Source organism: Carcharodon carcharias, chromosome 7 (assembly GCF_017639515.1).
Source record: "Carcharodon carcharias isolate sCarCar2 chromosome 7, sCarCar2.pri, whole genome shotgun sequence".
Taxonomy (NCBI): Eukaryota; Metazoa; Chordata; class Chondrichthyes; order Lamniformes; family Lamnidae; genus Carcharodon; species Carcharodon carcharias.
The window spans coordinates 66,685,538-66,829,716 of NC_054473.1; the positions used below are offsets into that span (position 1 = coordinate 66,685,538).

Consider the following 144,179-nt stretch of genomic DNA (forward strand, 5'->3'; position numbering starts at 1 on the left):
AATTAAGGATGAGAAATAAAAGGTTGATCTTGCCAGCGATGCTTACATCCCATGAACAAATTAAAAAAATATAAAATAAAAATCCCATATTTATCCAAGGTTTTAAAACATGTTCAATTTCTGAATGTGCAATGTTCTGAATGCTTGAGTAATTTAGGTTATGGTGCCCCATCTCGTTGAGGGCAAGGATATGTTCTGGATGCTGCAGTTATTTAAAGCACATAAAAAATTTGCGATTAACTTTATTTTAATACTCTCATTATTGAGAAAGCAATTTGCTCACGTGCAATGACAAAATCATGTCAGGCTAAAAGGTGGCACCAGCTTGTAAGGCTCAGACGATAGTGGAAGGACACAGGCTGGGCAACCCTTTTGGGAGGCCAATGCAAAGGTAGGAGCCAATTTTTGCACAGTATTTTTCTGCACATGAATGAGCAAGTAACAAAATAAGCTGGTTTGAAGCTGATAGTTGAGGCAGGAATGCTGGTCACAGCACCAATAGAACTCATTGCTCTTGTGATGTTATCAATTTTATGTACATCTGAATAGAGAAGCAAATGTTCAGTTTGCCACATCACCCACAGGATGGCACCCAAGTGCTGCATTAAAGTTATGCATATATTCTGAATTAACAGTTCATTATGGGGCTTGAAATCTTTATCTTACGACTGAGGGGAGGAAAGCTGTCTACTGAGCCATGCTTAAGTTTTTGGACCAACAACCGTGGAGTCAGAAACTAAATTAGCAAGCTACCAAAATTTTTGTTGCCACTTACGCAGGTACTCAGAATTATCCAAATTAGGCACCAACTCTTCAAAAAAAAATTTGCCATTGCCACTGAGTCAATAACCAGTTATTCATGGGATTGGTGAATTTCATCCAGAAATTAGAAGTACTTTTCCAAATTTTGTGAACTTCTCTCTCACATGCTCTATACTCAAACAATTCCAATGAAGCAACATATCTCAGCATCTTTGCAATCACTTTAATATGAAGAAAATTTCTGCTATTGCATAAGAACATAAGTAGTAGGAGTAGGCCATTTGGCCCTCAAGCCTGCTCCACCATTCAATATCACGCTGATCTGCCCCTGGCCTCAACTCCTCTTTTGTGCCAGCTCCTCATAGCCTTCAACTCCCCAATATTTAAAAAAATTATCTACCTCCTCTTTAAATGCTTTCAATATTCTGGCCTCCACAACTCTGAGGTACAGAATTCCAGGCATTCACTACCCTCAGAAGAAATTCCTTCACATCTCAGTTTTAAATGAGTGTCCCCTTTTTCTGTAATTATGTTCCCTAGTTTGAAATTCCCCCACAAGTGGAAACATCATCTCAACATCTACCCTGTCAAGCCCCCTCAGAATCTTGTATGCTTTAATAAAGTCATCCCTCATTCTTCTAAACTCTAATGAATATAGGTATAACCTGTTTAGCTGTTCTTGTTCAGTCAACTCCTTCATCCCAGGAATCAGTCTAGTGAATCTCTTTTGAACTGTCTCCAATATCCTTTCTTAAATACGGGGATCAAAACAGTAGTGCTCCAGGTGTGGCCTCACCAACACTCTATAGTTGTAAGAAATCTTCCCCATTTTTAAACTCCAACCCTCTAGCAATACAAGCCAAAATTCCATTTACCTTCTAACTTACTTGCTGCACCTGCATGCTAACTTTGTGTGTCATGCACAAGAACACCCAGATCGCTCTGCGCTGCACTTTTTTGGAGCCTCTCTCCATTTAAATAATAGTCTGCCTTTTGATTTTTCTTACCAAAATGCATGACCTTACACTTAGAACCACATTAGTTACAGCACAGCAGGAGGCTATTCAGCCCATCTTGTCCATGCCAGCCTGAGGACAGCCCGGTGCCCTTTCTAATCCCACCTTCCTGCACCTAGCCCATAACCCTGCAACTTACAGCACTTTAGGTGCAGATCCAGGTGGTACTTAGAAGAGTTTAAAGTTTCTGCCTCTACCACCAACTTGGGCAGCGAATTCCAGACACCCACTACCCTCTGTGTAAAAAATGTCTTCCTCATGTCCCCCCTACACCTTCTGCCAATTATCTTGAATCTATGTCCCCTGGTTCTAGAATTCTCCATCAAGGGAAACAATTTTATCCTGTCCACTATCTATCCCCTCAATTTTGTACACCTCAATCAAGTCACCTCTCAGTCTTCTTTGTTCTAAGGACAACAACCCCAATCTATCCAATTTCTCCTCGTAGCTACACTTATTTAACCTTGGCAACATTCTTGTAAACCCCCTCTGCACTCTCTCCAGAGCTATTACGTCCTTCCTGTAAGGTGGTGACCAGAACTGCACACAATACTCCAGTTGTAGCCTCACCAGTGCTTTACATAATCCCAACATCATATCCTTACTTTTATATTCTATATCTCTGCTAATGAAGGAGAGCATTCCATTTGCTTTCTTTACAACCTTGTCCACTTGAACTGCTGCCTTCATGGGCCTGTGTACTTGTATGCCAAGATCTCTCACTTCATCTACCCCTCTTAGTATATTCCCATTTATTGTGTAATCCCTATAATTATTTGACCTCCCTAAACGTTTGACCTCACACTTCCCTATGTTAAAATCCATCTGCCACTTTACTGCCCACTCCACTAACCCATCTATATCGTTTTGGAGATTATGGCTATCTTCTACACTATCCACTACTCGGCCAATCTTTGTGTCATCTGCAAATTTCCTAATCACGACCCCACGTTCACGTCCAGATCGTTAATATATAACACAAACAGCAAGGGTCCCAACACCGAGCCCTGTGGAACACCACTTGAGACAACTTTCCATTTGCAAGGGCATCTATCGACCATTACCCTTTGTTTCATGTTACAAAGCCAACCTTTTATCCAGTTTACCACGTTACACTGAATCCCATGGGCTTTTACTTTCCTGACCAAGCTGCCATGTGGGACCTTGTCAAATGCCTTGCTAAAATCCATGTAAACAACATCCACTACACTACCTTCATCAACCCTTCTTGTCACTTCCTCAAATAATTCAATCAAATTTGTGAGGCAAGACCTTCCTTTAACAAATCCATGCTGACCATCCCTGACTAGTCCATGCCTTTCCACATGACAGTTAATCCTATCTCTCAGAATTGATTCTACTAATTTGCTCATCACCGATGTGAGACTAACTGGCCTATAATTGTTTGGTATTTCCTTTGATCCCTTTTTAAACAATGGAACTATGTTTGCATTTCTCCAGTCCTCTGGTACCTCCCCTGTATCTAGTGAAGATTGAAAAATCATCCTCAGAACATCTGCTATCTCCTCCCTGACTTCCTTCAGCAGCCTCGGAAACAATCCATCTGGCTCTGGTGACTTATCAACCTTCAAGGATTTCAACTCTTCAAGTACTTCCTCTCTCTTTATGACTATCCTGCCCAATATCTAGCAGTGTTCCTCCTGTTGTATACCTACATCCTCCCTTTCCTTTGTAAAAACGGAGACAAAACATTCATTCAAAACCCTTCCCACAGCCACTGCATCTACACACAAGTTTCCATCTTCATCTCTGATAGATCCCACTTTTTCCTTAACTAACCTTTTAGCATTAATGTATTGGTAAAACACCTTGGGGTTATCTTTACTTTACTTGCTAATCTTTTTTCATGCCCTCCCTTTGATTTCCTTATTTCCTTTTTTACTTGGTCCCTGCACTTCCTATATTCGTCTAGGCTATCTGCAGTGCTTAGCTCTTTATGCCTATTGTATGCTTTCTTTTTCTGTTTGATCTTCCCCTGTTTGTCGAGACAACCAGGAGCATCTGGATTTGGCAGTACCACTCTTATTTTTGCAGGGGACATGTCTACTTTGTAGAATTAGGATCTTGTTTTTTAGTGCTTCCCACTGGTTATCCACTGTTTTATCTTCCAGCAGTGCTGTCCAGTCCACCTCAGCCAAGTCCCTTCTCATTTCTGCAAAATTTTCCTTCCCCCAGTTCAAGACTTTTACTCCTGCCTTGTCTCTGTCCTTTTCCATGGTAATGCTAAATCTAACTGAATTGTGATCACTGTCCCCGATATGGTCGCCAACTGTCACTTCACCCACTTGCCCTTCTTCGTTCCCCAAAACTAGGTCTAGAATTGCATCTCCTCTCGTTGGGTTTGTCACTAATTGGTTGAAAAAATTTTCCTGGACACACTGAATGAATTTTTCTCCCTCAGTGCCCCTTATATTGTTTGAATCCCAGTTGATATTAGGATAGTTGAAGTCTCCTATTATTGCCGTCTTGTTCTTACAAGCAGAAATTTGCCTACATATTTGTTCTTCTATCTCCCTTTCACTATTTGGGTGTCTGTAGTATACTCCCAGTAGTGTGACTGCCCCTTTTTATTTCTAAGCTCAATCCATAAAGCCTCATTTGTTGACCTATTTAGTATATCAACCCTTCTCATAACTGGAATTGATTCTTTAACCATTAGTCCAACCCCCCACCCTCCTTTTTTACCTCTTACTCTATCATGTCTGAAGACTCTATAACCAGGGATATTTAGCTGCCAGTTTTGTCTCTCCTTTAGCCAGGTCCCCGTTATAGCAATGACATCCTGCTGTCATGTGTCTACCTGTGCCCTTAACTCATATACCTTGTTTGTAATACTCCTTGCATTGAAGTATAAACAGTTTAAACCCGTCAATTTCCCTCGCTGGACACTTTAAACTTTGCTTCTCCTGTAACTCCATGTCTATCACAATATCCTTAGCCAATGTTCTACCTCCATTTTTCTGATCTGAATCTGACCTATCTGATCCTACTACTGGGATCCCATCCCCCTGCCAGGCTAGTTTAAATACTCCCAACAGAACTAGCAAAAGCCCCCGCAAGGACACTGGTCCCGGCTCTGCCTGGGTGATGCCTGTCTGGTTTGTACAGAACCCACCTTCCCCAGAACCGGTCCCAGTGCCTCAAGAACCTGAATCCCTCCTAGCTACACCATCTCTCCAGCCATGTGTTCATTCGGTCTATCCTCTTATTCCTGGTCTCACTAGCATGTGGAACTGAGAGTAATCCTGAGATTCTCCTACATTAAAACTCCATCTGCCTAGTTTTTGCCCACTCACTCAACCTGTCTATAACTCCTTGCAGATTCCTTATGTCCTCATCACAACATGCCCTCCCACCTATATTTATATCGTCAGCAAATTTGGATACATTGCACTCTGCCCCCTCCAAGTCATTAATGTAGATAGTAAATAATTGAGGCCTGAGGACTGATCCTTGTGGCACTCCACTAGTTACGTCTTTCCAACCTGAATCCCATCAATCTCGACTGTCTTGTGTGCGTTAACCAATCCTGAATTCATGATAATACATTACCCCCAATACTGTGAGCTCTTATCTTGTGCAATAACCTTTTATGTGGCACCTTATCGAATGCCCTCTGCAAATCCAAATACACTACATCCACCGGTTCCCCTTATTAACTCTGCTTGTTATATCCTCAAAGAACTCTAGCAAACTTGTCAGACATGATTTCCCTTCCACAAAACCATGTTGACTCTGTTTGATTGCATTAAGCTTTTCTAAATGTCCTATTTCTTCCTTAATAATGGACTCTAGCATTTTCCCAATGGCAGATTTTAGGCTGATTGGCCTATAGTTTTCTGCTTTTTGTCTCCCTCTCTTCTTGAACAGGGGCATCATGTCAGCTGTTTTCCAATCTGCTGGGGCTCTTCCAGAATCCAGCGTGTTCTGGAATATTTCGACCAATGTCTCCACTATATCTGCAGCCACTTCCTTTAAACTCCTTGGATGCAGGCTATCATGTCCTGGCAACTTGTCTGCCTTTAGTCCCATTAGTTTCTCAAACACTTTGTCCCTCATGATAGAGACTGTTACAAGATCTTTCCTCCCATTAACTCCTTGCTTATCTGATATCTTTGGAATGTTTATATAGTGTCCTCCACCGTGAAGACCAATGCAAAATATTGGTTTAAATTATCTGCCATTTCCCTGTTCATCGTTATCAATTCTCAAGTTACATCCTCCAAGGGTCCCACGCTCACTTTAGCTACTTTTTTTTTGAAAATGTAACAGAGCTTCTACAGGTATATTTCTTACCAATTTACTTTCATAATCAACGTTAGCTCTCTTTATTAGCTTTTTAGTCATTTGCTGCCAGTTCCTAAAAAATTCGCAATCCTCTGGTCTATCACTAGTTTTGTATGCTTTAGTTTTTGATTGGATACTCTCCTTGGCCACCTTTGTTAACCACATGTGGTTCATCCTTCTCATCTAGTCATTCTTGACCGGGATAAATTTTTTGCTGATCGTTATGAAATATCTGCTTAAATGTCTACCACTGCTGATCCATTGGCCTTCCCCTTAGTCTATTTTCCCAGCCCACTTTAGGCATTTCTTTCTTCATACCTCTGTAATTGCCCATATTTAAGTTGAGGACACTGGTTTGAGATCAGAGTTACTTGCCCTCAAACTGAATTTGAAATTCTACCATGTTGTGATTGCTATCCCCTAGAGGATCCTTAACTACGAGATCCCTTATTAATCCTACCTCATTACACATTATTAGATCTAAAATTGCCTGTTCCTGGGTAGGTTCTGCAACATATTGCTTTAAGAAACAATCCCTGATGCATTCTATAAATTTGTCTTCCATGTTACCCATGCCAATCTGAATGGTCCAGTCAATATGCAGATTAAAATCACCAATGACAATTGTAGCGCCTCTCTTACATGCCTCCATTATTTCCCACTTTATACTTTGTCCTACAGTGAGGCAACTCTTCGGTGGCCTATAGACAACTCCCACCCGTGACTTCTTCCCCTTGCTATTCCTTATTTCCACCCATACTGATTCCACACCACTATCTATTACACTTATATCACAACTCACCAACACACTGACACCTTCCTTTATTAACAAAGCTACCCCACCTCCTTTTCCTTTTTCAAATACCCCTGAATATTGAGTTCCCAGTCTTGGTCACCCTGCAGCTATGTCTCTGTAATAGTTATCAAATCATGTCCATTTATTTCTATTTATGCTGTCAACTCATCTATCTTGATAGAAATGCTGCGCACATTCAGATAAAGAGCATTAAGCTTTGACTTTTTAACCATTATTACTCATTCTGGTTCTAATTTCTGCTGCACGCTTCTGCTTATATTTTCTGCCCCTTCCTGTCACACTGATTATCAGTCATCTCTTCACTACCCTGCACCTTTGCTCCCTCATTTATTTTTGATTTTCTAAACTTTCCTTCAATTGAACCCTCCCCCCCACTAATTAGTTTAAAGCCCTATCTACAACCCTAGTTATATGATTTGCCAGGACACTGGTCCCAGCATGGTTCAAGTGAAGCCCATCCCAATGGAACAGCTCTCTTCTTCCCCAGTGCTGGTGCCAGTGCCCATGAATCAGAAACCATTTCTCCCACACCAATCTTTGAACCTCATATTTACCTCTAATCTTATTTACCATACGCCAATTTGCACGTGGCTCAGGTAGTAATCCAGAGATTATAATCTTTATGGTTTGGCTTTCTAATCTAGCCCTAAGTTGCTCGTAGTCCCTCAGCAAACAATCTTTCCTAGTCCTACCTATGTCATTGGTACCTATGTGGACCATGACAACTGGATTCTTCCCCTCCCACTCCAAGGTCCTCTCCAGCCCAGGAGAGATGTCCTTAACCTTGGCACCAAGTAAGCAACACAGCCTTTGGGACTCTGTCTCTGCTGCAGAGAACAGTATCTATTCCCTAACTATGCTATCCCCTATTACTACTACATTTCTCTTTTCTCCCCCCAATTGAATGGCATTCTGTACCACAGTACTGTGGTCAGTTTGTTCATCCTCCCTGCAGTCTGTGCCCTCATCCACACCAGGAGCAAGAAGCTCATACCTATTGGTCAAAGGCACTAGGTAAAGCTCCCCCAAAACTAGATTCTGGATCCCCATAGCTGCCTTACTCACAGTCACGCCTTCCTGTCCCTGACCATGGACCAAATTTGATTTAATTAATCTAAGGGATGTGATTGCCTCCTGAAACAGTGTCCAGGTAACTCTCCCCCTCTGATTTGTCGCCGTGTCCGCAGCTCAGATTCCAGTTAATCAATGCTGAGCCGAAGTTCCTCAAGCAGCCAACACTTGCTGCAGATGTGGTCGCCGTGGATCGCAATGGCATCATACTACAGCAGCAACACATCGCTTGCCCAACCATCTCTATTTAATTAATTTGGATGTTAAATATTTTAAAAAGTGAATTTCTTAACTGTACTCTACAGCTGTAATAACGTATCCTGATTTAAACCACTTGGCCAATCAAAAGAGACAGGTAGGAAATACCCACCAATCACCCAACTGTTTTCCTGTGATGTCACACTTTGGCTCTGACAAGAAGAAACAAGTAGAAGGGGCTCTCTGTTGCTGGTTTTTACCTCCCGCCTCCGCTGCCCTTCTCACGCAGATCCGCTCTCCGTGTGCTCCCAGCTCTCCTCTCGCTGTTTTAAACTGAAAATCCTGGCTCTCCTCTTGCTATTTTAAACTGCGAAATTCCCAGCAAACCCCATGGAAGACAGAGCCTTTCTGTGTCTTAAACAAATATACTATAATATCAATCCCAATACACACTTTTTCTACAGACTGAAAGCACTAGAACACGTTAAATGACTAAGGGCCAACATCATAGGGTGGAGACTTAATCCATTACATTCCTCTGCTTCAAAGGATAATAAACCAGGAAAAACAGGTATCCCCAAACATCCCAGGTTTCCCAAACTACGTACCTTGTAGGATTTATGTAGTTTCTTGGTTTTCAAGTCCCATATGTTAACAGCACAATCTGTTCCTCCACTCAGAATCATATTCATTGTTGAATTCAGTGAGACACAAATCTGTCCTCTCTTCACAGAATGAGATGTGAATATTAAAAATTAGAGGTAATGGTTAATGTTTAACTTTCATTAATGAATGATTAGCATTCCTTGTCAGTTTCATTAAAACAAGCATTTTATTTTTTTTTTTAAAAAATGGGTCATGGGGTGGGGAGTTGTCAGAAAAAGGATAATGGTACCAAGCAATCTCAAAACAAATTTGTGTTTCTCTTTTATAGAAAGATAACATTGATACGAGATTAAATGTAAATGGTTCAGGAAGAAGAGCAGAGAATGTTAGTGCACAGCAGGTGGCCATTTGGCCCATCATGCCTGTGCCAGCACTTTGAAAGTGCCATCCAATTAATCCCACTACTCCCACATCATCCTGCAATTGTTTTCCCTTTGAGAGCAGAAAGACTTTTTAAAAATAAAGACAGCATGTATAAGCTGAAGAACGAATTACCAGCATTAGCAATTGAGGCAAAGACAATGCCAGTCAATTAAATAGGTGGTTGAAGGAAAGAGAGTTAAGGGAAATGAAAGCAGGAGCACATGGAATTAAGATTACTGCTCATGGAGAAAAAACATCAACATAGACTGGTTGAGGGAACTGGCTCATCTTCCTATTGAGTTCTACATAATTCTATTGAGGCTAGTAAAGGATGGCAAACTGCATTCAGCCCAGGTACCAGTTAAACAATTCACCAGGGCATGTTTATAAACCATGATAAAATCAATATCTATGGTAGAACACAAAACAGTACAAATATCAGGAGAAAACATCAACAGATTTCTATGGAATCTGAACTGTCTGAGGCACAAAAATCTATTATTAACTAACTTTCCAAAAATAAAGAAATTTTTAGGAATATTTGACAAATGGATAAGTGAAGAGTACCCAGAGGAAAAGTACACATCTCAGTTGAAGGCATTCAAGGGAATTGGTCTCAGCACACATTTGTGGGGTATCAATGGAATCAGCAATAATATGAAAATTGGATGACAAACAAGGGAAACTAGTTTTGAAAATGTACTGCAATGTGTATAATTTATAATGATGATTACACCAGGAATGACAACTAGTAAACACGCCTGTAGCATGTAAAACATTAGAGGACACTGAAGGAAGGAATAATGAAACACATGTAGACAAATAGACTAAGAGGAAGTTGGCTTGGCTTTATTGGGGGGTGGTTTCAGGAATATGGCTAACAGCTATGGAGCTCCTTGGACAGGTAACCAATTTTGTGAAAAATAACAATCCGCCAATACATTCAAATTTTAGCAGATTTTTCACCAAGTCTACTGTGTTGCTAAGATTGGAAGGCTTGAAAAGGGGAAGGGTGGAAGGGAGGTAGGCTCTAAACTTAGTTAAAAATTGACTCAATGAAAAGCAAGTAGCTGCACAAGAATGGAAGATGGCAAGTCAGTGATACTTCAACAATTGGTGCTAGGATCATTTTTGCTGGCATGCACAAAATGATTTGAAATGGGGGAAAAAACAGACCTCTGTCTTAATTTGTATTCACAGAGCAGCTCATCATATTTATAGGACTTCCAGGAACACTTTGCAATCAACAAGTTACAGAAGTAATCATTTTATAGGAGAACATACCAGCGAATCGGCTTACAATATCCCATAGCACCAAACAAATGCGTTGATGGTTGAGGGAGGAATGCTCAAATTCAACTAGCATCACAAGATTTTTGGTCTGTTCAGGCAGAAGCAATCTTGTTTAAACACCCAATTCAAAAGATTACATGACACTGTAGCACTTCACTTAACTATCAGCCTAGATTATACATGAAAGACTATTGTGGGAAATAAACTAATTACATTCATACTGAGTGGAGTGTTTACCAATGACACGAAGATGCTACAAATAGTGGACCGCAGGAATGAGATATGGCATAATGACAAAGTTCGCAAACTTTCAATAGTGTATGATAACAGTAAAAAAAAAGGGCAAACGGTATCTTGACAATGTACGAGAACATAAGAAATAGGAACAAGAGACCATATGGCACGTTGATCTTACTCTGCCATTCAGTAAGATCATGGCTGATCTTGGGCTTTAACTCCACTTTCCTGCACAGGCAAAAAGATACAACTCAAATCCCAATAGGATGAACTTGCATTTATAAAACACCAGAGCATTGCAAAGGGATTCACATATAATCAAACATTTTGAAGAGCAATCATTGTAATGAGAGCTGAGTCTTCAACAGGTTAGAGTTATTGAAGGGTGGAAGATAGGTGATCAGCAAGGAGCAATTGAGTTGAGTTGAGGTGGGAAAAACACATGGAAAATGGATTTAAAATCAGTATCAAGGCAGGCTATAAAGCTAAGATTGAAACGTTAGTGTGACAATAAGACGTGGGATTTGAAGAACAACTCTGGGTTGAACAGGATGCCCAAGGCTTTGCACTGGACAAGCACAATCAGCTTGACCATGTGGCCATGCAGGAGAAAGAGACAATGGCAAAGAAGCAGAGCATATAGTGGGGAACAAAACAATGGCTTCATTTTCTACAGCAATTAAATTGTAGGAAGTTTTCACTCCTGCATAACTGGAGCATGGAGGTATTCACAGGGTTGAGATACACATTAGAAAAATAAAGCTGATTGTCATTGTACATTTGAAACCCAAAATCTGAAAATTTGAAATTTGTAATCATTGTTCCTCTATTACAACAGTGAGTACTGTTGCAATTGAGATTAATAAGATAATTATATTTTGGGAATGTATCTTTAAATTAAGGTAAACTAAGGTAGTCATGTGGCCTGTTCTGCAGTCTGCCTGACAGTAAGCTTGAGTGCTTTGACTGTTGGAGATCAAAGGAAAACTCAGGTTGTTTTACTAAGAAGGTACAAGCTATTTACACTTGGAGACAATGAAAACAATTTTTAAGTATACCATGAGTAAAATACGAGTCTCCGATAGTCCCAGAAAGGGGGTTATAGGCATAAAGTTGGTGAAAAGGAGTTGTGATCAGAGATAGATAATTACCTAGATTCTACATAGATATAAGGCTAATGTGTTTCACGTTGCCATGCAGAAAGTGGGCAGAGGAATTTGAGATCAGGTTACAGGCTACCCTACAAATCAACAAATATCATAGGTGAACAGCAGTTTGGGTGATGTGGTCAGCAGCTGAGAGGCAGAGAACAAGAGGTTGAACCAGCCAGTCCTGCACCTGAAGCAGAGAAAATGCTAACTCTGTGTCATGAAAATGTAACAATTTTCGTAATATTGTGATCTATTGTAAAGGTAGATTAATAGTGAGGTTTGGATAGTTTCTCCGTATGTATGTGTCTGTGTGGGGGATTTAATTGAATTGGAGACAGCTGGACAGGAGGCTTTGAGTCATTAAAAAAAAGCTAGGTTTAAAATGCTAATTACGTAAACATGGCTGAAGTTTTAGAAGGTGAGATGTAAGGAAATTTGCATTTTTAGATAAATTAGGTTAGTTTGAATTTCAAAGAGATGGTAGGATGTTACGCATAGCCAGAAGAAGCTAAATCAAACAGTTTTTATTTTTCCCAAAGGTTACTGATAAAAAGAATACTATGAAAAGATTTATATTATGATAAAGGTCCAAAGACATAGCAGAACAATGGAATTCGCATTAAAAAGGGAGAAGCATGTATAAAGGAGATGAAATTGTGTCAGAGAAGACGACATTCTAAGATCTAAAACAAGTGTGAAAAGCATCCAGCCTCTGTGCATCAAGCTGCTGTCTGCAGGAACGAAAGCTGAGAAAACTCACTTTGAATTCCACTACCCAGGGCATTGTGTTGCTTTGCCTGGGTCTGTTTAAATCTATTTGTTTTTACTGTTCCCTTAACAGAGGTGTAACAGGGAGCCAGATTAATTAGGGGTTTTAGGAGTTATTACAGTGTTAATTTGAAGGCCTATATATATGCTTGAAATCTTTTCTTCTTAATAAATGTTTAATTTAGTTTTCTAAAACCTCTGAACTTGTGTTAGTCTTATTACTTCTGAATTCAGGGCACGCATCTCGAAATAAAATTCAAATTGCAAAATGGTTGTGACTGCGTGATCAAGTTTTCCTAGTGGATTTGATCCACCTGGCACACATCATCTGCACGTCATAACACTCCATTGTTCAACACATGGGATACAGTTGGGATCTTGCAGTCAGATTGAAGAGATTGCGTTTGTGAGAATTGAAAGGAGGTTGGAAGATTTGCCTAGTTTGAGTTATGGGGAAAGAATCTACAGTGTAAACCTTAGTAAAAGCCAGTTCTGGAATCCGAAGTTTCCCATTTGGGGAGTAAAAAAAGGTAAGCCGTTGGGAATTGAGCATAATTTTAGACTGGTTCCTGGAGATGAAGTATCCACTTAAAAAAGTGTTATACATAACAATAGAGAGATTTTCAGTCATGCTGAAAGTTAAATGGGGAGTCTTTTTCTGTATAAATTTAAATATCTCTTTTTTGTTTGAAGTACAAGTTGCCTCGAAAAAGAAATAGCTTTTAGCCAATTGTTTTTCAGTCATTTGTCACAGTAAAAAAAAATTTAAAGGGAAACCTTGGGTCATTCTTTTGGCTGTTAACTGGAAGTTCAAATTATCAGTCTCTAGAGATCATAGCAATTGTTACATTTCTAGAGTACTTCACTGGCTGTAAAGCCCTTTTGGATGACCTGAAGGGGGCTATATAAATGCAAATATTTATTTTATTACATGATACTATCTGCAGCTATGTCACCTGAGTGTAGAATGTAAATTAGGAAGAGGAGCATATTAAGGATAAAGCCTCATGGGCTCCAAAGCAATGCTGTAGGAACAAGAAGAGAAACTATGCTGGAAATGCACAAGATACATTTGGTCAGACAGGACTGAAACTACACAGAACAGGTCAGAATAACAGAGCTTGACAATAGAGAAGTATGGTGCAGTTAACTGCATTGAACATTACAGAGAGATCAAGGCCAAAAAGTAAGAGATGATATTCTACAGTCACATTTACAGAGGACATGCATTCCAACATTGGCTAGGGCAGGCTCACTGGAACAGGATAAAGACAAAATAAGGGGTTCAAACAGAGTGTGGATGAGATAGATTACTTTAAACTAAAGAGAGAAAGATTGTAGGAGACAATATGAGGACAGTAGTGTTTTTTCTTCAATTGATTCATTCTTATGCATCAATAGCAGGGTCAACATTTATTGCCCATCCATAGTTGCGATCGATGAGCCTCCTTCTTGAACCACTGCAGTCCATCTGTGTGTAGTACACACAAAGTGCTATTAGAGGGGAAAATCAAAGATTTTGACACAGCAACAGCAAAGGAACCGTGATATAGTTCCTCTTCAGGAACAAGAGAGATTTGGGCAGTGGTGTCCTTATCCTTCTGAGTAGATAAAGATTGTAGATTTGGAAGCTGCTGTTGGAAGAGCCTTGGTAAGTTGTTGCAATACATTTTGTACATGGTACACGATGTTGCCAGAGCACTGGTGTTGGAGCGAGTTAATATTTAACGTGGAGGATGGGTGTCAATCAAGTGGACTACTTTGTCCTTGATGATGCTGAGCTTCAAGTGTTGTTGGAGCTACACATCCAGCCAACTTCTGACTAGTGCCTTGTAGACAGTGAACAAGCTTTGAGGAGGCAAGGAATGAGTTACTCACTGTGGAATTCCCAGCATCTGACCTGCTCTTGTAATCAAATTTATTCGTATTTATATGGCTGGTCCAGTTCAATTTCTGCTCAAATGACAATTCCCAGGATGTTGCTGATGTGTGCGCACGGGTGTGCACGGGGGGAGGGGTAGGTGTACAGTGATGGCAATGCCATTGGCTATCAAGGGGAAATGATTAGAGATGGTTTTTGCCTGGCAATTGTGGCACAAATATTACATGTCACTTAGCCCATGCCTGAATGATGTATAGGTCTTGCAACATGCAGAGACTGCTTTGTTATCTGAGCCACCGCAAATGCTACTGAATTTTGTGCAAGCATCAGCAAACATCCCCACTTCTGACTTCATGATGGATGGAAGGTCATTGGCGAAGCAGCTGAAGATGGTTGGGCCAAGGACACTAACCTAAGGAACTTCTGCAATGAAGTCGCAGGACTGAGATTATTGACCACCACCAACAACAACCATCTTCCTTTGTGCTAGGAATGACTCCAATTAGTGGAGTCCCCACTGATTCCCATTGACTCCAGTTTTGCTAGGCTCCTTAATGCCATACTCAGTCAATGCTGCCTTGATATCAAAAGTAGTCACTCTTACCTCAGCTGTGAAATTCAGCTCTTTACAACCAAAGGTGGAGAAGAGAGATCTGGGGCTGACTGGTGCTAGCTGGCAGAACCCAAACTGTGCATCACAAGCAGCTTACTGCCATGTAAGTGCCACTTAATAGCACTGTCAATGACATCGTCCATCACTTTGTTTATGATCAAGTGTAGATTGATGGGGTGGTAATTGGCTGGCTTGGATTTGTCCAGTCTTTTTGTGGATAGGGTATACCTGAGCACTTTTCCACACTGTCAGGCAGATGCAGTATTATAACTGTGTTGGAACAGGTTGGCTATGGGCATGACTCGATCTGGAGTGCAAGTCTTCCAAACTACAGCCATGATATTGATAGGGTTCAAAGCCTTGAAGTATCCATAGCCTTCAGTTATTTCCTGATATCAAGTGGAATGAATCGAATTGGCTGAAGAATGGCATCTCTGATCCTGGAGACTCAGGAGGAGGCTGAGATGGATCAGTCACACAGCGGCACTTCAGGATGAAGACGGTTGCTAACGTTTCAACCTTAGCAAATTCAAAGAGGAAGCTGGGCATTTTTGAGACAAAAGCAGCAAATTGAGACATGCAAAACAGTAGCACGCTTTTGTTAATATTTGGGATGGGTCAGGTGGACTGCAGCATTTTAATCATTTCCCCCTCATCCATCCATAAAGATCCTTACATTGTTGAAAATTACCAATTGTTGTTGAAATCTGTATCCTTTTGGATGGATTTGAGGAAATCGCAAGATTGAGACCGTTGGCGGGCTCAGGGAAGGTCCCCAGCTTGACCATTTGTTTTAGTTTTCAGCAGCTCATTCACTGAAAGGCTCAAACTACAGTAACAAAGATACTCAGGCATCAGAAATAGATTAATCATAATAAAAGCCTTTAACAAAATACAAATAAAAACATTTAAACCTAACATCTGTTTATCCTCTTCCCACCATTCGCTTGGCTCTACTTTTCCATTAACTTTAAATTTTCTAAACCTGCTGTAACACCCCCTTCCAAGTTGTTACTTTAGTGAAGTTTTTTTATTTGGCACTACTTCATCCCATTTGGAAGTGAAAGGAACTTTACAAAGTTACGTGATTATTTAAAAATCAACTCTAAAGACTTGCTTTTAACTAATCAACTGGTACTAGTAAGCAGTTACAAACTACTGTGTGGAAGGAGTTTGGGAGGTGGTGGGGTCAGAGGGTGGGGGGGGTTCACCCCACCCTGAACTGTGTAAATTTAGCACGTTAGTAAATAAAGAGACAGCTCATTGTACCTGTTCTGCAATACTCCAAAGGTGTACTGGCTTGGTCTTACAGATGGACACAGAAATCCTATCACCTCCACTGGCAGCACTCACCAGGAGCTGATGTTTTAGTAGTTAAAGAACAACAAGTCATCACAAATGTTCAATTATAGCATTGGGCTAAACTTGATATGAGAATATATGTACAAGTGTTAAAAAAAAATGCATGACTGAAAGGAAGAATTTTTTTTTGGGTTGAGAGAGAATAGGTAATCTAGTTTCTTTCCATTGGTATGATAGATCAGTATTGTAGTTTGGGCTTTTTCCCAAATATTTTGCTCTGCATTTAACAATAGAAGAGAATTCCCCACAAGCTGAGTTTCTTATGCAAATTTTCACCTTAACATGTTGTCAAAAGGAGCAACATGCCAATGGGACTAACAATTGCCCCTTACAGAATAGTGTGCAAAACACCCTATGGGATACTCACCACGCTCTCTTGTCTAACCTGAAATTCAGTTAATATCTGTTATCATCAAATTTATTTACAAGCAAGTTGTTTCACACAAAGTAATAGTACAATATTTGTACAATATATTAAACTGCTTCAAAACAGAAGCTTGATAGAATTTCTGACGACTACTGGGAAATATTCACGCAAAACCCCCGAGTGTTACCTGATGTTTGTAGTGTAAATCAGAGAACTTAAAAACATAGTACAGGCTATATATTATATTGGTTAACCTTACTTTGATGTAAAGTGAGTCTCCACTTCATTTTAAGTTTGCTTTTGGGATGCGTTGGCATTGAAACCACATCTTCCCCAGTTCCCATGTTTCTACTAGTGACTTAAAATTCGTAAACTGAACTCCTCTTGCAAGTGTTCCCTTGATGATTCAGCCATTTAAACCACAAGTCAGTTTAATACTTCCAACAACAGTCAGCAGTTGAAAACACATCTTAGACTAATGGGCTGGTGCTAAGTTCATGTATCAACGATCCTCAAAAAGAACAATTTGGTAAGGACTAAAAGCAAACTTTTACAGCCTGGCTCAACAACAGATCACAAAACCTGCCTGTCTAGCAGACAACTGGGCTCATGAACAGTCTGAATTTTGAAATTTAGTTAAGCAAAGGTAACTGCTACTTTGAATCTAATTGCTTCAGTATTTTTTAACATATTTTCTATTTGATTCCTGGACGAAAACTTTTCAGCACATTGATTAAACAGCAGCACTTGAGCATGTATGAGACACACTCTTCTTGATTCAATTCAGCAGCTTAAGTGGTTGCTGAATATTTCATATTAGGCTGCAGTGGTGCAAAAGCACTGGGTCTTTTAATTTGAAGCCTGTAATCCTAAAAGAACATGAATTCTGAATGCTGGCTATTTTAAAAAAAAGGTATCGCCTGAGGTTTTGCCCATTGCATGTTTGTGTATAAACTGTCTTAGAAAATGCAATGGAATGCATAATGTATTATATCATTGCTAAAATGCAAGTTACATCTTGTGGCCTTAAGAGGATAATATAAGGGCTCGATTAGAAGTAAATTCTCAATTCAACTGAAGATCAAACTGCTTTCTCTGTTTAAAAACTCACCTTGCCCAATTTCAACTGTGTGTAAGTAAATAGGTTAAAATTGGTTCTATCAGTCAAGGTGAAAAATTGCTGTATTCAGAAGAGCAGAAAGTTGAGTCAGTATGGGTGAAGATAAGAAATAACAAGAGGTAGAAAACATTAGTAGGAATGGTTTATAGGGCCCAACACAGTAGATATATGCAAAAAAAACAAAAAAAACTGCGGATGCTGGAAATCCAAAACAAAAACAGAATTACATGGAAAAACTCAGCAGGTCAGGCAGCATCGGCGGAGAAGAAAAGAGTTGACGTTTCGAGTCCTCATGACCCTTCGACAGAACTTGAGTTCGAGTCCAAGAAAGAGTTGAAATATAAGCTGGTTTAAGGTGTGTGTGGCGGGGGGAGAGAGAGAGAGAGAGAGAGAGAGAGAAGTGGAGGAGGTTGGTGTGGTTGTAGGGACAAACAAGCAGTGATAGAAGCAGATCATCAAAAGGTGTCACAAACAACAGAACAAAAGAACACATAGGTGTTAAAGTTGGTGATGTTATCTAAACGACTGTGCAAATAAGAATGGATGGTAGGGCACTCAAGGTATAGCTCTAGTGGGGGTGGGGAGAGCATAAAAGATTTAAAAATATTTAAAAATAATGGAAATAGGTGGGAAAAGAAAAATCTATATAATTTATTGGGGAAAAAAAAAGGAAAGGGGAAACAGAAAGGGGGTGGGGATGGAGGAGGGAGCTCAAGACCTAAAGTTGTTGAATTCAATATTCAGTCCAGAAGGCTGAAAAATTTATTAATTTTGCTTCCAATCTCCACTCCTCCATCATTTTCACATGGTCCATCTCTGATACTTCCCTTCCCTTCCTTGACCTCTCTGTCTCAATCTCTGGTGATAGACTGTCCACCAATATCCATTACAAACCCACCGACTCCCACAGCTACCTCGACTACAGCTCCTCACACCCAACTTACTGTAAGGAATCCATCCCATTCTCTCAGTACCTTCACGTCCGTCGCATCTGTTCCAATGATGCTACCTTCAAAAACAGTTCCACTGACATGTCCTCCTTCTTCCTTAACCGAGGTTTTCCACCCACGGTCGTTGACAGGGCCCTCAACCGTGTCTGGCCCATCTCCCACGCATTCGCCCTCATGCCTTCTCCTCCCTCCCAGAAACATGATAGGGTCCCCCTTGTCCTCACTTATCACCCCAGCAGCCTCCGCATTCAAAGCATCATCCTCCGCCATTTCCGCCAACTCCAGCATGATGCCACCACCAAACACATCTTCCCTTCACCCCCCTTATCGGCATTCCGTAAGGACCGCTCCCTCCGGGACACCCTGGTCCACTCCTCCATCACCCCCTACTCCTCAACCCCCTCCTATGGCACCACCCCATGCCCATGCAAAAGATGCAACACCTGCCCCTTAACTTCCTCTCTCCTCACCGTCCAAGGGCCCAAACACTCCTTTCAAGTGAAGCAGCATTTCACTTGCATTTCCCCCAACTTAGTCTACTGCATTCGTTGCTCCCAATGTGGTCTCCTCTACATTGGAGAGACCAAACATAAACTGGGCAACCGCTTTGCAGAACACCTGCGGTCTGTCCGCAAGAATGACCCAAACCTCCCTGTCGCTTGCCATTTTAACACTCCACCCTGCTCTCTTGCCCACATGTCTGTCCTGGGCTTGCTGCATTGTTCCAGTGAAGCCCAACGCAAACTGGAGGAACAACACCTCATCTTCCGACCAGGCACTTTACAGCCTTCCGGACTGAATATTGAATTCAACAACTTTAGGTCTTGAGCTCCCTCCTCCATCCCCACCCGCTTTCTGTTTCCCCTTTCCTTTTGTTTTTTTTCCCAATAAATTATATAGATTTTTCTTTTCCCACCTATTTCCATTATTTTAAATATTTTTAAATCTTTTATGCTCTCCCCACCCCCACTAGAGCTATACCTTGAGTGCCCTACCATCCATTCTTAATTAGCACATTCGTTTAGATAACATCACCAACTTTAACACCTATGTGTTCTTTTGTTCTGTTGTTTGTGACATCTTTTGATGATCTGCTTCTATCACTGCTTGTTTGTCCCTACAACCACACCAACCCCCTCCACTTCTCTCTCTCTCTCTCTGCCCCACCCCCAACCACACACCTTAAACCAGCTTATATTTCAACTCTTTCTTGGACTCGAACTCAAGTTCTGTCGAAGGGTCATGAGGACTCGAAACGTCAACTCTTTTCTTCTCCGCCAATGCTGCCTGACCTGCTGAGTTTTTCCAGGTAATTCTGTTTTTGCTTTTGACAGTAGATATATGGCTGGTCAGACTATTAAATCAAGAAATAATAGGGGTTTGCAGCAAGGGAAATGCAATAATCAGGGGAGACTTCAATTATCACTCACTGGGCAAAACAAATCAGCAAAAAGGATTTTAGGGGAAGAGTGGAAAGCATTGGAGACAGCTTCCTGGAACAATATGTTTTGGAACCACCCAGGGGAGAGGCTATTTGTTTTGTACAGTCAGACAGATGTTAATTGGAAATCCCACAGTAAAGGATCCTCCAGAAAAATGATTACAACATGATGAATCTCACATTGAATGTGAGAATGACGTACAAAAATCTGAAACTAAAGTATTAGAGTATTACTTACATATAAGGGGCAAGTTGGCTAGGGACATTGAGAAGTCAGATTTGTTATTACAGTAGATGAGCAATAATTCATAATTCTCAATAAACATATATTCTATTAAGAAATAAAATACCACTAGTTGACCATGGATGAATCACTTAAGAGTTAATGATAATATTAGATTAAAAGAGTTAAAGTATTCTCAAGAAGAGTAGAAAGTTTGTGAAATGGGAGTATTTTAGCAAAGGATAATGAAAAAATTGATGGAGAGAGAGAGATAGAAAATAGAATGCTAGGAAACTAGCAAGAAGATTGTAAGTGCTTATGTAAATATATAAAACAAGGAATAGAATAGCAAAATTAATTTGTGTCCCTTGGAAGCTGAGACAAGAGCAATTATAATGATGAATCAGGAAAAGGCTTGGATATTAAGCAAATATTTTGTGCTTGCCACAGTGGAAGACAAAGTCAGAGTGGGAAACCAAGGGTCTAATGAGAGGGAGGAAAGTAATTAATATTGCAAAAAGTATGAGAAATAAATGGGATTAAAAAGGAACAATTCCCCTGGACCTGATGGTCTTCATCCTAAACTACGCATATACCAATTAGGAGTAGTAGGCGAAGGCAATTTGGCCCCTCGAGCTTGCCACAGCATTCAAGAAGGTCATGGCTGACTCGATTGTGGCCTCAACTCCACATTCCGCCTACCCCGGTAACCTTTGACTCCCTTGTTAGCTAAGAAACCATCTACCTCTGCCTTAAAAATATTCAGTGACCTGCCTCTACTATTCTCTGGGGAAAGAGTATGCCAAAGGCTCACAACCTTCAAAAAATTTCTTCTCGTCTGTCTTAAATGGGAGACCCCTTATATTTTAAGCTACCAGAAGAGTTGGATAATGGTTGCAAAAAATGTAATCTTTCAAAATTCCTCCAATTCTGGAACTGTACCAGTGGATTGGAAAATAGCAAATGCAATATCACCATTAAAGAAAGGAGAGAGAAAACACAAGGAGCTACAAGCCAGTTAGCCAATAACAGTTTCCAGGCAAATGCTGAATTCAATTACCTTAATAAAGGTAGTGGTTAACAGAGCACTGAGAAAATCAACATCGTTCTCTAAAAGAGAAATCATTTTTCGCAAATTTATTACAAGTTTTTAAAGAATGCAGCTAGCAGAGTAGATAAAGGGGAACCAGCAGATGTACTTTTTTTTTTTTATTCATTCACAGGATGTGGGTGTCACTTGCTAGGCCAGCATCTACTGCCCATCCCTAATTGCTCAACAAGGTAATGGTGAGCCACCTTCTTGAACCACTGTTTTTCCAAAGGCATCTGATCAGGTGCAACATGACAGATTGTTGCACAAGGCAGGGCTACTGGAATTGTGGGTAATGTACTGGTGTGGAACGGATTGGTTAAAGAACAGAAAACTGAGTAGGAATAAACATGTTATTTTCATAATGGCAAGCGGTTACTGCTGAAGTGCCACATGTTTCAGTGCTGGGGCTGTTGTGATATTGTTTTGTGCATGTAGTTTATCATGCTGATTAGCATACTGCTGAATAAGTAAATACTTTGGTATACATAACAGGAAGTGATGGAAGTTAATATGTGATTTGGTAGATGGAGCATTTTGATCAGCAGGTAACACTCAGATGAAGAGCTCGCCTGGAATCCTGTTATTCTTCCATAAATAACCCTTCATTTAGATTACCAATAATTGTCAGTGTTTGGTACATTTAAGGGCCAATAACACAACAGGGGCTTCATGTATTTATAATTACACTGATGAAGAGACTGACTGTAGAACATCAAAGTTTTCTGACAATACAAAGCTAAGTAGGAAAGCAAGCTGTGAGGAGGACAGTCTGCGAAGGGATACAAATAGGTTAAGTGAGTGGGCAGATGGAGTATAACATAGGAAAATATGAGGTTATTTACTTTGGTAGGCAAAAAAACCCCATTTATTTTAAAAATGGTGAGAAACTATTAAATATTGATGTTCAGAGGGATATGAATGTCCTTGTCCACAAAACACCAACATGCAGGTACAGCCAGCAATTAGGAAAGCATATGGTACGTGAGGCTTTATTACAAAGGGGTTGGAGTGCAATAAGTAAGGGAGTCTTGCTGGAAATTGTACAGGGCTTTAGTGGGACCACATCTGCACTATTGTGTAGAGTTTTGGTCTCTGCACCAAATGATAGATATACTTGCCTTAAAGGAGGTGCAACAGAATTTCACTTGATTGATTCATGGGATGAGAGGGTAGTCTTATGAGCTGATATCAAATAGAATAGACCTCTACTCTATGGAATTTAGAAGAATGAGACTTTATCTCATTGAAACAAAATTCAGCAAGGGCTTTATAGGATGGATACTAAGAGGCTGTTTCCCCGGCTGGAGATCCTAAAACTAAAGGACATAGTCTCAGGATTAGAGATTGGCACTGACAACAGAGATTAGGAAAAATTTCTGAACTGTGTTGTGGATCTTAAGAATTTGCTGCCCCGGGGGTTGCAAATGCTGGGTCATTGACTATATTCAAATCAAATTGACTGGTCTTTGAACTCTAAGGAAATCAAAGGATATGGGGAAATCAGGAGGGAAAACTGGAGCAAGGTCTAAGATCAGCCACAATTGTACTGAATGACAGAGTAAGCTCAATGGCTGAATGACTTACTCCTATTATACTCTTACATTCTTGCAATTGTTTAAAATTCTTCTACAAGAAAATGATATGCATGTGTTATTGTATTACACCTGAATGTGACATCTTCTGTTGATCACAGATGTTGAGTTTAAAGCATCTACATATCCACAGCCTCCATCTCAGGCACAGAGAGTGGAACAGAATTGCTAAAGCAACAAGTTAACCAAACAGCTGCTTCACCACTTTGCTATTAACAAAGATACCCATTTCCTAATCTGAAACTTCTGCTGCTTAATTCTCCTTTTGTTCCAATCTAATGCTGTCACTATTATCTGGAGGATGAATACATGGAATAAAAAGAATGCAAACCTGCTTCAATATTTGATCTAATGCACCTCATGTGGCACTCAATTCAATCATCCCAATTTGTTCCCCATTTCATCCCCCACCAAACTAGTGACATATCTATAAACCCTAGTATTTCACTTGGTAAAACAGATGAAATTATTCTCCCAGGATGTACTCCAACATTTGAGAGGCACACAATCTATAACTGTAATGTTGGATCTTTTTTCCATTCACACATGAGAATTTGGTATACTAATTATATTCACAAAACCCCTCATACAAAATCAGAGAAAGTTCATCACCACTGACCCGAACCCTCTCCCCACCCAAATCACATGGAGGTACAATTTACCTGCCGTAACTTTGGTAGAAATCCCCAAGGAAACAGGGTGAACGGTAATTTTCCCAGCCTTCCTTCCCATCTTCCATCAATATTACAGTCGGGGAGCTGGAGAATCTCTAGAATGTTACTGGTGAGCATCATTAAAAGTATTCTACGGTCAGAAATAAATGATCATTGCTTTGCAGTGGTCATAGTCATTTTGAGCATGGAAGATGGTCATCGGCCCATCATGTCTATGCCAGCAATCTGCAGAGCAATCTAATTAGTCCCATTGCCTCTGCAATCGCCAGAGCCTTGCAGGTTGATTTCCTTCAAGGGCCCATCCAATTTCCTTCTGAAATCACTGATTGTTTCCACTTCCATCACGTTTGTGGGTACGAGTTATAGATCATTACCACATGCTGTATAAAAAGAATTCCTCAAGTTCCCCCTACATCTCTTGCCCAAAACCATAAATGTGTTCTCTAGTCCTTATACTGTCAGCTAATATGAACAGTTTCTCTTGTCTACCTTATCCAAACCTGTCATAATCTTGTATGCTGCATTGCAATATCTTATTTGTAAGTCATATGTTTAAGAATATCACTTTTAGTTTGAGGAATTAAAGTGTTAAATGGAAAAGTCTGGTTAAGAAATTGGTAACTAACACTGAAATAAATGCAATTCAAATTAGCTAGGTTAGCTAATTTTAACTGTTCAATTATTAACTGTTAATTACAGTTAAAAGCTAACCTATGTATATCTTCAAGTTCAGAGTTAGAAGTGCAAACACTGAACAATAGATGACCCATTTCTGGACCTCTTTGTAGAGCCAGAGTGTTTATCATTATCTCCATAAAGGAAGCCAAAAATCTAGCAATTCTGGGAAAGAGGGTTATAAAGCTCCAGTAGAGATAGAAATTATTCATATGGATTACAGAATTAAAGTTGTGTTGAAGTTAAAATAATTAATTTGCATTTCTGTTTGAACTTTCCCAAAGGATACCACATTGCCATTGGGATAGTGATTCTGGACAGAGCCTTTGAAGTTTTTTTTGTTTAATTTATGTGTGGATGTTTGCTGACAGAAGCAAGCAGTTCAGTTTGGTAACAAGCAAAGGCAGTTGCAGTTTTGGTCTAGATATACACTGCAGGTCAGAGTTTAGAGAGGCAAAGAAAATCAACAGTCAGTTAGGCCTGCATTTCAAGCAGAGAAAATATGAATGTCATCGTTCACCACGTGGTATCCAGGTGGGGCTCATGTTAAGTTTTGTGAAGGAAAAGCAGCCTAAAATTTGATTTAGCTTGCAGCTAGTGGAAGAAATCTACAGTGGTCCACACAGAGCCACAACAGTCAATTAGCTTGGAAATCTGTGGGACGGCAGTTGGGTATCTACTAGCAACCTGAACAAGGAGATGAGGCATCCACAGCTGTAAGGCCTGCAAAGAAAATATGGTGAGTTGCGTAGCACCCATAGAATATTACCTCAGAGCACAGCTGGAGTACTGAGGAGGAATGACTTCCAGGGGCTGTGGCATACCTTTGGATTGGTCCCAGAAAAAGTGAATGAACTCAAGAATTTTGCATTGTTTAAAAGAACTATTAGGGGGAGGGAAAATGTAAAACTGAATTCATAGCATAAATCACTAAAAGCCAGTGTTAAATTAATACTGTTTGCTTTGTTTAATTTTCATGTACAATAAGGATTGTTTTTGTTTAAAAAACATGAAATCTTGTGATGCAGTTCTGTCTGGGTGTCCAGGTTTCTCTTAAAATACTTAAGGCCCCTGAAGGGTTGCAACAGCTCCTGTCAAATCTCTCCTCGATTTCCTTTGCTCCAAGGAGAACAGCTTTTCCAACCTAACCCTTTAGCTTGGATCCCCCACCTCTGGAACCATGCTGGTAAATCTCTTCTGTGCCCTCTCAAGGACCCTCACCCCTTCCCCAAGTGGTGGTGAACAGAACTCAATGTGATATTCTTGTTGGGGCCTGACAAGAGCATTATAAAAGTTCAGCATAACTTGCCTGCTTTTGTACTCAAAAACCTATTTTTATGAAGCCCAAGATCCCATGTGCTTTGCTAAGCACGATGTTCTGTTACCTTCAAAACATCGATGCACTTGAACCAGGTCCCTCTGTTCCAACACACATTTCAGAACTGCGCCACGATGTCTCTATTACCTCTATCACTTCTACCAAAATGTGTCATTTCACAATTCTCTACTCTAAATTCCATTTGGCACTTGTCTGCCCATTCTGCTGGTAAGTTGTATCATTTCACACTGTTTGCCACTCCAAGTTTAGTATCATCTGCAAATTTTGAAATTCTACTCATATTCCAAGATCAAAGTCCTTGCGTGGGGCCTTGGGAAACACCACTATCTGCCATCCTTCTGTCTGAAAAATAACCATTTATCACAACTCACAGTTTTCTGTTCTTAAGCAATTTTTAAAATCCAACTGGACACTGCCTCTCCTACCATAATATCCTCAGTTTGTTACCCAGCCTTTTATGGTACTTTGTCAAATACTTTCTCAAAATCCATATAGACAAGATCCACCACATTCCCTTCATCAATCTTCTCTATTACAGAATTTTAATGGCACATAAGCATGCCACTCGGCTCATCGTGTCTGCACCAGCTCTCCAAAGGAGCACTATGACCTAGTGCCACTGCCTTGCCTTTTCTCCATACCTCTGCATAATAATCATCTAATGCCCTCTTGAATGCCTCGATCGAACCTGCCTCCACCAAACCCCTAGGCAGTGCATTCCAGACCCGAACCATTCATTGTGAAAGTTTTTTCTCATGTCACGTTTGCCTCTTTTGTAAATCACTTTAAATCCATACCTTCTTGTTCTTGATCCTGAGTGGGAACAGCTTCTCCCTATCTACTCTGTCCATCACCCTCATGATTTTGAGCATCTCTATTAAACCTCCTGTTAACCTCCTGTCCAAAGAGAGCATTCCCAACCTCTCCAATCTATCTGCATAACTGAAGTTTCTCATCCCTGACTCTATTCTTGTAAACCTCTTCTACACGCTCTCCAATGCATTCACATCCTTCTTATCATGTGGTGCCTAGAACTGCACACAATACTCCAGCTGAGATCTCACAAGTGTCTTATATAAATTCAGCATAACCTCCTTGCTCTTGTACTCTATGCCCCATTAATAAAGCACAGGATACTATATGCTTTATTAATTGCTCTCTCTACCGATCCTGCCAAATGCAATGATCTATGCACATATACACCCAGGTCTTGCTGCTTCTGCATCCGCATCAAAATTTCACCCCTTATTTTATATTGTCTGCCCACATTCTTCCCACAAAAATACATCACCTCACACTTCTCTGCATTGAACTTCATCTGCCATCTATCTGCCCACTCCACCAACTTGTCCATGTCCTTTTGAAGTTCCACACCATCCTCCTCACAGTTCATAACACTCCCAAGCTTTTTGGATCATCCGCAAACTTTGAAATTGTCCAGTGAAAAGCAAGCGTCCCAATACTAACTCATGGGGTGCTCCACTACAAACCTTTCTCCAGCCCAAAAAATATCCATTGACCATTGTTCTCTGCTTCCTACTTTTCAGCCAATTTGTATTCACATTGCTATTGTCCCTTTTATCCCATGAGCAATAACTTTTCTCATAAGTCTGTTGTGTGGCACTATAACAAATGCCTTTTGAAAGTCCATGTACACCACATCAACAGCATTACCTTCATCGATCTTTTCCGTTACCTCTTCAAAAAAACTCCAAACACGATTTCCCTTTTAGAAATCCATGCTGGCTTTTCCTTATCAGCCCATATTTTTCTGTGAGACTACCTAATTCTATCCCAAATAATTGTTTTTAGAATCCTGCCTACCACTGAAGCTAAACTGACTGGTCTGTAATTGCTGGACTTATCCTTCCAACCCTTTTTTGAACAAGGGCGTAATGTTTGCAATTCTGCAGCCCTCTGGCACCTTTCCTGAGTCTAGGCAAGACTAACAAGTTATGGCCAGTGCCCCTGCAATTTCTACTCTCACTTCCTTCAATATCGTTGGGTGCATCTCATCCAGTCCTAGTGCCTTGTCAACTTTAAGTACTAACAGTCCATTCAATACTTCCTCAATTTTGAACCCTTCTAGGTGACAGAATTTCCTCATCTGTCACCATAGCCTGGTTAGCATCTATCTCCTGGTAAAGACAGATGCAAAGTATTAATTTAATACCACAACCATGGCCCCTTCCTCTATGTATAAATTCTCTTTTAGGCACCTAATTAGCCCCATTTCATCAAATTAAAATAGTCATGCATGATCTACCTTTTCAAAATCCATGCTGGCTCTTTTTAACAAACTCAAACCTCTTGAAGTGTTGATTTTTTTTCTTTCCCTGAATAATGTTAAACTGGCCTGTAATTGTTAGGACTGTCCTTACACCCTTTCTTACCTTACCTTAAATCTATGCCCCCGGTTATTGATCCCTCCACCAAGGGGGAAAGTTCCTTCCTGTCTACCCTATCTATGCTCCTTATAATTTTATACACCTCAATCATGCCCCCCCTCAATCTCCTCTGTTCCAGGGAAAATAATCTCAGCCTATCCAATCTCTCCACGTAACTAAAGCTCTGCAGCCCAGGCAACATCCTGGTAAATCTCCTCTACACTCTCTTTAGTGCAATCACATCCATCCTATAATGCGGATTCCAGTACTGATTCTACTGATACTTTGCCAGATTCTCTCTTTGGTTAGCAATGATACAGAGCACAGGTACAATACCTCAAATCTGTATCCTAAGGATCAAGCCCTAAGAACCGTGGCCATGCCAGATTTCAGATACCGTCAAATTTCAGGCTGCTTGGAGCACAGGTTAGAGCAGTGCACCAAGTGGCAAGCCTGGTAACTAATTTGGAGCCACACTGCACGTAGCCAAATTGTCCAGGATTTTTTTTTTACTCAATTAAAATTGATGCATGGAACATGATAAAAATGTCTAGATTTCAGACACTGCCCATTTTCAGGCATCAGGTTTTCAGGTACTCTACCTGTACTCATTACGTACCTGAACCTTGCCCTGCGCCTCTACGCATAAATCACTTCCTTTATCCATAACAGGGCTCACTCCACTTCTTACTATCCTCTTAGCCTCTATGCTGGCAGAAGGTTTTCCCTTTTATGCTGACTGCCATTTTATTCTCATTCTCACCTTGCCAGTCTTATTTTCCGCTTCACCTGCCCCCTCAATCTATTGAATTTGACCTGCTTGAAGAATTCAGCTGATATGCATATTCTGGGGACATAGTAAAATTAAGGGAGTATCTATAAAATGCTTCTACTGTATTAGAACACTCAGTTTGAACATCAGGGTAGCTTTCTACCATCAACATTTCTATCCTGGAGAATCTTTTTTTGTTTCATCATAGTCTTTACCTCCCACATCATCCAAAAAGTCCTCTTTTTGGTTCCCCTATCTTTCATCATTGTTTTAATGTACCTAACTTGTTTATCCATATTTACATGAGATTTCAGTCATCTGGGGAGCATAGTATGCAACTAAAACACAGTTGATTTCCACCAAGCAAAATGGGTTATCATTTCTGTGCAGTGATCACTTTGTAGTGTGTAATGTGTCCAGATAATAACAATCAAGGCTGTCCTTTTTATGACTACCCAATGAAAGACACCACTTTTCGCCCACCCCACTCCCCCCCCATATATTATCACTTATGCCCCTTCAATTTTGTTCTGTTTATTTTCGTACTTCAGCAATTTGCGTGTGTAGTTTTTCCTAAAGTAATACTTATTAAAATGTTGCATTAATTCCATTTCCGCCACTGAGCAGTGCTGTTGTGTACAAGGCTGTGTCTCCTCGCTCCTTCACAGCTGAATCCAAAAGAGTAAATGTTCACTTCAGCACATTTCAATGTAGAAAACAACATCGATACCATCCCATGGTAAGAACTGGGTATTACAGCACAAAAACATCCACAACACAAGCAAGCTAATTGCACATTTTTTTCTAACTCAAGCCCAAAGAATTACTGGAGCCTTAATAAGGAAATAAGCTCCTTTTACTATACAGCATTACAAAAATCACGGACTTCTTACTTATTCTAGGGTTCAATTTAATCAAATGGCTAAATAAAAAAGTAACTTGATCAAGGTTTAAAGCAACTTTATATATAACTAATTCAGTAGCAATGCTCACGACAGGATGATACCAGGTATGAGAAAATATAGTTAAGGAGGAAGGATTTGAAATATTCAAACTATTTCCTCGAAGCAGGCAAACCAAGTATAAATTAAAGAGAAGCTTTTAAATTGATTAAGTGCTTTGATAGGAAATAGTATTTTCCAATTTTCCTATGGTTTGAAAGGCAGTGACAAAATGATGAGTAAAATGAGGGATATTGAGAAATTTTTGCATGGACATAGTTAATAGCATGGAATGTTTTATCACAGGCAGTGGTCGAGAAAGAGACCGGTTTTTGAAGCAGGGGATAACGTATGCTGCGTGGTGAATGCAGGATATTAATTGCAGGATAAAATATGAGCTAAATGGCTTTTGTACTGTGCACGTCTATGGTTCTAATCCTGTTTTCCAGACTGTTGATTTGATGCTGATTGTATGAATATAGATATATGTTTTACATAGCATTGATATAGAATAGCTAATACAGCAGAATTGGTTGTGCCAAATGAAAGAAAACAGTATAAAAATGAGGTACAAAGTTTCACTCAGCAGGAATGTGACTACCATCAAGGCCAGGTAGCATGAACAAGCTTGGATATGCCATCTTCAAGATTTCCGGATAGAAAATCTAAACACAGTTAGGAATGGGGCTCATATGTAAAACATCTGACTGCAGTTTTAAAATGAATGTTTTGAAACAATACTAAAATGAGGTTAATTGACAAATCTTTATCTTTTATGAATCTGTTAAAAAGGATGAACTAATGTAACACTGATTCTGGGGACATTGTAAAACTAAGGAAGTATCTATAAATGTTTCTACTGTATTGGAACACTCAGTTTGAGCATCAGGATAGCTTTCAGCCATCAACATTTCTATCCTGGAAAATCTGAGTGGGATTAGAAAATTAATGGTAAAGCATTCAAACAGTCTTGCAGATGCCATATCATTACAGTGCTTTCAAAAGTAGTGCTGCTCCCAGAAAGTTGTGACATTACCTTAATTACAATCCAAGACAAGACAAAAGGCTTTACTATACATGAAAACAACAAATAGAAATACCAGCCCTACAAACATTTACAAAAAAGGGAACCAATAAAACATTTGACTACTAATAAGGTTCTTCTAGGCCCAATAGATCTACAAGGAGAGGTCAAGTTCTGGCTTTGTATTTTCCCAGTATCTGGCATGACAATTTTTATCTAAATAGCTGTTCTGCATTACAAGAAATTTCACTTCCCTCAGGAAAAGTAGCAAAGCCAACCTATAATGAAGTCTAAATTTCTGCAAGGGTAACATTTTCTTCCCTCCCTCTACAAATCACCCCTTCTTCCCTAAAATGTTGAAGGTAGTGGCTCAGGCTAGGGATATTGTTTTATTAATCAGCAACCTCACCAATGCTCTTTCATGTACAAACTTCAACTCTAGTTATGTTTTACAAAATTTCAAAGAAAAAAAATTGAAAATGAAGGATCACAAAGATCCTTGGATTTGATAGTTTTGACCTTAAGCTGTACTCTGAGTTTACTTCACTGTGACAGTCCTCACATTCAGCTGTTTCTTACTGGCATAACACTGTTAGTACTGAAGGATATTATTGGAGCTCCAACAAAGAGAAGTCACTTCAGAGCCGTGAGGGTTAAAGCATGCCTCTGGGTAGAACAGTAGCAAGTCCCAGATCTGGATATAACCTCCTGCTGATACAAGCTTCAGGGTTTCCTCCATGGCCCTATAAAACAGTATAAAGTCGCAAATTCATTGAATCAGTCTTGATGCCAAGCAGTACAACATCCATAATCAACCAATGGTGCATATAAATCAAAGGAAGTATTTTAAGAAGCTCTCCAACTCCAGATGCAGCTCACAATGACGTAGAAACTATGTCATCTACCTTGAGATATGGCTTTACTGCACAGGATGCACATTTCAACTGTGCAAGTTTTATCAAGTTACTATTTGCGATAGTTTGTTACAGTTAGATAAAGCTCTGGTTAGACCCAATTTGGAGCACTGCACTCAAATATGGGTATCACACCTCAATGAGGATACACTGGTCTTGAATGGGGTGAGCACAGATTCAGCAGAGCAACTCCGGGGGCTGAAAGTGTTAAATTATGAAGACAAATAGCATTGACTTGTACTTCCTTCCATAATCACAGATTAAGGTGATCTAATTGTGGTGTTTAAGATGGTTAAAAAGGTGGTAGGGTAGAGATGAGGGAAGAATTCGTTTTTTTTTGATGGGAGAATCCAAAGCAAAGCTACAATCTTAAGCTTAAAGTTAGGCCATGCAGGGGTGATGTCAATAATCACTTCTTCCTACAAAACGTACTGGAAACTTAGAACTTTCTCCCCCAGTAAATAGTTGAAGATGGGATTTCAAAACTAAGATTAATGGACCAATGCAGGCAAATAGAGTTGTTACAAATCAGTCACGATCTGAGTGGCAGGACAGGCTCGAAGGGCTGAATGGCCTACTCATCTTTTGCAAAGCATTCATAAACAATGTATACAAAACACTGAACTCCACATCTGCCATCCGCTGACAGCGGTTATGACTAAATCGTTTTCTGTCCATCAATTGTTCAATGGCTATTAAAGATTCTCCCCATCAATTTACTTCCCTCTGGGGCACCGTTCCATTACCTCTAGACGTCAATCTTAACGTTCACGTGCTTTCTGTCCATCAACACCAAAACAATAAATTCAAAGTGTGTATGAGAGGGACTTCCCTCTCGCCAATCACCCCGCCGCCCCGAGAATTATTAAATCCAGGTTGAAAATCTATACATGAGGAACTATTAACAGAAGCTATTAAAATTAACAAAAGAATTAAATTCGAAGACTGTCGAAAACACGACCCTCCTCCCTACCCCCCGAAAAAAGTGAACAGAAAAATAGTCTGCATTTCTCTTAAATTAGGTGTCTTACTAACAATTAACAAAACAGTTCCAAAATAAACATTCTTGCGCAGATTATCAACAGCAAAGAATACAAACTCTGCGTTAGAATTCACGCATGAAGGGCAATTGCCGTCCCCAAAGAGTTTTCTTTGCAGCTATTGGCTCTGAGTGCGCGCACCTTCCACCGATTGCAGCACGAGCTATCCCGAAGTGACGCTAAGAAATTTCGTTCTGTTGGTTTGGAAGGGAAATGGAGTTCAGAACACTACTGGTAAGAGCTGCCTTAGAAAGAAAAATGTGCGGGGAAGAGCAGAGCCCGATGGGCTTGAACCTGATGTACGCTCCGTAATTCCCCTCAAGCAGTGGCTGAGATGGACACTGCTATCCACACCCTGGACTCCCACCCGCTTCTATCACATGAAGCAATGGATGGCGAACCTGCTAGAAGTTCCTAGAACCTTTTTTTAAAAAGCAAACAAATATTTTGTTTCTTGCGCAGTAGACAGGTAGCTGATTAGAAGGAGCTGGCCCTTTTTATTGTCAATAAAGAAAGCGAGGCTCCAGGTTGATCCAGCTCAATCACGATTAATAGGGAAGGAATGAGATTGCTAATCTGCCAGGATTGCCCTGGAATCTCCAGGAATTGAAAGCTAATGAAGAAACAAGGCGGGAAATCTAGGTTGAAAAAAAGTGATTTTTTTTCATTTTCTTTGAAAACTTACTTATGAGTCATAAAGACACCATGGGGCAAAGATAAGCTGTTGGACTAGGTGGGATGATTGGAGGCAAGGAGACATGTAATGAAACCTCTCAGAGTATATCCAACCGGAAGTAGTATCCCTAGAAGGAATTTGCATTTTTGGTAATTCTGTGCGCATTCTGTTCTACATGCAGATCTAGATGGAAAAGGAGATTTGCTGTACAGGTGTGTTTGCATCTTAGATGCTACATTCAAAAACATGCTTATGCCACCACACGTGTACGGCTTTAGAGCTTTGTATCTTGACTGATCTGTAGATACCTGCCAATACAAGCTCTGTTCCCTGAAGGGAGCCATTACAGAGTTATGTACACCACTCCAACCACACTTGGAAACCAATTTTACTACTGACAGCTCTTTAGGGGCTGTTGAGGCTTCAGGTCTATTAAATCTTATGTGGCAGGTTCCTCCCAACTAAGTGCATAAGATCACTGCCCTGTCTCCCAGAGATAGTGATAAATTATCTTCAAAATATCACTGGCATCATATATTTGAAGATTTCTCACTGCTAAAGTACTGAGTTGTTAATTTTTGTGCTTAATTAATTTGAATCAGAACCTTTCTTGCCTGGTTAAAGGTTATGCTTTTTTTCCAGTCGAGGACCCTTTGACTCTACAGTATTAATGTTGTGCACATTTTCCTGTTGTGTGTCCCTATACAAATTACCCTACGCTTGTTCACGTTAAAATCTATCTAAGTAATTAACAACATAATCTCAGCCTATCCATATAATTAGCCTGTGTCATCTATAACCAACCTCTATTACCTGCCTAGAAAGGTTTATGTTTAATATTACTACAGCATATTCAAAACTATTGTAAACAGCAGGGATCTCACAGATTCCAATAGAAAGCCATTGATCACTGTTTCCCCCCCAGAGCATTTTTCACTTATCTCCACTTGTTGCTGCTAAACCAAATCTCAATTCTCCTAAGAATTTTATGAGCCTTAACCGTTCCCAATAGTCTTGCTTAATCAAGTGCCCGGTTGAAAATCAAAGTAAGCTGCACTTATTGAATTACCCTCATCCACTAATATACAATGGGTTTACACTGCTGCAGATAGACTATTGTATCCAATTATGGACACCACACTTAAGGAAGCACATGAAGGCTTTGGAGATGATCCAAACAAAATATGAGAATTGCTCCAAGGATGAGAGATTACAATTAAATAGATAAGGTGAAGAAAACTAGGGGAGCTTCCTTCAGAACAGAAAAGGCAAAGAGGAGATATGATAGAGGTATTTAAAATCATGGTTTAGATAGTTTCTCTTTATTCTGTTTTCAATAGCTGAAGGATCAATAACCAGAGGGCACAGATGTAAGTTGATTGGTAAAAGGAATCACGTGACATGAGTAAAAACCTTTTTTATGCAGTGGTTAGGATTTGAAATGTACCGCCTGATAGGGTGGTGGATGCAGATTCAAGAATAGTTTTCAAAAAAGATTTGGATAAATACTTGAGGAAAATTGCAAGGAGTTGGGGAAGGAGCCGTGGATTGGGACAAATTGGATTGCTCATTGAACGATCCAGCGCAGACTTGGGAGCCTGAGCAGACTCATTCTGTGCTGTACTATTCTATTGTTCTATTAGTACAACTGCTAGTATCTCCATTGCAAATTCCAGCCAGGCAGAGTCATTTTTACCCTGCCCTGGCTCCTGTCTGCCTGAAACTGGAACGATCCTGTTTAGAAGAGGGTTGTGCAGAGATATCCAGAAGGCTGCCTCTCAAAGTTAGAAATTTAAAGGTTTCTAGGGCATGGTGAGGAGAATCTTTGCCCCTTCATATTTAAATTAAGGCCCAAAAGTGCACTGAATTACAAATTGCCTTTTCTGTTCTGAAGGAAGCTACCCTAGTTTTTTTCACTTTATCCACTTAATTGTAATCCCTCATCCTTGGAATAATTCTTGAATACCAAGTTTTACACCAAACTGAATTAATGCTGCAAGTGGGATCATTTCCATTTCCTGGCTGGTTATCTGGTGAGGTGGATCTCCTGTCCATTTTAGAATTGACATTATTTTTGGTCCTTTGAAATCTGACAAGCAATTTGCTCCATCAACTTACAGGACAACTGGTTACATTGAAAATTACTCCCCATGTACTGTTACACTGAAGTAGTGTTAGTCCTCTCTCTCCAGGTCAGGCTCTGATATCAGATTTACACTTAAATCTTTCATTCACTGATGCTAAACTTGTAGTGGAAATGGCCAGGTTGGATTTAAACTGCTTTTTGTGTACAGAGTATATCTGGTCAAATTTCCACATAGCTGGGTAGATGCCAGTGTTGTAGCTGTACTGGAATAGCTTGGCTAGGGCACAAGACTTCAGTACTATTGCTGGCATATTGTCAGGGCCCATAGCCTTTGCAGTATCCAATGCCTTCAGCCATTCTTGATATCACATGGAGTTAATTGAATTGACTGAAGACTGGCATCTGTGATGCTGGGGACCTCCGGAGAAGGCTGAGATGGATCATCCCCTCGGCAGTTCTGGCTGAATATGGTAGCAAAGACTTCAGCCTTATCTTTTGCACTGAAGTGCTGGGCTCCCCCATCATTGAGGATGGGGATATTTGTGGAGCCTCCTCCTCCAGTGAGTTGTTTAATTGTCCACCACCATTCACAACTGGATGTGGCAGGGCTGCAGAGCTTAGATCTGATCCATTGTATGTGGGGTCACTTAGCTCAGTCTATCACTTGCTGCTTATGCTGTTTGGCCTGCAAGTAGTCCTGTTTTATAGCTTCACCAGGTTGACACCTCAACTTTAGGCATGCCCTCTTCATTGAACCAGGGTTGATCTCCTGGCTTGATGGTAATGGTAGAGTGGGGGATATGTCAGGCCATAAAGTTGCAGGTTGTGTTCGAGTGTAATTCTGCTGCTGCTGATGGCCCACAGCGCTTTATGAATGCTCAGTCTTGAGTTGTGAGATCTGTTTGAAATCTGTCCCATTTAGCACAGCATCCTCATTGTGAAGGTGGGAATTCGTCTCCACAGCGACTGTGCGGTAGTCACTGCTACCGATACTGTCATGGACAGATGCATCTGCGGCAGGCGGGTTGATGAGGATGAGGTCAAGGAGGTTTTTCCTGTTGGTTCCCTCACCATGTGCCGCAGACCCAGTCTAGCAGCTATGACATTTAGGACTCGGCCAGTAGGGGTGCTACTGAGCCACTCTTGGTGATGGACATTGAAGTCCCCCACCCAGAGTACATTCTGTGCCCTTGACACCCTCAGTGCTTTTTCCAAGTGATGTTCAACAGAGGAGCACTGATTCATCAGCTGAGGGAGGGCGGTACGTGGTAATCAACAGGAGGTTTCCTTGTCCATGTTTGACCTGATGCCATGAACTTCATGGTGTCAGAGTCCATGTTGAGGACTCCCAGGGCAACTCCCTTCTGACTGTATGCCACTGTGCCACCACTTCTGCTTGGTCTGTCATACTGGTGGGACAGGACCTACCCAGGAATGGTGATGGTAGTGTCTGGGACATTATCTTTAAGTTATGACTCTGTGTCAGGCTGTTGCTTGATTAGTCTGTGAATCAGCTCTCCCAATTTTGGCACTAGCTCCCAGATATTAGGGAGGAGGATTTTGCAGGGTTGACAGGGCCGAGAATGCCATTGTTGTTTCAGATGCTTAGGTTGAAGCCAGGTTGTCCGTCCGCTTTCATTCCTTTTTTTATGGTTTGATACAACTGAGTTGCTTGTTTGCTAGGCCAATTCAGAGAGCATATAAGAGTCAACCACATTGCTGTGGGTCTGGAGTCACCTGTAGGCCAGACTAGGTCAGGACGACAGATTTTCTTCCGTTAGTAAACCAGATGGGTTTTTACAACAATCAACAATGGTCCATTTATCATCATTATACTTTTAATTCCAAATTTTTATTAAATTCAAATTCTACCATGGCAGGATTTGAAGCTGGGTCCCCAAAGCATTACCTCTGGATTACTAGTCCAGCGACAATACCACTACACCATGCAACAGTTTCCCCCAATTGATGCTTTAATGAATGCACTTGTTCTTTGACCTTCCTTCTACTATTAACATAACTGTACAATTTCATTGACTCCATCTCTACCAGTACCTTTGTTACAACCAGGTGAGAAGAAGAGTTGGTCGGAAAAAAACATTTTAAGTTTCTTTTTCATGAAAAAAAGGCTTTTCCAAATCAGAATGTATTTAACTATATAAGCTGTGAGCAATAAGGAGCCAATCAAACAAGATTTTGAGTGGAGAAAAAAAAGCAAATTTATTAATTGCTAATTAACCTGGGAAAAAAATAATAAAAATAGGACATCATGCATTTGGCCCCTAGGCCATCTTTGGGCCCACGCACACTTCTCCAAGGTAAGCGGAGTTGGAGTCCAATAACACAAGGTAAAAGAACATTTGGTTAAGTGTCCTTTGACTGTCTCTGAGGTGTAAATTTTAAATGTTGTGTTCAATTTAAGTTAGCTGGTTTCTTGGATGCAGTCAGTTGTAGAATATCTTGCAGTCATTATGAAATCTTGGTTTGCCAGTAGGTTTCTGTTAACATTGACTTCTTGAACCAGGTGACACAGGCTTTTTCCAAAAGGTAGAGAATGCAGCTTTAAGTCTGTTTCCTTGGTTCAAAAAACTCTCTTGACACTCTGTCACTTGCAAAACTCTTTCTGTAGTGGCTATGGCCCACTTTGTAATACTTCACCTATCGTGTATTTCCATGGGGTTTGGGTAGCTCTGTCTGTGGCATCCATTGCTTCAATGTCCAGCACTTTACATTTTCATGCCTCTTCCTTAGACAGTTATGAGTATCTGGATTATAGGAATTGTCTCTCTCTAGAGGGCTCATCGTGGAATGCGGCAGTGCATTTTAAAGCAGTTTTCTCTGTCTCAGTTCAAGTTGCAGAATTTGAATTGTTTGTAATTCCACACTGGAACCTTCCAGAAGCTGGTCACTGGCAATACCAGATGTCAGATGACTTGTGGGCAGCCATCTTTAGTCACTTCAAAAAGTCATTTTTTAGCCATTCAGTATATGTTTGGGCAGCTGGTGAAATTACAGATTGATCGCACTCATGTTTGTGACACTTTCTGTAAGTTATTTCTAATTCTCTCATTCTTTTTAAATAATTCCTTTCAGTTTTACCGTTGATGAACCTTGTTCTTTGCAAAAAGCCTGTAATTTCTTTTTGTGAAGGCCTTTTATTCTCAGCATGAAACTAAGTTCTGGGAAAGAAATTTATAACCAGAATTGCTAGTTTGAGATCACTTCTGAGAAGTGCACATGTGACTCAGGTTGCTATGGAAATGAGAGTTAACTCAAGAAAAGTTAGACAGGCAACTGACTGAGAGTTAGGTTACAACTGGGATTCAGGGTAGAAGAAGAAGACGCATTCACAGAAAAATCTCTTGGTAAGAGAAGACACAATCTCTCTATGGAGAAAAAAAGAGGCAGTTTTACCAGAGCTGACTAGACTGTTTAAAGGAGTTTATTCAAGGGGTCAGACGAAAGAGCCCCTGGAAATCTATGCTGTCAGAACTGAGGTGAGCAGAGGGAGAAAGGGTTTGTCAAAGTATGCCCTGCTGGTGGGTAATCATATCTGGAAAACTCAAATGGAGAGGAGTAACTAAACCATATTTTAAATTAACCTTATACAAGAAACATAAACAATTTACATCAATACCATTTTATTCAGTGAACCTTTTGGAGAGAACTTCGTGTCATCTGCCAACATCAGTGACTGTGCTGATCCTGTATTTCTCAGGATAATAATCAAATTTCCCTCACTCATCAGATAAACATGGGGACACTTTATCCTTGAGCAAGAAAATCACTATAACTTTCCATCACCCAATTCATCATTTGTGAATGTGGGAGGGACTTCCTGATGGTCAACTTTATCAGTCAGGATATTATCACCTGGGGGAATGTCCCTTCACTGGAAAAATGTGACAGGATTGGTTTTCAACTTCTAGCATTCGGCCTTCACATGCCTTTTCTTGTAACAAACATAGCATCTCAGTCCCCTTGAACTAAACCTGTCCTCCAAAGCTTCACTTCTAATAACCCGAGAAGGGGCTGGGTCATTACCTCCTCTCCCATTTCTCAGCAAGGCCTGACCTCTGCTCATCCTTGACCTTCCTCTCATTCCAATTTCTCTGGAAGGTTCCAAAATGGAGCCTGTCCTAATCAACTTATAAGCTAATTCATAATCCTCTGCCATTACCAAGGCTTCTCTTATTTAAGAGACTGTGTGGTCTTCCAAGTGAGTCTTTTCCTTAAAGGTACACTATTTTTGAATTCCTTCACTATCATCTCCATAAGGTTATTATAGTCAGTTTTACTTTCATCGACCTACACTACCTATTGAATGCCAATTCCTTTTCCCTGGCAAATTCCACTTAGGTTTAGCCCATTCTCGTTCTCAAACTCTGTATAATCGGAATTCATGCTTCATTGAGTTTTTTTCATCTCTCTCCCTCTTTCCCTATCACTTCTCATCTCTTTCCACCCTTGCTAATTTCTCTCTTTGTAAGTCTTTCTTAGATCTATTTCTTCTTTCTATTTGGCCAGTTGTATTCAATCACTAACAGAATTGGTTCTTTCTTCCTCAAGCCCCAGATGCCTAGCCAATTCTTCAAGGATCCTGTCCCCCTTAGCTCCTGATCTTACATTAATTCCTACAGCCTGTAAATCATCTCTTAACTGTTTCTTGTCTGGGTCAGATCCTCACCTTCAACAAAGGCTTCAGCCTCAAAATATACTCATGTTGATTTCCCAGTATAACATAGCAAAAACAAACATGAAATCTTGCCTGTTTAAATGTGGGAAAGTTCCAGTGAACCAGTTTCAGTCTCTAGGTTCATATTTCAGGCTTGAACCCCAATTTTGTTATGATCTCTGTGGAGAAACTGTAAACCAAAATAACTGAATTTACTGCATAACCCCACAACCAACCCCTCCTCACCACCAAATGATCAAATAACCAAGATTTCACATTTTGTTTTTACAACACGAACCAGAAGCAATGCAAATTACATTGAAATTAACAGGCAAATGAAACTTCAAATAAAAAGGTAAAATCACATTAAACTTTACAACAAATATACTCCCTAATACAATCACAAGTTGCTGCATCATTCCCTACACAAATGTGGCACTATATTCAATCTCAGTCTTTCTAACTTGGTCCTTGGTATGGAGGATTGTTCCCTTTTCCATTCAATCATTCCAGTCCTCAGTTCACATTCACTGGCAGCTGTATTCCATCTAAGGCACATGGATATAGCTAACCTCAACAAGGTACATGTCTACAAACCCTCTCTCATTCAGGCCACATCTGTATTGAGCGTGTAGTATTCCAGAGTTCCTTTTCAACCAACCAACCAACCAACAATACCTGGTCCATGATCAGGTCCTCTGACATAATCTCTCAGTTCTTTTGCATGCCTGCATTACACATACCACTTTTTGGATTCGGTCCTTTTCCACTCAGTTGTACATCGCTTTACCAAGGGCTTCTGGAATTCTATTTTTCTTACTGTGAATAGAAAACTGACCATTTTGTAGAAAGCTCTTGCTCCTAAACATACTAGGAGCTTCATAACCATATCCTGCTACAGCAGCAATTTTTGCCTACATCTGTATATTGATCACCTCCTGCCTCCAACTCTTCTTTGTGTCTAAATAAAAACAAAAAAACTGCGGATGCTGGAAATCCAAAACAAAAACAGAATTACCTGGAAAAACTCAGCAGGTCTGGCAGCATCGGCGGAGAAGAAAAGAGTTGACGTTTCGAGTCCTCATGACCCTTCGAGTTCTGTCGAAGGGTCATGAGGACTCGAAACGTCAACTCTTTTCTTCTCCGCCGATGCTGCCAGACCTGCTGAGTTTTTCCAGGTAATTCTGTTTTTGTCTTCTTTGTGTCTACCAGCCATACAGCTTCTGGTCTTAACTTCCTGTTATGGCACTGCCGATGGTAAATACTGAGTTGTTCAAATCCCAAATGGAAATTTGAAACAACTACCACAACTTGTTTTGCAATGTGTACAAATTTTGAAATGTGTGTCCTGAATTCAGTAGTAATAAGACCACCAAATTTTACAGGTTTTTACTAAACTAGATTAAACATGTATTGATAGAAGAAATGACTTTAAATACATAGATCTATAACTTACTAGTATGATAATTTCTAAATCCCCTAATCAATCTAACTCCCAGTTACGTTTTCATTAAAGCAACCGTAAGACACACAGATTTTAAGAGACCCAGGCAAAGAAACATGATACCCTGAACAAGTCGACTTCCAAGTGAGTTTTCTTAACTGCAGTCCTTTGAAAACAGCAGCTTCAGGCATAGATGCTGAAGGCTTTATCACACACTTGTAAGATCTTAAAAATGCCTTCCCCAACACACAGCCCTTGCTCCTTCTTTATACATATCTTTCTCTTTAAATGCAAATACCCGTTGTTTCACTATGTCTTTGGACTTTATCTCCCTGATACTAAAACCCTCTCATAGCACTAAGTTTTACCAGTAATCTTTGGGAAAAATAAACACATGGTTTCTAAACTTCACCTGGCTAGGTGACACATTTCACCCCTCCTTTGAAAACAATCTAGTCTGGTTTATTTCAAAGTGCAAATGTTCCCTTGACACCTATGTTTCTAAACCTACCCATGTTTATCTAATTAACATTTCAAACCTAATCTCTCTTCTTAGATAAATGCACCCAGATTAGCTGCCTTTAATTCAATGAAATCTCTCACATACAGACACATATAGATGCATCCCAAATTACTCTATTTTACAGTAAATTCCAATAACACAATGAGAATTATTATATCTTCTTGACATCCTCCTCCGTATTGAATAATGAATCATCATAATTTAAAAAGACAGCTTCATTTTTATTAACCCTTCTTATACTATCCCCATACTTATCCACTTACTTACACTATTATATTACCAGATGCATGCATTAACATAATCACAAATCCTTTGCATCAACAGAAATCATTCCAGTTCAAAGTCCAGATATTTAAATGTCCAATTTTCCCTTTAAGCTTCTAACTCTTGATAAAGCATCTGCAATCGGATTGTCTCATCCAGCAAAACGTATAATCTACAGCATAAATAATTTGCAGTAATAAACTCCAACTGAATGGCTTTGCAGTTCTGTCTCAATTTGTCCAGAAACTTTAAAGGATTGTGGTCTGTATAAACAATTGTTTCTGACAAATTGTTTGCTACGTAGATTTCAAAATGCTGCAATGCAAAGATCCAACATCTCCTTTTCGATTGTTGAATATCTTCTCTGTTGTGCATTTAACTTCTGTGAAAAATACCTTTATCGGTTTTTCAATTCCAGTGTCATGCTCTTGTAACAGCACGGCCTCAATGCCTATATCGCTTGCGTCAATGTGCAACTTAAATTGCTTTGCGTATTTGGGTACTGTCAAAACTGATGTTGTAGTTAATACAGTTTTCAAACTATCAAATGACTTCTGACACTCCTGTGCCCATTGAACTGCTTGTTCTTTTTTAATAATTCAGTCAGTGGAGCAACCATACTGCTAAAATTTGGTAGCAATTTCCAATAAAACCAACCCATGTCCAGAAATCTCAAACTTCTCATTTTGTTGTAGGCACTGGGAAATCCACAATAGCTTTGACTTTCACATCTCTCGGAGCCACCTTCCCCTGTCCATTGGTATGGCCTAGGTGCATAACTTGTGCTTTTGCGAATTCACTTTTAGCCAAGTTCATCACCAATTAGCTTCTTGTAATCGAATAAATAATTATTCCAGATGTTGTAAATGCTCATACCATGTCTGACTGAAAACTATTAAGTCATCAATATAAACAGCACAATTGCTTAGACCTGCAATTACTTTGTTCACCAGTCTTTGAAATGTCACAAGTGCATTCTTCATACCAAATGGCATGACTTAAAACTGATATAGTCCATTTGGCATCACAAAAGCCAATATCTCCTTTGCTGTCTCTGAAAGCAAGTCAATGTTTGTGATAAATTTTGATTATCCCACGTTCTCAATGCAAGCCTCCAACCATGGTATAGGATATGAATCTGCTGTGGTCACTGCATTCACCTTTCGATACTCCACACACAGTATTTGTGTTCCATCTGGTTTCGGTACCAGTACAATAGGTGAACTCCAGTTACTGCAGTAGATTCAGTGATATCATTTTGAAGCATGAAGACGGTTTCTTTCTGTACTTGTGATAATTTTGCCAGATTTAATCTATAAGGTTGTTGCCTTACCGAAGATGCAACTTCTACTGACACATCATGTATAGCTAAATTGGTCCTCCCCAACTTATTTCCACAATTAGCTTTGTATGACTGCAATAGCTTTTCCAAATCACTTTGACACTTGTCTGGAAGGTAACTCAACATTACATTTGAATTTTCAAGTTTAAGCCCCCTCATTATTCAATTTGATGAGAGGAAAATCAATTTCAGAATCCTGCATTTCTACTTCTTTCTTTTTAACTACTACCACTAACACCTCCTTTTGGTCCTCTTCCTTGTCAAAGTAATTTTAAAGTATATTTATAGGACACATCCTTTGCTTTATTGTTCTATCAGGAGTATTTGTTAAATAATTTACTTCACTCAATTTCTTTTCAATCCTCTAAGGCCCACAAAACCTTGCCTTTAATGAGTCGCCCAGTGCTGGTAACAGAACTAACTTTCTCTCTTGCAACAAAATTCCGAGCTGTAGCCTTCCTGTCAACTTTCACTTTCATCACTTGCTGTGATATCTTTAAAGGTTCCCTAGCCAACTCTCATGCTCCATCTAATTTCTCTCTGAAGTTTGATACATAATCCAGGCAAGTAGTTTCTGAATTTTGACCCATCAATTTATTAAAAATCAATTACAGTGTTCCCCTTAACTCATGACCATAGACTAGTTCAAAAGGATTAAAACCAGTTGATGCATTAGAAGCGACTCTAATAGCAAATAACAAGAATGGAATTCCCCACCCGAATCCTGTGGATAATCCTGACTGTTTGCTCTTATGTTTTAGAGCTTGATGCCATCTTTCCAAACTCCTTGTGACTCAGGATAATAAGCTGTTGACTTAAATTGTTTTATCTCCAAACTATTTTATTCCTTAAACAGCTGTGACATAAAATTTGAACCCTGATCTGGTTGTATTTCCTTAGACAAACAATACCTTGTAAAAAAAAAATTAGTAAACCCTTGCACAATCTTCTTTGTTGAAATGTTTCTCAAAGGTATTGCTTTAGGAAATCTGGTAGATGCACCCATTATTGTCACTAAATACTGATTTCCACTTTTAGTCATAGAGAGAAATCTATACAATCAAGCATGACCCTAGTAAAATGTTCTTCAAATGCTGGATTTAGAATTAAAGGTGCTGGTTTAATCACTGCTTGTAGTTTCCCTATCACCTGACATGTGTGACATTTTATACAGAATTTGACTACATCCTTATGCAATCCAGGCCAATAAAAATATTTCTGTATCTTTGTCTGTGTCTTTCTAATTCCTAAATAGTCTCCCACCCCATTGGAATTTCATGAGCTAATAAGCTACCCTCAGAATCTAATTTCCCCTACCCTAATGGAATAACAATCTGATGTATTTCCCTCCAGCTTTCATTTCCTGAAACATGATACAGCCTCCATTTTCTCATTAACATATTACCCTTAAGTTAATAACATTCTGGAATACATTTTGCCTCTGTTTCTGAGTAAACTGTCTGACATAAATGTTGTATTTGCAATTTTTTTCCTGTAACTCCAGTAACCTCCTTGAGTTAAACACTTCAGCTGAATTGTTCTCTGCTCTGTTTTCCTGAACAATGTTGTCAAACAGTGTCAGCTAATTGGATTTTAACACCTTCTTCCTGCCACTGAACTGCCTGTCCTTCCAGTTTTTCGTTTCAACCTATTATCACACAATCTGTAAACAATCCAGGATGCTCTCTCTTTGTAACACTTCTGATGAAGACAACTCTACAGGCCGCTCAACTACCATAGGCATTACCCACATCTGTGATCCCAGTTATATCATTACCCAGAATAAATTGAACCCCTGCAATGGGAATTTTTTCCACTACTCTTACAATCACTTCGGCTGTTTTCCACTTACTCTTGAAACTTACCTTCCACGATGGAATAAGTTTAGCATCTCCATGAACCCCACTTATTCCTGTTGCAGCAATACCCCCTCTGAACAACAAATGTCACTATCCCAAAACATTAAGGATTGACTAGCCCCTGTGTCTCTTAAAATTGTAACATCTTTACCTACTCCACCCTGTACACATGGAAAGACTTTCCCTTCACATACAAAATCTCTGAGCATTTCTGCAATCTGCTCCCCAAAATTCTCTTGGGTAAACTGTGAACACATTGCCACTTGTTTACCTATCACTGATTCTTCCTGTTTTAGCTGTACACAAACCACTGGTTTTTCCTATGCCTGAACCTCATAACCTATAGTATTTTTGCTTCCAGAACATTTCTGTACCCCAATAGTTCCAACAGATTGTCCCTGCAATTTTCAGCACACTGACTATGTGTGCCAAACTTTAGTACAATGAAAACACCTCAATTTTCGAATTACTCTTCTACCTTCAGCACCTTCCTTTTTATTCTGAGAAAAAACTTTGTGGGAATTTCCACCTACTCAGTCTTTTCCCTGATTCCCACCTTCCTTTCACCTTCCCGCTTTCTATCCTTTTCCGATTTGAAAGGGTGACGAAAGAAGAGGTTTAGCTCTATGAACTAACTCATAATCATCAGCTATCTCTGCTGCTTGTCTTACCAGTTGAACCCTCTGTTCGTCCACATGAGTTCTCACGACCGAAGGAATTGAATCTTTAAATTCTTCCAAACAAATTACTTCCCTAAGAGCTACATATGTTGCCTCTATCTTCAATGCCCATATCCACCAGTCAAAATTACTTTTATTTACTCTCTCATACTCAACATAGGTTTGCCCAGGCTGTTTCCTCCTCTTCCTAAATATCTACCTGTATGCCTCAGGAACCAACTTGTATGTACTCCAAATAGCCATTTTTACCACATCATAATTCTTGTGCTCTACCCGCCAACTGGATTGTAACAACAATGTCCAATTTTTCTTTGGCCATTTCATCTGTTTAGCTATCTTCTCAAATGAAATAAAAATGGTTCAACATCTTTTTCCTTGAACTTTGGAAGAGCTTGTACAAATTTAAAAATCGCCCCCCCCCCCCCCCCCACCAAGGTTTTAGGTTAAAAGTTTTTTCATCATCAGAACTTTCCTCAGAGTTTGAGGTCTCTTTTTTAACCTCCAGCCTTTTAAGTCGATATTCTCTGTCTCTTTCCTTAATTCTCTCTTCCATTACTAACTTTTCCCTCTGGAGATCAAGTGTTCATGTTTCTATTTATTTTTAAAATAATCTGTCTATTTCCCTTTTTCTGCTGCCACTAGTCCCAATTTTTTCATTTCCAATTATTTTACCTTTTCGTTTGCCTCCAAACCAAGTTTTCTCAGTTCCTTTCCTGTTCAAATTCAAGCCTCTTCATTTCTAACTGAAGTCTCACTACCTCTAGCTGTGACTAGTGTCAGGTATTATTTCCAACTTTAAATTTCCTAACTGCACTGTGTGTGTACCTACACCACATGGACTGCAGCGGTTCAAGAAGGAAGCTCACCACTGCCTTCTCAAGGGCAACTAGGGATGGGTAATCAATGCTGGCCCAGCCAGCGTAGCCCACGCCGCATGAATGATTTTTTTTTTAAATGCTGTGCTATACCTTCAATTATATCTACTTTCCTAGCCCCTGCAGGTAACCCCAATTGTAATTTATCCACCAAATCCAGTAACTTAACTTGGACTTACCTTTTGTAAACCAAAGTTATAATTTAAACTCCCAAACAAGTCTGAACAACTGCCAAAGCCATATTGCAGTCTCACCACTAGAAAACGACCTCACCCAACTCCTGAAGTAAAAGTGCTTCTCGTACTTGTAACCTTAAGATTCACCAACTCCAAAAAAAATCAAGGATTTTCAAATATATTCCCGGACGAGCCCCCAGTTTGTTATGGCACAGCCGTAAACTCAGTTGATACTGAGTTGTTCAAATCTGAAAGGGAAACCTGAAACAACTGCCACAACTTGTTTTGCAATTTGTATAAATTTTGAAATGCGTGTTCTGAATTCAATAGTAATAAGACCACCAAGTCTTATAGGTTTTTACAAAACTAGATTAAACATTTATTAATAGAAGAAATGACTTTAAATACATGCATAGATCTACAAATTACTATGATAATTTCTAAATCCCCTAATCAATCTAACTCCCAGTTACACTTTCATTAAAGCAACAGTAAGAGACACAGATTTTAAAAGATCCAGACAAAGATACATGATACCCTGAACAAGTCGACTTCTAAGTGAGTTTTCTTAACTTCAGTCCTTTGAAAATAGCAGCTTGAGGCATAGATGCTGAAGATTTTTTCACACACTTGTAAGATCTTAAAAATGCCTTCCCCTACAAACAGCCCTTGCTCCTTCTTTATAAATATCTTTCTTTTTAAATGCAAAAACCCATTGTAATAATAAAACCCTCTCTTGGCACTAAGTTTTATCAGTAATCTTTGAGAAAAATGAACATACCATTTCTAAACTTCCCCTGGCTAGGCAACACATTTCATTCCTCCTTTGAAAACAGTCTAGTCTGGTTTATTTCAAAATGCAAATGTTCCCTTGACACCTATGTTCCTAAACTTCCCCATGTTTATCTAGATCAAGATTTCAAACCTAACCTCTCTTCTTAGATCAAAGCACCTTGACCAGCATCCTGCCTCTAATTCAATTAAATCTCTCTCACACACATGTAAACACATCCCACTATTACTCTATTTTACAATAAATTCCAATAACGTTGAGAATTATTATATCTTCTTGATACTTCCTTCCAGTTGATACTGCTTCCAGGTCAAGAGGCACCAGTTCACATGGACTAGTATTCCTTGTTATCTAAGAAAATTACAACTGATCCCTTTACAATTGATGCAATTATGTCAATAGAAAATCCTCTTCAAACTTTCTTAAAAACAATTACAGATTTCACCGACATTTTAAACAAATTATAAATTTTCCCTACTGTACTGATTCCGAGTTAAATGTTGTCACACCTTTCCTTTAAAAGTGAGCAGTCTCTCTCTGATTTATTGTATCATTTAAAGTATATTTGCTCTTTGAATGTTTCTTCTAACCTTATTAATTCATTGCTATTTGCTTTTCGTCATCATTCCCTTGACCCTTCTTCCCTATGGCCTAGTCTTTGTTATATATTTTGAGTAACATTTACTTTGTTTCACCATCCTATACAAGACCCTTAAATACTTAGGGCCAGATTTTGCATCAGGAATAACTGTGAGGCTGTTATTATGGAGTAATTGGGCAGCAGTTTCTGGAGTCTGCACATGCGTAGTTAAACGCGGAGATTGGTAATTCCTCTCCGGTTTGTCCTTTTCTTCCACTAGTTGAACTATACCAATACCTTGCTGATAGACTTGACATTGAAATCCATGTAAGGCCATGACGTTGCACTCGGTACACGAAGCAAACCAGAAAAATTAAGATTAGTGCATTCAGGTGTAAGTGAATTTTTAATGGTATGATAAGCCTTAATTACTGCCAAACAACCCCTTTGGCACTGAAAATTTGATTTTATGAGTATGGAGTTTCAGAAGTTTGTGTTGGAGATGTAGTAAAAAATTGAAATAACCTTTTTTCTTACTTTATCTCTCACTCTCCCTCTCTCTTTAACTCATCTTTCTTCCCCTCTCTTTATTTTGAGGCCAGACAGATAAAGATCTGTAAATAACTTAATTGCTGGTCAAAAGCCCATAAAAAGTCTGTGAGCAACTGTAATATGAACAGTGAGCACCATTCCTTCACTGCTGACAATAACATCTGGGTCATTACTTTTTCTCTCTCAGTCTGTTTAAGTATATTTCCCTAATAACTTTTATGAAGGTATTTTTCCAACAATATCTGCTTTTCCAAGTCTTATAGTACTTCATTGGCTGCAAGGTACGATGGCCCATCCTAGGGTCATGAAAGGTGGTTTGTAAATTTACTTTACCACAATTTTGTTTTTGAATTTAGCCTTGACAACAATATCTAATCTGATCACTTAATTATCACCATATCCCAGGTGCTCACCAATATCCTCTCTCCAGGTTACTAACCAGCCCTGGTGGATTGTTAACTGCCCAATCAAGAGTCTCTAGTAGTAGTCTGCGTCATACGCTGTGTGAGAAAACAGTTCCTGACTGACTCAGTGAGATTGTATTGTCTGTTCTTCCCTTCTAGTTGCCCCTGGGCCTGTATGCTCAAGCTCTGGAAATTGTATTCTGAGAGTTTTTTGGAGTCTTCCCATCTGTCTTAACACCTCTGATGGTCCTTAGAAATTGCTAATTAACAGCTAGCCAACTGTATCACTGCTCAGCTCTGTTTCTTTTGTTTCAGCTTTATCCTCTTATGAGGCTATATCTACCCTTTTCAGAGCTACTTGTTATAACTCACAAATAATAAACTCCCCTATCTGTCTTTGTATCTCTACCCTTGCAAAACATTTTATATCCTCTCACTCAGCATAGACTGATGAAATGTGAAACTCCTCTCATCATAGATATAAAGATTCTGGCTAGAATATGCCTGAAACTCATTTCAACCTGGTTCCATGTGGTAATGCACACAGCTTTTTTTAAAAAGTCATTATTTAGCTCCAATTATCATCAAATTGGCAATCTCATTCAGGAAGACCACAAGGAAGGCTGTGGATGGGAAAGAAAAATATCACACTGCTATACAAGCGAATAATGTTTTTAACTTTTTGTTGAAGTACTTTGTTTGGTGTGGGGGATCTTTACTCTGGATCTAACATGAGCTAACCAAAAGTGCTGGGTATAGACATATCTCAATGATGCAAAGCTGCTTTGCCACTGGATGGCACCAGTACATCATTTATGTCCTCAAGGTATCACGGCAAGATCCATAATCCTGCTTCAATGCTGTAACAATGGAGGACCAGCAATCATGCCCTATTGGTGACCTGTAAACTTGACCCACCCCTCCCTCTAGCATACATTCCCTAGGACTTCTCTTTGGGGTGGCGATCCATGTAGGTCCTGCCCTGTTTCACATCCCCACCTTTCCATTCCTGGTGCTCTCACTCCAGCAGTCCATCCTGGACCCCAAAGAAATTTGTGCTCTGGGTATATTGTACAGCACAGTTCACATTGTTAGCTCATCCCATAGTACTTCACAGCGAAGGATTCACTGTTGGCAATTGCAGCATCCATTTTGTGCACAGCAAGATTCCACAAATAGCTTCTCCATGGTCCTGGACAGTGATAGCAGGCTCTCTGACAGGTCTGCCAATGTACCAAATATTTCTAAGTGCATACCCATCAACCATTTTGTGTACACTGCCCTTTTGAAGCCCCCATCTGATATCTGCGCAGCAAAACTTTTGTGCAATCTCACCCTCCAGTGAGCTGGCACCTGCACGACTTTTTTCCTTTGCCTTGTGTTGGGGTATTTGGGGAGTGGGAGGTCCTCCAGTATATTTATTAGTTGTTTTAGGTAAGTGCTTAATTGGAAAATGTATCTATTAGGATATTGCTATAATGTAATCCAAAGAGTATACACAAGTAGCTATATACAAGTATATGTTTTGCTTTATCTTTGTAGTAACCTAAGAGACGGTTATGTCTTTCAGGTGCAGATAAAAGAAAGGATGGTCGGATTAGTGAGATGCTCAAAAAGAGGTAATGGGTAAGGAGGCTAGTTAAATTAAAAGATAGTATAAATAAAATAGAACTGCAAGCAGAGGCAGCCTCATTCCTGTGGAACGATAGACTAGATAGCATATTTGAATGTGTGAAAGAATAGGGGAGGCCTGCCATCTAGGCTTATGACAGGATATGGGGGGAGGGGGCAGGATGGGGGGGTGCTTTTTAGCTAGTATTATGAGACCATCAAGGCAAGTGCAAAGGATGTCCATTGAGTGGCACAGCTGCACTGATAACTTCGGCAGTAGGAATATAAGTAGTTGGGTCAGGGGTTATTAGGCCGAAACCTGGCTAAAGACAAGGCCTAGTATATGTGCTTTGCTGGTAATTGGACAACAAAGTGATTGTTGTAAGTCAATTATTAGTCTAGCAAAATTTAGTAATTTTGTGTTATAGAAAGGTGTTTAGGAAGAACAGACCAAAGCTGTAGAAGTTTAAGAGTCACTTGGAGGATGAATCAGGGGTTCAGGCCAGGGTGTCCAGGATGACCATGACCTTTACCCAAGGCTTAAAACATCTAATTAAACCTTGTAAACTATTGTTCTGAAAGTGTAATGAATCTAGCTTTGCTTTTGCTGAATAAAGTTTCTATATAACTGTGTTGTGGTGCCTTTTAAGGATTGACCACAGGAGACTCAGATACAGGTTAACAGGTTATTCAAGTGAATGCAGGGAGAGTCTGCCTTACACTGGCTAAAACAGAACTCTACCAATTACAGGAAAGCCATCTTTTTTGTTCACAACTAGTCATGTACACATTGCATTATTCTAATCTGGTCAGTACATAATCACATAAGCAGGTGTCTCCAGTCCCAGGTATGTATCTTTACTCACCCAAGCAGGGCCTCTTCATCTCGTTCTAGCCTGGCCCCATCCCTGTTTGTCTTTACCCTTATTTGTTTATCCTCATTCCTCCTTTGTCTCCTAATCAGTTAATCTCTTATGATCCCCAAGGCCTTTCTTGAGAGCTCTGCTGATATCGGCCCTTATGGTGTACAAGGTTCACCTGGAGAATTCTGCTGAACTTATCCCTGTTTAACTCTTACAACTGCCACCAATATGGGTCAATGGCGAATCTTTGGTTGATCACGTTAGTCAAAAAGAAAACTTAACCTCTGATTGCAGCCCAGTCATGCCCAGTAGCTCGCCAGATGCAGATCCTGCCTCTATGTTACCCTTTAAAGTACCCAAAGTGCAAAAATCTGCACTAGTGGCTCCTAATGTGGGATTGTGTGACAGTGTTTTTTCATCATTTGTCCTGCTATCTTTGCTCTTTACACTCTTGCAACACTGCCTGCCCAAGTGGCAGTTCTTGCATATCTGAAAAGAAGAAGGATAAGGGTAAGCTTGTAATGAGGTGAGGTGCGGGAAAGTAAGAGGTGTACAGTTGCAACTTGGATATCAGAAGAGAGCGTGGAATGAGGGGAAACAGAGATGTGAGAAGGTAGATTAGGTAGGAACATGTTTTTACCTTTGATGTTCTCAGCTCTGCTGCTGGCCACAGCCACAGTGATGCCCATACCAATATGTCACCATCATCTTCTCTGAGGGAGTAAGGACATGAGGCTGTGCCTGTCACCCACTAGTTAGATCCTGCTGTCTCCAGTGGTGCCCCACCTTGTCATATAAAAGAGTAGGAAGTATGGTGGTGAACAATGTGCAATGTTTGGATGATGTGGCTGTCATGGTTGAATAGCTGGTAGTGTGTGCAAGCTGTGAGATGTGTGTTTGAGGTTTTCAGCAGTGTTAAGTGTATTAATATGAGTTGAGTCATGCTAGCAATAGATTGTTGATTGGTGAGAATGGGGGGTGTGGTGAATTCAGCCATGTGTGAGACTCATGGTTCAGTTGTAAAGATATGGCATTTGAAAATGCAGTCACTGAACTTGACTGCTCATGTGAGGTTGTTAAACTTATTGTTCAACTGCATCCAGGTTCTCGGAGTGACATTGTTCACATTGACCTCCATGACTATCTGCTCCCGTTCCCCCTCAATTCCTGTCAGGAGGGCCTTACCCCCCTGTAGATATAGGACCTCTCTCCTCCTGGCCCTCCCTGAACCAGGGCCTGCAGCAATGCAAGAGAAATCTTGGAGTGTGCTGTCTGCCACGTTGCACCATCTACACTTTCTGCAGGCCACTCTTACACAAGAACTTCTCGTGCCTGCTACAGCTAGAATGCAGCTCGCATTTAAGAAGTGCAAGCTGGCTTGAAGTAGCACACACTAAACTTGTTGTGTTAAGCTCACATACACTTGAGCCCACTGCATTTAATGCTGGCCTGCATGCCGGTATCAATTACATCAGCAGGCATCATGAAGTTTGTGTGCTGCCTGCATTATTTTAATGAGCATGGGTTAATCACAAACCGTGATTCCCATTTTTGGAGTCTGTGGAATTTTTAGCCTTATGCTTTTTCTCTGACAGAGCTATGTTCTGTATTTTTGTTTTTAGTTCAGGTTTCTAGAAATTTGTGCTCCATTTGATTCTGCAAATTCTGTTCTCCACAAAGCTCAAATAATTTGATTTTTTTTTTTGCCTTCTCTTTCTAATGCGGATTCTGGCAAGTTTCATTCTTGCAGAAGCCATTTCTTTGCGACCTGCCACTATAAATTAAACATAAGGTGAGTTAAGGAAAAGCAGAAAGGAAATACAAGGCTTCCTTTTGTCTATTCCTGACACATTAATTGAGTCTAATGGCCTCTTATTAACATTACCCTTGAGAATGATGTGCTAATTCCTGTAATCAACAAGACCCCTCAGCAGCATGGTTAGGGCATATGCCAAGTATTAGCAAATGGCAATGGGGATGCGCCTCATTTTGGCTGCACAGCTCTTATGATTTTCCTCAAGAATGCTCAAGAAACAGAATTCAGAGCTGAAGCCACATTCAGATTTTGATGCCAGGACAAATTCAATTGTAATTGATTTTTATTAAAAAAAATGGTCTTTCCTCCTCCACCCCCACCCCTACCCCTCCTTTTTATTTTGGCAATGACATATTGTCATATCCTCTCAGAAATGTTAGCATCACTCGAGTGTCTCAACAGCATACCAGAGGATGGTTTATGTGTTAGTTATCAGGTCAAAAATGCAATAAGAGAGCATTGTGTATGTATGTATTGTGTGTGTGTGTTTATGTAGCATGTGTTTATATATAGTGTGCGCGCCTGTTTGTGTATTTGAATAGTATGTTTAGTGTGTATATATACATATATATATATATATATATATAGTGTTTATGTAGTAAGTGTTGGGGGGTCATTGTGTATGCATGTTTGTTTGAATCGTTTAGCACTTGAGTTGTGTACACACATTAAGAAATGATGTAAAATGCTTATGGGTCCAGGTTATCAGAAAGAGGAAGAAGTGAATGAGTGTCTGTATTCAAGACGATGCAAAGTATGTACACATTGTTATTAGAAAGAGCATGTAACTCTTTCGAGTACAAACAAACACGTTTCCATCTGTTTCTTCAGATGAAGTTACATTGTTTCATAATTTTGCCGTGGTGAGATTTGAACTCATGATCTTGGGATTACAAGCCCAGTACCATAACCACTTGGCTATTTAGGCCAAGCTAGAAAGAGCATGTAGAGTGTCTTTGGTTACCAGGTTGATAATGTAGTGATGGAAGGTGATACCATGACAGATTGTGTACATGTGTTGATTGTTAAAGAAATGATTGTGATTAGTGTTTTTTTCCATTATTGGGAATTAGGTTAGTGAAGTTTTATTGTGCATATGCTTTATACTGAGTTCTTTTACCATACTACTCATGTTCTGAAATGCTTAAGTGATACACTATAGCTCTAGTGTTGCTATGCTTGTACCTGAGGCTCAATGTACTCTTCTCTCTTCTAATTAAATCAGTGCTGGTTTGTGGCTGTTGTAGTTTAGATTGGTTTGAAGTGCATTAACATCCAACTATGGAAGTTTCAAATGCCAATCCTGAAGAGTTCCTTTAAATTCAGAAAAAGCCCTTATTTTCAATGTAGCTTCAACTTGTAGCTAAAATGAGTTTAATGAGTTAATGCACAAGCTTGCTACTAATCTTCAAGGGAGATAAATCATGCTATGGAAACTATTGAAATATTTCTCTCATTCATAGCAGGGAAAATCCTGACATACATTCTCCTGAATTGTCTACTTCCTGTGGCTGAGGAAATTCTCCCAGGGATAGACCTTCCTAAGAATCTTCTGATATGGTCTTTGTTGTCAGACAAATCCAAGAAAAGTGTTGAGAGCGACACCAAAGCTCTTCATTGCACTTATCGACCTGACCATAGCATTTGATGGCTCTGGATTGTGCTCCAAAGATTTGGATGTCCAAGAAATGCAATCACAATCCTGCAATTGAGTCATGATGATGTAACTGCAATTGTCGAGTGAAACAGAAGCCTTAAATCCAGACCGGGGTCAAGCAAGGCTATGTGATAGCCCCCTACTATTTACAGTCTACCTGACAATGGCTATTCATCTGATCAAAGATAAATTGCCCTCCGCTGTCAGTACCAAATACTGCCTAGAAGGGAAACTTTAACCTCATTCACCTCTGTGCTAAAACTAAACAGATCATCAGACATTCGTGGTCTAGTTTGTGGATGACTGCAGCGTCGTTGCCCACTCTGCTCCAGATTTGCAAGTCACTCTTGATTCTCAATTCTACATACAGTAAGTTCTCACTTTAAATCATCCTGTAAAGCATTGTTCTGTTTTAGTCATTTATTCTTTAGGGGCTGTTTTTCCTGATTTGCATTGCCATTTTAGTTATGTCATTTCTTTGAGTGATTGGCATTGGAGTTGCAAGTTGATGTTGAAGATATGTGTCATCATCACGGATCATACAGTAAGTGAATAGAAATCCTATTGACATGAATCTGTGGAAATTCACACAAGGAATACTGGAAAACCACCTGAATGTGATTGAAGGGCTTGGGTAGCTATCTGTGACACAGGATTAGATGTTTTCTTCAAAAGGTGAAGAATGCTCAGGAAGAAAATCATTGTGCTAATAAACGTAGTGTGCAGAGAGAAAATGAGATAAAAATATAATGCAGCATTTCATGATTGAAAGGTTACCAAAAGACTTTAAAAATTAATTTAGCTGTAAGACTAGAAGACCTGCAAAAGAAAAGCACTTAAGGAACAAGGTTTCTGATCCTTAGAGGAAAATATGACAGACTCTGGAGTTTAGGGAAAGGGTCAGAGGACCAGACTTAAAGACCTCTCCTCAGCTTCTAATCATAGAATAATCAAATTACACAGCATAGGTGGTGGCCATTCAGTCTATCATCCCTGTGCTGGCTCTTTCAAATACTATCCAACTACATGTAGTCCCACTCCTGTGCTCTTTCCCCATAGGCCTTCAATGTTTTCCCTTAAATTATACAGTATTCCTTTCATATTGTGACTTATTTTGCAAATTATTTTGGCTAGGAATGCACAGTCCTGCACTTGAGATACAGAATTTCAACTTATACACTAGTTTTTCCAGGTGAGAAATGTCCAAAGGAACCTAACTCCAGCTTTAATGTGATTCCTATGCGAACCCATGATTAAAGTCACAATTTTCAGGAATGCAACTATAGCTCTAAGAGAGACTTACTATACAAGAAACTTGGCCTGTCCTTGAAAGTTGCCAAAACCAAATTCATATATCAACCCATACCTGGTCAGCCAAGTATTCCAGCTCTTGCAGTATCACAGTATCTTTGCAGTGCAGAAGGCCACCATTTGGCCCATCAAGTCTGCACTGATTCTCTGAAAGAACGTTTCACCTAGTCCCACTTCCCTGCCTTATCCCTGTAACTTGCATACTCTCTTCAGGTAGCAATCCAGTTCCCTTTTGAATACCTCAATCGAACCTGCCTCCACCACCCTGGGTGAAAAAGTTTTTCCTCACACCACTTCCATTCCTTTTTTTTTAAAATTATTTTGAACCTGTGTCCTCTAGTTCTTGATGTTCAAGTTTCTCACTATATACCCTGTCCAAACCCCTCAGGATCTTGAATACCTCTATCAAGTCTCCTTTCAACCTTCTTTTCTCCCAGAAAAAAACAGGCCCAACCATTCCAACCTATCCTCATAACTACAGTTCTTCATCCCAGGAATCATTCTTGTGAATCTCCTCTGTACTCTCTCTAATGTCTTCACATCCTTCCAAGTATGGCACCCAGAACAGGACACAGTACTCCATATGAGGCCTACCTAATGTCTTATAAAAGTTCAGCATGACCTCCTTATTTTTGTACTCAATGCCCCTATTAATATACTATATGTTTAATTAACTGCTTTCTCAGCATACCCTGCCATCTTCAATGACCTATATACATCTACACCAAGGTCGCTCTGTTGCTGCACCCCCTTTAGAGGCTCTACCTTTATTTTATACTGTCTCACTATATTTTTCCTGCTAAAACTAATCACCTCACACTTCTCTACGTTGAACTTCATCTGCCACTTGTCTGTCCAATCCCCCAACATGTCTATGTTCTTTTGAAGATCAAGACTATCCCCATCATAGTTGACAACATTTCTAATCTTTGTATTATTTGCAAACTTTGAAATCATATCCAGCACACCACAGTCTAAGTTATTAATATATACCAGGAAGAGCAAGGGTCCCAACACTGACCCCTGAGGAACTCCACTACAAACTTTCCTCCAATTTGAAAAACAGCCATCACTAATGTTTCCTGTCACTCAGCCATTTTCTTATCCAAGTGCCTACTTTCCCTTTTATTCCATGACTTAGAGTTTTGCTCTAATCTATTGTGCAACACTATATCAAATGCCCTTTGAAAGTCCATATACAGCACATCAACAGTGTTACCTCATGAAAAAAACTCCAGCAACTTAGTTAAATATGATTTTTTCCTTAATTATCCTGCACTTGTCCAAGTGATTATTGATTTTATCCCATATAGTTTCCAGAAATTTCCCCTACCACAGGTCAAACTGACTGGTCTGTAGTTGCTAGTGGTGCTCACAATAAGAGATTGCAGTGGAAAAATTAATCCAGGCAGGTCTTTTGGTTCAAGCTGGTTTATTTTCAAAACAACTCTTCAGTACAACTAACTTCCACATAGTGTTCCAGCTGTGTCTTTTTATTCTGTTTAGATGGGATAATCAATGCCCATCACCTGTTTAACTAGTAATTGCCTTTAACAAGGTGATTGCCGTGCAGTATGATTATTTATACATTGACAACCAGCTTTATCCTTACACCCCTTTTTGAACAAGTGTTTAACATTCACAGTTCTGTAGCCCTCTGGCACCTCCCCTGTGTCAAAGGAAGACGAGAAGATTATCATTAGTGCCTCTGCAATTTCCACTCTCACTTCCCTCAGTATCCTTGGATGCATCTCATCCGGTCTTTGTACTTTATCTATTTTAAGTAAGGATAGCTTTTTCCAACACCACCTTCCTCTCTATTGTTGGCTTGGCCTAAATAGCCAAGTGGTTATGGTACTGGGTTTGTAACCCCAAGATCAAGAGTTCAAATCTCACAATGGCAAACTATGAAACAATGTAACTGCATCTGAAACAGATGGAAACGGGTTTGTACTCGAAAGAGTTACACCTTCTTTGGGCCGTGATTGCCCTGCTACCGAAGAAGGGGGATCTCCGCCTTCTTAAAAACTGGCGCCCGGTCTCCCTCCTCAGCACGGACTACAAAATCTTCGCCCGAGCCATGTCTTCTCGGCTCGGCACCGTGCTGGACCACATGATCCACCCTGACCAGTCCTACACCGTCCCGGACCGAACCATTTATGATAACATCCATCTGGTCCGGGACATCATCCACCATTCCCAGAGGGCTGGTCTGTCGAGCGCCTTCCTGTCTCTCGATCAGGAGAAGGCGTTCGACAGGGTGGATCACGGATACTTACTCGGAACTCTGCGAGCTTTCGGGTTCGGGACGCATTTTGTCGCCCGGATCCGACTTCTGTACACTGCCGCGGAGTGTCTAGTGAAGGTTAACGGGTCCCTGCGCTTTGGGAGAGGGGTACGTCAGGGCTGCCCCCTGTCTGGCCAGTTGTATTCTATTTGCGTGGAGCCTTTCCTGCGCCTCTTGCGGAGGAGGTTGTCGGGATTGGTTCTGCGCGGGCCGGGCATCGGGGTGGTCCTTTCGGCTTACGCCGATGACGTGCTCCTTATGTTTAGTCACCCGGCTGACCTGCGGAGGATGCGCGAGTGCCAGGAGGTCTACTCTGCCGCTTCTTCTGCCAGGATCAACTGGGGTAAGTGTTCTGGACTCCTGGTCGGTCAGTGGCAGATGGATCCCCTACCCGAGGAGCTCAGGCCTTTCACCTGGAGCAGGACCAGCCTCCTCTACCTGGGTGTCCATCTCTGCCCCGCTGAGGAATCCTGGCCGGCAAACTGGCAGGAACTGGAGACGAAAGTCACCGCTCGCCTGCGGCGCTGGACAGGACTGCTCCGAGTGCTATCTTACCGGGGTCGAGTTCTGGTCATAAACCAGCTGATCGCCGCCATGTTGTGGTATCGGCTGGTCACTTTGACCCCTCCCCCGGACTTTGTCACAAGAATCCAGAGATTGTTAGTCGACTTCTTCTGGGACAAAAGATTGCACTGGGTCGCTGCCGAGGTTCTGAGTCTCCCGCTTAGGGAGGGTGGTCAGGCGCTAGTGTGCCTACGCACACAGGTGGCGACTTTCCGCCTTCAGACCCTGCAGCGATACCTCTACGTTGAGCCTCCTCCTAGATGGTGTGCCCTGATGACGTATTTCTTCCGTCAGGTGCACGGCCTGAATTATGACGTGCAGCTCCTGTTTATAGAACAGCTGGGCCTCGGTGGCTCCTTGCAGGCGTTGCCCGTCTTTTACCAGGACCTGATCAAAGTCTGGAAAGTGGTCGCCTCGCGACGCAGCTCTCCCCCGTCAGGAGTAGCGGCTATCGTCAGAGAGCCGCTGCTCAGGAATCCGCCCCTCCGTCCTTTTCAGTGGTTGGCGGAGAGGAGGGCTGTGGCCGCAGGGGTGACCAGGATCGGGGACGTGCTGGGTGGCGGAGGACTGGGCTGGATGCTCCCGCAGGAGTTGGCGCGACGCGCGTCTGTGAGTGTCCAGGTCGCAGCCGATGCCATCCAAGACCTGAGAACGGTCGTGCTCGGACCCGACGTTATTTTGGGTCTTGAGGTGGCCCAGGTGCGCGGTGGTCTTCCGTCTGAGCGTTCCCCTGTTCGGACGGAATTCCACATTGGCCCCAAGCCCCGAACCCTCCCTCGGGTGCTGGTGCCCCGCAATATGAGCTGCCTCGGGGACATGCCCTCTGTGCCTTTTGGCACAGCAAAGAGGGGCTTTTTGTATGGACTGCTGCTGCACACCTTCCATTTTCTCGCCCTTGTCCGTCGACCGGACACGCCCTGGCGTGCCTTGTTGCCGTCCGGCGGCGGAGGCCCTCGATGGGAGGCCCTCTACGGAGGTGTCCTCCCCCTTTCTATCGGGGACCTGGGTTGGAGGTTGTTGCATGCAGCAGTCCCTTATAATAAGAGGATGCATAGGTTCACGGACTCTCAGGACACATGCCCTTTTTGCGGTCTTGTGGAGTCCGTGGACCATGTATACATAGGGTGTTGTAGGCTGCACTCCCTTTTTAGTTATTTGAAAAACCTTTTATTGATGTTTTGTTTGCACTTCAGCCCCACGCTCCTGATCTATGGGCACCCGGTGCAGAAGGGGGTCGGGAAGGAGGAGGACCTCCTCGTGAACCTGCTCCTGGGCCTGGCCAAGTTGGCCATTAACAGGTCCAGGCAGCGGGCGATCGACGGGGGAGTCCCGCCCGATTGTTTGTCCCTCTTCCGCGGCTACGTTCGCTGCCGGATGTCCCTGGAGAAGGAGCACGCGGTGTCTGCTGGCACTCTCGAGGCCTTCCGTGCTCGGTGGGCACCGCGGGGACTGGGGTGTTTTGTTGACCCCTTTAATCACATTTTGATTTAAAGTTTGTAAGTTTCCTTTAAACTTTGTTCTTGGTTTTACAGCTGACCTGAATTAGGGGCTGTGCCTGATTTATCCCAATTTTGTTGATTTGGTTTTCATTTAAAAGATTATCAAGAGTTCCTCTCAATTGTACATTCTTCTAGTGTACCAGTTACCTTCTCTCTCTCTCCTCGGCCTGGGTAGCAAGTTCTTCCTTTGTAAAAACAGATTCAACACTTGTTCAACACCTCTGCTATTTCTCTAGCCTCCACAAGCAAATTCCCTTTATTTGTCCCTAATCGGCTCTATTCTTTCTTTTACCATCCTTTTATGATTTACATGCTTTTGGAAGAGCTTGGGATTCCCTCTTATCTTCGTTGCCAGCCTTTTTCATGCTCTCTCCTTGCTTTTCTTATTAGTCTCTTCACTTCCCCTCTGGTCCTTCTATAGTCAGCCTGATTCTCCATTGTATTTTCTACCTGACATCTGTCATACGCACACTTCTTCCTTTTCATCTTTACCTCTATCTCTCTCGTCATCCAGAGTGCTCTAGAATTATTTGTCCCACCTTTCCCCTTCAAGGGAATAACCCTGACATCATCTGCAATACTTTTTCTTTGAAGGTGGCCCATTGTTCAGCAACTGTTTTTTCTGCCAACATTTGATTCCAACTCATTCCACTCAGATGCATTCTCATCCCATCAAAGTTGGTTTTCCCCCAGTTATTTATCCCCGCTCTGGATTGTTTTCTGCCCTTTTCCATGATTAACCTAAACCTTATGATACATTAGTCACTGTCCCCTAGAGGCTCTTCCACTGATATTTGATCCACTTGGGCCAACTCATTCTCCAGAACCAGGTCTAAGGTGCATGTCCTCTTGTTGGACTGGAAACATACTGCTGTAGAAAATTATTTTGAACACATTCCAGGAACTCTCACCCCTCTTTATCCTTTTGTATTAATGCTATCCCAGTCTATATCTGGATAATTGAACTCCCCCATTGTGATTACTCTATAACTTTTGCATCCCTCTGTAATTTCTTTGCAAATTTGTTTTTCCACATCTCTTCTATATATTACGCCAATTAATGTTATCGCACCTTTCCCGTTCTTTACCCCTACCCAGAGAGATTCTGTCCTTGACCCCTCTGGAACATCCTCTCTCTCCAGTACTGTAATGTCATCTTTAACCAATATAGCCACTTCAACCCCACTTTTCTTCATTTCCTGTTTCATAAAGACCCTGTACATAGGAATATTTACTGCCCAGTCCTGCCCTTCCTTGGGCCAGGTCTCTGTTATAGCAAGAATATCATAATTCCATTTGTCAACCTGTGCCTGCTGCTCATCAGTCTTATTAAACACACTCCGTGCATTCACATACACGCATGTTAGCCCTGATTAGGCTTTTTTGTTTTCCCGCTTATTCTGACCCCATCTAATGACTTACTGTTGCCTATTCTAATTCTATTAAACTCTCTAAGTATTCTATCTACCTTGATGCAACTTTGATATATCCTCATTATCAGTTGATCCTTCACTACTTCCCACTGCCAGTTTTTCTCCTCTGCACTCTGAATTTCTCCCCAGGTTCCCATCCCCCTCTCATATATGCTGAAGGTGAGACTCTGGAATATATTGAGCACTTCCCATACCTTGGAAATCACCTCTCTCAAAAAGCCACCATTTGCAAGATCCAACACCAGATCAGCTGTGCCAGCCCAGCATCCTACAAATTGTGCAGTGAAAGTTTGACAACAAAGACTTGCACAAGTCAACACAAGTCTTTGTGTACAGAGCAGTTGTCATCACCACACTCCTGTATTGCAGTGAGATGTGGACTTTGTATCAGTGACACACTTTACATACTAGAGAAATTTCATCAGCAATGCCTCCGCCACATTCTCCAGGTTCAATAAGAGGACCATCAAACAAATGCTAGTAGTGTCCTTCGTGAATCCAGTTCCACAAAGTTCTGGTGAAATGCCTACAGAATTAATTGGCACTGTGTCCGGTTGGCCAAAAAGGGTCTACCGGCCAGGTCCTGTTTTCTCAACTCTCAAGTGGCCAACATTCCAGGAGAGGACGAAGAAAATGCTTTAAAGACACACTGAAGCTCTCCTTGAAATGCAGCATTGCTGACATTAATGACTGAAGGAGTTTGCTAACAAGCATTCAAAACATCTTAATGATGAGGCAGAACAGCAGCAGAAAATGAAGCAAATCCTGCACTCAAGATGCCACTGCCTGTTGGGATATTCATGCGTCCTCTGTCCAAAGGCAGGTCCTTGGCTCATTTTCTGCTGATGCTTCATCCTGAGCCATTTACTTGGTGATTTTTGTCAGTGGTGGTTTACTGTTTTCTTACACTCACAGGGGCAGGACGAGGAGGTGGGTTCCAAGTGTCACACTGTTGGCCCTAATCTGAACCACATGCTAACCACCTAGCCAACTGAGCTAATGGCCCCCCCCCCAGATATACATATATTCCTGCAAAAACAAAAATTTCTCTTTTTAAATGGGATTTTTATTTTCATGACAAGAGCAATCAATAAGCACAACCAATTACATATTTTTTGCCAACTCATGACATTTAGATTTACTAACCATTTTCTCAAATCTTTCCTCAAATTGAGTTAAAACATATGTATTACAGAATCACAGAATTACTGCAGCACAGAAGGAGGCCATTCGGCTTGTCATGTCTGCCATTTCATTGTCATTAAACATGGGGAAATTAAATTGTAATCTATTGTGAGATCACTTGGGAAAAACTTTACAGGTGCCTAGGTCCCGCATTTTAAGGTGTGAAATATACTAAGTAAATAGGGATGGTCACATTGAAGACTGCCTGTTGCCCTTAATTCACCAATATCTATTGTTTCAGAATGCCTCTTGTACCTTTTATAGTGTAAAATATTTGGGACTGTGATGCCTGTATTTTACAACTGTCCGTTGTTTGCGAGTTTCCAAAGAACGAGGTTACACTGCAGATTAGAAACCTGACCTTAACACTGCCAGAATGATAGATTTAGGTTATTATTGTTATATAGCGTAGTGCACAGGCTAGGATATATCACAGGGAGACAGCAACACGCCAAGTGTTTGCTAGCCTAATAGAGAGCAATGACTATCTAGAGATGAGTTATATGCTGTAATCTAATTGAAGGGTACAGATGGTTTATTTATAGAGTAATGCAATAGAATGGAATCTGCATATAGTTCTTGATACTTAGGAACAAGTCATGGCTGGAATGTAATTATAGGTTATAAGGTTTCTGTACAAAATAGGGACCCTGGTGTAAGTCACAGGCTGGATACTAAGCGGGGGACATTGTGGGGTTTTATGTGGCACAGAATCCGAAAAGCAGGACAACTTCTGTATTTTCATTGTTCAGCTGGCCCCTCATGAATTCTGTACTCTTTGTGTAAACTCGGCTTATTTTAAAATAGAAAATATCCTAGCTTAATTGATTGAACAGTTATTAAACTTGCCACTTGTATCAAGTTTGGGCTAAAATTTTGTTGCTCTTCAGTGCATTAGTGATGTTGGAATGGTACAAGGATCAGTTTTATAAGGAAGCTCAGGTGTTGATCTGTGGAGGAGGCTTGAATTGGAAGGACAGTTGTCATGCAGGTGTATTTCAGCAGCACTATAATGTCAATGCTTCAGAATGTGCAGAGTTGAAAGCACCAAACTGAAATTTTCAGGAATCAGAACAAAAATGTCATGAGAAATTGAGGAAGTCCAGATATGGAGTTTGATTTGTAATCTATGTGCCTTCAAGGTATTTGTAAGCCCACAGAAAATTTTCATTGGTTAATCTTATCTTTCTAATTCCTAATGCCACTACCCCAAGCTGTAACAGAAAGAAAACCTTCTGTTCTGTTAAAACCTTTTCTGAAACCTGTGCAGTGGAAGTCAAAGCTATTACTTGAACCTTTTGATACCACATATGTTTAAATATAGTCCAACTTCATTGAATGTGTGCTGTGTAGAAATCGTAAAATTTTATTCTACATTTGTTTTGTTTCTTGGACTTTGGGATGCTTAACTACTTCCAACTTTCAAGCCATTATCAAATTTTTTGTATAGTGTTTGAGGTTATTACTGCATGCTTTTAATTAACAAGGTGGTTTGATATTTACTACTCTTCCCTTTCCCTGAACTCTTGATAATCTTTTAAATCTTTTAAATCTGAACTCTTGATAATCTTTTAAATGAAAACCAAATCAACAAAATTGGGATAAATCAGGCACAGCCCCTAATTCAGGTCAGCTGTAAAACCAAGAACAAAGTTTAAAGGAAACTTACAAACTTTAAATCAAAATGTGATTAAAGGGGTCAACAAAAAACCCCAGTCCCCGCGGTGCCCACCGAGCACGGAAGGCCTCGAGAGTGCCAGCAGACACCGCGTGCTCCTTCTCCAGGGACATCCAGCAGCGAACGTAGCCACGGAAGAGGGACAAACAATCGTGCAGGACTCCCCCGTCGATCGCCCGCTGCCTGGACCTGTTAATGGCCAACTTGGCCAGGCCCAGGAGCAGGTTCACGAGGAGGTCCTCCTCCTTCCCGACCCCCTTCCGCACCGGGTGCCCATAGATCAGGAGCGTGGGGCTGAAGTGCAAACAAAACATCAATAAAAGGTTTTTCAAATAACTAAAAAGGGAGTGCAGCCTATAACACCCTATGTATACATGGTCCACGGACTCCACAAGACCGCAAAAAGGGCATGTGTCCTGAGAGTCCGTGAACCTATGCATCCTCTTATTATAAGGGACTGCTGCATGCAACACCCTCCAACCCAGGTCCCCGATAGAAAGGGGGAGGACACTTCCGTAGAGGGCCTCCCATCGGGGGCCTCCGCCGCCGGACGGCAACAAGGCACGCCAGGGCGTGTCTGGTCGACGGACAAGGGCGAGAAAATGGAAGGTGTGCAGCAGCAGTCCGTACAAAAAGCCCCTCTTTGCCGTGCCAAAAGGCACAGAGGGCATGTCCCCAAGGCGGCTCATATTGCGGGGCACCAGCACCCGAGGGAGGGTTCGGGGCTTGGGGCCAATGTGGAATTCCGTCCGAACAGGGGAACGCTCAGACGGAAGACCACTGCGCACCTGGGCCACTTCAAAACCCAAAATAACGTCGGGTCCGAGCACGACCGTTCTCAGGTCTTGGATGGCATCGGCTGCGACCTGGACACTCACAGACGCGCGTCGCGCCAACTCCTGCGGGAGCATCCAGCCCAGTCCTCCGCCACCCAGCACGTCCCCGATCCTGGTCACCCCTGCGGCCACAGCCCTCCTCTCCGCCAACCACTGAAAAGGACGGAGGGGCGGATTCCTGAGCAGCGGCTCTCTGACGATAGCCGCTACTCCTGACGGGGGAGAGCTGCGTCGCGAGGCGACCACTTTCCAGACTTTGATCAGGTCCTGGTAAAAGACGGGCAACGCCTGCAAGGAGCCACCGAGGCCCAGCTGTTCTATAAACAGGAGCTGCACGTCATAATTCAGGCCGTGCACCTGATGGAAGAAATACATCATCAGGGAACACCATCTAGGAGGAGGCTCGACGTAGAGGTATCGCTGCAGGGTCTGAAGGCGGAAAGTCGCCACCTGTGTGCGTAGGCACACTAGCGTCTGACCACCCTCCCTAAGCGGGAGACTCAGAACCTCGGCAGCGACCCAGTGCAATCTTTTGTCCCAGAAGAAGTCGACTAACAATCTCTGGATTCTTGTGACAAAGTCCGGGGGAGGGGTCAAAGTGACCAGCCGATACCACAACATGGCGGCGATCAGCTGGTTTATGACCAGAACTCGACCTCGGTAAGATAGCACTCGGAGCAGTCCTGTCCAGCGCCGCAGGCGAGCGGTGACTTTCGTCTCCAGTTCCTGCCAGTTTGCCGGCCAGGATTCCTCAGCGGGGCAGAGATGGACCCCCAGGTAGAGGAGGCTGGTCCTGCTCCAGGTGAAAGGCCTGAGCTCCTCGGGTAGGGGAACCATCTGCCACTGTCCGACCAGGAGTCCAGAACATTTACCCCAGTTGATCCTGGCAGAAGAAGCGGCAGAGTAGACCTCCTGGCACTCGCGCATCCTCCGCAGGTCAGCCGGGTGACTAAACATAAGGAGCACGTCGTCGGCGTAAGCCGAAAGGACCACCCCGATGCCCGGCCCGCGCAGAACCAATCCCGACAACCTCCTCCGCAAGAGGCGCAGGAAAGGCTCCACGCAAATAGAATACAACTGGCCAGACAGGGGGCAGCCCTGACGTACCCCTCTCCCAAAGCGATGGGGCGCCGTCAGGGACCCGTTAACCTTCACTAGACACTCCGCGGCGGTGTACAGAAGTCGGATCCGGGCGACAAAATGCGTCCCGAACCCGAAAGCTCGCAGAGTTCCGAGTAAGTATTCGTGATCCACCCTGTCGAACGCCTTCTCCTGATCGAGAGACAGGAAGGCGCTCGACAGACCAGCCCTCTGGGAATGGTGGATGATGTCCCGGACCAGATGGATGTTATCATAAATGGTTCGGTCCGGGACGGTGTAGGACTGGTCAGGGTGGATCATGTGGTCCAGCACGGTGCCGAGCCGAGAAGACATGGCTCGGGCGAAGATTTTGTAGTCCGTGCTGAGGAGGGAGACCGGGCGCCAGTTTTTAAGAAGGCGGAGATCCCCCTTCTTCGGCAGCAGGGCAATCACGGCCCTGCGCCACGAAAGGGGCATCTCCCTGGTAGCAATGCTCTCCCCCAGGACCCCCGCGAAGTCGCTCCCCAAGACGTCCCAGAACGCCCCGAAGAACTCCACGGTCAGCCCGTCTAGTCCCGGGGTTTTGCCCCTAGAAAGACCGTCGAGTGCGCCGGTCAGCTCCCCCAGACTTATAGGGGAGTCGAGCTATCCGGCGCACTCCGGGCCGACCTGCAGCAGGTCCTCCCACAAAACTCTGCAAGCTTCCTCACTGGACGGATCCGGGGAGAACAGGGCAGTGTAGTAATCTCGGGCAATGTCCCTGATGTCCTCCGGATCCGAGACAAGGGATCCGTCGTCGGCCAGCAGCGCAAAGAGCTGCTTACGGACCCCATGCCTTTTTTCCAGTGAGTAGAAGAAGGGAGAGCCACGGTCCATCTCCTTAAGGAAACAGATCCGCGACCTCACGAACGCGCCCCGAGACCCGACCAGTTGCAGGTCCCGCAGCGCGCCCTTCTTCTCATCGTACACCGACCGCAGGGCCGGGTCCGTGTCGGGCTGACGGAGACGTGCCTCCAGGCCGAGCACCTCCTTCTCCAACTCCTCGACCCTGGATTTGCGTCTCTTTGTCGACCCCTTCGCGTACTCTTGACAGAAAACTCGGACGTGAGTCTTGCCCACGTCCCACCATAGCCTCAAGGAGGGGAAGCCTCCCCGCTTCCTTCTCCAGCCGGCCCAGAAGCGACGGAACGAGTCCAGGAACCGCCGGTCTTCCAACAACAGGTTATTAAAATGCCAGTACGCGGACCCTGTCCGAGCGCAGAACGAAGTGAGCTCCGCCCACACCAGACGGTGGTCCGTGCACGGAACCTGCTGTATAGAAGCAGCCGGAACGCAGGACACGTACGCCTTCAAAACGTAAAGGCGGTCGAGTCTGGACGCTCCGACTCCAGGTGACACAAAGGTGAACACGCTGGAGTCAGGATGGAGATTTCGCCAGACGTCCACTAACTCGAAGCACCTGACCAGGTCCCGCAACTTACTCACACCTCGCGTGCAGTGCGGGGTACCGTGACGGTCCCGGACCCCGAGGGTGCAATTGAAATCCCCCTCGAGGACGATGCACTCGCCAGCGTCGATGGAGCCGAGATGAGTGGACACTTCTTCAAAGAAGCTTGCTTGCTGCTGCGTGCCCAGGGGAGCGTACACATTCACAAAGTGAAGCACCGCCCCCCCCAGACGCACAGTCAGGTGCAGCAACCGGCCTGGCACCGGCTCCTTGACCCCCATGATCTCCGGCTGAAAATGCGGGGCCAACAAGATAGCCACCCCGCCAGAATTGGAGGCTAGGTGACTCATGTAGACCCCCCCTCGCCACTCCAGGAGCCACGTGGCTTCGTCTCCCAGAACGGTATGGGTTTCTTGCAGGAAGCACAACGCATACTTCCCGTCCCTGAGGACCGAGAAGTTCTGGAACCTGCGCTGTGCGCCCCTGCTGCCGCGGATGTTGAGGCTGGCTATAGTCGTCTTCATTGTCAAAGGTACATCAAACCTTCACCTTAAGTCATTAAAAAGAAGAGGACTTTTTAGTCCTTCCTCTCCTTCAGGAGCCCAGCGAGAAACGTTTGGACCCTCCGCCGCGCGTTCCTATCCAACTCAGGAGACTTGAGAGCCTCGCGAGTGGACCAGAACACCAGCGGAAAAGAATGCCACCGGTCCAAGGCCAACTGAACCCTGTCTCGGCGACCGCGATGACTCACCAAAAAGTCCCGGAGTTCCCTTGGGGGGATGAGGGGGGAGTCAGTGGAGGGCACCTGGGGATCCACCGCCTCACTTGAGAGCGACTCAGCGTAATCTCCAGCGCTCACCACGGACACCCTGTCCTCCTCCAGGTCGTCGCCTCCAGCTTCCGACCCCTCCCCCGCATTGAGTACGGGGGCTGATTCGGAGCTGCCAGCTGGCCCCACCTGTACCTCGATCCCACCCCCAGGATCAAGGCCAGAGGGGTCCTCTCTGGTCTCCTCTAAAGGTTTTGGGTCAGAGGGCAGCGGCAGTTCTGATGCCCGCTCTCCTCCCGGCACCGGATCGTCCGGGGAGCTCAGGACAAGCTCCTGACCCAAAACAAGGATGCCCGGTGCTAAGGTTTGGGAGGGAGCGGGAAGGCCTTCCTTTTCGCCGCCACCCAATGACCCGTTAACATTTTTTAAATTTTGAAAGCTATAGTCCCCCGACGAGCCAGAAGGTACCTCGGGGGTATCGAGGGTTCCTGAGTCGGGCACCACCTCAAGGGAGGTGCCTTCAGTGACCCCCGAGGGGCCCTGTTCAGGGGACTGCAGCAGGTTGACGGGGGTAACAGTGGTGGGAGTCGGTGCAGGGGTTTTGAGTTCCCCCAGAGGACAGGGCGAGATTTTACTTGGTGGAGACGCCACCACCTCTTCATCGGGGGAAGGGACACACCCAACTTCTTCAGTTTGGGCACCTCCTCCTCCGAAGCGTGACATCTCTTCCGGGTCAGGCTGGGGGCTAGGGAGACCTTCATTTCCGAGGCCCCCTCCTCCTTGTCCAGCCCTCCCGGACACTCCACCCTCTGGGTTTTGGGCGTTAGATTCCCCGGCTCGGGGTCCCGCGTCTTTTCTCCGCCGGCCCCGGGAGCACGCGCAGGGACGACGCCGGGCCCAGCACTCGGCGCCTTAGCACCCACGGTCCCGGGAGCACACGCGGACACGACGCCGGGGCCGGATGATGTCTTTTCCCCCGAGCCCGTGCTTGCAGGTGTTTGGGGCGTTTCAGGGGCAGCCTCCAGGTTGCGGGTCTTCCTCCGCACCTTCTTACGGCGCGGGGGCTCTCCCCCCGCCTCACCGGCAGCCGAGATGGCAGTGGCCACCGGCGTCGCTTCCCCTTGCGGGGAGGGAGATGGAGTGGTGGCGGGGGGAGGAGGGGCGGTGCCAGCCGTGGCCGCTTGGGTGGGGCTCGTGGCCTTGGAGGCGGGGCAGTTCTTCCTCACGTGCCCCGCCTCCTTATAAGCATGGCACCGCACGCCCTCCACGGTCCAGAAGACACGATAGGCGGTCCCCTCAAAATTGATAGTGAAGGCCCCCTCCAGGCACTCCTCCTGGGCCAAGTGGACAAATACCTGGCGCCGGAAGGAGTACACGTGGTGGAGGGCCGAGTCTTTGAGGCCGAGCGGGATTGGTGCAACCCCCGACCTGACCTCCCCCAGTTTATTAAGGTGGGGGAGGAGGAGCTCACTGGATAGAATAGGTGGGACGTTTGAAATAATAATTCTCTGGGCGGTGGCCTCAAGGGGATCCACCGCCAGAAAAGTCCCGCCCACAGTGAGTCCTTTTTGCAGGGCGAGGTGCACCGCCCGCTCGGACCTCAAGAAGAATATGGCCTTCCCATACATTTTAGAGGCCGCGACAATGGCTGAGGGGCCGACGACCCCAGCCATAGCCTTTACGCAGGCCTCTATTGTCATTTCAGGGTGAGCATAGCTCTTTACCCCAAGGGCCCTGGTGAGGAGGCGGAATGGTGACAGTGCAGCAGGAGCAGCTGGAGCTGCAGAAGCAGCCACCCCCGCATAGGTTTTCTTTTTTTGAGGCCCTGCCACCGGTGACAAAACCGCCTCCACATTAGCCCTCGAGGGTCCGGCCACAGGCGATGGTGAATTGGCCTTAGGGCCAGAGCCACGCCCACCCCAGGAAGGATTGGCCATTTTGTTTTTTTTTTATATTTTTTTTTATATATATAGGGAGGAAAGGTGGTGGGGGAGAGAGGTAGAAACAACCTCCCCTCTTTTAGGCAGGAGAGGAGAGGAGGGAGAGGAGTAAAAGACAGGGAGGCACAGGAGGGAAAGAGGTAAATGTCCAGGTGGGTGTCCTCGATGGTGGATGGACGGTGGGTGGGGGCCTGATGTTCTTCAGGCAGGGGGAGGTTATGTCTTCACCAGCTACTGCTGGCCTTACCGGGGAAAAGGGCTGGGTTGAGGGAGGGGCGGCAGAAAGATGGTTTCAGCACACACACTCACCCTCCCTCTCTTCCTTCCCCAAACCCTCTGGCAGTCTTCTTGCCTCCCCCTACAAAACACAGTCCTTTATTGCCCCCACCTTACACAAACAATAACATTGGACACCCACCTAGGATGTTGTTTTTAGACACAGTCCTGGCCTTCCTGTCCTGTAACAACAGAAGCTGTTCTTCTTCTCTCCCTCTCTCTCCTTTTGCTCCACGGGCAGGTCCAGCAGCAGCAGCAGCAGCAAACACCCTCGAGTGCAGGTCCAGCAGCAGCAACAAACACCCTCAAGTGCAGGTCCAGCAGCAGCAGCAAACACCCTCAAGTGCAGGTCCAGCAACAGCACACAGCAGAAGCAACAACCCCAAAGGCAGCAGCAGAAACAGTTGAAACACTGTGGAGCAGCAACACCACACACCTTCTCTCCTCAGTATCAGGAAACCAACTGAATCCACAATTGCCTCCACTAGATCGTTAAGAAAATGAACTCTTGATACTCTTTTTGAGTAAACCTGTTTCCATCTGTTTCAGATGAAGTTACATTGTTTCATAGTTTGCCATTGTGAGATTTGAACTCTTGATCTGGGGGTTACAAACCCAGTACCATAACCACTTGGCTATTTAGGCCAAGCTCCCTTTCCCTGAACTCCCTATAAATAAGATACTTGCCTGACTGCCAGCAATCAAAGGCTGGTTTGTATCCCACATCACAGCTGCATCTGATCTATCTTCTCCTGCTAAAACATTGTAGCTGGTTAGCACAGCATTGAATGTTCAGGTTTGTGGATCGTGTAACTTAGGCTAATGAATCAATACACCTGGTTTCGACAGGCAGGCTATAAACATCACAGATAAGGCAAGTGACCCCTCCATGCCTCCCAAGACTGATTTGGTACAGTTGTGTGGCACAACCAGTGATGGTATTGGTTCTCCAATTTGAATGAGCGCTAGAAATATCCTTGCAGAGGTCTGAAGATCAGAGGTCTTGACTTCAGTGGAAGCTCCATTTATGCATCCATATAGATCTTCCATAAATTTTCCACCAAAGTTAATGGTAGTTAATCAGGAGAATCCTTAATGAAATTCCTGAAACATTTTACACGTGGAACGCAGAAGCCTCAAGTGATGTTGGGGAATTCAGTGCAACAACCTCAGTACCAAAACAAGCAGCTAGATGTTGCTCATTATCTCTCTGGCTTCCATTGGAGTAAATCAATTATTTTAAGGAGGCCAAGCAAACAAAAAGTACGGGAGGAGTAATTGACTTACCCTATTTTCCAGTGGTGGAGGTTGCAATTCATGATCTGTCCTTTGCCAGTTCCATTGGAGGTGGGCAGCACATAAATTTGGTGCTGCCACCTAACTTCTCACTGCCTCTACGTACATCAGCTTTTCAGCTAGATCAGGCACATCATCTAACTCAGCACAATCACTGACGTTATTCCTTCTCTTTGAGGACAAGGTGCCACACAAAGAGCAGAGCAGAAGTGGCAGAGGACAAGGACACCTGTATCTCCTGAATCCTAGGGAGGAGATGGTCTTCAGCATCCTGGGGCCAGCAGCAACAGAGCAAGTGTCACTCGGTATTGCTGAGAATATTGAGAATAATGGTATATTTGTGTCTTCTGCGCTTTCTCAACTCCCAGCTCACCCTTGCCCTGCTATCTGGCATGATTAGCAAGATTCTGTTGTTGTGACCATAGACCTCTTGCTTCCCTTACCTAACCTTGCCCTTCTGATTTTCTACTTTCAGACACCCAGGAACTGCCACCTACCAAGCACAGCAGCTGAAGGAGGGAGAGAGCAACAGCACAACACTAATGAAGAGACTTCATCACTTGATCTGACACATACAGCAACTAGCTCAGATACCAGCACTACATATTTTGGAGGTCGCTATAGAGTTGGGATTAGCGTGTGGTGAGCCACTGGGAACAAATGGGCTGCAGCCAGGTGGGATAATGGAGTCTGTTTTGCAGCTCACTGGAGGACAAAGTTGCAGACAAGTCCTGCTACAGGGGGCTTGATGAGGACATTGAAGGGGCAGGCGAATGCTAATGAGGATGCACAACGAGATGTTTGGCGTATTCATTGGCCTCCCAGACAGCCTTCAGCCATCATTAATGGAGCATTGACGAGTCTGGTTCCAAATTGGCAGCAGGGTATTGCACAGAGCTTGCTCTTTCCACAGCGTCTCCTTCATCTCCCTGTCATGATGCAGACACTTAGGCACTTTTACTGCTGCCCCATTCCTGTTGCAGCCTTGGTGTGGTCAGGTCACCTACCTCCTCCGCCTATCCCTGTAAGGATGCAGCAACACTCTCTGTAAAATCCAGGAATACACCACAATACCTCTGAAACTATTCCAGAGTATTTCTGGAAAGTTTGCAATGGCAGAGGCTCTTCAAAATTACCTTAACTGCAAGCAAATACATTGCCCTTTAAATAACATGGAGCACAGGGCCGTATTTGAATTCACTGCTTGCTCTTGTGCAAATTCATTGTCCAGACCTGTGTGGTTCAAAGTAGGCATTCTGGCATCACATTGGTCTTCAGGGTTGTGTGATATCAGGATAGCACTTCTGAGGCTTCCAGCACAAACTGGGTCTGCCCATGCATACAACAGTAGAAGAAACAGTAAGACTCAACAAGAAGCATTCAGAATCACAACTGCACATGCTGTTAAAACATGGGGCAGAATTTTCTGACTGGTGGGCGGAGTGGGCGTGGGCACGGGTGGGCATGGACCCGATCGCCGCCCACTTTCAGGTCCACGCCACCATTGTACGCGGGTGGCCCAATTAAAGCCTGCCCAGCGTGGATCACGGCTCCCAAGGACAGCGGGAGTGGGCAGGCGGCGGCAGGACTGCAATGACTGCTGGGTCTAATGGCGACCCGGCGGCCTGTTTTAAAAAGCTGCTGCAGCCTTTCAAAAGCTAACAAACATGGCTACTGGAAGGGCCAACCAGTGCACTGCTGGCGAGCAGGCCAGGCAGGAGGGTAGGGTAGGGTGGGGCATTGTGCCCCTCGTATTTCGGACAATTGACTTGCTGCCCTCCTTGAGGAGGTGGCAGTATGGCAGGAGGTCCTTGTACCCCAGGACGGGAGGAAGAGGCCCCCTCCACATGACCAAACGTGCCTGGAAGGAGGTGGCGGAGATAGTGAGCTCCCGCGGCATGGTGTGTTGCACCTGGATCCAGTGTCACAAGCACTTCAACGACCTCTTGTGCTCAGGAAGGGTGAGCACCATGTTGACATTGGTCATTTAACCCAGCAGGTAGGCTTTCCCCCCTGGTGCCTGACACCCCCCTGCCAAGTCTGAGTGTAGTGACTGCATTGAATCAGTGACGGCATGTGTCCTTTGCTGGGTGGGCCTGCAGATATTGCCCATGCCGAGGTGATGAGATGGATTCTGCACCTGCAGCATGTGGTACACTGAGACCCACATTACCATTTTGGGGGCAACCTGGAGGAGCTGCACCCAGGCGCAGTGCTGGAACCCAAGGACATGTCAAAGTCAGGATGATGACATGCTGGGAGGGAAGCTTCAAAGTGGCGTGGCACCAATCGATCTGCTGCCCTCTGCGCTCCACGTGCTTGCACCTCCTTGCTATGGAAGGTTAGACTGTGTGGTGCCAAATGTGATGTAGACAGCATTTAGCTAAGGGGGGTTGGGGGGGATGACACAGGCCTTGCAACTTTGTGTGAGTGGCCGGCGGCAGCGGGGTGAGGAAGCACTGGAGCCCTGAAGTGTCAGCCACGAAGAGAATCCAGGTACAAGTAGCACTAATCAATGCTCTTCTCTCCTTTTCAGGAGAAGAATGCACATAATGCCACCGAGCGGGTGAGGACTGGTGGAGGGCTGGCCCCAGGTGGCGACGCTGGTTCGAGCAGAGCACCCTAGATCTGGAGAGGCGCCATGCACCCAGGTCCACCGGTGTCGGTGAGGCTGGGGTGCCACAGGCAGGTATGCTTTGCCCAGCACTGAGGTCACCATTGTTCTCCCAGCAGCCATGGCAGTGCTGAATGTTCAGTGATTGAAGTTTGCAACATGGCTTGACCATTGCTTATGGAAGGATGAGCACATAATGATCTGGGGGACAGGGATGCATATTGACATTGCCTCCATATTAACTGTCTCCATGGTAACTGATCCAATGTGCTTGTTCTTCATTTCAGCATCAGCAGAACAGGGCCGGGAAGAGGAGCAGCAGGGCCTCCTCTCACACCTGAGGGCCCTGATGTCTCGGACTCACCAGCGTCACACCATCTCTGCCAGGCAGGCACCAGCGCAGATACTAGTACCTCGGTGGGAATTAGATCATTGGCTAGTGCCCTGCATTGGCTACAGTCGCTGCAGGAGCTGACGGAGACAGAGAGTGGCCATGGCGCCAGCAGTCTGAGAACTGAAGGGGACCAGGCACATGCTTAGTCGGTGCTTGATGCTGTGCCTCTGGAGTCGTCCACGACGCAGCGAACGCAGGAAATGCAGCAGGGTGTGCTGGAGCGTCTGGTGGAGATACATGAGGCTATGCTTGGCTTGGTGTCCGTGGTGGAGGAGTCTACACGGACCATAACCAATGCAATGAGCCTCATAGCCAAGTGCCATGCATCCTCAATGGAGTGAGTGGCAACTCTCGTGGAGAGGCTCCTCCATGAGACCAATCAGGGCTTCCTGGAGATGCGCTCAGACTAGCAAGCCCTCAAATCGGCATTGACCTCAGCTGGTCAGTGCCAGTGTGGGAGATGGTCTGGACACCAAATTTCCCAGCTTGGTGCCCGACCATCCATGATGAGCAGGGAAGTCCAAACCGACCTCACGTTGGTGCAGCTGCTGCCTGTCGTCTCTGCGGGCTCCTCTCAGGTCACTCTGGATGAGGGCGGCAGTTCCTCTGCCCCTCTGCCAGTGACCATTGCATCCAATGAGGCTGCGATGACTGGGGAGATGTCAGCTGTGGAACTGACAGCTCCCTCCCAGGCGGGGCCAGCACAGGCTCCACGGGCCAGAAGACAGCTGCCAAGGTCACCGAAGCCAAAAGGACAGCAAAGTGAGTAGGCCATCTCAGATGCCAGTCCCAGTGAGGGGGCAGCATCAAAAGTGTTAACATAAGGCACCTTAGGCACACTACGGGTTTATCACTGATGCTTTTGTGTTGGCCCGTAATGAGGTCTTTGAGTTGGATGTTGAGTTGAACATTTTTGTCATTTTGTTCACTTAAGTTCCTTATGTTATACCATTACATTCAGACATGTCACCAGGGCTGAGGGTGCCTTTTTCTTCTGCAGTTGGATGGTTACCAATAATGTTATGAGTTATTTGTGGGACATTCAGCTTTATTGACAAGGCCCTTAGTGAATGCTCCTATCCGGACAGATGTTGCACTCAGGTATCGAGTATGGAGCCTGCAGCCCAGGCTTGTCCTGGAGATCCATATGCCGGATGCTAGCCAAAGGTTCATTGGACTAAAGCCACCCGGGTGTCCCTGCCTCCCTGGAGTATGCTTGGACCAGAGTCTACCCCCCTCAGCATTTCCCTGTGTGTAATCATCCTCAGACTCACAGCTGGACTCATCATGTACAGTTGCAGCCACTGCATCTACATCTTCTTCATCCACAGTGTTCCCCCTTTCCAGCGCAAGATAGTGGAGCATGCAACATGCAACCACTATCAGCGACACATGATCTGGGGGGGACTGGAGTGCGCCCCCTGAACGGTCCAGGCATCGGAAGCGCATCTTGGGAAGACCAATGGCTCTCTCCACCATAGCCCTTGTGGAGGTGTGGCTCCTATTATACCGCTGCTCAGCTTCTGTTCTTGGATGGTGGAGAGGCATCATGAGCCATCTTCTGAGGGGATAGTCCTTGTCACCCAGCAGCCGTCCATCCAGCCACTGAAGATCCCCAGCACCTGGGAGTGTCTGAGGACGTAGGCGTCGTGGGAGCTGCCTGGGTATCTTGCACAGACGTGTAGAATCAGCATCCTGTGGTCACACACTATCTGCACGTTCATGGAGTGGAAGCCCTTCCTGTTGACGAAGGCACCGGGTTCACCTGGCACCTTGATGGCCACATGTGTGCAGCCTATTTCCCCTGGATGCGGGGAAAGCCAGCACTGGCCGCAAAGCCTCTGGCTCACTGTGTCTGGCATGACTGGTCCCAACGGTAGTGGATGAAGGTCAATGCACACCTAAACAGAGCGTCTGTAACCTGCTTGACACAAATGTGGACAGCTGATTTGGGAGACATGACAAAGATCACCCACCAACCCCTGGAAGGAGCCAGAGGCATAGAAGTTGAGGGCAGCTGTGACCTTTAGAGCCACTGGCATGGGGTCTCCACCCACACAGTTAGCAGAGACCTCAGGCCCAATCTTCTGTCAGATATAGCTGACTGCCTCCCTCGAGAGACGGAACCTTCTTTGGTACTGCACCTCAGACATATTGAGGTAGCTGCTTCACCGTCTGTATACCCTGTCGGCAGGAAAGTGGTGTTTTCTGTGGCTTCTTCCACCTTGGTCTACTTCTTGGCCCTGCACCCCTTGTGGCTGTGCCTCTCCTCCCTGGAGGCTGAATGTGCACTCCTGGCCTCCTACCCCTTTTAGTCCTCCCTTTCTCCTCAGAGGAGATGCCTCCAGTGGAGAGTTTAACTCCCATTACCAGGCTAAGGGAAGGCTTCCTGAAACCTGCAGGCTCAGAAATGATTCTTCACTGCAGAGTGCTGACCTGAAGGTTGTGAGTTCAGTCCAAGCAGCTGGTATGCGTTTTGAAGTTTTGCAGCTCTCACAGGCAAGGATCAGTAAATTTGCAAATTAAATATTCGATAGAGCACACTCGCAACCCCAGTGAGCCCTTTTATCCTGCCCATGGTTGAAGTTATACAAATGTCTTCTACCCACCTGCCCGTTGCGCTCATGCGACAACCCAAAGATCACACAGGTGCTGAAAAATTGCCATCAATTGGCGCCTCAGGGGCCTTAAGTGGCTTGTTAATTAATGGCAGGCACGCATCGGATATCATCACAATCGCGCGCGGTGATGTTGGGACACTCACCCAACGTCACTGTGCATCATTTTACATGTCGGCGTGCGGGTCCCGCCCCTGCATGCCAACAGGAAAATTCTGCCCACGGATTTCTTTATTCTTCTTCTGGACTCCCTCTGTTGGTATATGGGTATGCTAGCCTCATGGACAAAGTGCACAATGCAATTCTCAGTACACAACATCCCACCCGTCCTTAGTAAATGAGAGGCTTAGCATATTTCAATGGTTTTCAAAAGTGTAAACAATAAATTTAAGCATAACTTGAACAATCAACTTTAACACTATTACATATTCTAATATTCCCATTAATTTAACAATGCACTCAGTCATGTCGTGGTGGTGTGTTACAGTTCACTCAGAAAGTCTGAGTTGCTGTGACAATATGCGTATGCATCTGGAGCTATGGTTAGTGATGGTAAAAGTTCCAACATTCTTTCTAACCCGTGGCCGACCAGGAATCTCTCCCGCACTTACCGTCTGCCATTGCCATGTATAGGAACAGGTTGATACGCAACCTGTTTGGCAATGTTATGAACGCGCCCTCCTTAACCATCAAGCCCTAGGATGGGACTTGAACCTGAAGCTTCTGGTCAGAGGCAGAGATGCTACCCACTGCAACACAAGACCTCTCACTCAGTCATGTACAATGAGATGGAATATTTGTTCACCATCTGAAAATAGTTTACTTCATAGCATAATCACTTAGGTAATGCGGACATTTTCTTTCATGAGTAGAATATCATCTGACATCCGGTGTGGTCTCGTTTAACTCCTGTTCTTCATCTGAGATGTTGATACCCAAATTGGATTCAATGCTTACGAATGGTGTTTAAAGTGCTTTCTTTGAAAAATGATGCATTTTGTGTGATGATTTGTGAATCATGGTTAGCATTGATCATTGATCCTTTTGTGTTGGTCACAGGAAATGACTTTATATCATAGGGGGTTGTTTACTTTCCATCATAACTCGCTTGTGAAACATAATGGTCATCTCCTAGCTTTCGTGGCATTGCTTTATATTTCCTGTTTCGTTCTGCATTTATTTTCATTCGATCCTTCTGTTCTCAACACACTTCCATACATGTTGATCATTAGCTCTGCAGGATAGCTCAGGAAGACATGCACATAGGATGCACAAGAATGAGTGTAGCTGGAGGCTTTCCAGTAGTCAAGTGGAATTGCTCTGTTATTGCGAAGAAAATGATACAAGTTTTGCTTCCATGACTTGTTCTTGGCTGCAGTTGTACATATCACTTTTCAAGGTATGCATAAATCTCTCGAATTCTCCATTAGCTCTTGGTCAGTGGGGTGCTTTTTCTTCAATGAGTAAAACTCAAGTATTTGCAAATATACTGAACTCATCGCTGTGCAACGGGGGCAGTCCATTGTCACTTCTCACCTTTTGAGGGACTCCAAACAAATTGAAAATCTTGTCAAACTTTGGAATAACTGATTTTGTTGAAGTTGACATAACTCTTTCTATGAGTGGGAATCTGCAGATCTGCAGATAACACAAAAGAGGTCAGGAATGAAGTAGTTACAGTATGTGATGAGTCCTAGCAGACTTTGGACATCCTGCTCATCTGTAGGATTTGCAGCATTTGCAATGGTTTCAACTTTCCATGGATCAGGTGATACTACTTCACCACTGAACACATAACCAGAATTCAATTCTGCTCTCATTGAACAGCAGTTGTTTTTGTTCAAAGTGAGGTTACATCATCTAAGAAATTGTAGGGCATGCATGTAGGCGTGTCACAAGGTCACTTTCATTGTGACTGTAGAAGTGAATGCCGTCACTGATGTTCAGAGTGCCTTCTAATCCTTGAAGTGTGAATTAAAATCATATCCTGAAATACCTTAGTGTTGAATTGACTCCAAAGTTAGCAATGAACAACAAAGTAGTCATTAGTGACAACAACCAGTGAGCAAATCTGCAAAGTCAATGCTAACTTAAATCGTGGCCCTGGAGGTAATTCCGACAACTTGAGAGGATCACCAAGGCTTGACATTGTGGTTGCTTGACATGGCAAACGCTAATTGATTTTGTGCTCTACCATGCAGTCAATTCCTGGTAACCAAACATTTTCTCTACCAATCAATTCCCTGGTGACTTTCATGTGCTATATTGACAACACATTCCCCCAATGATTGCAGAATGACATACAGTGACTGTGTAATACAAGATCAGATGTGGTTGTAACAATGAACTAATTTTGAACATTGTGAAGCGTGTAAATGATTTTGTTTGTAGACAGTCTCTCGATCACTCTCTCATCTGCCCAGTTTCATGATTCCACAAAAACCACGTGTAATTGAAACCCCTGCTCTTGTTTACCGCTTTGATGTCACCTAGTTTAGCGCCTTTGGCACCACATCTAGGATTATATAGTTGAGATATTGTTCAGCAACCGTTTCTTCATCACTAGTAGAACTGACTGTCATCAACAGATTTCATGAAAGATGGTCCACTGGATTGAGCTTGCCTGGTTGATATTCAACATGGAACTCGTACTCTTGTAGTTTGAGTATCCAATGCTCTATTCAAATAGGTATTTGCTGTGTGGATTGTTGAACAAACTTGCTAGTGGTCTATGATCAGTTATTACTTCAAATTCACTTCCATACAAACAGACACAAAAGTGTAGGTTAGCCTAGTTAATCAAGAGCATTTCCCTTTCTGATTGGGAATAATGTTGCTCTACAGACAGTACAGATAAATGAGGTCAGGAATGAAGTGACTACAGTATGTGATGAGTCCTAGCCAACTTTTGATTTCCTGCACATTTGTAGGATTCACGTCATTTGCTAAAGCTTCAACCTTCTGTGGATCAGGTGATACTCCTTCACTGCTGAACAAATGACCAAATAACTTAATTCTGCTCTCATTGGACAGCATTTGTATTTGTTCAAGGTGAGGTTACGTTCTCTTAAGAAGTTGTAGGAATGCATGTAGGCATGTCTCAGGTTGACTTTCCATACGACAGTGGATGAGAATGTCCTCACTGATGTCCAGAGTGCCTTCAAGTCCTTGAAGTGCAGATTAAAATGCGCTGAAATACTTCAGCTGCTGAATTGGCTCCAAAGTTGAGTTTGTATCAAAAAAGTCTGATGTGAGTAGAGAATCCTGTAGGATACCGCAATTCTTCTGCAAGTCAATTTGATGGTGTCCTGCATTGAGCCAAAGTTTTTCAGTGTTTAGCACCATTCACTTTCTCCATGATTTCATTGATTGTCAGTGTCAGATGTCTTTCTCATTGTATGGCTTGACTTAGTGACCACATATCAACGCAGATTCTAAACTGGTTCTTGCTCTTGGATTTCTTGATGACTTGTATGGGCGAGACCCAAGGACAGACTCATCCCCAACTTTCTCAATAATGTCAAGGTCACATAGACACTGAAGCTCTTTCTCTGTCTGCTTTCTGACATGAAACAGTATTTGTCACCATTGATGCATAGCTAGGGACAACTAGGGTCTATGTGCAGTTGGCATGTAATATCTTTCAGTTTGCCAATCAACATACAATTCAAGAATTAATTGAAGCAGTCAACACACGATTTGAGAATGCTATTTGTATGCGTAGGGATCAGGTATGTAACAGCAATCATGTGCTGACCCGTCGCTGTGTGGAAACTAATAAGTGTGCCACATTCTCCAGATTTGCCATGGAATGCAGCATTTGTTATAGTGTCTTTGAATAAGACTGACTTTTCAAAAGTCAAGAATTTTCACTGGTTTGTCGCTGTTGTAAGTAAAAATGTTCATTTTCCTTGGTTTGCGGAGAATGCAGCCATCCTGAAACAAAAACAAAAATTGCTGGAAAAACTCAGCAGGTCTGACAGCATCTGCGGAGAGGAAGACAGAGTTAACATTTCGTGTCCATATGACTCTTCTTCAGAGCTTCATCAGCAGCCATCCTGAAGTTTGTTGAACATTTTATCTCCCTTGGCATTGATGGATGCTCCTGCATCTATGCGAGCATTTAGTTCTGAGCAGCCCATAGTGACTGTCACATGTACCTGGTTGCTGTGTCTGAAAGAGAGCATAAAAGTATATTCCGGGTCATTCACCTCTATGTTGGCTACATTTGTTGTGGCACGCATATCTGGTGGTATTGATCTTTATTGTTGAGTTCACTGATGAGCGATAAACGTGAACAAAGTGGTTGACACAGGCTTTACACTGCTTATCAGTGGCAGGATACTCTGTCCACTGTGGGTAAGCACTGTCAAAGTGGAAGCATTTTTTGGACAAGCTGCAAATCTGTTTGTGATTCTGCTGTTTTTGCTTTGCAGGAGGTTTCCTTGCATCTGAGTGATGAACATTATTCATAGGAGTTGAGCTTAGAGTTTGATAGTTACTGTTGGATGCCTCAACTTCAGTAGCTCTTAAAGCAATACTCATCTTGCTAACTCCAGCAGCTCTCGCAGCTTTCTGTCTTTCTTGAGTGCTTGCAGCATGGTTGACTAGAAAGGCAACCTTTGATTATTTGTGTCTTAATTTTCTGTTCGACATGTTCAACATCACTAAGTCACATTTGGTACTAGGTGCCTCAGTGGAATATTGGTCAATTGTGTCGGATTTGCTTCTTGCTTTATGCTTCAAAAGACAATTGTTTTATATCTTGTGTTTTTCTCGGTCATAAAGTAAGTTGTTATAGCAATTTTTGCTGAGTCAGTCATTTTCATCTCATGCAGATGTAAGTGTCACAAAAATATCTTTCAGTTCTTTACCTCCATAGTGGAGAAATAAGGCCTTTTTCCTTTTGTCATCTGTTAATTCAAAACCTGTCTTTGTGCCTTCAAAAGGTTGCAGCCACTTTTGCCCATTTGAGCATACAATTGATGGCACCAAATGCACATCAAAGCATACTAGGTTGGGCATAGACAATACCATCTTGATCAGCAGTGCGGCAATAGTGCATAATCAAGGAACTAGGATCACGTTCTTTTCAAAAAACTTTTCTGTAATGATCTGGGATTATTTTTTTTCTGTGAATGGTTTTTTGGTGAGATCAGTGTGTATGCTTACAGTGTATTGGCCTTCCTCTTGCTAATTCTGAACTGTAGTGCCTCGTGTGTATGTGTGTGCCTAACAACAGGTTACACCTTCAAAGTGTTCCCTAAATCCCCAATTTAAACTGTTGCCTGAAGAGAGTAGACAAACACCTTTCAAAAGTTTCATACCTGAAAGCAATGTTTAGTATTTTGACCCTCTTCATCACCATTGTAAAGTTCTTGGGAAGAAACAGTAATATTCAGCAATAAGCATCCTGCATCAGAACTGCATGTGTTGGTAGGACGTGGATAACTTTCAGACTTCCTCCTACTGGTAAACAATATGGTAGCCTTCAGCAGAAAACATGTACAATGTAATTCTCAATGCACTACAGCGCATGTGTCCTCAACAGGACGGTTGCATGAGCCATGTCAGAAGTGGCTAGCTGTGCAGCACACAACAGCGATAGTTCTGTGGCTCTACTTCCAGCAGCATTAAGGAGCTCAGATTTGTGCCAAAGCAGTCTTAATGTCTTCATAGACAGTGGGGTAATGGCCAGTATTTTTAGAATAACCTGAGAAAGAATTGGATATGAAGAGTCGAAAGCACAGTGGGAAACTACAGGGGAATGTGAATAGAGTAGATGGCTCAAGATGAAGAGCAAATGTGATGGGTTAAATAGCCTCCTGTAATGCAATTTCTCTGATTCTAAAAAAGGAATGTTGCATTTCTTACACTTTCAACTGTGTTTCCCCATCAACGGAACCCCTTTGACAATTTGTGATCAGCACCCATGCCTGATTCATGCAGGTGGAGCATCTCCCCTCCACCATTTGTGCTCTGCAAAGGAGATTGAGTGAGTGAATAAAAAAATACATCTCACATGTTCAGGATTTCTGAAAGTAACTCAAAGCCAATTAATTTGATTTAAAGTGCGTCACCGTTGGTATCTAAGCTAAGAAACAAAAGAAGCAAGACATTGACATTACTCACAAACTACTTTCAAATCTGGAATAGAATTACCTAAATTTCAGTCCCTAAAATTCATATGATTTATCAGTGTAATTAATTACTAAATTATTTATAGTTCTATCATAAATCTCTTCATGCTTGGCGAGGAAGGGATAATATTGCATTTTCTAAATGCTGCTTTCTTTATAGAAAAAATATGTTTCTGGAGGCTGCAAATACCCATCAAATTAATCAAGGAGACTTTTGTAAAGCTTGGTTTAAATTGCATTAATAATTCAATGTTTTGTGTTCATGGGCCGCGAAAACATCAATTGCATATAGAATATAGCACTGATATTATAAAAAGATTCTTTGGAAATATGATTACATAAAATTTAATGAATAAACAGGGATGTTTTCTTCAAAAAATTTAAGGTAGTGCTTTTTTTGTTTCATCCTTTTAGTTCTGTTTTTAAAGGAGGATTCACCATAAAAGAAATGGGAGGGTTAAAAATCCCTAATTCTTTACTATCTATAAGTGCCTATCTGATATGCACCCCTGGAAGTTAACAGCACAATGAGACCTTGATCTCAGCCAAGTTGGATGGGAGGGAAGTGGGGGGAATGTGAGCCAATGAGAACAGGTTCTGTGCAGGAGCATTTTACATATGGAGAGAATAAGCAACTATATCTTATTAACTATTGTTCCAGAATCATTCCAAGATTTCTTATGTTCCCAATTTTGGTTTTGAAATGACTGCACAAGTTTAGTTTTTTTCCAGCATGATGCCACCACCAAACACATCTTCCCTTCACCCCCCCTATCGGCATTCCGTAGGGATCATTCCCTCCGGGACACCCTGGTCCACTCCTCCATCACCCCCTACTCCTCAACCCCCTCCTATGGCACCACCCCATGCCCACGCAAAAGATGTAACACCTGCCCCTTCACTTCCTCTCTCCTCACTGTCCAAGGGCCCAAACACTCCTTTCAAGTGAGGCAGCATTTCAGTTGCATTTCCCCCAACTTAGTCTACTGCATTCGTTGCTCCCAATGTGGTCTCCTGTACAATGGGGAGACCAAACGTAAACTGGGCGACCGCTTTGCAGAACACCTGCGGTCTGTCCGCAAGAATGACCCAAACCTCCCTGTCGCTTGCCATTTTAACACTCCACCCTGCTGGCTTGCTGCATTGTTCCAGTGAAGCCCAACGCAAACTGGAGGAACAACACCTCATCTTCCGACTAGGCACTTTACAGCCTTCCGGACTGAATATTGAATTCAACGACTTTAGGTCTTGAGCTCCCTCCTCCATTCCCACCCCCTTTCTGTTTCTTCCCCCTTCCTTTTGTTTTTTCCCAATAAATTATATAGATTTTTCTTTTCCCACCTATTTCCATTATTTTTGAATATTTTTAAATCTTTTATGCTCCCCTCACCCCCACTAGAGCTATACCTTGAGTGCCCTATCATCCATTCTTAATTAGCACAATCGTTTAAATAATATCACCAACTTTAACACCTATGTGTTCTTTTGTTCTGTTGTCTGTGACATCTTTTGATGATCTGCTTCTATTACTGCTTGTTTGTCCCTACAACCACACCAACCCCCTCCACTTCTCTCCCCCCACCCAAACCCTGCCCCCCCCCCCCACTCCCCACCACCACCACCACCACCACACACCTTAAAGCAGCTTATATTTCACCCCTTTCTTGGATTCACTCAAGTTCTGTCGAAGGGTCATGAGGACCCGAAACGTCAACTCTTTTCTTCTCTGCCGATGCTGCCAGACCTGCTGAGTTTTTCCAGGTAATTCTGTTTTTGTTTTGGATTTCCAGCATCCGCAGTTTTTTTTTATTTAGTTTTTTCTTATTCATTCATGGGATGTGGGCTTCGCTGGCTAGGCCAGCATTTATTACCCATCCCCAGTTGCCCTTGAGAAGGTAGTGGTGAGCTGCCTTCTTGAACCGCTCAGTCCATATAGTGTAGGTACATCCAGAGTGCTGTTAGGGAGGGAGTTCCAGGATTTTGACCCAGCGACAGTGAAGGAACGGTTATAAATTTCCAAGTCAGGATCAGGGATGGCTTGGAGGGGAACTTCTAGGTGGTAGTATTCCTGCTGGCCTTGTCCCTCTAGATGGAAGCAGTCGTGGGTTTGGAAGGTTCTGTCTAAGAAGGCTTGCTGAATTCTAGCAGTGCAACTTGTAGATAGTACTCACTGGTGCCACTGTGTCGATAGTGGAGAGAGCAAGTGTTTGTGGATGGGCTGCCACTCAAGTGGGCTGCTTTGTCCTGGATGGTGTCAAGCTTCTTGAGTGCTGTTGGAGCTGCACTCACCCAGGCAAGTGGGATGGTGGACAGGCTTTGGCGAGTCAGGAGCTGAGTTACTCGCCACAGGATTCCAAGCCTCTGACCTGCCCTCGTAGCCACAGTATTTATATGGCTGTCCCGTTCAGTTTATGGTCAATGATAACCCCAGGTTGTTGATAGGGGGGGATTCAATGATGGTAAGGCCACTGAATGTCAAGGGGTGATGGTTAGATTCTGTCTTGTTGGAGATGGTTATTGCCTGGCACTTGTGTGGCATAAATGTTACTTGCCACCTGTCAGCCCAAGCCTGGATATTGTTCAGGTCTTGCTGCATTTGGACATGGACTGCTTCAGTATCTGAGGAATTGTGAATGGTGCTAAACATTATGCAAACATCAGCAAACATACCCATTTCTGACCTTATGATGGAAGGAAGGTCATTGATGAAGCAGCTGAAGATGGTTGGTCTGAGGACACGACCCTGAGCAACTCCTGCAGTGATGTATGTCCTGGAACTGAGATGATTGACCTCCAACAACCATCTTCCTTCGTGCTAGGTGTGACTCCAACCAGTGAAGAATTTTGCTCCTGAGTCCTAGTGACTCCAGATTTGTAAGGCTCCTTGATGCCACACTTGGTCAAATGCTGCCTTGGTGTCAAGGGCAGTCACTCTCACCTCACCTCTGGAGTTCAACTCTCTTGTCAATATTTGAACCAGGGCTGTAGTGTAGTCAGGAGCTCAGTGATCCTGATGGAACCCAAACTGAACATCAGTGATATGGTACCAGTCAAGCGGGCTGTTTTGCCCTAGACGGTGTCGAGCTTCTTGAGTGGGAGCTGCACTTATCCAGGCAAGTGGGGAGTATTCCGTCACACTCCTGACTTGTGCCTTGTAGATAAGGGACAGGCTTTGGGGAGTCAGGAGGTGGGTTACTCATCGCACGATTCCTAGCCTCTGACCTGCTCTTGTTGCCACAGTATTTATATGGCTAGGCCAATGGTAGCCAGCAAGATGTTGGTAGTGGGGGATTCAGTGATGGTAATGCCATTGAATATCAAGGGTTGATGGTTGGATTCTCTCTTGTTGGAGATGATCATTGCCTGAAACTTGTGTGGCGTGAATGTTACTTGTCACTTGTTCAGCCCAAGCCTGGATATTGTCCAGGTCTTGCTGCATTTGGATATGGATGCTTCAGTATCTGAGGAGTCACAAATAGTGCTGAATAACGTTAAAACAGTTATATCAGAAAGTTTATTTAGAAACAACAGTAAAACACATTCCAGTATGTTATTATCTTTGGGAAGGTATTTTGATGAGAATGTGGTGGTCAGATCATGCCTTGGCAAATGAAAGCTGGAGGGAGGTGCATCAGATTGTTATCCCATTAGGGTACAAAAATGAGATTCTGAGGATTGCTCGTGAAATTCCAATGGTGGGGGGGGGTGCATTTAGGAATCAGGAAAACACAGGAAAAGATACAGAGGTTTTTTTTGGCGTAGATTGCATAGGGATGTAGTCAAATTCTGTAGAACCTGTTTAACATGGCAAATAACAGGAAAACCACAAGCAGTGATTAAGCCTTTAATTCTAATACCAGCATTTGAAGAACTTTTTACCAGGGCCATGATTGATTGTGTAAGTCCCCTCCTTAAGACTAAAAATGAAAATCAGTATTTATTGACAATAATGGATATGTCTGCCAGGTTTCCTGAAGCGATTCCTTTAAGAAATATTACAAGCAAGAGGATTGTGGAGGAGTTAATTAAATTTTTTACAAGATATGGTTTACCTAAAGAAATAAAGAAGATCAAGGGTCAAATTTCATGTCACAGCCGTTTAAAGAAGTAATGAACAATTTGGAGATGAAGTCAACAGCTTATCTTCCGGAGTCACAAGGAGCTTTGGAAAGATGGCAGCAAACTTTTAAAAATTATGAAAAGAGCATACTGTCAGGATTATGCACAGGATTGGGATACAGGAATTCCATTTTTGCTATTTGCTATTAGAGGCTCTCCTAATATATCGACTGGTTTTAGCCCTTTTGAACTAGTTTATGGTAATGAGATAGGGGACCACTGCAATTGACTCATGAGAAATTGGTGGGTCAAAATTCAGAAACTATTCTCCTGGATTACATATCAAATTTCAGGGAAAGATTGAACGGAGCATGTGAGTTGGCTAGGGAACATTTAAAGACATCACAGTAAATGATGAAAGTGAAAGCAGATAAGAAAGCTAAAACTCGCAGTTTTGTTTCTGGGGAGAAAGTACTGGTTTTGTTACTGGTATTAGGTGATTCATTAAATGCAAGCTTTAGTAGACCTTACAGGATTGAAAAGAAATTGAGTGAAGTAAATAATTTAATAAATACTCCTGATAGAAGAAAGAAGCAGAGAGTGTGCCATGTAAATATGCTTAAAAAGTACTTTGACAGGGAAGAGGAACAAAAAGAGATATGAGTGATGGTGGATGATGAGAATGACGTAGAAGTGCATGACTTTGAAATTAATCTTCCTTTAATTAAATTGCATAATGAGGGGATACTTGAAAATTTAAATGAAATATCAAGTTACCTTCCAAGCAAGTGTCCAAGTGATTTGGAAAAGCTACTGCAGTCACACAAACTTATTTGCGGAAATAAGTTAGGAAAGACACATTTAGCTATACATGATGTATGTATGAAAATATCATCTTCGATAAGGCAACAACCTTATGGATTAAATCCGGCAAAGTTATCAAATGCATAAAAAGAAATTGATTTCATGCTTCAAAATGATACCATTGAGTCTATTTGCAGTAACTGGAGTTCACCTATTGTACTAGTACTGAAACCGGATGGAACACAAAGTCTGTGTGTGAACTGTCAAAAGGTGAATGCAGTGACAAAAGCGGATTCATATCCCATACCACGATTAGAAGATGGCATTGAGAAAGTGGGACAATCGAAATTTATCACAAAGATTGACTTGCTAAAAGGATATTGGCAGGCACTGTTGTTGGAGAGAGCAAAGGAGATATCAGCTTTTGTAACAACAAGTGGACTATATCAATTTAAAGTCATGCCCTTTGGTATGAAGGATGCACCTGTGACATTTCAAAGACTGACAAACAAAGTAATTGCAAGTCTAAGCAATTGTATGGCTTGTATTGATGATCTAATCGTTTTCAGTCAGATGTGGGAGGAGCATTTACAGCATCTGGAAGAATTACTTACTCAACTACAAGAAGCTAATTTGGTGATGAACTTGGCTAAAAGTGAATTTGCAAAAGCGCATGTTATGTATCCAGGCCAGACCATTGGACATGGTAAGGTGGCTTCGTGACATGCAAAAGCCAAGGCTCTCCTGGACTTCCCCATGCTTGCAACAAAACGAGAAGCTTTGAGATTTTTGGGCATAAGTGGGTTTTAACAGAAATTTGTGCCAAATTTTAGTAGTGTATCTGTTCCGTTGACTGAAATATTAAAGGAACAAGAAGTTTCAATGGATGCAGAAGTGTCAGAAGTCATTCGATTGTTTGAAAACTGTATTAGCTACGACACCAGTTTTGGCAGTACTCAATTATGCCAAGCAATTCAAGTTGGCTGTTGACACAAGCGGCGTAGGCATTGGGGCTGTACTGTTACAAGAAGATGACACTGGATTTTAAGATCCAATAAAGCATTTTTCATGGAAGCTGAATGTACAACATAGAAGATATACAACGATCGAAAAAGAGACTTTGGGTTTGATGTTAACATTGCAGCATTTTGAAATTCATGTTGCAAACAATTCATCAGAAAAAATTGTTTATACAGACCATAATCCTTTGAAGTTTTTGGACAAATTTCAAGACAAAAGTGTAAGGTTTTTCAGATGGAGTCTATTACAACCATTTAATCTACAGATTATACATATTGCTGGAAGAGAAAATCTGTTTGCAGATACGTTATCAAGAATTTGAAGCTTAACAGAAAATTGGAGATTTTTAAAACCCTGTACAATGAACTGGAGTAATTATGTTGATACCAAGGACTTGTGTGTGTGTATAATATAGTTACGTTAATGCATACACCTGGTAACGTAACAGTGTAGTAAGTATAGGAGATAATGTGAGATGGGTTGGGTTATTAAAATGAAGCCGTCTTTTAGAATTATGACGGTACATTTTTCGATGGGGATGTCATGAAGCTATTAATGTATATATTATTGGAAAATATTTTTCTTTTAACTAGAGGTTTAGTCTGTTGGTGTGTCTTAATTGGATTAAAGCCAGCTAGTCTGGGTGCTTTGACGTGTACTAGTTTTGCATTTTTTGAATAGAGCATTCAAGAAGTGGGGTGAAATCTGGCACCTACCTAGCAGAGACCATACAACATGCTTATACCACTAATAGAATTGGTACTATGAAAAGAGTTTTCTTGTTAGAAGAGGTGGAGTTCAAAGAGGCTGGTGATACAATGAGAATTTACATTTAATGAGATGTGCTGGATATAACCGATAGCAATTTTTGTGAGTGCAGAGCAGAGGCAATGTAAGATCAAAGCATCTGTAAGCCTTCGACTGTCTCCACAGGAACCAAAGTGAAAAGAAACTCATTTTGAATGCGTAAGGTGAAAATACTTTGCCTGGCGTCTGGTTAAGTCTAAGGGTGCTGTTGCGTTAATGGAGATTAGTTTGGGAATTTGTTAAAAGCTATAACAGTAGTAATTTGTAGCCATGTGTATATATTTAACTTGTGTAAATTAATAAAATGTTTCATTGAGTTTAATATCAAACCTCTCGCAAACTAGTGGTCTGATTCCTGAATTTAGAGCTGCATCTCAAACATACAAAAGTAAGAATATACGTTCTGACAGTCGTTTAAAGTTCCCTCTGGGATCTTTAAATAACTCAGCTTTAATAACTGCTGGGTCATAACAAATGGCCTTTGCAGTATCAAGTGCCCTCACCTATTTCTTCATGTCATGTGGAGTGAATTGGATTGGCTGAAGACTGGCATCTGTGAAGAGGCTGAGATGGATCATCCACTCAACGTTTCTGGTAGAAGATTATTGCAAATCCTTCAACCTTACCTTTTGCACTGATGTTCTGGGCTCCCCCATCATTGAGGATGGGGATATTTGTGGAGCCTCCTCCTCCAGTGACTTGCTTAATTGTCCACTACAATTCGTGGCTGGATGTGGCAGGACTGCAGAGCTTAGATCTGATCTGTTGATTATAGAATCAATTTGTTCTGTCTATTGTATGTTGCTTATGCTGTTTGGCACCCAAGTATCCTGAGTTGTAGCTTCACCAGATTGACACCTCGTTTTTGGGTATGCTTGGTGCTGCTCCTGACATGCCCACCTGCACTCTTCATTGAACCAGGGTTAGTTCCCTAGCTTGGTGGCAATAGTAGAGTGGGGGATAAGCCAGGCCATGAGGTTTCAGATTGTGTTCGAGTACAATGCTGCTGCTGCTGATGGCCCACAGTGCCTCATGGATGCCTAATCTTGAGTTGCCTAGATCTGTTTGAAAACTATCCCATTTAGCACGGTGGTAGTCCCACACTACACGATGGAGAGTATCCTCAATTTGAAGACAGAACTTCATCTCCACAAGGACTATGAGGTGTACACTCCTACCGATACTGTCATGGACAGATGCATTTGCGACAGGCAGTTTGATGAGGATGAGGTCAAGTGTGTTTTTCCCACACCACCTGCCACAGACTCAGCTTAGCAGCTATGTCCTTTAGAACTCAACCAGCTCAGTCAGTAGTGGTGCTACCAAGCCACTCTTGGTGATGAACATTGAAGTCCCCCACCCTGAGCACATTCTGTGCCCTTGCCAGTATAACGTGGATAAGTGTGAAGTTATCTACTTTGTTGGAAAAACAGAATAGCAGAGCATTATTTGAATGGTGATAGGTTAGGAAATGTTAATGTACAAAGGGATCTGGATGTCCTTATCCACCAATTACTGAAAGCAAGCATGCAGGTGTAGCAAGCAGTTAAGAAGGCAAATGGTATGTTGGCCTTCATTGCAAGAGGACTTGAGTACAGGAGCAAGGATGTCTTACTGCAGCTGTATAGGGCCTTGGTGAGACCACACCTGGAGTATTGTGTGCAATTTTGGTCTCCTTACCTAAGAAAGGATATATTTGCCATAGAAGGAGTGCAGTGAAGGTTCACCAGACTAATTCCTGGAATGACAGGATTGTCGTATGAGGAGAGGTTGGGCCGACCAGGCCTGTATTCACTGGAGTTTAAAAGAATGAGAGGGGATCTCATTGAAACGTAAAAAATTCCGACAGAGCTGGGCAGACTGGAAGCAGGGATGATGTTTCCTCTGGCTGGGAGGGTCTAGAACAAGGGGTCAGAATCTCAAGATACAGGGTAGACCACTTAGGACTGAGATGAGGAGAAACTTCTTCACTCAGAGGGTGATGAACCTGTAGAATTTTCTACCACAGAAGGCTATGGAGGCCAAGTTACTGAGTATCTTCAAGATGGAAATAGGTAGATTTGTAGACTCTAAAGGTGTCAAGGGGTACAGGGAGACAGTGGGAGTATGGCATTGAGATAGAGCATCAGCCATGATCATATTAAATGGCAGAGCAAGCTCGGAGGGCTTATTGACCCACTCCTCCTATTTTCTATGTTTCTAGAGTGCGGGCTTTGGATGTCTCTGGGAGAGATACAAGTTGGGTGAGTAGCATCAAGTGAACGCTCAGGAATTCACCAGAAGAAAACCATCAGCAACTGTGCCAGTTCTAAGCAAGAAGCCTTTCTGTCAATGTAGTTGTAATTATTCTCTGGTTTATGTGCCTGCAAAGATATGTTGAGGTAAAGGAATAGTGGAAATTTGAATTGTTTTCTTGTGTTTGTATTGAGATATTTCCAACATTTTTGTCCGGTACACTTTTCTTATTTTAATAAATATTTGATTCTTTGTATTAAGAATTCATCCACAGACTCCTGTGAATTTATCCAGTGACTTTCTACCAGTGTCTAAAAAAAATTAGCGTCCATCAAGCCAGGTTTCACTCTGGGACCTGACTTGTCCAGAATTAACAGCAACTGGGATCGTGACACATGTTAAATCTTTATGAATCACTAACTAGACCTCAGCTGGAGTACTATGTACAATTCTGGGGAACACACTTTAGATTGTCGCCAAGGCTTTGGAGAGCTTATAGAGGAGGTATACCAGGATGATACCAGAATTGAAGGATGTCCGTTATGTAGGGAGATTAGAGAAGCTGGGATTGTTCTTCTTGCAGCAGGGAAATTTAAGGGGAGACCTAACAGAGTATTCAAAGTAATGAGGGGTTTAGATTTAAAATAATTAGCAAAAGAACTAGAGAGGAAATTAAGAGAATTTCTTTGCTAAGATCTGAAATAAATCATCTGAAAGGGTGGCGGAAGCAGCTTCCAGAAGAACTTTCAACAGGTTATTGGATATGTACTTGAAGAGGACTCATTTATAGGGTTATAGGGATAAAGTTGGTGTGAGATGAAATTGAATAATTTTTCCAAAGAGCCAGCACAGGCACCAGAGGTCAAATGACCTTCTGTGTTGTAAGATTCTATGAATCTCTGCTAAGTAATTGAAGAGGGAAAATTGATACTTGTGTCACCATCTTACAGGAGTCAGGTTGTAAAATTAAATAATTTTGCACCTTAATTAGCTTACTAATAAAATGTTATTGTAATATGTTTGACTTATCCCATTTCTTCTTCCTTGCACTCATTTCTATGATTCCTGCAGAAATAAAATTATGATTATGTGAGGTTCGCATTTTTTAAGAGTCACACAGGTGGGAAAACTACATGATACTTTGACAGGTGCTTGGTGTCATATGATTTGCTCTGACTATGGCTGGACGAGGAAAGCAGAGTACTATGTACATGGCATTGGAAGGGTAGCAGGCAATTTCAAATCGGGTATCCATCAAGTATGGGTAAATATTATCATTTCTGAAACCTGCTGGCTAGTGTCACTAATTTTTATATTTGCCTTTGCTCCAAGAGCACCCCATTTGAAAAAATGGGGATTTAATCCCAATAAGTTTATAGTAGATGTACAATTGATATACAAAATTATAACTGCTTGGCAGAACATGTTCTATCGCCTGTATCTTCACTTTGCATTTTTTAAAATGTTGGGTATGCCTGGTCAATTGCAGTCCATAAATAGTTTTGGTGATAAAAAAAAACACCAAAGTGTTGCGCTGTGAGACAAGCAGGTACTTTGGTTTATTTTCCATTGAGTGATTTACTAACCACAAATACGTATTTAAAAAGGACAGGATTCAAGCATGTAACCCTGGAGTGACCCTACAGACTCAATACTCTCAAAATCGTCCAGGGAATTAAGGTGTTCAGTCTGTAACTAAAGTAGGATGGGGTGTTTTTCATGGTTTCTCTTCCCATGTCCTTGTTTATTACTTCTGCTCCTTCCTTCTCTGTTTCACGTTTTCTCCCAGTGATTGATTTATTTCTTCCTCTTGTTTTCAGTTTCCTTTGTTGTCAGTGTAAATTGCAATTGCAAATGGGTGAATACAGTGTACACAGGTTGGCAACTGAAGCAAAAAGTAAGGGGAAAGTTGTGGGATTTAGCAGCAGTTTTGGGGGTTACTGTGCTTTATTGGCATGTCTGGGGGTAGGGGGTTCTGGATACAGTACTATGACAAGGTTTGTTAGCACTGGAATTTGGAATGTTGGGCTTGATTTACTGGGTTATTCTTAGTGCCTGGCAATAATGGAGGTGTCATGAGATTTAACAGCATTGGAAGGGAGTGATGATGTGGCAACATTGGAGAAGATGTCAGAGTCGAGACCAGGGTGGACAAACTTCTCAGCCACATCTGCTTATGGAAATTGAATGGGGGTGGGCGCTATAAATGCTCAGGAAACAAACAATTATATTAAAGATAAATGTTATTACAAATAAGCATAAAAACATTATCATGATAATTATACTGTCATAATGAGGCATTACATACAATAACGAAATCAATTGTATCCTATCTTTCACACCCTCTTAGATTAATGTGCATAATATAGTTGATCACCCCTCTTTACAATGGTATTACAGTGTCACTCTTTTTTTTCTGTCCTATCATGGACAGGGATGAAAGAGAACAGAACCTGTTTCCTTTCCTTACTGTCCATAATCAGTGTGTTTTTGTCTTAAAGGAAGATGTGTGTGTTTCTGAGGTGTGGACCATTTGAATAACCAGCAACAAGCTTCTCATGTGTCTAAATAAAGTGGATTATTTATTCACATGTTCACCTCAAAAATCTAATGCTACATCACTCACTCACCCTGTGTCTCTATCTCACACGCACGCACATGCGTGCGTACATACATACACACACACACACACACACATACACGGAAAAATACAGTTAGAGGGAATAGTGCACTGTTACAATTTATAGACAAAGGGAATAGTTCATAATTGATGTGATTGGCTTGGAAAAAAGAGGTGCAGGCCTGAGGAAGAAAATGTTTTCACTCCTGAAGTGTTGACTAGGTGAATTCATTAGCCAAAGTTGTATACCAGGGGTGTTTCAGGATTCTCTCGAATAGTTGGACTTAAACAGGTCTCAAAGTTAGTTAAAAACAGAAAATGCTGGAAAAACTCAGTTGATCTGGCAGCATCAGTGGAGAGAGAAACAGAGTTAACGTTTCAAGTCTGTATGACTCTTCAGAGCTCTGATGGAAAGGTGGGTGGGGAGGGGTCGGGGAATGGGGCTCTAGCTGCAATGGGCGAAATACTGATGTCTGGAAACTGTGGTGAATGACAATTGCCTGTCAGCACTAGAAGCATATGCCCTAGTTGTAGGGTTACCAGATTTTCAAAAGTCAAAACCGGGACACGTTGAAAAGCCTTGGGAAGGCGAAGGTCTGTGATGGTGAACATGTTGGGCAACCAATGGCAGGAGTCTGCGGGAGAGGCAGTTGACAATGGGGGGTCATGTGATGACATCTCCTGGAATATGTCCAGCCAGAGCTGGCAACCCTATTAAGACAACCACTTAATGAAGATAACAGAATTGAACCAAAGACATTTGTTTCAATGATATTTCCACCTCATTTTCTGTAAAAAAAAAAACTGAACCAAGGCTTTCATTGAGGGACATGTCAGATTTTGGTAGCACTAAGGAAGCAGGATCCCAACATTGAGGAACACTGAAGATCTTCCAGTCTGAAAGAATTGGGAAGAGGAAGGCCAGTGTTCATGAATGTTCAGATGATTATGGCGGTGCGGGAATATTATAGAGGTGACCATAGGATAATGTGAACACCCCACCCCCACCACCCTACCCCGTCCTGAAAAAATGTATGTCATTTCACCAGGTTTTCCATTTATCTTCCCCATGGAAGCTCAGGAACTTTCTGTTCTACACAAAGAAATGAAGCATAAAAAATGAATAGTTCCATCATTGAAAACTTGCTCAATGGAAAGTAAAGCGGAAACTGGAAGAAGCATTGGGCAAGAAGACTGTCCTGCAACTTACTCTCTGACTCCACTGCTTCATCTGATGCAATTACCAGGTATGCATCTTCATCTGCCATGGTTTGCTGTTGTTCCTCATTGCAATCATGATCAAGTCTCTCTTTATGCCAATACATGGCAGCATGCAGCAAGCAAGTACAATTATCCACACCATCCCTGGGCCATATTGCAAGCTCCCTCACTATTCTTCCTTAAACTTCCCAGTAGAAAAGTTTGAATATTTAAGGCATTGCTTTAGCTCCCCAAATATATACCCAGTGTGATCATAGTCTGACTAGATACAGCTCTACTGTATCTGTGTATGGATGTCAATAGTTGTGGTTGAATGTGTCTCCCAGGCCTGTGAAGAGCCAGTGTTCTGTCTTTCCAAGATCTTCATCATATTTACTTGTTTCAGAATAAAAGCAACCTGCAGATTCCTTGGGAAGTGAGCACTGATTCATGATTTTCTGTCAGAAAACTGTACCATGAACAGATTGATGTAATAATAACTCCATTGAGGACTGTCATAAAACTATTGGCAGGCAAAGAAATGACAACATGCAGAATGACTGATGCCTTATGCTTTGGAGAAGCTACTAATGTTGAAAAATCTGCTAATGTTGGTGGTCTTTATTGAAGATGGTAAAACAAGATGGCAGTTACCTGCTTAATGCAGAATACACAGTCTAGAAAGTGATTTCTGCAAAGTCTGTGATAGGGTGCCTGGAAAGTCCCTCTAATCATTGAGAGCAGTTGTGACCTTCATTGCCAGTGGTAGTGCATTGCACATTTTTAACCATGCCTCAGGTCACAGCCTTCCTGTTGAGGCAGAGCCAACATATGCAGTACTCTCTGTAATGCCAAGATAGGTGATCCTGTTCCCTTCAAATAGCACCCTTCTGCTATGACCTCTTTTCCAGCTCCATCCATTCTGTGTAGCCATACTGTTCATTTTTTAAAAATGTTGTGCTGCTAACTCCAAATCTCAGTCTTCCTTTGTGTAATAAATCCCATGGAAGCTCAGGACTCCCTTTTCATTTATAAGCCTTTAGCAAGGTTTTCATACTCCTTAACAAAGTATTTTTGGGGACATTTTTCTGTTTACTATAGTATAACCAATTCAGGTATGAGTCAGATTCAGAGGAATATAATTTATTAATATTTCTGAAGCTGTTTACTCATGTCTAATTAATACCCCAAGCAAAATATATTTTACAGTCTTACTAAGGAGATCATGCAAGGAGAGGAAACAAAATGAATCTGCTGAAATCAAGTGAGAAAAATTGTATTTGGTATATCTGACTTGAGGCGGGTATATGTGCACAAATCATTGAAGCTGGCAGGGCCAGTTGAGAGAGCAGTTTGGCACCAAATTTTAGGAAAGATATGAAGGCTGGAATCCATTATTAAGGAGGTTATGGCAGAATACTGAGAAAATCATAATGGGATCAGTAAGGAATGACCCAGCTTTTTGACTTCAGGATTACTTTTTTTTAATGTTTTGTTCCAACCCTTATTTTAAACAGTAGGGCCCGGATTTTCGCAGAGTCATGGAGACTCTGTGGATACTCCAAAATGGCAGATGGACCCCAGTTCCAGGTCCTGTCCCCATTTCTAGCAGATCCTATTTTCATCAATAGGAAAGATCATGGGCATGACTTACATTGATGGGAAGGTTGCACTCAGCAGGACCATGTGCACTGAGTGCTGAGTTAAAACTGACCCAAGCAGTTACCATAGCTGCTTTTTGACATAACCCTAAGGGCTATTATTATGTCATTATTAATATTTGGCTGCTTTCCACAACCTATCATTATCAGAATAAGGGGTTCCAAGTTCACAGTTTGATTGGCACTTCAAAAAGGTTATTCAAGGATTAGCTGTCTTTGATGTGTGGTTGTAAATACAATTGTTTGTTTTTATAAGGTCTTCAATATGTGAGATTTAAATGTTTTAAATGGATTTCATGAATGGAAGTTATTTTTATAGAGTGAAGTCTGTAATAGATATTTAGAATTTTATTTTATTTCATCTTGACATGGCTCCTGACGTCTGCCTATGATGGATACTCAGTGAGTTGGCATGGAGGGTGTAAGGTCAAAGGGTGGTGGAAGGTTAACATGAGTTGGCATTAAGGCTGCAAATGGGCTACAAGGTGCCTTGGGGTGGATGAGGGCATGAGTTGATATTAAGTTGGCATAAGGGCTACAAGGGGCTATGGGGTGGAGATCATGGGTTGGCATGAGTTGGCATGTATGGGGCATGAGTAGTGGGTAGGGCTGTGAGCAGTGAAGGCTAGAGGGCTTAATATTTAACAAAATAACCAGGACGACATCCCAGAGAGCTGAGGCTGGTCTTTTAAACAACCCGCCTAGGTACTGGGCAGACTTTGTTGCCGCCTCTCATCTGTGTCCTGGGGAGGCAAGCCCAACTCCATCCTGCAGTCAACGAAACCAGGAATGAAGATCCTGCCATTCGGGGGAGTTTCTCCCAAGGTGGGCACAGCAAAGCAGGAAATTTCTCGAGTCCCACTACTCAACTGAGGAGCAAACATTCAGATACTGAAGGCAGAATTTTCCATGTCCATTGGCATCAGGCATCATGGCAGGCGTGAGGGGACAATAAGTTGGGAAGGCCAAAAATTGATGTCATGAAGCCAACTTGTGATCAACCGCTGCACCTGTGAATGGTGGGCCACTTTCCTGCCGCTGGACATCGGGAACTGCATTTTAATATATCTGCATAAGCCCTGCTCACCGGAATCACACCCCCATGTCAAATTTACCTCCCAGGCTGGCAGGAAAACTCACCGGTGCGGAACACATCTTGACAAGTTTGATGTGCAGAAGTTGGGGCTTGCTTTCAGGGCCTTGCTCATCTTGTGGACATCCAAGGAGCAGAAGATGCTGGAGCCCGACAGCAACCGGACCTTGGAGGAACATGTGCATCACGTGCTGTGTGGATCTTGATGGACATGGTTCTGCCGCAAAGCAGCTTATGGAAGGTGGAAGGTCACTGTTGTGAGTTTGCTTTGGGCAGTGTCTTGGCCATGATCTGCAATCTATGATCGCTGAGGGGGTGGAGAGAAAGGTCCACGCTTGACAGGGAAAGAAAGGTGTACTGGGAGGTGGGAGCGGAACGTCTAGGTTTGACTGGGAAAAAAGGTGTACGTGGGGGTGGTGAGTTTGGGAGGGGGAAATGATGATGTCGGGCAGGTGAGGTTGGGAGAGGGGTAATGATGGTGTCAGGGAGGTGAGGTTGGGAGTGGGGAAGGAGGAAGGTGTAACAGGGGAGAATGCGGCAATTGGGGAGATAGGTGTAGGGGGGAGGAAGGTGTAAGGGAAGGAGTTTGGGGGGGAAAAACTTCGAGTGGAGGAAGGAGTTTTGGGGGGGCGGTGGAAGGAGTCCAGAGAGAAGAAGGAGTCCCAGGGAGGAAGGCGTAAGGATGGAGGAAGGAGTAAGGTGGGGGGGGAATGTCCAGGTGAACATGCAAGGGAGAGGTCTGCGGAGTCGATGACTGTTTCCAGGGGAGCAAAATGAGGGTGGGGGCGTGGAAATGGAGGAAATGGTGAGAATGAGAGAGAGCAGAGTGAGCCAATAGGGTGGGAGGGTGAGGCTGCGACAGTAGCAGTAGAAGGGATGGTGAGGGTGGTTGGTGGGGACTTGGAGGCAGACACAGACCCTGGGGGAAGGAAGAAGGAGCTTGGGAGGTCAGTAAGGATGGGAGTGGGATTCTCAGGAAGGTTGGGAATGTGTACGTTCACCTGGACTTCTCAGAAGAAAAAGGGTCTGGCTGGCAGACGACAATGGGGAGGTGGAAAGTGATGCCAAAGCTGTCAACAGTGATGGGGGAAAGGATGTGGATGACTGGGGGAGGGGAAAGGTCAGGGGAGCTAAAGACATACTTCATCAGTACCATCTTGAAAAATCAAAAGTGAAAGGAGCATCATGTTGGACGGGAACAGGTGCTGCATGGGAGTGTGATCAGTGAGTGGGTGGAGATGCAGGTCAGCTCAGATAGACAACTGAAAGAGAACCCTAGCAGACAGCATTGAAAATGATCAGGACATTGAGATGAGTGTGATGAGAGTGCTTGCACGAGACTCCGAAAGGCCCTGCCACACACACACTTCTCTCTCTAGAACTACTCGGAGTCTGGCAGCTGAACTGGTATTGGGGGGATGCAGGGGCAGGACTCGTGAAGCCTGTAAATGAAGCTGAAAGACACCACTACACATTATTCTGTAAAAGTGAATATAATTTCAGATTGTAAAGTGAAAAAATGTGTTCACCTATGCAACTATCTGTGATCAGAATTTCTTAAGTTTTCTAGGCCTTACACTTCTTCTAACTGCTGTTTTGACATCCACAGCAGGGGTGGAGACAGCCTGTGTAATGGTTGGCCCTATTGCCTCTGATGCCTTTGGCATGGCTCCCCTGGAGAGCCGACTTGCTTTGGCTGTTCTCCTGTGGGCCAGCTGCTCCCTCTGCAATTGGAGAGGATGAGGTTAAGGGGGTCACTGGCAAAAGGGACTTGGAGGGAAAGGACAGCCTCTGAGATTCCTGAGTGGATGACCCAGGGATTTTCAGCTGTCACTCCTCCTCCCTTTGGTGCACGAGGGCCCTAGCTTGACTCCTTGAGGGAAGGAGCACCTAGAGAGACATCCAGGTTCCCCATTTCCTTCTCGTGTTGCCACTGCAGGAACTCACCCCTGACTACAGGGGTGCAGGTCTGTGCGCATTGTCATGATTCACTGGGGATAATGCACTGTAACATCAAGCTCCACTGTTCCCCAAGCTGCAACAAATGTGAGAAGTTTGATCAAACCACCAAATTGCCCCAATTCTACCTAACTGTTTAATTTAGGTTAACAGAATATGAGCACCAGGTTTGTAAATGTAATAAGTAAATAACTGTTTATTAAACAAACTTTCTTTAACTGGTGGCAAAAGAAGGAAATATCAATTGCTAATTTCTAACTCTTAACTTAAACTCTACCGCTTCTTAAACCCTATATATATATATATATATATACACTCTGTATCACAACATGGATTTTAAGGGTGAGATAAAACAGTTCAATAGCACCAATCTGGAGTACAGGATTAGATGGGTTGACTTTGATTGATGTCTTTCAAATTGCTTGCAGTTTGTTGTTGATGATATGAGGTGGTCTCCCAGCATTTTCAGTCTGTGGTTCACTGGTTCAAAAAACTTGCTTTTCAATGACCAGAATTTTGACATCGGTATGCGGGGTGGGCCTGACACAACGACGCATAGAATGACACGCTGTGACATTGGGCATGCGTCGCAACGCCACCACGCGTCATTGAGATCTTTCATTCAGCGGATGGAGGCGGCTGCATGCCCACCAAACTGTCAAAGGCCTGTTAAGGCCATTAAAAAAACAATTAAAGTACTTATCAACGCTGCCTGTTCAACCTTAAGGTTGACGGGCAGGCGAAGAGCACAAGCGGCCTTTGTGTTTTTCAGGAAACCTCATCCATGGGTGGGATGAGGTTTCCTGAAGCTTTTATTAATTAAATTAATTAATTAATTAAATAATTCTTGCACAATACATAAACATGTAAATAATTTTTATCTTTCTTTATTAAAAATTCTCAATATGTACTTAATCTCCCTGAGGCAGCTCCGTGCCCCAGGGAGGTTTCTGTGCTAGTGCATGCTCTGACTCTCCCTCTTCCCCTGCCACCCGCACAGGAAACGCTGAGTGCTACTGGCCATGCATCATGCTGAATGGGCCTTAATTGTCCCGCCCACGTAAAATGGCGGCGCTGAGCTGATCCGGGGCAGTGATCGGCTCTGCGTCCGCTCCCGACTGGCCCGCCCGACATTCGCAAAATTCTCCTCAAACCCTGGTCACCTGGTCAGGAGCCAATTAAAATGCTGTTGTCAGGCAGTTCCCCTTAGTCCAGAACCCCTTTCCAGCACCATCCTGTTCTCTCACGGCACCCTATGTTCCAGGATAGCAAAATTGTAGAAATTCTTCATCTTGTTCCAGTGAACACATCTTTCAATTGCAGCCATGGTAGTTTTTAAAGCTACAGTCCAACTTCAAAACCACAGTCCAAGAAAATAAAAAATTATTTTCTTGACAACAATCTAACAGAAATAAAAAGATATGATCCTATATGATTTCCTCATTCTGCTGGAGCAGACTCTCCATGATGTCCACCATCCTTCCCATGGAGACCTCCAAACACATTTGGGCACCACTTCATCAGAGAGCAGGCAGGCAAACCCCTCTGACTTGTGTGCCATTCTGCTGAGGACTTCCAACAGCTCTGCTTGATGTTTCCCAGCCTTCTGCTGACTCTGCATGATGAGTTGGAAGGCCGAATCCAGAGGCTCGTCACCTGACTCAGATCTCACAGATGCTCTTCCCAGCAGTCCTCCTCCGAGTGCCATGGAGCTCGCATGAACCTGCCTCCTCCTGCTGTGGATACATGTCCATGCGATGACCACCAGATTGTGAATCCGAGGCTCCTCTAGATCTAGGTCCTACCGAGGTGCATGTCTCTGAACTAGTGTAGGGTGTGGATAAGTGCTGTGATGGGCCTTCCAGGTTGCATATTTCCATCTCTTCAATATAGGAGGTGTCCTCTTGGTTGGAGGTAAGGATGTGGATGGAGCTGAGGGTGTCAGTCGCTTGGCAGAGCTCCCTGTGAACCAAAGTAGAAATGATTAGTCCATGGAAGAAGAGTTAAAAACAGGAGGGAGAGCACTCATAGTTGCGTGGAGAGAGGGATGATGTGGTGCAGGATCCTCACGTGGGCTCACCTTTGCTGCAGGCATGGTCCATGCCCTCACCAATCAGCACGATAGCACGCTCCTCATAGTGAGTGAGGAGCTTAATGTGGACTACTCCATCCCCGGTCTGGGACCTCTCCTGCTGCTGTGAACCAGCTTCTCCTGCATGAAAACAAACGGAGAGAGTATGAGCAAGACACATAGCATTGCATGGAATGTTTTGTGTGGTAAGCGGAGCCATGAACGTGAGCTCCAGAGGATATGAGCCTGATGGAGATGTGAGGATGTGTGTGAGAGTGAGTGATGATGTCCCTTGAGCTGGCAGTGAGTGAGATTCCAGTGAATGTGTGATTGGCTTGTCGGAGTCTGAGTTTAGAGTGATGAGATGGTTGACTTACCCTGGCGGCACAGTTGAGTTCGTGCATCCTCTTTCTTCACTGGATGGCCGACATCTTGTGGGCAACATTGGCACTGACCACCGCTGCTACTGCTTCCCAAGCCGGATTGGTGATGTTGCTGCCCCTGCTGCAGTCAGAGCGGGAATAGAGGATGTCACGGCTGGCCTCCATGGCATCCAAAAGGCATTCCAGGGACACATCACTGAATCAGGGGGCTGTAGTCTTCTTGTCTTTCAGGGCCATGTCTTCTGTACAGCAGTCCTGGGCTGGAAGCACTGAGTGGTGTGCGCACAGCTGCACTTTAAATATGGTTCCCAGAGTGAGGAAACGGCAAGGTGACGATGTGGCAGGCGAATCATAGGCTGCATGCCACTGACCAGGCATGTTTTCCGGGAATGCATGATTAGTGAGGCGGGATTGGGATGATACGGCACAAAAAGCTACCATTGTGGCCCAATGGTAAAACTTCCTTTTTCCAGCCCGCTACCACATATGGTGCAAATGTAGGATGATTTTGCCCTGAGAAAAAAAAATGGTGGATCAAAAATTTTCAGGGAACGTTTTGAGCAATTTGTGGGTAAAATAGCCACCCAGTTGCTAGGTTGTAATTTTGCAGTGAGGAATTTACATGACCATTTCCAATATAAATGTACTTTCAAAATTTATAATGGCGAAAAGTTGACACAGTTGTGACAACAGGAAGTAAGGTTTTTTGAATAATAGGATTGGTTACAGAAACAAGAATATATGCAGAAAGAGTAATTCCTGCAAGGTTTATGTTGATAAACAACAAGTGATTCCTCGAAAATAAAGGTCAGATTATATTATCCTGACTTACTGCAGTCCTCACTGATAGACCTTTAACAGGTTGTTGCAATTTAAATCAGTGGTATCACAGAATGGTTGAAAGAGAACCGTTATATGTGTATATGCTCAATGATGATGTAGCCAGCACCAGCAAACTAGCGATCTGCTAGGCACAGGACCCATCGTAAAAATGGCATTTATCAGGTCACGAGATAGTCAGATTCTTTCTATTCTTGGAACTGAATTTGGAATACTAGTCTGATCCTGTTACGAGACACACTGGACCTTTGTGTTGATTGTGTTGGCTCATTTTCATAAAAACATTAGTCGTGTCATGTTTTGACCATTCCTCCCAACTCTGTTGAAGAACTGAACAAGAATGATCCAAAATTATTTTTTTTATTATTGTTCTGCTCTATTCTAAACAAAAAGTGTAAAGGTGTAACTGAACATATATGTATATATTCAAGAACCAAAACACTTTAAAACAGATTCTTTTTGTGTACAATATTAATACAACTAATAGAAGGTAACTTATGTTGTGAACTCAATGGCTCTACGGCATATCTTTAATTCATACAATGTCATCATAGTAAATATTACAATGTTAGTTTCTATTGCTAAGGTATCACATTCTCTAACACTAATAGTCATTAACAGTTGATTCTTTAAATGGTCCAACACTTTTTCTACAGAAATACACCACAAACAGTGCTTAGATTAATCTCTTATTTGCATTAAATAATCAGAGGTATAGGAATCACATCTGCCTATTAGGGGGAAAAAGCATCTCAAACAGATAAAACAGTAAGTAAATGACAAACACATCTGTACAATGCACAAATTGATTTCACTGTGGCAACAGTGGGTTAAGGCACAGGCCTGCAAGCTGGAATTTTTTACTGATGTACCCATCAGATTTCAAAAGCTGTGCTGTCTGGAAATACTGAAACAGAACTAGATCCCAATTAACAAGCCAGAGAGGGATGGCAGCTTTAGAGATGTGTTGTTTTTAGCACATAGCAAGTCATGCAGTGATTTGTATGGCAATGTGATAACATATTTTCATACAGATATTGTCATCGTGTGCATTGAGGAACCGTGGAAGAGATTGTTCTGGTAGTAATGCAATTTAAATGCATATACCCTAATTAAAATTGTGGTTAGTGTAAAAGGAAATCATGGTAAATTGAGAATAATGAATGACATGATTGTACATAAATATATTTTGAGTTTTATTATACCACAAATTGTTTACAGAAAATGTAGATGCAAAGGCTAAAACATTGGTGTGGTAAACCCTTAATTTTATGTGTAGCTTGGAGTCCATCGTTGTTCGATTGATCATGTTTGTCAAGTTTATACAAAAATGCATTACTAATTGTATTTAAATTCAAAAAAGACAGGAAAAATACAGACAAATAGCTACAAGTGGAAGTGCCTTGAAATTTGAATCATGAGATGTTTTAGTACCTTGAAATTTTGTTCTACCATACTATCCTAATAACATGAAAAATTAAACATCTTACCACTTCATTAAAAATCTTACAGATTTAATTGGGTATCCTGTTCAAGCAACATGTCTCAAGCTGTGCTATTTTGCCACATGACTTGTGGCTGCAACTGCAATAATTTAGAATTTTATTTCAGCAAATGTTGCACGGCCATCACACATACTTCATATTATATAGAAATTTGTTCTTAATTTGTGCTTCAGTATTGAATGGTTACCGTGATAAAGCCTGAAGGACTGAACATAATTAAAATGAAAGAATGGGGTGAAGATCAAACTTGCAAAGAAAAAAATAAAGTTTTAGCAATTTGGTGTCCTAAAACAATTCACAGAGTTACTAAACTAACCGTTGATGTGTATATATCACTGATTGACCACCGGTCACATGATTCAGATCGAATGTAGGGGTTGGCCTGAGATTATATCATGTGATATACCTGAGGATGACAAACGATTCATTCACCTTTCCAGTGGACTTTTCCTTAGGTCCAGCAAATCAGAGATGACAAGTGGTTCTTCAGACTCTCAAAAGGAGAAGCATAGCACTGTGTTCCCAGGAGATTCCTTTGCAGCACTTCTTGTGGAGAAATGTCAACCAAAAGGCAAGGAGATTTCTTTACTCTAGGAAAGAATTCAAAGCACCTTTCAAGATTAATTTTTAAATACCTTCAACTGAAGATTTTTTTAAGTCTTTAAAACAAGTGATATAAAGGAACTCCTGGACCAGGTTCTGAATAGAAAATAAAATTGTATGCAGTGAGTTACAAGCAATCTCACACCCTTTCTCCCTCATTTTCCTCTTCTGAAAGAGGGCTCATGCCAAAAGATAGTTCCAACAATGCAAACTGCTCTGGTAGAAGCCCAAAGTGGTCCTTGAGACAGTGAGTGCCAGCAATCTATTCTTTTATGGAGAATATGCCCACCAAACATGGTCACCACATTACAGGAAGGATGTGATCACACCAAATGACTTCCACAGTGCGCATTTACACTTCTGAAGCTAATGCCGCTGGAAGTATGCAGTCCAGGAAAATCATGAAGTCAGTCAATGTGCCATTTTGGAGCCCATTGCTGTAGCTAACACCCTCTCTTAACCTGGCATAACTGGATATGCATTAAGCAGCATGAAGGAGCTCCCATTGGCACTATTTAAAGAGATCATCAACTAATTACAGGTTTGCTACTGGTTGAATTCTTCCTACAGTTGCTATAGTACTACAAGTATTTGGTGCTTTCATAGTTCTTTCAAGTTGCAAAAGTTTACAGGGAGTGATGTGACAGGTACTGAAAGAGTTTTTGCTGACTTCAAAAATTCTGCACAAACCAGATATCGGTTCAGTAGTGGGCATTTCCCTTGGAATACAGCGTAACTTGGAGAATGAGCAGAGGTGGGTACGGAAGAGATTTAAGGCAGAGCTAGATAGATTCTTGATTAACAAGGGGGTGAAAGGTTATTGGAGGTAGACAGGAATGTGGGGTTGAGGTTACATTCAGATCAGCCATGATCTTATTGAATGGCAGAGCAGGCTCGAGGGCCCTGCTCCTAATTCATATGTTCATGTATTCGTAGATTGATAAGGAGGTTGCTAGGAATGAAGAATTGTAGCTATGAGGAAAGAGCAAAAAGGCTGAGGTTGTTTTCTTTGGAACAGGGAAGTCTAAGGGTAGTTTTAATTGAGGTGTATAAAATTTCAAGGGGCCTAGATAAAGTGGATAGAAAGGGATAAAAACAAAAAACTGCGGATGCTGGAAATCCAAAACAAAAACAGAATTACCTGGAAAAACTCAGCAGGTCTGGCAGCACGGCGGAGAAGAAAAGAATTGGCGTTTTGAGGCCTCACGACCCTTCAGCAGAACTGGCTGAATCCAAGGAGAGGGGTGAAATATAAGCTGGTTTAAGGTGGGGTGTGGTGGGGGGGTGGGGGGGGGGGGGGGTGGTGTGCATTGGGTGGGGAGAGAGAAGTGGAGGGGGGTGGTGTGATTGTAGGGACAAGCAAGCAGTGATAGGAGCAGATAATCAAAAGATGTCACAGACAATCGTTTAGATAATATCACCAACTTCAACACCTCTGTGTTCTTTTGTCTGTGACATGTGAATGAGGTTCCATGAAAAATGCAAAGGCCGCCTGGGATCTTCGCCTGCCCGCCAACTTTAAGGTTGGACGGGCAGCTCAGTTTATTGTTATAATTGATAGTTAACTGGTCTTAATAGGCCTTTGACAGTTTGGCGGGCACGCAGCTGACTCAGGTGCGCGCTTGCCGAACTGAAAATCTGAATGACATGTGGTTATGTCGGGACGCACGCCCGGCATCACCACGCATCATTTTACGCCACGGCGAGCGAGCCCCACCCCCCCCACTCGCCGAGCTGACGATTCTGCCCCGAGATAATCAATATCACCAGGCTGTTCTGCTATGAAAGACACCACTAGATTAAGAAATTATTTGGCCATAAGCATAAAATTAAGTTTAATCCATTCTTAATTAGCACATTCGTTTAGATAATATCACCAACTTTAATTTTAACACCTATGTGTTCTATTGTACTATTGTCGTTGACATCTTTTGATGATCTGCTTCTATCACTGCTTGTTTGTCCCTACAACCACACCCCCCCCCCCCCACCTCTTTGTCTCTCTATCTCTCCGCCCCCCACACACACACCTTAAACCAGCTTATATTTCAACTCTTTCTTGGACTCGAACGCAAGTTCTGTCGAAGGGTCATGAGGACTCGAAACGTCAACTCTTTTCTTCTCCGCCGATGCTGCCAGACCTGCTGAGTTTTTCCAGGTAATTCTGTTTTTGTTTTATAAAATTAAGGTCCTGATCCCTTTATTCCTTTATAATCACCTTTAGAGGTAATTTTTTGTGGGATAAATCATAAGAACGAAGGACAGGACCTACCAATGTTACTTATTTTGAGCCATTCAACAAAGGTAATGCTGATTTTCATGAAAATCATTAACACTCATATAGGACTGGATTTTACCAAGTGCTCCACTGATGAAATATTCACTGTGATGATTTCAGGTCGGCAACCCAATGTCACCACCCCAGTATTCAATAATACGGAAAGCACATGGGTGCCAAAATAGGCAGCCCACCCACCGTTTTGAAATCTTTAATTAACGAGCATTAAGCTTATTTGAAGGCCTCTCGCAATTTTTTATTGCCTGCTGTATTTTTCAGGCATTGGATGTAAAAGGTTTGGGAGTCTTTAAGCCAGCTAAATCCAGGTGGCACAAGGGTGGGAGAAAAAGCCTGACACCAGGACCATGGTTGATTGTACCAGCTGATTTTGCTGGGGCAGGTGGCAGCACCTGAATGACTATTTAGGAATCTTTTTTGCACCTTCAATGAATAATAAAGACTGATTCTGAAAGCAGAAGGCCTTTACAATTCTAGCCATGATTGCTCAATACATTTGTCTGTTTTCACCACCCCTTCCCCCTGCCCCCCACTCCAGTCCCAACCCTCAACCTGGGACTGGCTTGTAGCTTCTGGGTTTATCTTTACACCACTTTTTGAGTAAGGGTATCACATTTGTAATTCTCCAGTCCTCTGGCACCACTTCCATGCCCAAGGAGAATAGGGAGATTATAGTCAGTACCTCCACAATTTCCACCCTCACTTCCCTCAACAAGCTAGGATGCATCCCATCTGGACTGGTGACTTAGTTACTTTAAGTACAGCCAGCCTTTCCAGTACTTCCTCTATCAATTTTAATTGACCCAGCATCTCAGCTACCTCCTGTTTAACTATGACTTTGGCAGGAATTTCTTCCTTAAGCGAATATAATGCAGCTATCTGCAGAAGTAGTAATCAGTACGTGCCTGTGATGCCCATATGGGAAATAACATTAATAAGTTAAGATTGTGAAGGTGTTTGATAGGTTAGATATAGAGAAGGGGAGGCCAAAACCAGGGACCGTAAATGTAAAATAGTGACTAATAAATTCAATGAGGATTTCAGGAGAAATGTTTATCTAGAGAATGATGCAAATGTGGAGCTCACTACCACGTGGAGTGGTTGAATCAACTAATTTAATACATGTAAGGGCACAAAAGCAAGAAAGGAATAAAGGGATACAATGATAGGGTGAGAAGAAGTAAGATGGAAAGATGCTTCCATAGAGCTTGGACCATGGCCTGTTCTTGTATGTAAAATCTATATAATTCTAGAGAAGTAGCGGTTAAAACTCATGGTAAAGTTCTTGTATGTAAAATCTATATAATTCTAGAGAAGTAGCGGTTAAAACTCATGGTAAAGTGAGAAGTATTTTTCCTGTTTAAGGGAATTTGAACTATGGAAATGGGTTAACCTATAAATGTACACACTATATAATACAAAAAATGTAATCCACACTGCCACTGCATCTTTTATTCCATGGACTTCAACTTTGCTAACAAGCTCATCATGTATCACTTTATTAAACACCTTTTGGAACTCCATATACACCATAACAACCACATTTCCCTCATCAACTCTCTCTGTCCCACACTCCTGAATTTAAATGGTTGTTGTTGATGCTAATCAAAAAGCATGTTGAATGCCTGGTTTATCCTGGATTCTCAAACTTCCAAGAGACAGTATGCATGCATTAAGTACCAACTAAATTAGTCCTTCTAGACATTAATTCCTGGGTTCACACATCAATTAGATACGCTGTGCAATATGCACAGGGAGGAAATGTCTCTGGAAGAGACTTTCCATAAGGTTGTCACCATGATATAAGGAAATAATATAGCAAAATTACAAGTGACAACCCCCGAATATGTAAAAAGAAACAATGGGAGCAAAGGAAATCTGGGGAACTAGAGTTACCCAACAACTTTTCAGTACTGGAAGTGAACAAGTATGGAACAAAGGGGATGATAACCGCTAAAGGCACATGGCAGAAAATGACTGCAGAAGGGGAACAGAGATCATAGAAGGTTAAAGGAAAAATTGCAGTTGTATGGGATTGCACAATAAGAGGGATTGATAGAATCTCCTGCAAGCAGAAATTGAATTTCAATGGGAACGCTGCTTCCCAGAACATAACAGCATAAGAAATAGGAGCAGGAATAGGCCATTCGGCCCCTCAAAACTGTTCCACCATTCAATAAGATCATAGCTGATCTGCCCCAGGCCTCAACTCCTCTTTCATGCCAGCCCCTCGTAGCCCTGGCTCAGGACTTAATCAGGCAAAAGGATAAGTTTCTGTTCTGAAAACAAACCAACAATGCAGGTAGGTATAGAATGAAGGTCCTACAATGGCGGTTTCAGGAGTTAGGCTCAAGACCGAAGCATTTCTAGAAGGAACAGTTGTACTGATAGGGATGCTGCTCATGGTGGGCCTCATGAAATTTTCTCGGAACTAATAGTTTTTCAGTAATATAAATGATTCAGGCAATGGTGCAAGAGAAATTATGTGGAAGTTTGCTGATAATGCCAAAGACTGCAGAAGGTTGTTGTGGCTCAGCACCCACCAAGTTAATCAAAATGGGAAAAGCTATTGAAGAGAAGAAAACCTACATGTGATTGGGGGAGATGGGGAACCCAGGGCAAAGGAGGTCAAAGGCTTCCTGGTGAGACCTGGACAAGCACTGATGACCCTTCTGGCCCATAAGGAAACCTAAAATAAAATACCTTGCTGGGTCTCGTCTGGCCCACAATTCAGCTCCCAGCTGGTTTAGCCTAACGGAAAGTGTCACTGCTTCCCTGCTCAAGTTCCCAAATAAAATTCCAGATTGGGTCCTAATGATGTCCTGTTAAGGCTCCACTGTCAGAATTGCTGTCTTTCAGATGAGACATAAACCAAGGTCCTGTCTATTCTTTCAGGATTCCATTGCAATATTCTGAGGAAATGCTGAGGATTTCTCCCTGGTGTACTGGCCAATATTTATTCCTTAATCAACATCACTATAACAGGTTACCGGGTTATCATGTTGCTGTTTGTGAAAGTTTGCTGTCCGTGGATTACCACGGCGATTGCACTTCAAAAAGTACTTCATTGGCTTTAAAGCATTTTGGAATGTTTTGAGGTCATGAAAGGTGCTACATAAATGTGAGTCTTTCTTTCTTTTCCATTGTGTGAAAGGTACACATTACCTTAATTTCTGATGTGTGCTCCTAGCGGGCAAAGCTCCCTGTTGTAGGTGTGGTCAGAATTTCCTACTAATATGTTCTGCAATCAAACAGCAAGGGTTGTTTTTTCTCTAATGGGAGTAAAGATTGATGATGACTAATGATTGTTTATCAAGTTGTCATTGTTTGTTGGGCAGATACGATATTCAAATAAATTGTGCATTCACAATAAGTGAAAATGATTTTTTTGCTATAAGGGTAAATGTTTCAAGATAGTGTTGCTGATGCAGAACCTTGTTAAATAGGGCTATAGATCGGACTATCAGGTGCCCAGACCAGGGAACCAGATTCACAATTTTCCTGTTATGAATCACTGGAAAAATGGAAGGGTAATAAAATGAGCATTCTGACCCCACGTACAACTGCTTGAGTCACCACCCCAATGACTCGGGCTTGTCTCCAAAAGCTCTATGCCTAAAATTTGCTAAATAGGCTTCGAGATAAAAGATTGCACAATCCAATCTGGCACGTCAAAGGGGCCCTTTACCCTTATAAGACCCTTTTAAAAAGTATACCCTACAGACGGTTTCTTTTACTGTATTTTGAAGAAAATTCTGATTAATGTATGGTGCTTGGAATTTTAGACACTACTTAAGATGACAGCACAGTTTCACACCTGAAAAGCCCTCGACTTAGAATAGTACAGAATAAGTTCCTTTGATTCCCATTTGATAAGTTCAGTGCTTCACCAGGGCAGGCACTACTCCCAGAGGAGTGGATGGGAAATCAGAGGGAAGATCACTTAGGAAAACTTCTAAACTTCCCAGTTTACTGTTCATATGATGCTATTGCCCAAGGCCAGGTTACCCGCCTGTCCTATTAGTTAAAAAAATTACGTGGCACAAGGGAGTAAAGGGGGAAAGAGGCAAAAATATAAAATAGAGCACAAATAAATAAACATGTTTGTCTTTCTCTAACTTAGCTGCACAGATGATGGTTTCTTTCTGTCAACTCCTTTAATATATCATATACCTTCATAAACACAGAAACTAATGTCATAAAGTTTCATGAACACAAAAAGTAAAATATAAATGGCAAATTGTCACTCTTCAGTTGCCAAAAATCAAAGTGAATCACTTATGATTTTTGACATGAGCAGATGTGTCATCAAGAAAAATCACCACAACACCATGCAGTTACAGTTAATTGGCACCTGAAGAGCGGTATCCCTGCATATATACTAACACAGCACCTTGGACAAATTAATGGAGTATGGAACCCTTAGTTCATTATCCCCTTTAAATATTAGGTTGACATCCCCTGATAGGTTGACATCCTCTATGTGCCTGGGCGCTGCTACCTCTCTTCCAATATGTATAAATTTCCAACTTAGACTGCCAGTCAATGTTCAGTGTCCAATGGAAATACAGATCCCAGATCCTAAGCAAGATAAAATTAGGATCGCTAATAGGCCAAATCCATTGATACATCAGAAATATGTAAATTAATATAACCTTGGTAATTTTATTTAGAATGTGAATGGGTTGAGGCCACTTTTGTTCACAGCAGTTTCATCAATGAATACAAGGACACTTTTGACCTTCAAATATGTGGGGAGCAAAGGATTAGCACATAATGATTTCATTGTGGGGTTCTGCTGATATAAAATAAATAATTATCTAATCAAAGAACACCTTTTCATTTTTGCATCCAGCCCAACTGCTTTACTGTGAATATTGATGGGTAGTTTGTGTCATTGTACAGTGTAAACCAATGTGTACAGTGTGGCCTGGCAGGAGCTGCCCAGCAGTCCTGGAGCATGCTCAGTGCAGACTTGCAGCCTTGTAATAATTAAAGACCTGTTGGCTCAAGTCACATTGGAATGTAGAAAGGAAGAAATTGTATTCCCTGTATACCGCATGCCACAGGAATTCATTTTCCAACTGAGTAACAACAATTGTTTTCTTTTCTTCAAGTTACCAGTCAACTGACCAGCTTTGGCAGTACAGTCCTCTGAGTCATGTTGGGATTGGGATCATTATTCTGATTGGATTTCAGTTTATTGGCAATGCTGGCAGAAGTAGGAGGTAGTTTGACCACTGCATCCATGAGAGCAGTAGGGCTTGCTGACATGCGTTTGACAAATGTTGTTTTGTCATTCATCGGAGGCTTTGGCAGACGTCTTCGTAGCCAAGGGTGCCTTAAGGCCTGTGCTGGTGTCATGCGTAAGGCAGGATCCCACTCCAGGCAGTGTTTCAGGAAGTCAATGAAAGGTTGGTCGTCACAGCCCTTAAGGGCACTGATCCAATCCCGTTGACCTGGGGGTCCTCGAGTTTTTCCTCTCCGAGATCGTCCACCGTTCAAATGCACCGTGCCATCAGGAAGTGTTACAATAGAAGAATATCTAGGGTAACCCTTAGAGCTGATGAACATTTTGGCCCTTTTGGAACATTCCAGCAGCATTTTAGATGGCATTCCTAATAGTTCCATCATGCAAGCTAGTTGATCTCCCTCATCTTCCCCGGGCAACAGTGGATGGCCAGTCAGCAATTCAGCAAGAATGCATCCCAAACTCCACATATCAATAGCCATCCCATATTGTGCTCCTAGAATCACCTCAGGAGCTCGATAAAAACGTGACTGAATGTATGTGTAGATTTTTTGATGGTCATAACAACTGGACCCAAAGTCAATCACTTTAACTCCACTACGGCCCTGTTGCTTCAACAGGATGTTCTCAGGCTTCAAATCACAATGGATGATATGGCTTTTATGCAAAGCATCAAGGCACTGCAGGATGGAGTGTGCAAATTTACGGACCAGGGGCAGACTGAATCCTTGGAACTTATTCTTTTTGATGAGTTCATAGAGGTTCATGCTTAATAGTTCAAAGGTCATACAGATGTGGTTACGGAAGGAAAAGCTCTCATAGATATGGATGACATTCATGCTGTTGTCCTTGTCTTGCTTCCTCAGATGGTCTAGTATCTTGATCTCCTCTGCTGCTTGCCTATGAAATCTTTTTTCATTCCGTACCATTTTCAAGGCGATGTACTGGTGGAGTTTGTGGTCATAAGCTTTCACCACCTGCCCAAAGCTGCCTTTTCCAATTACCTTGATGACTTCATATCGATAGGCTATATGATCATGTGGCACATACAGGTAAGAGCCCTGCTCATCGTCGTAGCTATTATTATTTGGTGCTCCAATAATTCCCGGCCTCTTTTTAGAATTTGGTCCAACAAAATAGATTTCTGAATAGCTAGCTATTTCTTGTTCCTCGTACGGTGTAAGTTTGTGTATATAGTGTTTCTTTGCCTCCATTGCTGTCATTGGTTCCCCTTTAGGCCTAGTGGAGATGTCATAGGATTTAATAGAACTGGAGCTGCTTTTTAGTTGGATGGAGCTCTCCAGTTTGTGGGAAGGCAGGGAACTCTTATCATTGGCACTGAGACTATTGTTTGGTGTTGCACATGCTGTCAATTTTGGCTCGGTTTCTTCATACAATTCTTGAACTTGGAAGTGCTGATCCCCTCCAACATAAAACTGATCAGTCATGGTACCTGTATAGCCACTCTCCTGAAACAGAAGAAAACCAGATTCCTCTTGTGAATGCTTGAAGCAGTTATCTCAATAACAGTAAACCAATAATGGAAATTTGTTATTAATATCTCTAAATAATTTATTCTGATTTAAGAAGGAAATATGATGCATGATTTTTCTCTCTAAAGCTCAACTCATACAAGACTTATTAACTGCCCCTAAATTTGAGTACACTTGTCAAGTTTTTCTCTCTCATACTTTTGGATAGATGCAAAAATGTTTGTTACCTAACAGGCAATCCTTCCAATCAATGACTTCGAGCCTCCAAAATTTCTGCATCACAGTTATTCATGCTTTTCTTTTTCAACACTGCCATGGTCACTGTGCCTCTGACCTTCATTTGCTTGTTACACACTTTTCATCTTTCACACATGTTTGAGTTTTGGTGTTGAAATTTAAGAATTATTGCACCATCTCCAGTCTAACACTTGGACCTCAAAAGTAACTGATAACTGCATATCTATTCTTATTTACTTTACCTTTTTGCATGACAAAGAATGATTGCCCAAATTTTTCGATTTACAAAAAAAATAGTTCCTGCATATTTTTTCCCTAAAAGATTAAGCAAATTTGCCTTGCTGTCTTTTCATTTCAGGGACCTGGCTTTGAAGCTAGCCAAAACTGATGATGCGCCGGCTGTATATCTACCTACGTGAAATGTGTTTGATAAATCTCATCTCTGGACCTGAATTCACAGCCCAAAACTGCACATAGTGAACTTATGCCACATTGTTACTAAGGGAAATCCTAAGGATGGCTGGGTGAGAAAATTTTTTTAAAACTTATGCTGGTGAGGTAGGGTGTCATTCTAAGATTAGTATATGTGTCAGCCATTCGTGTTTAGTATAGTTGGAAATTCATATGTTACTTTGTAGAAATTAAAAACCTCTTAATTATGATGTATGAAAATATTTAATGAACAAGAATGCAGATTTTATTAATGTAAAAGTTCAAAATGTTCTGAAGGAACACTCATCTTAGAACACACCCAACCCTCTTTGTTTCTATAAGACCATGCCAATAATCATAATCTGACAGGATATATCAACACTAAATAAGTGCTACCTATCCTGTATGACTAAACTTCATGAGTAACAGGGTTCTTTCTATTTTAATAAAATTATGTCCGGCGTGAATGCATGCCAAGCTACTAACACTGTGTTTCTCCTTGGTGTCTCATGTTCAATTCATTGAATCATTCTAGTGCTTCTCCTAGATGCAACCTGAGGATTGTGAGAGGTGATTGGCTACTCACACTCTACAAAGTACTCCCAGCACTGAAAGCACCTTCCTCTCATTGCAACTTGCTTCTGGCAGGAAGTTGCTGCCAGTTGATGTCTGGAATTTGTTTCTAGGCAGCCTATGTTTCCTGCAATGTTCCACTGGGATGGTGTTGTAAAGGAGATGGCCAGAGTCCTGGCACATGCCTGAGAGACAGTACTATAGGGCAGATAGTCTCCCGTGCTTGACCTTTTCACCTCTCATGACATGAGTTCAATGGTCATTTCCCCATTCAGCAAGAGGTGTTCATGTTTGAGGATACCCTGTCTGATGGTCTGCCTCTTGTGGGCATTGTGCAACATTTTCTCCGACAATAAGACTACTGAGTCAATTAGGGCAAGGCTGACAGTTAAGAAGCATGTATCAAGTGTTATGGGGAGCTAGATGTGAAGATATCAGCCTGTTAAGGTGGTGAAAAGGGTGTTAATGTTGTGCATGCAAATAATTGCTGTTCGGAGTTATGGGGAACCATGGTGTGAGATCCTGAGTTAGATAACCCCACCCCCAGCCAGAGAGTATTGTGGAAGTTAGCTGTACAGTTGTTACTTTTAGAGAGTCAAGAGTGTTTCCTTGCTTCCCTGGTCAAATCATTGAACATTTTGTGATACTGGCCTATGGTTCTGTGGGCAAGAGAGTTGGCACTCAGTGCTAATGCCACCTCCCTCCACAAAGAACGAGTGACATTTCTGGCAAGATTGTTGCCACAGGCACCCCCAGCCAAAACCTCCTGATCTCAGTTTCAAAGGTTGTAGGTCACACTCTGAAATCATGTCATCTTCTGTGCCAATTGCCTTGTTTGGCTGAAGTGCTAGCTGCTCCTGTGGTACAAGTTCTTGTAAAGTAGGGCAAAACACTAATGAGATATCTGATCGTCTCTTACTTAACTGCTGTTTCCCCATTCTGTTGCTACATGCTATAGCCAGAACTGGTTTATGAAAGGTTGCATTCTAATTCCCATGGTTCCTGGAATACGGCATTCATTTTACACACCAAACACTACTCCAATGGATAAGCAAATGTTCTGACTCAGGAAACTCTCATATAACTACTGCATGAAAGCATCAAAGGATGTCCACAGCCAGTAAAAACAGCATATTTCACATAGGACATAATTGATCTGTTTATATGTATAATCACCCTGCCAACCCTCGAAATTTGTATGAAAAGTCCACAACAATGGCAACAAATCCTTAACTCTCATCATCCAGCGTCATTAAGTCCTTCGACAAATGAGATTAGGTTACCATCTACTACAATCTTCTGTCCTATGATATTATGCACCTCATATAATACTTTTGGGGCAGAGGTGGTGGCATAATGATATTATCACTGGATGACTATTCTAGAGACTCTGGTTAATGCTCTGGGGACCTGGGTTCAAATCCCACCATGGCAGATGGTGAAATTTGAATTTGATAAAAATCTAGAATTAACAGTCTGATGATGACCACAAAACCATTGCCGATTGTTGTTAAAACCCATCTGGTTCACTAATGCTCTTTAGGATAGTGTTCTGGCCTATTTGTGATTCCACATCCACAGCAATGTGGTTGACTCTTAAATACCCCCTGAGGATGGGCAATAAATGCTGGTTTAGCTAGCAATGACCACATCCCGTGAATGAATGAAAAAACAGATAAATTAGCATGCTGAAAATCACAATGTCACACTACTAAGAGCTTGACCATCAAGCTGCATCATGCTTTGAGTCACAATGTCTTATTGATAAAGCAGAGCAGCAGTAGAGAAGGAAAGAAAATGAAGTAAATCCTACACTGTGGATCCCACTACCTCATGGAACATTGCCTCATGTGCACAAAGATCTGTGGGTCGAGAATGGCCTGTTCAGACACATGAGGACCCATGGCAGAAACTCACAACTCTGAGTAGAAGTCATCCTCGAATGCATGATGACACCGTGCTTGATCTGACAAATGTCTAACCTAAGATAAAAACAAAAAAACTGCGGATGCTGGAAATCCAAAACAAAAACAGAATTACCTGGAAAAACTCAGCAGGTCTGGCAGCATCGGCGGAGAAGAAAAGAGTTGACGTTTCGAGTCCTCATGACCCTTCGACAGAACTTGAGTTCGAGTCCAAGAAAGAGTTGAAATATAAGCTGGTTTAAGTGGTGTTGGGGGGGGGGCGGAGAGAGAGAGAGAAGGAGAGAGAGAAGTGGAGGGGGAGGTGTGGTTGTAGGGACAAACAAGCAGTGATAGAAGCAGATCATCAAAAGATGTCAACAACAATAGAACAAAAGAACACAGGTGTTAGAGTTGGTGATATTATCTAAACGAATGTGCTAATTAAGAATGGATGGTAGGGCACTCAAGGTATAGCTCTAGTGGGGGTGGAGGGAGCATAAAAGATTTTAAAATATTTAAAAATAATGGAATTAGGTGGCAAAAGAAAAATCTATATAATTTATTGGAAAAAAAAGGAAGGGGGAAACAGAAAGGGGGTGGGGATGGAGGAGGGAGCTCAAGACCTAAAGTTGTTGAATTCAATATTCAGTCCGGAAGGCTGTAAAGTGCCTAGTCGGAAGATGAGGTGTTGTTCCTCCAGTTTGCATTGAGCTTCACTGGAACAATGCAGCAAGCCAAGGACAGACATGTGGGCAAGAGAGCGGGGTGGAGTGTTAAAATGGCAAGCGACAGGGAGGTTTGGGTCATTCTTGCGGACAGACCGCAGGTGTTCTGCAAAGCGGTCGCCCAGTTTACGTTTGGTCTCTCCAATGTAGAGGAGACCACATTGGGAGCAACGAATGCAGTAGACTAAGTTGTGGGAAATGCAAATGAAATGCTGCTTCACTTGAAAGGAGTGTTTGGGCCCTTGGACAGTGAGGAGAGAGGAAGTGAAGGGGCAGGTGTTGCATCTTTTGCGTGATGATCTGCTTCTATCACTGCTTGTTTGTCCCTACAACCACACCGCCCCCTCCACTTCTCTCTCTCTCTCTCTCTCTCTCCGCCCCTCCCCCCCCCTCCCACACACACCTTAAACCAGCTTATATTTCAACTCTTTCTTGGACTCGAACTCAAGTTCTGTCGAAGGTTCATGAGGACTCGAAACGTCAAATGTCTAACCTGTTGGCAGATTTCAACATGGCAGATAAATGTTGTGCAACATGGCTTCTAATCTCTGTCCTGGGTAATCAATAGATGATTCCTCTTTCAGCTTATTCCAAGCAGTTATTGTGCTCTAGGATTGCAGATAGAAACTTTCCAAATAGTTTGATCATCTAGCTCCATGTAGCTTTGATTTTCTATAATCTGATAAACTAAGTGGCTGCCCATAACCATGGGAGGGATTTTCTGGCCCCTCGAGATCATCTGGTCCTGCTGAAATCAATGGCCTTTGGGTGGGCTGTCATGTCCGCACGGCAGGTCCCAACACGATGGGGCCAGAAAATCTAGGCCCATATTTTTGTTTTCGTAAATTTGTTTAATTTTGATTTTTCAAGGTGACAAACATCTCTTGCTGAATGAAAGTACAGTTTAGCTTTCTGTCAAATCTGATAAAGCACTGGCTAGGAACAGAATAAAGCTTCCTCTATACTTCACACAAAACACCATAAGCTCAAAACCAGAGATGAGCAGTCCTACTGTAGCAGTGCAGTTTCACTATAATGTACACCAGCCATGCTTTTAGCATCCCTGAGAGTGACTGCCAAAAGGTGCTCAACTATACAGTTTTTGTGCCATGAATATGTACCCACCGGGGGACTAGATTAGGACTGACCAAGCTTGTTTCACTTTGAATTTTTACAGCCAGCAGAGAGAAGGGGCATTCATCCCGTTTCTCTGATTTGGATCTGATTCCAGTTCTCCGGGAGGAAACCTTCGGTCAAAGGTACAAGTAAAAAATAATGCTAAATATGTGGCACCTTAAAGGATTGTTTATATTTTTACTCTAATTAAAGAGATTGTGAAATCACAACTTATACTCTCAGAATGATCAGATGGTTAATTATTTCAAAAATTCTCTCTCCACCACCAAAGGTGGTGAAGTTCATAAGTTCAGTGGAAAGTTCAGGTCTCTGCCAAACTTCCTCCAAAGTTGAGGCTGTAGAGAAGAAGAATCTCTGAGGAAATTCACCTCCAATGTTTCTTTTACTCGGTCCCAGCAAACAGATGGTGGTAAAGATTTTCTTGTCTCCTTCTTACTCAGCTCCAAAACATTTTTTGATGCTAAATTGCCTCATAATCTCCCTAGCCGCCTCCTCTGAAGAAAACTCACTCATGTTTACAGATTCAGTTATCCTATTCTCCTCACTATCATTCATACTCTTGGTCTGTTTGGGCAACTCATTTACATGGTGCTTGTTGTCAGCTGAGAAAAGGTCAAGGTGAGTTCCTGGAGTCATTTAGTTCTTCCATCCTGCCTGTCTCTGTAACTGACACTGACTAAAGCTGAAACATCTCATGTAAAATGAGCCTTGCATGAGAAAACAGATCAATAGTATGAATTGTTAACATGAGAAAGGGAGGAATTCATTCACGTAGCACTGCTATGTACACTTACCTTGATTCTCTAGGGGAGGGGGGAAGTGGGTAGTGGGGGGTGGGGGGTGGTAGTGCTTTGGGCCATTACCTGCATGTTCTACGCTGTGTTCTTCAATATCATTCGGCCTACGGCACTAACTGCCTCCGAGGAAATCAAAGTAGGCCTGTATTGCGGCAAATTAATTTCTCACTTCTATATGTCTGTCTAACCTTGTATGGCACCAATTAAATTTTGGCATCAGTGTAAAATATATAGCAATTTATAGAGATTTTCTGGTATCACCCACGTTGAAACTCCATTGATTTTCCCATTGTTACGTGTAATTCAACATTTCCCCTTGCACTGGCATGGGGGATATGAAGGGCTATCAAGGGGTCATGGAAGTGGGTGGGGATGTGAGAGGGTCAAGGGGTCAGGGCTAAGAAACCTAACATTCATCCATAGAACTAGGTTGAGGTCCCAGTGGACGGAGGCTGAGCCTTCAAACCTGCTGGCCTTAGCATCCTCTTGCCTTTGTTCCCACCACAAGACTGCTTTGGGAGGCAATGGGCCAACTCCAACCACCATTCCATACCCGTGTACCCCCCTCAACTCTCTGGGGAGAAAGTAACACGTGTGTGCGGGTTTATTCAGAACTCAGGAATGCGACATCGAGAAGTGGCCCGACTCGCGATTCCCGAGTCTATCATCAAAACCTAGCACCATTTGTGCATTCAGCTTCCGATCTCTGTCCGTTTGATTAATGGCCAGAAAGTTGTGCAAAGTGCTTCTACTTGATTTCTCTGATATGTACTTCAAGTGACCAAGTTAGCAACCTGGTATGTCACAATCAGAAAATTTGTCATTGTACGTATCATAGTTGGAATAATTATATACTTAATGATGCCCATGTGCTTATCCTGTGTTATTGGACATGAATATTCTGCTGAATGCAAACCCATCATTCAGAGTCCTGGTACCCAGTTGCTGGGACTGTCTGGAGTGGGGATCACACTGGTAACAGGCAATGCGATTGATGACATCTGTATGGGACTGACAGAGCCCATAAGAAAGAGGCACATGTTCACATGGCAGAATCCACTGCACTGTTAGCATCTTAAAACAAAGTTTCTGACCACTCTCATAGAATGAGCAACAGCATGTTGGGAAAGTTATTTAGGTGCCTGGCACACACAGAATATTGTCACTGAAAGAATACATATGGATATTTACCAAAAAGGAGCTACAGCAAATGTGCTCAGGAGGTAGATAGAGGGGTACATGAACTCCAGGCAGAACTTTAGCCAAATGCAGTGAACACTCAACAACATTGTTTTCTCTTGAAGCCTGCACAAAGTTCTTTCTGGGAGCAGGAAAGAATTCAAACCTTGGAAAATCTACTTGAAATAAAATTGTGCAGTCAGGGATTTTTACACTCTAAATTGATTTTCCCTTTGTTATGTATAATTAAACATTTCTCCTTACATTGATTGTACATCAAAACTTCCTGTACCATTCCTAAGTATAGTATATGGTAAACATATTTAAACTGGAATCTGTGCATCCTAGGAGTTCGTGAAGGGAGTCAGGAAGTCTGTGAGCTCACCAGATTTCTGCATGTCACCATATCTCATTATTCTATATTTACTAATTTTAAGATTAGTTCTGCTGCTCTGTGCTAACACAAAAGCTGTCTGCAATTGTGGCACTGTTGAGCATCTGACAATGTTTTTCAGAAGTTAGGGTAGCTCAACATCCACCTCACTGAAAAATTTGAAAGTCATTGTGCGTTTAGAGACAACTGCTTAATATATCTTTGCAGTTTCGTTGGTCACCTACCCCTACTTGCTGCAGGCCCAGATGGTCCTGATTGTGTGCCAGGTATAAAGTGCAAAATTTAAGGCTTTTTTGCAAGAAGATGAAGCCCATGAACTCAGTATTTGGACACTAGGCAAAATGCTTGGGGTGCTTATCCTCGTTCCTCCCCTACTCATACCTCAAGATTGAGGGGTGGTAAAAGGAAACAACTCCAAACCATGTGTGATACTGACTTATATTAGCACAAGTGGAACTATAACAGCCAAACAGACAGAAAAGTGGCATTACAAATTATACAGGGAAAAATACTTCAGTTAATTGTTAAGGAGGGCAACTATAATCCTGTTTAAAGTTAATCTATTTTAAAATCTGTCATTCCTTTTGAAGTAACCACTGAGAAAATATTGGTGAAAAGTGCACCATGATCAATCAGAAAGAACTTCTAATGTCATATAGTTTTTTTGTTAAATACCAATGAACTGGAAAGGTTACTGAGAGAAATTTTCTGAGGACCCATAACACTGGCATGGCAGCAGATGGCACTGACATGCAGGTGACTTATTGGAAGATTCCAGGTTCACTGATATTTTTCAACAGGCAGTGTACCTATGATTTTGCAAAAGTCACCCACTTCACACAAAGCCCTGCTGGTGGAATGGGGTCTTAGAAAATTTACCCCACTGATCCGAGCTGTGCATGCGGGGAGTTGACTTAACTTGCATGTGACTGATGTGAGTAGGTACTGAAGCACCTTCAAATCGACGAATGCACCTATAGATGTCCGTTTCATCATATTGTCGGCTGCAGTAATTCCTCTGAGCCAGTTGCCACTCATTTAATGATGTCATCACACCGTTTAAACAAAGTTATTCAAAAATCTATGGAAAGGAAGAAAGAAAAATACAAGACAATGTAGATTAGAACTGCATACTTGTAACTCTTGAGCTTTCTAAAAATGGATAGAACAACAGCTCTATTCCTATGAATAATGAAGAATCTGGAAGCTGGCTATTCAGTTTATTCCAAGTCAAGATAATTCTTTGGCATAAGAATGTATTTCAAGTGCAAATAACACAGTGACTGGGTGAAATGATGTCTTGATTGCAAAGACTTATATGTAGTGTAAATGGGTCCATATAATGTTGCAAGCAAATGACAACAGAAATAAAAGCAGAAAATTCTGGAAACTCATCTGTTCTGGCAGCCTCAGTGGAGAAACAGAGTTAATGTTTCACAAAACAGGACTACTCGCATGCCAAACAGCATAAGCAGCTAGCGATAGACAGAGCTAAGTAATTCCACAACCAATGGATCGGATCCAAGCTTTGCAGTCCTGCCACCTCCAGCCATGATTGAAGGTGGACAATGAAACAACTCACTGGAAGAGGAGGCTCCACAAATATCCGCATTTCCAATGACAGGGGAGCCCAGCACATCTGTGTAAAAGATAAGGCTGAAGCATTTGCAAGAATCTTTAGCCAGAAGCACCGAGTGGATGATCCATCTTGGCCTTCTCCAGAGTCTCCAGCATTACAGATGCCAATCTTCAGCCAATTCGATTCACTCAATGTGATATCAGGGAATGGCTGAAGGCACTGGATACAGCAAAGGCTATGGGTCCTGACAATATTCCGGCAACAGTACTGAAGACTTGTGTACCAGAAATTGCCGCACCCCTAGCCAAGCTGCTCCAGTACAGCTGCAACACTGGTATCTACCCGGCAATGTGAAAAATTGCCCAGATATGTCCTGTACACAAAAAGCAGCATAACTCCAACCCAACCAATTACCGCCCTAACAGTCTACTCTCGATCATCAATAAAGTGATGGAAGGGGTCATCGACAGTGCTATTAAGCGGAACTTGCTTAGCAATAAAAGTTTGGGTTCCACCAGCATCACTCAGCTTCTGACCTCATTAAAGGCTTGGTTCAAACATGAACAAAAGAGCTGAACTCTTGAGGTGAGGTGAGAGTGACTGCCCTTGACGTCAAGGCAGCATTTGACCGAGTGTGGCATTGAGGAGCCTTAGCAAAATTGAAGTAATTGGAATAAGGGGGAAACCTCGGCACTGGTTGGGGTCATACTGAGCACAAAGAATGATGGTCTTGATGGTTGGAGGTCAATCAGCTCAGTTCCAGGACATCACAACTGGAGTTCCTCAGGGTAGTATCCTCGGCCCAATTATCTTCAGCTGCTCCATCAATGACCCTCCTTCCATCATGAGCTCAGAAGTGGGGATGTTCGCTGATGATTGCACAATGTTCATTACCATTCTCGGCTCCTCAGATACTGAAGCAGTTTATATCCAAATACAGTAAGACATGGAAAATATCCTGGCTTGGGCTAACAAATGGCAAGTATCATTTGCGCTACACAAGTGCCGGGCAATGACCATCTACAACAAGAAAGAACCTATGCATTGCCCCTTGACATTCAATGGCATTACCATCACTGAATCCCCCACTGGGGATTGCCTCTGACCAGAAACTGAACTGGACTAAGCATATAAATACTGTAGCTCCAAGAGCAGGTCAGAGACTAGGAGCCCTGCAGCAAGTAACTCATCTCCTGACTCTCCAAAGCCTGTCCACCATCTACTAGGTACAAGTCAGGGATGTAATGTAATACCCGCCTCTTGCCTGAATGAGTGCAGCTCGACCAACACTCAAGAAGCTTGACACCATCCAGGACAAAGCAGCCCGCTTGATTGGCACCCCATTCATAAACATTCACTCCCTCCAGCACCAACGCACAGTGGCAGCAGTGTGTATATCCACACGTTGCACTGCAGGAACTCACCAAGGCTCCTCGACTGCACCTTCCAAACCCACGACCCCTACCACCTAGAAGGACAAGGGGAACATTTCCTGACTTAACGAGCAACGCCTTCCTTCTTAAATTCCAGTTTCTAGCTCCTCCTGCCCAATCATGCTTCGTATGTCACCTACTTCTGGCTTATTTGTCTCTGTCCTGGTGTTTGGAAGGCGGGTAATGATTGGTACCTGATTGGTGAAGTGTTTGCAGGTCTGGTAGCAGAGGACCTTGTTTAGCTGTTCCTTTTCCTGCTGTGCTTCTTCTTTTGCATATCCAGAGATGAACAAAATTAAAGCTTAGAAAGAGTTTCTGATATGCAGAGGTCATGTGGGTGTGGGATGAAAGTTTCGTGATCTGATCTGCTGACAAGTGATGCAGGTCTCAATAGAAATGGCAAGAGAAACAGAGTGCCATGATGGTCTGTAGCTGGTACCTACCCTCTTATTTCCCTGTCACTGCTTGCCTCCCTGGATGTTCATCGCTCCCTCATTGCAAGATTGACAGGTGGAGCTTTGGCAGCTTACCGCCTACAGCTATCATTCTTTCACTGTTGCTAAGAGCAGTCTGCTCCTTCAAAAAGGATGCAATGTAAAATGTTTTGCTGTAAAATGAAGTTAATCCCAGGACTGAGCATGCAGACTATCATAAAAATGGTGTATGAATGAAACATTAATATAACATATGCGGTTTTTAGTGAGATACAGGTCATTAAGGTTGCCAGTGAATATGCACCTCTAGGTGAAGGCTAATGATCCTCATTATCTCCTGGGCTTTGATGGTGTACTTCAACACAGTGAGAGCATTTTAAATATTAGACATGATAAATATAGTGCAATTGTGGAAGCACTGTCTGGATGTTGCCTGAGTTGGAATGGTCATTAAGTCTTTTGCGGCATTGAATTGGAATGTGTGTGATTGTACAATTAGTGACCGCATCTCCATTTACGCCTGAACAATTCTTACTACTGGCTCAAACAAGGCCTCCTCCCTCTGCCTCGGAGGATCTGGTCCTTTGTGCAGTTTGCAGAAGGAATAGGCACTTTTAATAAACAGATCATTAGCCTTTGCCCTAATGTCGATTTTTCAGTGCAATCATTCTTCGCTGTAGTAGACATTTAAGTCCTTCAGTCTCAGCAGACTACTACTTGCCACCAATGAGAGACTTTCCCACAAGTTTGTGCTTATGTGATTGGATAGCCAGATCCTGCCCCACCACATTTCTGGTAGGAGTCATGTTCTATCAGAAAATATGGTGCATTGTGTTTTCATTGTTTCCTCCCTTTTCCACCCACACATAATGGCTTTATTGTGAAGAGTGTGCTCCTTTAAATATGGAAAATTGTTTAAACTGTTAATATTTTCCAAAATTATTTTTTAGTGGACCAAAATTTGTTGTCAAAATGATAGTGAGACAAATGGTGATTGCAAATAATTATGCACAAGTAATTCAGCACCTTCAAGCAGGGGTCAGATGGATGGTCAAATGCAAACATCCAAAAAAAATGCTCCCCACATTGCTTTGTAACAATTGCATCTTACTGTCTGCTTCACCAGCGAAATACAGGAAGCGTTGTGAAGTTGTTGTATCTGTGTGATATTTAGGAACTAAGCCCACCACAGATATTTAGGGTGAGTAATTACAAGTATACGTACCTTTTTAAAAATATATGTGTTGATAACCACCAATCAACCTCTCTGGCACCAAAAATTAACTATTAAAAATACAGTGTTTCATTTTTTCAGATTGTGAATTTTTAGGAGATTTGAACATGTCAATTTTTATATGTTCCAACTATTTTTGTTACTTTTCCTTTCCATCTCTTGTTTCCTTCTCTCTTCATCCAATCTTTCTTTCCTACTCTTTATTTCACTTCCTGTGCTAAAATTCAAAAGGAGATAGACGGGTTGATGGAATAGGCAGACATGTGGCAAATGAAATTCAATACAGAGAATTATGAAATGATTCATTTTGGTAGAAAGAACAGGGAGAGGCAATATGAAATGAAGGGTACATTTCTCAAGAGATGCAGGAGCAGAAGGACCTGAAGGTACACGTGCACAAATAATTGAAGGTGGCAGGGCAAATTGAGAAAGCAGTTAATAAAGCATGTGAGAATCTGGTTTTATAAATAGGGGCAGAGGTTACAAAAGCAAGGAAGTTATTATGAACCTCTATTAAACAATGATTCGGCCTGAACTGGAATATTTGATCCAGTTCTTGCACCACACTTTAGGAAGGATGTGTAGGCATTAGAGAGAGAATATTCACAAGGATGGTTCCAGGGATAAAGAACTTCAGTTATGTGGATAATTGGAAAAAGCTGGGGCTGCTCTCCTTGAAGAAGAAAATATTATGAGGAGATTTGATAGAGGTGTTCAAAATCATAAGGGTTCTGGACAGTGTAGATGGGGAGAAACTATTCCCATTGGTGGAAGGATCAAGAACGAGAACACACCAGTTTAAGGTGATTGCCAAAAGAAGTAATGGTGAGATGAGGAAAAACTTTTTTATACAGCGAGGACCTGGATCGCACTGCCTAAGATTGTGGTGGAGGCTGATTCAATCATGGCTTTCAAAAGAGAATTGGACAGTTAACTGAAGAGAAAGAAATTGCAGGGTCACAGGGTGAAGGTGAGGAAGTGGGATTAGGTGAGTTGCTCTTGAAAAGCGCTGGCATAGACATGACAGGCTGAATTGCCTGCTTCTGTGCTCTAACCTTTCTATGATTCTATGACCTGATTTGAAACTGAATTCAACCCTTTAATTCACCCACCTTCTCAGTCCTTGTGTTGTTTATTTCCCAATCCTTTAATCTCATTGGTAATGAAGTAAGGATGGTGTGCTTCAGTTATACACTATACAGTATAATGTACAGATGTGAAACCACGTCTCGAATACAATGTGTAGTTTTAGTCTCCTTATTTAAGGAAGGATGTAACTGTGTCGGAGGCGGTTCAGAGGGGCGTTTACTAGATTGATACCTGGAATAAGTGAGTTTTCTTATGAGGAAAAGTTGAACAGACTTGGCTGGCTTCCATTGGAATTTCAAAAAGTGAGGGACAACTTGGGGTTGAAGTATATAAGATCCTGAATGGTCTTGACAAGGTGGATGTGGAAAGGATGTTTCCCTTGTGGGCAAGCCCAGAACTAGGAGGCACTGTTTTAAAATGAGGAGTCACCCTTTTAGGACAGAGATGAGGGGAAATGTTTTGTGCAACTTTCGAACTCTTTACTTCAGAAAGCTGTAGAGGCGGGGTCATTGAATATTGTTAGGGTGGAAGTAGGTAGATTCTTGTTAGGCAAGGGAATCAAAGGTTATCGAGGTAGATGGGAATGTGGGAATTGAAATATAAACAGATCAGAAGTGATCTTATTAAATGGCGGAGCAGGCTTGAATGGCCTACTTCTGCTCCTAATTAGTATGTTTGTATATCTTATTGGTTGCCCTATTCACTTAGCTCCTAGATGTCCTGTTTCCCTTGCTGTGCTGTTACCAACTCTCACTTACAGCAACTTAATAGGTAAAAATATTTTGAGCTAAAGAGTGCAGGGGCAAATCTAACTAATGGTAAATGCAAAATCTGGGCCAATATTTTTCAACAGTGTACAGCCTGGTACCAACAAGTGCAGCATTAGCAACTAGAACCATTTAATTTGCAGCTTCTCAGTTCATTTGTGTGATTTTTGCCTGCCATTCAAACCGCAGAGATTGAGGTACCTTTTTTTTCAAGTGTTTTCTCTTTGTTGTTTATTAGACTCTACCACTGACTGTCTGAACTGGCCACCAGGAGTTGTAAGTGTAAAATGACTAAATCTGTATTTCCTCTTTACGGGAAATCATTTATGTTTTCATTTGGTGCCCACCCACAGCAGCAAGGTTGAGACGGTCATTCAATGTGTAGGAAATTGTGGGCATGCATTCATGTCTCACTACCTTGTTGTACAAAACTTCAGAAAGCTCCAATTTACTGTTCCAATCCCTTTACCTCTGCTACTGCTGTAATATGCAAACAAAGCCTAATAATGCACTTTATGAGCATTCTGAATAAGAGAAATCTATAACTTATTTAAATTTTGAACCAAAGGCACAATCTAAAAAATTGTGTCTCCTTTTTGTGAACTCATAGCTCTTCTTACAAAGGAAGAGTCCTTTGCAAGAGTCCTTTTGTAACCTCTGAATGAAACAATACACCAGTGATGTCATTATGACTTATGTTGTAACCATAGAGATTAGATAAAGGACTAAAGAGACATGTATTACATACTCAACTCAATGGCTAACCATTTTAGTTATGATAATATACAATAAATATCAGCCTAATGAATGGTAAGATGCAAGTACTCAATTAATGTATGTTGTAATGGATATAACCGATGCTAGCTTAATTTCAGGCCATAATTAGGTGATTCTTTATTTGAGTTCATCATTGTGCTGACCAATGGAATTTCCTTCTAATTCTAGCAACCAAAGTTGGTATTTGCATGACATCTCGTTCATTATGAAAGCAATATTTCATTGAGGGCAATGAGATCTACATTCAAAATCCTGATGCACAGTCATGTCACGTAGCTTTCTCTGTATCCCAATTTATAAACTGTACCCCCATTATAATGACATTAATAAAGCTTGACTTCCATCTGAGGCCCCAAGCATCACAGAAGACAGTCTTCAGCATCACTTGACGTAAAGGAATGGCTGAGTACACTAGGCACAGGAAAGATTATGGATTCCAACAACATCTTGTCTGCAGTGCTGCAGTGCTCCAGAATTAACTGCACCACTAGCCAAGTTGCTTAAATATAGATTCAACACCAATAAATTGTAAAACTGACCAGTATGTGAAGTCAATGGAAACCAGGTGGAAAACTCTTACTGGAATCATACCTAGTGCAATGGAAATGGTTATGTTTGTTCTGGCCAATCATCTCAGTCCCAGGACATCCCTGCAAGTGTTCCTCAGGGCAATGTCCTGGGCCCAAACACCTTTTGCCACCAATGACCTTCACTCCATCATAAGGTTAGAATTGGAGATGTTCACTTATGATTGCAGCATTCAGTTCCATTCACAATTCCTCAGATAGCAAAGCAGTCCATTTCCACGTTGAGGACAACGTCTGGGCTTGGGTTGTCAAGTGGGAAATAACATTCACACAAATGTCAGGTAATAACCATCTCCAATAAGAGAAAGTCTAACCACCTCCACCTAACACACAATTGCATTAATATTATTAAATCCCCACCATCAAAATCTTGGAGGTAATTACTGACTGGAAACTTAACTGGACCAACCACATTAATACTGTGGCTAAAGAGCTGATCAAAGCTTGGAAATTCATGGTGAGTAGCTCACCTCCTGATTCTCAAGGTACCATCTACAAGGTAAAAATTAGGAGTGTGATGGAATACTCTCCACTTGCCTGAAGCTCCAACAACACTCAAGATGCTCAACACCATCCAAGACAAAGCACCTCACATGATTGGCATCCCATCGCCAATGCACAGTAAAAGCGGCGTGTACCATCTAAAGATCCACTGCAGCAACTCACCAAGGTTTCTTCACTGACATTCCCCAAACCCATGTCCTTTACCACATATAAGGACAACAGTAGCAGGTGCTGTGGAACATCACATCTTCAAGTCACTCCCATCATGGCTTAGAAGTATATTACCATTTTTTGACTTTCACTGGGTCGAAATCCTCAAATTCCGTATCTAATAGCACTATGGGAGCAGCTTCACCATATGGTCTACAGCAGTTCAAGAAGGTGGCTCACCACCAGCTTCTCAATGCTGGCCTTGTCCGTGATGCTCACATCCAGTGAATGAATAAATAGAAAAATAATGAGGTCAACTGTGTACATTGAGTATCAAAATCATAAGGTACAAAAGTTGTCACTAAAAGAATAGATGGCTTCAGCCCGAAACTGCATTGCTGTGATGTATTGAGGATGTGGTTTTGGACCCCAGTGCCCAAAGCAAATTTGGTACTCTGCATGCATTCTTCTTTTAATAGCATTAACTATGAAATCTGTACCTCAAAACGCTTCAGTGAAAGAATGACATTTTTTAATGTTCCATTCCCGAGTTTCTCCTAATTGCACATGCTCATTTGACCCTCTCTCCCTGGTGACCCCAGATGTTGTCACTGGGCAGGTGCTTGAAAGAGAGAAAGTGATTGACAGTGGGTGCCAGTCAGAAGCAGGGGTAGGTCTATGTCTTCCTCAAATTGAGTTGAGAAGGAGCAGAGTTCTTTAAGTCAGAATGGCATGAGGGTTTTATGACAGGTACAAATAGATCAGAAGAAAGGAAGCAGGATGTATGACAAGCTGGTCTTTGCTTCCCATCTTGACCTCGGAGCTCTAGTGCTTCCTTGTCATAGCGTGGGGGGTGAAAAAGGACAAATATTTGGGGATAGGACACATGGTGTGAGTAGTCTTGTCCTGAAAAAAGGGAGAAAAGGACAAAATTAGCCTCAGTAACAATAACTATAAAATCCAGCTGCCTCAATGCAGCTGTAATAGGAGTCCTGACAGGTGAATGCAACAAGCAACTACATTCCACGTGAAGCTTTGAGTAGAATGGTTATAATGCCAGGATGTCAGTAAAGCTCACTTTCCAGTGTGAAGGGGCACCACATGGTCTATGGCAATTTTCTTAAGCTTTGCAAATACTTTAACAATGAGCAGCAAATAGTTATATGTAAAATAATGTATTCATGGAAGATATGGCTCCCCTCTCTCTTAAGGTGGTTAAACTTTTGCAACATTTACTGCCCATGTCACCTCCTTCCATTTCTCCACAAATTACTCTCCTTTGGGCTCTCATGTGAAACAGCACCTCCATCCTGAAAGGGCACCTCAATTTCTGCATCTGTGAAGACCCATGTGAACCTTAAACCTACAAATGTTCTGGTTTACAGCAAAAAATGTTTTGATGAAACCTGGTCCTTTAAGCTTCTTCAGATGTTTAAGTCCTACAGCAATAAACTGGCCTAAGCATTTTAATGTGCAAGCTCATTTCTGAGGTGCGAATGGGTACCTAAATATCTGTCAAGGACAGTCAGATGCATGGGCTCATTTTCACCGAGGTATGACACCGCTGCATTAATGAGAGCAGATAAAGAAGCATCCAGGGCCCATGCTTCAAACAGGCATCAATTCCTTTGCATATGTAAATAAGGAGTCTAAATTTGAGGTCCCCAGTGCAAAAGTGGGCTGGCTCAGAATGCAACCAGCATTGGGGCAGTTGTGTTCAGGAAAACATGGTCTACATAGAACCATAGAATAGAGCACAGGAGGAGGCCATTCAGCCCATCTTGTCCATGCCAGCCCAAGGACAACCCAGTGCCCTTTCTAATCCGACCTTCCTACACCCGGCCCAAAGCTCTGCAGCTTACAGCACTTAAGGTGCAGAACCAGGTACTTTTTAAAAGAGTTTAGAGTTTCTGCCTCTACCACAAACTTGGGCAGCGAATTCCAGACACCCACTACCCTCTATGTAAAAGAGTTCTTCCTCATGACCACCCTACAACCTTCTGCAACTTATCTTGAATCTATGTCCCCTGGTTCTAGAATTCTCCACCAAGGGAAACAATTTTATCCTGTCACTCTATCTATTCCCCTCATAATTTTGTACACCTCAATCAAGTCACCTCTCAGCCTTCTTTGTTCTATGGAAAATAACCCCAACCTATCCAATCTCTCCTTGTAGCTACACTTTTCTAACCCTGGCAGCATTCTTGTAAACCTCTTCTGCACTCTGTCCAGAGCTATTATGTCCTTCCCGTAATGTGGTAACCAGAACTGCACACAATACTCCAGTTGTGGCCTCACCAGTGTTTTATACAATTACAACATGATATCCTTACTTTTATATTCTATACTTCTGCCAACGAAGGAGAGCATTCCATATGCCTTCTTTACAACCTTGTCTAGTTGGACTGCTGCCTTCAGGGACCTGTGTACTTGTAAGCCAAGATCTCTCACTTCATCTACCCCTCTTAGTATATTCCCATTTATTGTGTAATCCCTGTAACTGTTTGACCTCCCTAAATGTATGACCTCGCGCTTCTCTATGCTAAAATCCATCTGCCACTTTACTACCCACTCCACCAACCCATCTATATAATTTTTGAGATTATGGCTTTCCTCTACACTATCCACTACTCGGCCAATCTTTGTGTCATCTGCAAATTTCCCAACCGTGCCCCCCACGTTCACATTCAAATCGCTAATATATAACACAAACAGCAAGGGTCCCAACACCAAGCCCTGTGGAACACCACTTGAGACAATTCTCCATTTGCAAGGGCACCCATCAACCATTACCCTTTGTTTCATGTTACAAAGCTAACCTTTTATCCAGTTTGCCACATTATCCTGAATCCCATGGGCTTTTACTTTCCTGACCAATCTGCCATGTGGGACCTTGTCAAATGCCTTGCTAAAATCCATGTATACAACATCCGCCTCACTACCTTCATCAACCCTACTTGTCACTTCCTCAAATAATTCAATCAAATTTGTGAGGCAAGACCTTCCTTTAACAATCCATGCTGACCATCCCTGACTAGTCCATGCCTTTCCACATGACAGTTAATCCTATCTCTCAGAATTGATTCTACTAATTTGCTCACCACCAGTGTAAGACTAACTGACCTATAATTGGCATTTCCTTTGATCCCTTTTTAAACAATGGAAGTTTGCATTTCTCCAGTCCTCCAGTACCTCCCCTGTATTTAGTGAAGATTGAAAAATCATCCTCAGAGCATCTGCTATCTCCTCCCTGACTTCCTTCAGCAGCCTCGGAAACAATCCATCTGGCCCTGGTGACTTATCAACTTTCAAGGATTTCAACCCTTCAAGTACTTCCTCGCTCTTTATGACTATCCCGTCCAATATCTCGCAGCGTTTCTCCTGGTCTACTATAATCTACATCCTCCCTTTCTTTTGTAAACACGGAGACAAAATATTAAAAACCCTTCCACAGCCTCTGCATCTACACACAAGTTTCCATCTTCATCTCTGATAGGTCCCACTTTTTCCTTAACTAACCTCTTAGCATTAATGTATTGGTAAAGTATCTTTGGGTTATCTTTAACTTTACTTGCTAATGTTTTTTCATGCCCTCCCTTTGATTTCCTTATTTCCATTTTTACTTCGTCCCTGAACTTCCTATATTCGTCTAGGCTATCTGCAGTGCTTAGTTCTTTGTGCCAATTGTATGCTTTATTTTTCTGTTTGATCTTCCCCTGTATTCCTCGAGACAACCGGGGGGGGGGGGGGTCGAGATTTGGCAGTACCACACTTATTTTTGCAGGGGACATGTCTACTTTGTACAATTAGGATCTCGCTTTTTAGTGCTTCCCACTAGTTCTCCACTGTTTTATCCTCAATGCTGTCCAGTCCACCTCAGCCAACTCCTTTCTCATTTCTGCAAAATTTTCCTTCCCCCAGTTCGAGACTTTTACTCCTGCCTTATCTCTGTCCTTTTCCATGGTAATGCTAAATTTAATGGTAATGCTGAATTGTGACCATTGTCCCTGATATGGTCGCCAACTGTCACTTCATCCACTTGCCCTTTTCTCGTTCCCCAAGACTAGGTCTAGAATTGCATCTCTTCTCGTTGGGTTTGTCACTAATTGGTTGAAAAACATTTCCTGGACACACTGCATGAATTTTTCTCCCTCAGTGCCCCTTATATTGTTTGAATCCCAGTTGATATTAGGATAGTTGAAGTCTCCTATTATTGCCCTCTTGTTCTTACAAGCAGAAATTTGCCTACATATTTGTTCTTCTATCTCCCTTTCACTCTTTGGGTGTCTGTAGTGTACTCCCAGTAGTGTGACTGCCCCTTTTTTATTTCTAAGCTCAATTCATAAAGCCTCGTTTGTTGACCCATTTAGTATATCATCCCTTCTCATTGATTCTTTAAAATTAGTGCTACCCGCACCCCCCCCCTCCTTTTTTATGTCCTACTCTATCGTGTCTGAAGACTCTATAACCAGGGATATTAAGCTGCCAGTTTTGTCCCTCTTTTAGCCAGGTCTCCATTATAGCAATGACATCCTGCCACCATGTGTCTACCTGTGCCCTTAACTCATCTACGTTGTTTGTAATACACCTTGCATTGAAGTATAAACAGTTTAACCCCGTCAATTTCCCTTGCTGGACGCTTTTTAAACTTTGCTTTTCCTGTAACTCCATGTCTATCACAATGTCCCTAGCTAATGTTCTACCTCCATTTTTCTGATCTGAATCTGACCTATCTGATTCTACTCCTGGGATCCCATCCCCCTGCCAGGCTAGTTTAAATACTCCCCAACAGCAGTAGCAAAAGCCCCCACAAGGACACTGGTCCCAGCTCTCTCTGGGTGTAGCCCGTCCAGTTTGTATAGGTCCCACCTTCCCCAGAACCGATCCCAGTGCCTCAAGAATATGAATCCCTCCCAGCTACACCATGTCTGCAGCCAAGTATTCATTTGGTCTATCTTCTTATTCCTGCTCTCACTAGCATGTGGAACTGGGAGTAATCCTGAGATTACTACATTTGAGGTCCTGCATTTTAATTTATCTCCTAACTTCCTGTACTGAGTTTGCAGGTCCTCATTCCTTTGTTTACCTATGTTATTGGTACCAATGTGTCACACAACCACTGGCAGTTTACCTTCCCTCCCCAGAATGTCTTGCAGCCGCTGTGTGACATCCCGGACCCTGGCACCAGGCAGGCAACATACCGTACTTGATTCACGTTTGCGTCCACAGAAGCGTCTGTCTGTGCCCCTAACTATTGAATCCCCTATCGCTATAGCCCTGCCACTTGTTTTCCTCCCGCCACTCTGAGCAGCAGAGCCACCCACGGTACCATGAACTTGGCTGTTGCTGCTTTCCCCTCCCAACAGTATCCAAAGCAGTATATCTGTTAGAGAGGGGGATGAGCACAGGGGACTCCTGCACTATCTTCCTGAGTCTTTTATTGTTCCTGATGGTCACCCATTCCCTTTCTGCCTGTGTAATCTTCAGCTGTGGTGTGACCACCTCGCTAAACGTGCTATCCATGACTTGCTCAGCATCACAGATGCTGCACAATGAGTCCACCTGCAGCTCCAGCTCCAAAATCCGGTTAGCTAGAAGCTGCATTTGGACACACCTTCCACACACATAGTCACCAGGATGCTGAAAGCGTCCCTCATTTCCCATATCCTGCAGGAGGACCATATCACAGGTCTGAGTTTTCCTGCCATGACGTCCCTCTCGATTAAGCTAGTTACTCCCTTAAAAAAAATACTCTAGCTTGGGGCCTTATTTACGTTAGCTAGGAACCTTGTTTCTTGACGAATTAAACTCTATACTTTAAAAAAAATTTTAGCTCCTACCTCAGTATTAAGCAATGAATTATTTTAATAAATTAAAAAAAAATCTCACCAGGACTCACTCACAAATCAGCTGCTCTTTTTTAAATCCACTTTCAAAAGAGTGTCCCTCACAGGTCTGGTGCACTCCTGAAGGTACTGCATCTCCCTCTCTTTTTTTTGGTTTGAGGAGGAGGGAGGGATGGAACCACTACAACAGTGTAATGTTTGGGGCTATTCTGTTCTTTGACAGTGGGTCCTCCTCAATCCCCTTTTGAGTTGCGGTGACTTCTCCCAGAATGCTTCTTAGTCACTTCTCATTACTGCCTTCTGTTGGATGCTCTTCCTCCTGTTGAGGGCAGGGGTCCTTCTCGACCCCATTCTGAGTTGCAATGACTGCACTGACGTCTCCCAGAATGCTTTTTTTTTTGCAAAAATATACTTTATTCATAAATCTTCAAAAACATTTTGAACCATTTCAAAATCACCATTACAAAAATACAATCAGGTTCAACTTTTACAACATGAATCACAAGGTGTATCAATACAAACAATGAAAATTACAATCATTGGCAGACATTCATTTTAAGCTGTACAGCCTGAGGGGCTCTAAACAGTTCCCAGTCCCTCGGTGCACTGTGGCAGAAAGGTCTTATGCAGCGACCCTTCCCCATTGCGCCTTTGTGGCGGCTGCCCCAAGCTTAACTGTGTCCCTCAGCACGTAGTCCTGGACCTTGGAATGTGCCAGTCTGCAACACTCGGTCGGGGACAACTCTCTGCGCTGGAAAACCAACAAGTTTCGGGCAGACCAAAGAGCGTCTTTCACCGAGTTGATGATCCTCATGCTGCAGTTGATGTTTGTCTCGGTGTGTGTCCCTGGGAACAGTCCGTAGAGCACAGAGTCCTCTGTCACAGAACTGCTCGGGATGAACCTCGACAGCAACCACTGCGTCGCTCTCCAGACCTTCTTCACAAAGACACAATCTACAAGGAAGTGAACAACGGTCTCTTCCCCACCACAGCCACCTCGAGGGCAACGTGCAGAGGGGGTGAGACTCCTGGCGTGTAGGAAGGATCTTACAGGGAGGGCCTTTCTCACCACCAGCCAAGCTACATCTTCGTGCTTGTTAGAAAGTTCTAGCGATGAGGCATTCTGACAAATGACTTTGTCAGTCTGCTCAGGGAACCATCCCACAGGATCCACGCTCTCCTTTTCCCTCAGGGCCTTTAAGACGTTACATGCCGACCACTGCCTGATGGACTTGTGGTCGAAGGTGTTTCTCTGCATAAATTTTCCCACGAGGGACAGGTGGTACGGCACGGTCCAACTACTTGGAGCATTCCGCGGCAGCGTGGCCAGACCCATCCTTCGCAACACTGGGGACAGGTAGAACCTCAGCACGTAGTGACACTTGGTGTTTGCGTACTGAGGGTCTACGCATCGCTTGATGCAGCCGCACACAAAAGTGGCCATCAGTATGAGGGCGATGTTGGGCACGTTTTTTCCCCCTTTATCTAGAGGCTTGTATATCGTGTCCCTGTGGGCACGATCCATTTTCGACCTCCAGACAAAGCGGAAGATGGCTCAGGTGATCGCCATTGCACAGGAGTGTGGAATGGGCCAGACCTGCGCCACGTACAGCAACAGCGAGAGTGCCTCACACCTGATGACCAGGTTCTTACCCGCAATGGAGAGGGAGCATCGCTCCCACATGCCCAGTTTCCTTTTCACCGTAGACACTTGCTCCTTCCAGTTTCTAACGCGTGCTCTGGTCCCTCCGAACCATATCCCCAGCACCTTCAGGCCATCAGCCCTGACAGTGAAGGGGACAAAGGATCAGTCAGCCCAGTTCCCAAAGAACATAGCCTCGCTCTTCCCACAATTTACCTTGGCTCCTGAGGCCAGTTCGAACTGGTCGCAGATGTGGATAAGTCTGTGCACCGACAGCGGATCCGAGCAGAAAACGGCGACATCGTCCATGTACAGGGAGACTTTGACCTGAGTGCCTCCACTACCTGGGATCGTCACTCCTCTTATGCCCGGATCCTTCCTGATGGACTCAGCAAAGGGTTCTATGCAACACACAAAAAGAACAGGCGAGAGAGGGCAGCCCTGCCTAACTCCAGATTTAATAGGAAAGCTTTCTGATTCCCACCCATTGATTGAGACTGCACTACTGATGTTAGTGTAGAGCAGTTGGATCCAATTGTGAATTCCCTCCCCAAACCCCATTTTGCAGAGCACATCCACCATGTAGGTGTGCGATATTCTGCCAAAGGCCCTCTCCTGATCCAGGCTAATGAGGCAGGTGTCCACCCCCCTCTCCTGTACATAGGCAATCGTATCCCTGAGCAGCACGAGGCTGTCAGAGATCTTCCTGCCCGGCACAGTGCAGGTCTGGTCAGGGTGAATCACCAATTCCAGGGCGGATTTGACTCGATTGGCGATGACCTTGGACAGAATCTTATAGTCCACATTCAACAGTGAAATGGGTCGCCAATTTCTAATTTCCTCCCTTTCCCCCTTGTGCTTGTAGATGAGGGTGATAATGCCTTTCCTCATGGATTCTGACATACTGCCGGCCAGGAGCATACTCTCGTACACTTCTAGCAGGTCCGAGCCGATCCAGTCCCACAGAGCCGAATACAACTCCTCCAGCAAGCCGTCGCTTCCGGGAGTTTTACTCTTCTCGAAGGACTCAAGGGCCTCAGTCAGTTCGTCAGGAGTTAGCGCTTGTCCAGACTCTCCCATGTCTAAGACCTCCGTGATAGAGGACAGGAAGGACTGGGAGACCGTGCTGTCTGTGGGCTTCACGTCATACAATCCGGCATAAAAAGATTTGCTGATGCTCAAAATGTCGGACTGTGATGACTTTACTGAGCCATCTTCTTCCTTCAGGCTGCTAATCACAGAGCTCTCTCTGTGTACCTTTTGGAAGAAGAAACATGAGCACGTCTCGTCCTGCTCCACGGAGCGGACTCTGGAACGGAAGATGATCTTGGAGGCCTCCGAGGCAAAGAGCGAGGCTTGCTGGCTCTTCACCTCTTGGAGTTCCTCCTTGACATCGACCCCCATCGACCACAGCGGGAGCAGATTCTACATGTTTTTCTGGAGTTGGGACATTTCCCTCTGTTCCTTTCTAGCTTTCTGGGTGCCTTTGAGGATGAAAAACCTCTTGATGTTTCCCTTGATCGCTTCCCACCAGTGTGTCAGTGACTCAAAGTGGGGTTTCATGGTTCTCCAACCTTTGTAATCCCTCTTGAGCTCCTCAATGTTCCCCGGGGACAGCAGTTTCACGTTTAGCTTCCATGCCCCCCTGCGAACCCTCTGGTCCTTCTCTAACTGACAGTCAGCCAGTAGGAGGCAGTGGTCAGAGAAGAACACTAGCTTGACGTCGGTGGATCTGACTATGAATGCACGGGACACAAACAGGAAATCTATCCTGGAACAGACGGACCCGTCAGGCCGCGACCAGGTGTATCTACGCTGCGCTCCGCCTGCAGGGTTGCTGAAGACGTCATGCAGCTTGGCATCCTTTACTGTTTCCATCAGGGATCTGGACGTAGCATCCAATCTGCTGTCGGCCCTGCCAGATCGTCCAGCTGCATCGATGATTCGTTTGAAGTCACCGCCCAGAATGACCGTCCTGGAGGTTGCCAGCAGCAGTGGGAGCTGCTGAAAAACCTCCAGCCGCTCAGCCCCTTGTGACGGGGCATAGACGTTAATTAACCGGAGTGGAGCATTCTTGTACATTACGTCTGCTACGAGGAGGCGCCCGCCCACCACCTCCTTAACCTGGGAGACGGTGAAGCTGCCTCCCCGCAGCAGAATACCCAGGCTGGAGGAACGAGAGTCGTTTCCTCCCGACCAGATCGATGGCCCATGGGACCACCATCGTGACCATTGCCTGTAGGAGCTGAGGTGCGGTATCGCACACTCCTGCAGAAACAACAAGTCAGCTTTGACCTTGGCAAGGTAATCCAAGGTCGCAACACATCACATAGTAGATTAACTGCTACACACATTTATGGATACAATCTTTACACCCATTTTAAAGCAATTAGTCGCTTACCAAACCTGTTGTCTCTGAGAGTTCCAGACCTTTGGTCTGCTCCTTCATGCCCGTAGTATGCTCAAATTGCTTCACTTTGGATGGGCTGAGGAAAGCGTCCTGAACCTCCCCATTGGCGGTGTTCTGCTCGGGTGGCATCTGGGGGTCCATGCAGAGAGCGGTGTTTGAAATGTCCTCTGTTGGAGAAGCTTCTCCAATCCTCTCCCCCTCTGGTGCGTTGCTGCACCCGGCTTCCCGGAGCTGGGGTGCGCTGAGCACCTCACTGTTCCCAGATTCCTGGTGTTGTAGTACACTGGCCTCTTTGGGTTGTGGGCAAAGTTGGGGTGCACTGGTCTCTTCATTGTCTCCAATGTTCTGGAACTTGGGTGTCTCATCCTCCAACTCCCTAGCGTTTTGCCGCCTCTTCTGTTGGCGCCGCCCTGGTCCTTCTTCGTCCAAAGAGCTGCTGCTCTTGTTATCCGTGTCGGATAGGAGACACCTCTTGACTCTTGTCTGGGAAGTGGCTTGGTTTCTTTTTAGCCCCTTCTTCCTTTTGGCTCTCTTCACCAGCTGCCACTCCTCCTGCTGCTTACCCACTGCTGCCTCCTCCTCCTCCGTTGATTCATTCTCCTGAGGACTGGGAGGTTCAGGGGGCAGTGCTGTTGATTGGCTGTCTGTTGCCCCAATCTTTTCCTCCACCTTGTTTCTCTCTGTGTCCTCCTTTGTCCCATTGTTCTCCCTGGGGGCCTTGGTGGTTGGAGTGACACGAGGCATTTCTTCTGCTTCTCCCTAGTTGGTTTTGGCTGCCTTTGCATAAGTACGGCAACGTTTGGGGCAGGTCTTGTAGAGGTGACTTCCCTCGCCACACAAGTTGCAGCACTTAGCCTGTTTACAGTCTTTTGTCTGGTGCCCTTCCTGTTTGCAGTTCTTGCAGAGGACGGCACTGCAGTTGGCCGCCACATGACCAGACTTGTCCCATGAGCGACAAAGTTTGGGTTGCCCAGCGTAGACCAGGTAACCACGGCTTCCCCAGATAGCGAATCTGGAAGGGGGGGTGGAAGACAGCTCCCTTACCGTCGGTCTTGAGCGTTACCTTAACCTGGCGTTTACATGTCCAGATCCCCAAATCATTTCTAACCGCGGTGCAGCTCCCATCCTTATCGAAGTACCTGGTAAG

The 144,179-nt window shown here is 42.9% G+C and overlaps 1 protein-coding gene and 1 long non-coding RNA gene across 2 annotated transcripts; one reads left to right on the forward strand and one right to left on the reverse strand.

Moving 5' to 3' along the window:
- Positions 1–33,182: 33,182 nt before the first annotated feature.
- Positions 33,183–94,313, forward strand: LOC121279756. Its single transcript, XR_005943487.1, has 3 exons — positions 33,183–33,293; positions 51,559–51,607; positions 94,196–94,313. It is a non-coding gene; the product is annotated as an uncharacterized LOC121279756 (long non-coding RNA).
- Positions 94,314–115,582: 21,269 nt separating this feature from the next.
- On the reverse strand, positions 115,583–117,157 carry LOC121279997 (dual specificity tyrosine-phosphorylation-regulated kinase 2-like). Its single transcript, XM_041191628.1, has one exon. The coding sequence runs from the start codon at positions 117,155–117,157 to the stop codon at positions 115,583–115,585; it is 1,575 nt and encodes a 524-aa protein (XP_041047562.1).
- Between the last annotated feature and the right edge of the window lie 27,022 nt (positions 117,158–144,179).

Coding starts and splice junctions, on each gene's coding strand:
- LOC121279997 (XM_041191628.1), bottom strand. CDS start 117,157: ATGACTGATCAGTTTTATGTTGGAGGGGATCAGCACTTCCAAGTTCAA.